This window comes from Saccopteryx leptura, chromosome 1 (assembly GCF_036850995.1).
Source record: "Saccopteryx leptura isolate mSacLep1 chromosome 1, mSacLep1_pri_phased_curated, whole genome shotgun sequence".
Taxonomy (NCBI): domain Eukaryota; kingdom Metazoa; phylum Chordata; class Mammalia; order Chiroptera; family Emballonuridae; genus Saccopteryx; species Saccopteryx leptura.
The window spans coordinates 71947029-72065236 of NC_089503.1; the positions used below are offsets into that span (position 1 = coordinate 71947029).

General features: G+C 40.6%; 2 protein-coding genes and 2 non-coding genes across 6 annotated transcripts; 3 read left to right on the top strand and 1 right to left on the bottom strand.

Annotated features, from left to right (window-relative positions):
- The first annotated feature begins 2154 nt into the window (after window positions 1-2154).
- On the top strand, window positions 2155-2257 carry LOC136390248 (U6 spliceosomal RNA). Its single transcript, XR_010748677.1, has one exon. It is a non-coding gene; the product is annotated as a U6 spliceosomal RNA (small nuclear RNA).
- A 9771-nt stretch (window positions 2258-12028) lies between these two features.
- On the top strand, window positions 12029-49161 carry EED (embryonic ectoderm development). 2 transcript variants are annotated; one of them, XM_066370319.1, is made up of 13 exons: window positions 12029-12603; window positions 22644-22796; window positions 24680-24772; window positions 27300-27365; window positions 28216-28341; window positions 29333-29414; window positions 32421-32512; window positions 35112-35245; window positions 37822-37927; window positions 39033-39107; window positions 47146-47304; window positions 48371-48444; window positions 48846-49161. In XM_066370319.1, the coding sequence occupies exons 1-13, from the start codon at window positions 12490-12492 to the stop codon at window positions 48970-48972; spliced, it is 1401 nt and encodes a 466-aa protein (XP_066226416.1). In that variant the 5' UTR covers window positions 12029-12489; the 3' UTR covers window positions 48973-49161. The 2 variants fall into 2 exon arrangements, with proteins under 2 accessions (XP_066226416.1, XP_066226425.1); XM_066370328.1 differs by lacking the exon at window positions 39033-39107 and having other exon boundaries at window positions 12030-12603.
- An 8961-nt stretch (window positions 49162-58122) lies between these two features.
- On the top strand, window positions 58123-92799 carry HIKESHI (heat shock protein nuclear import factor hikeshi). 2 transcript variants are annotated; one of them, XM_066360713.1, is made up of 6 exons: window positions 58123-58348; window positions 61964-62112; window positions 66673-66910; window positions 86207-86358; window positions 91078-91196; window positions 92720-92799. In XM_066360713.1, exons 3-6 carry the CDS (start codon window positions 66760-66762, stop codon window positions 92772-92774), a joined length of 477 nt encoding a protein of 158 aa, XP_066216810.1. In that variant the 5' UTR covers window positions 58123-58348; window positions 61964-62112; window positions 66673-66759; the 3' UTR covers window positions 92775-92799. The 2 variants fall into 2 exon arrangements, with proteins under 2 accessions (XP_066216810.1, XP_066216809.1); XM_066360712.1 differs by lacking the exon at window positions 61964-62112.
- A 10384-nt stretch (window positions 92800-103183) lies between these two features.
- Window positions 103184-103259, bottom strand: TRNAV-GAC (transfer RNA valine (anticodon GAC)). Its single transcript has one exon. It is a non-coding gene; the product is annotated as a tRNA-Val (tRNA).
- Window positions 103260-118208: the final 14949 nt, after the last annotated feature.

Consider the following 118208-nt stretch of genomic DNA (forward strand, 5'->3'; position numbering starts at 1 on the left):
GGCACACTAGTGTGTCGCGGCACACTGGTTGAAAAATACTGATCTAAAGATCAAACTCAGAGTAGAATTATAGAAATCTAGAGCTGACTGAATCCTTCATCTTGAGACAAACATACCCAGTCAGACTTAAATAACATCCCTAGCTCTGCCATTTTGAAAAGCTATGTGTCTTTGGGCTGTTTATTTACACTAATCCATACTTCTCACATTTGTAAAATGCAGGTGGTAAGACCTCTCCAACTGTGATAGTTTCTGAAATCCTTCACAGTAGAAGAAGTCAGTGTAAAAAACTTAAGATTTTCCCTGGCAGAATCTTTTCTGGTTTGCTAGAGTGTAGTCCCAATGCACAGGGGTGGCCTGTTTGATCCCCAGTCAGGGCACACAGAAGAACAGATCCATGTTTCTGTCTCTATCTCTGTCTCTCCCTACCTTTCTCTAAAATCAATAAATAAATTTTTTAAAAATTAAGATTTTTCCTCACCTGGTAGCTCTGTTGATTAGAGCATATGCCAAGTTTGTGGATTTGATCCCTGATCAGAGCACGTACAAGAATCAACCAATAAATGCATAAATAAGTGGAACAATATATTGATGTTTTTCTTTCTCCCCTACTCTCTAAATTCAATAAATTTAAATAAATAAGTAAACATACCATAAATTCAATTGATTTATATAAACCAATAGGTTAAAAAAAATTTAATTTATTTATTTTTTAAATAATATACATATAGTTTATTAATATTTATTTTTTATTTTTTTTCAGAGACAGAGTCAGAGAAAGGGATAGATAGGGACAGACAGGAACGGAGAGAGATGAGAAGCATCAACCATTAGTTTTATGTTGCGACACCTTAGTTGTTCATTGATTGCTCTCTCATATGTGCCTTGACCGTGGGCCTTCAGCAGACTGAGTAACCCCATGCTCAAGCCAGCAACCTTGGGTCTAAGCTGGTGAGCTTTGCTCAAACCAGATGAGCCCGTCCGTGCTCAAGCTGACAACCTCAGGGTCTTGAACCTGGGTCCTCCGCATCCCAGTAAGACACTCTATCCACTGCGCAACCACCTAGTCAGGCTTTTATTTTTTATTTTTAAATTCATTTTTAGAGGGGGGAGAGAGAGAGACCAAAAGAGAAAGAGAAGAGGGGGCAGGAAACAGACTCATAGTTGCTTCTCATATGTGCCTTGACTGGGAAAGCCCAGGGTTTTGCACCAGCAAAACCAGGTGGATGCGGCTGACCAGGTGGTGGCGCAGTGGATAGAGCATCGGACTGGGATGCGGAAGGACCTAGGTTTGAGACCCCGAGGTCGCCAGCTTGAGCGCGGGCTCATCTGGTGTGAGCAGGAGGCTCACCAGCTTGGATTCAAGGTCGCTGACTCCAGCAAGGGGTTACTCAGTCTGCTGAAGACCCACGGTCAAGGCACATATGAGAAGGCAGTCAATGAACAGCTAAGGTGTCTCAACGAGAGACTGAAGAGACTGATGATTGATGCTTCTCATCTCTCTCCGTTCCTGTCTGTCTGTCTCTATCTATTCCTCTCTCTGATTCTCGCGCTGTCTCTGAAATAAATAAATAAAACAAACAAACAAAAAAACCAGGTGGATGCTTTATTCACTGAGCCAACACAGGTCAATATTTTTGTTTTCAAAGATTTTATTTATTGATTTTAGAGAGAGAGAAAGAGGGAGGGAGTAGCGGGAAGCATCAAATCATGTGGTAGTTCCTTCTTGTATGTGCCTTGACCAGACAAGCCTAGGGTTTTTACTTGTTTATTTATTTATTTACTTTTGTACCCTTCCGAAACTAGAAGCCAGGAGGCAGTCAGATAGACTCCTGGAAGAACCCAACTGACCGGGATTCACCCAGCAAGCCCACCAGGAGGCGATGCTCCGTCCATCAGGGATGTCACACCTGTTACGGCTGGAGCCACTCTAACGCCTGAGGCGGAGGCCATGGAGTTGTCCTCAGCGCCCGTAGATCAGGGTTTTGAACTGATGACCTCAGCTTTCCAGGTTCATGCTTTATCCACGGCACCACACAGGTTAAGCAAAACTTAAGATTTTTAATAGGTAATTAGGCTTTTCTATTTATTAAATTAGTACCATAAAGATAACACTCTAAATAGAAAACCTGTGCTATTACATATGTTAAATTAGTGACAAAGTTGTACATATACTAAACTTGGAACAATACAGAGTAGATTAGCATGGCCCCTGCACAAGAATGACACAAAAATTCATGAAGCATTCTATAGTTTAAAGAAAACTAGGGCCTGACCAGGTGGTGGTTTGAAACTCTGAGGTCGCCTGCTTGAGTGCGGGCTCATCTGGTTTCAGCAAGGCTCACCAGCTTGAGCCCAAGGTCGCTGGCTTGATGAGCAAGGGGTCACTTGGTCTGCTGTAGCTCCCTGGTCAAGGCACATATAAGAAAGCAATCAATGAATAACTAAGGTGCCACAATGAAGAATTGATGCTTCTTATCTCTCTCCCTTCCTATCTTTTTGTCTCTATCTGTCCCTCTCTCTGTGTCTCTCTGTCTCTATCACACACAAAAAAATAGGGACAAAGATTTGCCGGGGTACCGCCCTGGGGTGGATCCAGGGGTCCCATAGGAATGGACGGTGTCAGCACGAAACGAGTTAGCCGAATTCTTTTTTTTTTTTTAATTTTTATTTATTTATTTATTTATTTATTTATTTATTTATTTTTTATAGAGACAGAGAGTGAGTCAGAGAGAGGGATAGACAGGGACAGACAGATAGGAACAGAGAGAGATGAGAAGCATCAATCATTATTTTTTCATTGCGTGTTGCAACACCTTAGTTGTTCATTGATTGCCTTCTCAAACCGTGCCTTGACTGCAGGCCTTCAGCAGACCGAGTAACCCCTTGCTGGAGCAAGCGATCTTGGGTTCAAGCTGGTGGGCTTTTGCTCAAACCAGATGAGCCCGTGCTCAAGCTGGCGACCTCGGGTTTCAAACCTGGGTCCTCTGCCTCCCAGTCTGATGCTCTATCCACTGTGCCACCACCTGGTCAGGCGAGAGCCAAATTTTTTTTAGCTCATCAACCAGGCATCTGTGCCAATGGCTAGTATAGCTTTATTTTTATACACTTAGTTATAATTACATGGTATGCAGAATACATTGAAATTATAATCATATGGTATGCGGAATATATTGATTAACACTTATTTTTGCTTTAATATGAGTAAATATTCCAGGAAAGGGTGAGTACATTTCTTTAAGCTATGAATCAGGTGGTAAGTCATTAAGTACAGTTATACAATAACTTGAACAGCAGCAAAAATATTGGCGCAAGCTTCTAAAAAGACCCTGTTGATTTTGTCTTACTTAGCAACCTATTGTCTAGTAAAAATTAAGTTTGTCTACTATTTTCATCTATTAGTAATCCCAACTATTATTCCCAGAACGTCCAACTACCTGAAGGCTAGGTATGTGAGAGGCATGGGAAGTTTTTCTATTCTTCTATAATGTGTAAAGGACTAGGGGGTAAAACAATAGAATAGGTAAAGGCTGAAAAGTGCTTTTGTGTTTAGTCTCTGTTTCCTATCTATTTATGAGTCACAAGCTATACTTCCCTAATATAATTTTTAGGAGGATATTTTCTACAATCTAGCCCCTTAAGGGGATATCATAGCCAGCCTCTTATGTCTACAGGCCCAGGTAAGTGGGTTTATAGGTTTTTCTGTGGAATTCACACCCTCTGTCTCATTTCCAGAGAAATTACTATGAATCTGCAGGGAAAGCACGATGCTATTATCCGTGTGCCATAAATGAAAGCACACACCCCCAGAAACAGGGAGGAAGAATAACCAATTGAATCCAAGAAGTTAAAAAGGGGGAAGTATCGCTGCACCTCTTCTTCTTTGCTATGACTGTGTCAATCAGCAGATGTTGATCTTCTTTGCTGTGACTGTGTCAATCAGCAGCTGTTGATCGGCTTTCAACAAAGATTCTTCTTGAACAAACTTTAGTCAGGCTCCCCTGAGCCCCCCTCTATATTAGGTCTTGTCCTTGAGTCTAGTTATAGCAAGAATTCTGCTAAGTCAGTTTAGAGAGAATCCTCCACCCTTGATAACTGATCACACTTGATATCTGATCAAATTCCTTATTCCCCACCCTTGATCTATATGATGACTCTGGCAAGTGTTGGGTTAGGAAGAATTCCTCCTATCCTGGATGTCTCCTTTGGTAAGTTTTCATCCAGCAACATAGGGGAGTAAAGACATCCCTCTATCCTCCTTATTTATGTATGTATTTTCTTTGTAATAGAGACACAGAGAGACAGACAGACAGGAAGGGAGAGAGATGAGAAGCATCAATTCTTCGTTGTGGCACCTTAATTGTTCATTAATTGCTTTCTCACGGGGGGGGGGGGAGGGCTACAGCAGACCGAGTGACCTCTTGCTCAAGCCAGCGACCTTGGGCTCAAGCTGGTGAGCCTTGCTCAAATCAGATGAATCTGCGCTCAAGCCGGCGATCTCAGGGTTTTGAATCTGGGTCCTACACATCCCAGTCTGATGCTCTATCCACTGTGTCATTGCCTAGTAAGGCTACCCTCCTAGTTTTAATAGCTGCATCTATGAAATAAACTGCAAACAGGCAGGTTAACAAGAGAAAAGGTATACAAATTTATTAAATTTTTATATTACATATACAGGGGCATCACATGGGGAAAAAGTGAATACCCAAAAGAAATAGTGAGATCTGAGACATCATACCATCTCAATAGGGGAAGAGAAGAACGAATGTATGCCACATAGAGGAGAGCAAATGATATTTTTGAAAACTAAATGGACCCTTAGAATAGATGAGAGACAAAACAAACAAAAAATAATAGGAGATAGATTGTGACAAATTTTGGGTGTGGAGTTCTCATCTCCCCTTGTTTTTAAAAAGTTTTTACAGATATTTATTTATTTATTTATTTATTTATTTATTTGAGAGGGTGAGAGAGAGAGAAACATTGATTTGTTATGTATTCATTGGTTGATTCTTGTATACACACTGACCGGGGATTGGATGTGCAACCTCAGTGTATTGCAGTGGTTCTCAAACTTTTTGAAGTTGAGGCGCACTTAAAATCCTACAAATAATTGTAGGTGAACTATATACAGATTTCTGAGAAATATGTTATAATAATTATGTCAAATATTAAAGGAAAAGAATATCAAGTCCAAGCGTGCTTTTATGGTAATTAAACAAAATAAATATGACAAAATTAAATTAATTCTGACATTAAAAAAGTTTTATGTTACATTTTTGAGTTATGCTTTTTAAAATTTGTACAAAAGAGGGGTTAAAAAAAAACAACAAAAAAGTTATCTTTATATATATATAGATACATTCTTAGTAAGATTTAGTAAATTTGGCAGGTCCCGGTGTGAATGTGTTAAGTTTTTTCATTCTTGCATTTATGAGAAACATGAGCCTGATGTGTCCTAGCCATTTCTTCAATGTTTGGGCATATATTTGAAAGGCAAACTCTCATTTCCTCGTCAATACATTAAAGAATTCCACTCTTTTTACTCTTAATTGTATTGAGTGCAGAAAACCCCCACCATACATATTATCTTAACTTTACACCAAACAAAGGATAGAAGAAACTTACCTCTAGTCTTTCTGGGGAACATGGGGATTAATGTAAACAATCCAGCACCACAGCTTTACAGCCTTTTGCAACCTAATCAGGCAAGTGAGGTGGGGGGGGGGGGTTGGGCAGACTCTCAGCTTATAGCCAATTCCCCACCCCTCTGTCCTGCAAAAATCTAAACTCCAAAAACCCTGTTGGGTTTTTTTTTAAATTTTATTTATTTATTTTTAGAGAGGAGAGAGAGACAGAGAGGGAGACAGAGGAGAGACAGAGAGAGAGAGAAGGGGGGAGGAGCAGGAAGCATCAACTCTCATATGTGCCTTGACCAGGCAAGCCCAGGGTTTCGAACTGGCGACCTCAGCATTTCCAGATTGAAGCTTTATCCACTGTGCCACCACAGGTCAGGCCTTGTTGGTTTTTTGGTCCCCAACAGGCACATATTTCTCTGGAATACTGTAGGGTGCACCTGGAAATCTAGGGTGCACCAGTGCACCCTGGCACACACTTTAAGAACCACTGGTGTATTGGGGCGATACTTGACCTATCTGAGGTACCTGGCCAGGAAATAATCTCCTTTTTTGTGATGAGAGTCAGTCTTTCCCTGGTGATGAAACTCCTAGAAAGAGGATTCATGACAGTTGAGTTCCTTTTGGAGGATCTGTCTTTAAGCAGATAAAGGGAAGCTCATAGAGAACTTCAGCTCAAAACAACTAATATACCCAAGCAGCATATTGTGGATGGCATGTCCTGAACACATTTGCTCCCACTCTGCTACTTGATTATAAATCACCTCCTGTCCTTGCTGTATTCAGAGCTGAGCCCTATTTCCTACTTTATCAATCTTTTTTTTTTTTTTGTATTTTTCCAAAGCTGGAAACGTGGAGGCAGTCCCACTCCTGCATGCGCCGACCGGGATCCACCCGGCATGCCCACCAGGGGGCGATGCTCTGCCCATCTGGGGCGTTGCTCTGTCACAACCAGAGCCATTCCAGCACCTGAGGCAGAGGCCATGGAACGATCCCCAGCGCCCGGGCCAACTCTGCTCCAATGGAGCCTTGGCTGTGGGAGGGGAAGAGAGAGACGGAGAGGAAAGAGAGGGGGAAGGGTGGAGAAGCAAATGGGTGCTTCTCCTGTGTGCCCTGGCCAGGAATCGATCCCGGGACTCCTGCACGCCAGGCCAACGCTCTACCACTGAGCCAACCGGCCAGGGCTTATCAATCCTCTTGACATGTATTACAATAGCCTTGAATAAAATTCCTACTGTTTCAATGGGTGTCAGAAATTTTTTTTTTTTTTTACAGAGAGAGGGATAGACAGGGACAGACATACAGAAACGGAGAGATGAGAAGCATCAATCATTAGTTTTTCATTGCACATTGCAACACCTTAGTTGTTCATTGATTGCTTTCTCATATGTGCCTTGACCGCGGGCCTTCAGCAGACCGAGTAACTCCTTGCTCGAGCCAGCGACCTTGGGTCCAAGTTGGTGAGCTTTTGCTCAAACCAGATGAATCCGCACTCAAGCTGGCGACCTCAGCATCCCAGTCCGATGCTCTATCCATTGCGCCGCCACCTGGTCAGGCAGAAAATTTTTTTATTGATTGGTTTTAGAGAGACAGAAAGAGAACAGAGGGAGGAAGAGAGAAAAACAGTCATTTTTTAAAAAAAATTAAGTTTTTATTCTTTTTATTTTTTTGCAAGAGAGACAGAGAGAGGGACAGAAAGAGAAACAGAATGGGATAGACAGATGGGAAGGAGAGAGGAGAAGCATCAATTCTTTTTTTTTTTTTTTTCTGTACCCTTGTAGAACTTATATTCTGGTGACTAGATGCTAAACCTTTTTCTGGGGAACTTATTTACACTCATTAAATTCTTGTGGCAAAAAACCATATGACATAGCTACTATGACAATCTCCATTACCGGTGAGGAATGCTAGGGCTCAGGGAGGCCTCATTATGTGCTGGAGCTCACAGAGCAAGGGAAGGGCCCCAGTTTGAACCCCAGCGACTGACTCTAGGGACCAAGCACTTAACAATAATGCTCATGGTTTCTAAACTGTGTGCCAAGGTACCCCAGAAGGCCACTGTGAACTAAAACCCACTGCAGGAGCTTTTAATTTTTGAGGGAAACACAGAGATACATATCAGATACCACATAAACTCCCACTAGTAAGTTGTTCAGAACTAAACTAATAAATCGAGCCTGTAGGTGTTTCTTTTCATGCAGCAGCACGGTGAAATAAGACTAATATTTCTAGCAAATATTGTGCTAAAGGCAGTGTGAACTGAGACAGTTTGGGAATTTCTGTACAATGCCTCTCTAGGCCATATGCTCTTATAGGCAGCATGGCACATAGTAGGCACACCAAAATGTTCGTGGAATGGATGAATGAAGAGTAAAACAGAAGTAAATGGGAGAGGTACATGTGGCTCAGAGCCAAGATATAGGTCAGTGGCAGGGACAACGGAGAGAGAAGACGGCAGAAGAGGGTATAACACTTGGGGGAGAGAAATGAGGGGGATATCACACGGAGGCAGTAGAGTGAAGTAGTAAAGCCTGTGTTCTCTGAAGCCAGACTACCTGGCTTTGAATCCCAGCTCTGCCACAGACTAACTGCAGTCCTGGACAAGTTACTTCACTTCCTCTGGGCCTCAGTTTTCTCATCCATGAAATGGAGTTAAAGTAAAATTGTTGGCACAGCTCAGATGAGTCTACATGAATAGACTCCTTAGAATAGTGTCTAAGCACATAGTATTTGTTATATATGGGCTGTCTGCTATTATTATTATTATTATTTGGGTTCTATTCAACCAGGTTTATTTTTTCTAAGAGGAGAGAAGATTAGTAGTCCAGTTGGTGGCAGCTAGGGTGACACATTGCCCTAACTTGCCTGAGATGGAAAGGTGTCCCTGGAGAAGAGTCTTGCAGTGCTAAAAGTGGGGGAAGTCCTGGGAAAACTGGGACAAGCTGGTCAGCCTGGTAGCAGCTCATCTCTTTATTCCCCCTGGAAGTTTGACTGTAGGCTTGTTCTTGGTGCAGGACGGGTCACTTCCTTGGCAAGTCTAGAGGAGGCAACAGTGAAGGAGTCAGGTTGGTTTGTTTTTTTTTTCTTTCTTTTTTTCAGGGACAGAGAGAGAGTCAGAGAGAGGGATAGATAGGGACAGACAGGAACGGAGAGAGATGAGAAGAATCAATCATTAGTTTTTTGTTGCGACACCTTAGTTGTTCATTGCTTACTTTCTCATATGTGCCTTGACCATGGGGCTACAGCCGACTGAGTAACCCCTTGCTCAAGCCAGTGACCCTTGGGTCCAAGCTTGTGAGCTTTGCTCAAACCAGATGAGCCCGCACTCAAGCTTGTGACCTCGGGGTCTCAAACCTGGGTCCTCCGTATCCTAGTCCTATGCTCTATCCACTGCGCCACTGCCTGGTTAGGCATCTCTCCAAGTTTTAATAAAAGTCTTTAACAATATTTTTGCTTTGTTACAGATAGCACGCATGCTGAAAAACATTATATTTCCTGTGTCTTTTATGTAAATGTTCAGCACTTTTCTAATGTTATGACTAGTAGTTGATGCCTTCACCCAGCTCCCACAGATCCCAGACATGTAGATTAATTTGGTTTGGAAATGCTTTAGTTGAATATCCTTTATTTGTAAGGTGATATATATATATATAGTTTGTTTGGTTTTTCTGAGAAGCAGGGAGGCAGAGAGACAGATTCCAGCATGCGCTGAACCAGGATTCACCTGACATGCCCACTAGAGGGTGATGCTCTGCCCATCGAGGGTGCTGCTTTGTTGCAACCAGAGCCATTCTAGCACCTGAGGCGGAGGCTATGGAGCCATCCTTAGCACCCAGCTAACTTTGCTCCAATGTAACCTTGGCTGTAGGAGAAGAGAAAGATGGAGAGAAAGGAGAGGGGGAAGGGTGGAGCGGCAGATGGGCGCCTCTCCTGTGTGCCCTGACTGGGGATCGAACCTGGGACTTCCACACGCCAGGCCAATGCTCTACCACTGAGCCAACTGGCCAGGGCTGTAAGGAGATATTTCACAAATATCTTCAACAGAAAAGGGAAGTATGTTTATCTCTGCCCGTGAAAATGTCATACAAAAGCATATCTTACTTTCTCAGTAGCTAATGCCATACTAGTCTCATATCTCTGTCACCAACTAAAGAGTACTTAGCATGCCTGGCACATTAGAAGAGTTCAACAAATAACTGCCAATTAATATTAAGACCTGAACTATAATTTTCCGGCTTCTTTTTTTTCTTTAATTTATTAATATTAGAGAGAAAAGAAGGGAGACACACACACACACAGAGAGAGAAAGAGAGAGAGAGAGAGAGAGAGAGAGATTTGTTTTTCCACTTGTTTATGCAGTCATTCATTGATTCTTGTATGTGTCCTAACCTTGGACTGAAACCTACAGCCTTCGCATACTGGGATGATGCTAACCAACGGGACTATCTGGCCAGGGCTTATTTTTCTTGAATCTTCATGGCAAAAACTAGTTATTTTGTCCTACCTTTGCTTTACCTTAATTTTCTTATTCTCTTTTTTTTTCTCATAGTTCAGTTAGAGCATCTTCTTGATAACCAATGAATGCACAAATAAATCGGTCAACAAATCAGTGTTTCTCTCTCTCTTTCCATTCCTCTAAAATCAATAAATAAAAATTAGAAAAAAGAGTGACTTGCAATCTGCAGATAATGAAAGAATAACATTCTCTTTTTTAAAAAGTTCTTTATTCATTTTGGAGAAAGAAAGAGGGAGGGAGAGAAACATTGATTTGTTGTTCCATTTATTTGTGCATTCTTTGGTTGATTCTTTTTTTTTTAAGTTAGGTATTTTTTAAATTTTTTATTTTTTACAGAGACTGAGAGTGAGTCAGAGAGAGGGATAGACAGGGACAGACAGACAGGAACGGAGAGAGATGAGAAGCATCAATCATTAGTTTTTCATTGCGCATTGCAACACCTTAGTTGTTCATTGATTGCTTTCTCATATGTGCCTTGACCGCGGGCCTTCAGCAAACCGAGTAACCCCTTGCTGGAACCAGCGACCTTGGGCTCAAGCTGGTGGAATTTTGCTCAAACCAGATGAGCCCGCGCTCAAGCTGGCGACCTGAGGGTCTTGTACCTGGGTCCTTGGCATCCGAGTCCGTCGCTCTACCCACTGTGCCACCGCCTGATCAAGCTTATTCTTGTATGTATCCTGATGGGGGATTGAACTTGGCAACCTTTGTGTGTTGGGACCACGCACTAACCAACTGAGTGAGCTGGCCAGGGCAATATTCTTCTTGTTAAGGCATCATGCAACAGTAATTCTGTATACAACTTTACGGAAGGGATACTGGTTATCCACTAGGTGATATATTTGGTTTAAAAGAGAAAAATTATGTATCTAATAGGACTTTAAGAAATTGTATGTGTTGACCAGGCAGTGGTGAGTGAATAGAGCACCACCTAGGATTCTGAGGACTCATGTTTGAAACCTCAAAGTTGTTGGCTTGAGCATGGGTTCACCAGCCTGACACAGGGTCATCTGCCTGAGCTTGGGATCACAGACAAGACCCAGGGGTCGCCGTCTTGAGCCCAAAGTTTGCTGGCTTGCTTGAGCAAGGAGTCACTGGCTCAGCTGCAGCCACAGGGTGAAGGTACATAGGAGAAACAATGAACTAAGGTGCCACAATGAAGAACTGATGCTTCTCATCTCTCTTCCAGTCTGTCTGTCTCTCTATATATACAGTGCTAAAAATAAAAAAAATTGTATGTCCTTTTCAAGCTCATTTTTACAGATGAGGACGAGACCTCAAAAAATAAGTACTCACCACCAAGCTCTAACAGTTAAAAAGAGCACTTTGGGCTGTAACTCCTTGGGAGTCTAAAATCATTATAATTTTAGTCTATTCCTACTTCATTCAACCTTACCCAATATTAGCACCAACTGGGGTGGGATAATCATTCATAACAATAAATATTCATCAAGAATTCACTATGATCGTCCACAACGGGACTTGGAAGCGCTTTTAACTACACCCGGAGGTAAGATACCCGAAGAAGTCTACCTGGTTCAACAAACAAGACTTCGAAGAGGAGGGGTTTGAAGGAGGCGGATCCAGAAAACCCAGCGCGAGAATAACCCCGGCGCATGCGTACTTCATAGCTGGTAACTTCCATTTGTTAAATGGGGGAGGCAAGTGAAAAGCAGTCTACAGTTTTTGAACTTCTGCTGTTAAGCAAAAATTAAATTGTGACCAGTTTCATACATAACTTGAGAGCCTTATTCCCCGAGTTCAAAATTAAGGACATTTGGCATACACCACTAGCGTAAGAGGTTACTTCTCGTATCTTCCCCGTCCCCTGGGACATTGGTGGTCTAGTCCATCCACAGACTTTCGAGTCCTTTCAGCGGGTCGGTGATCGAAGGATTCGGCCAATTGCGACTGAAACGTCTTTGGAAGGAGGAAGGGGGTGAGGGAGCATCCCTTTGCGTTCCGCCTCTCCTTTTTCGAGGCGGTAGTTGGGAAGGGACACCTACGAAATACTGCCGTCGAAAGCCAACGGTTCACATCTCGCCGTGGAAACTGCCCGGAGGGCGGCGGGAAAAGGGCAAGACGGGAGCAGGGGAGAGGGAAGGAGCCAGGAAGCCGCGCGGGAGGGTGCGCGCGCGCGCGCGCCCCTTTTTCAGCAGTGTGGCGGGGTCGCACGCACGCCCGCCACGGCGGCTGGGCGCGGTTTGCGACGGTGGGGGAAGCGGTGGAGGTGGCGGCGGCAGTGGCAACTTTGCGGCAAGCTCTGGCCGGGCTTGCTTGACGGCGGTGTGGCGGAGGCCCCGCCCTAGGCGGCAGGAACCTGGAGGGAGGCGGAGGAATATGTCCGAGAGGGAAGTGTCGACAGCCCCGGCGGGAACAGACATGCCTGCTGCCAAGAAGCAGAAGCTGAGCAGCGACGAGAACAGCAACCCGGACCTGTCTGGAGACGAGAATGTGAGTGGAACCCTGAGCAGTCCCCACGGGACTCTGGAGTGAAAGTTTTAAATTCTTTTTAAACTGTAGGGGCGGGGGCGGGCGGGCGGCTGTTGGGGGAGGGAGAGGTGTCACTCTCTGGTCGGGAAACGCGGGCGTGGAAGAGAAAATCTCTACGGGGATTTTGAGCTGGGGCGGTGAGCCAGCAGAAACTTGGCGGAGAGTGGTTTAAGGGAGCGCGGTGGGCGGAAGGTCTGCTCAGGATCCTTTTGCGTGGATGGAGCGTGTTTGGGCCTTTAGGAGATTTGAGGGTAGTGCGGAGCTGAGATTCCAGTAATTTAAAAGGCAAGTGAGAGGTTTTCCTGAGAAAGTCGGAAGGAGAGGCCAACGTGTGTTATGGACATTTACAGGAATTTAGGGACCGTGCCGCTCCTAGACCTTTCCAGGCAGCTGAATGGTAAGAGTAGATATTAACTTAAGGGGTTTCGGTGACTCTCTTCAAGGGGGTTTTGTGTCTGCCACTCGTCCTGTCCTTGGAGATGGGGTGCGCTGGACGGTCAGTCTTGTTTTTCTTGAGCCGAATTGAGAGGATCATCTTTTGACTTGGAGGGGAAAAACACCCTTGAGGAAGGAATGAGAGAATGAACGTTTACTTTTTTGAAAGTTTTTACTGAGATGAGGGGGACAACCGGGAAGATTTTAGGTAACTGTGGTAAAGATAGCTGTCTTTAGGTGTGGACTCATGACCTCGCAAGTGTTGGATGTTTTGAAATTAAATTAAAACAAAAAACAAACTGAAATGGGTCTTGCTAATCATCTATTCCCGACTATGTTTAGGTGAAATGCCAATAACCGAATTGACATTTTCTTTTTTTTTTTTAATTTAAACATTTGATTTTTTTTAATTAAACAACATCAGATAAGCAAACAAGTCAAAGAAAGTTCAATTTTTTTCTTTTTCTTTTTTTTTTTTAAGATTTTATTTATTCATTATAGAGAGGAGAGAGAGAGAGAGAGAGAGAAGGGGGGAGGAGCAGGAAGCATCAACTCCCATATGTGCCTTGACCAGGCAAGCCCCGGGTTTTGAACCGGCAACCTCAGTGTTCCAGGTTGACGTTTTATCCACTGCGCCACCACAGGTTAGGCACATTTTCAGTTTCGTGTTTTATTATATCCAATGAGGTCAGCAAAATGTTTGGACAGTTAAAGGTTATTACTTCAAAATGTGAACCCCTTTCATACTATATAGCAGTAATAGCTGAATATGTTTTTTTGTTTTTTTTTTTACAGAGAGAGGGATAGACAGGGACAGACAGGAACGGAGAGATGAGAAGCATCAATCATTAGTTTTTCGTTGCGGGTTGCAACACCTTAGTTGTTCATTGATTGCTTTCTCATGTGCCTTGACCGCGGGCCTTCAACAGATCGAGTAACCCCTTGCTCGAGCCAGCAACCTTGGGCTCAAGCTGGTGAGCTTTTGTTCAAACCAGATGAGCCTGTGCTCAAGCTGGCGACCTCGGGGTCTCGAACCTGAGTCTTCCGCATCCCAGTTGGACGCTCTATCCACTGCGCCACCGCCTGGTCAGGCCCGAGTATCTTTTTTAAATCTTTAAAATGTTATGGGAGGGTAGTGTAAGTTTTTCATTTTCTCATTTGCCTCGTTTTAGGAATAAATATAACATCTTACGCACCCAGTTCTTAAATTCTACATCTCACTGCATCATTGATTGAAGCATATATATGGCATGGTATCATGACCAAAATTTTCACCCAAGAGATGGGAAAATAACTCTTGGAGATAGAAGAAAGATTTAGGAGATTGTCAGTTTATGAGATTTGGACTTGAAATTTCTTGAAAGTTTAGGTGTTGAATGTTACTTTAAATTTTTTTTTCCTATTTGTTCATTCCAACCTTATTGCAAGTACACTGTGTAAATTAACATTTTTGACTTTCATTCCATTCCTTTTAGTCTATTTTATTTCTGCTTTTTCTAAAATTTTCTTTGGGCAGATTAAGTTACTAATAAGAGCACAAACTGGATCCGAATGTTAGGTTTAAGTCTTCACTCTACCTTACCGGTTCCTTGACCTTGAGCAAGGTTCTTGACCTAAATTGCCTCATCTTATCTTAGAAAGGGAGATATTAATGGTGTTTACCTGTCTTTGTAACATTCATAAGGATTAAGTGAAGTAGTTGTATAGGTAAAGTGCTTAAAAGAATGCCTGCCTCATAGTAGATGTAACTATTCAAATGTTAATTGTTGGAATCCATGGGAGTCCGAAAGACCAGAGTAACAGGCTTCATTGAAAGGAAGAGAGGAACCCTGCTGGGGGGCACTTCTCCTGGGGGAGAAGAGCACCGGTTACAGACTAGGGGCGAGTTATATAGTGTTTGGGAGAGCCTGAGGGGATACTGAGACAAAAGTCCTGGTCCGGAATGCTCCTCCTTGGGGGCTTGGAGCATGGAGGTGTTGAATCAAAAGTCCTGGTATGGCCGGAGCCCCTCCTTGGGGCGGCTTCTCAGCTTTTTGGAATTCCTCTGTCTCAGGGGCAATAGTCCTGTAAGGGTGAGGTCTGACAGATAAGCAGAACATCAAGAGGGCAGTTTGGAATTCACGTATCTATCATTTATAACAGGGGTCCCCAAACTACGGCCCCGTGGTCCACATGCGGCCCCCTGAGGCCATTTTATCCGGCCCCCGCCGCACTTCCAGAAGGGGCACCTCTTTCATTGGTGTTCAGTGAGAGGAGCATAGTTCCCATTGAAATACTGGTCAGTTTGTTGATTTAAATTTACTTGTTCTTTATTTTAAATATTGTATTTGTTACCGTTTTGGTTTTTTACTTTAAAATAAGATATGTGCAGTGTGCATAGGGATTTGTTGATGGGTTTTTTTTATAGTCCGGCCCTCCAATGGTCTGAGGGACAGTGAACTGGCCCCCTGTGTAAAAAGTTTGGGGACCCCTGATTTATAACTATTATATTTTGATCACGTAGCCTGTGTTTCTGACCTTTCCACATACTAAATAACCAGACAGAAATATAATGAGAAATATCAGTAATTTATTTAGAGTGAGATTTTCAGGGGACCAAATAAACAGAAAGCTTCTTTTTGCAGACTCTTAAAAGGGAATACATTTGATGCATGACAAAGCTATTCACAACCAGATGATTGGATTAAACCCTTTTGGTTCCTCCAACTTTTTGTTGTCTTGGATGCCTTAATGAATTGTGTGAAGTGTCTTCTCAGAATACATTTTTAAATGTATAAAGTATAGTGAAAAGGTTACAAGATTGATAAATTCTAAAACATTGTAAGATATTTTGAAGATTTGAGATTTGTTTTAATAAAGTACTTTTTAAAGTGTTTAAATAAGTGCTTCTTCATTAACACCTGAAGTGACTAGATCTAGCAGCAAGTCTGATGATAATAATGGGCATAGAGGATTTTTTGAGATCTACAATCGTAATGTGATATAACAATAAATACCTGATTTCCATTGGTGAGAGTTACAGCTACAGTAACACCAACATGTATATTACCTGTCTGTAGTAGAAGGAAGTATTAAATTTCAGATAAAGATGGTGAAAATTAAAATGCCTATTTTGGGGGGGAGGAGCATTTCAATCATAGGCCCCGTGAATTCATCCAAGGACTCTAGACAAGGTCATAGGTAGGAAAGCAGTAAGGGAAGGGAATAGAGAGAGCCTTGTTTAAAAATGAGTTTAGAAAAAGCGAAGGAGGGCAGCGGTTTTATGCTCAAGGGAATGACAAAAAGGCCAAAAGCAGGTGGGGAAAGAATGGTGTGTTTGAGTTCAGGTTAAGGAAACCTGATTTGTTACTGTTAAGTGAATCAAAAATTTGAACATATTTGCCTGACCGGGCGGTGGCACAGTGGATGGAGCGTCGGACTGGGATGCAGAAGACCCAGGTTCGAGACCCTGAGGTCGCCAGCTTGAGCGCGGACTCAACTGGTTTGAGCAAAAGCTCACCAGCTTGAGCCCAAGGTTGCTGGCTCAAGCAAGGGGTTACTTGGTCTGCTGAAGGCCCAGTCAAGTCACGTATGAGAAAGCAATCAATGAACAATTAAAGTGTTGCAATGCCCAACGAAAAACTAATGATTGATGCTTCTCATCTCTCCGTTCCTGTCTATCCCTCTCTCTGACTCTCTCTCTGTCTCTGAAAAAAAAAAAAAATTGAACATATTTACAGTTTTTAAATTTTATTTTTTGAGGAGTACTTGATAATATTAACTTCAGATATACAACATAATGATTTGATCCTTAATACATTGTGAAATAATCATCACAATAAGTCTAGTTAACATCCTACATTTTTAAAAAGGCTTTATTTATTGATTTTAGAAAGGAGAGACAGAAAGCAGGGTTGAGGTGAGGACCAGAAAGTGTTAACTGGTAGGTGCTGCTTCTTGTGTCTTGACCAGGCAAGCTTGGGGATTTGAACTCAGCATTCCAGGTCCATGCTTTACCACAGATCAGGCAACATTTAACATTTCATTTTACATGTATCTTGTTGAACGTTTTTTAAGAGAGACAGAGACAGGAAGAGAAAGAGTTCAGAAGCATCAACTTAGTTGCAGCACTCTTAGTTCATTGATTGCTTCCTTGAAGAGGGGGGCAGACCTCCAGCTGAGCCAGTGACCCCTGCTTAAGCTAGCGACCTTAGTTAGGCTTCAAGGCAGATCCCAAGCTCAAGCTGACAACCCTGCAACCCCGTACTCAAGCTGGTGGCCTTGGGGTTTCACACCTGGGACCTCAGTGCCCAGGTCAACATTCTATCCACTGTGCCACCACCTGATCAGGAGCTTTATTTTATTTATTTATTTATTTATTTATTTATTTATTTATTTATTTATTTATTTATTTTTTACAGAGGCAGAGACAGACAGGAACGGAGAGAGATGAGAAGCATCAATCATTAGTTTTTTGTTGCGCGTTGCTACTTCTTAGTTGTTCATTGATTGCTTTCTCATGTACCTTGACCGCGGGCCTTCAGCAGACCGAGTAACCCCTTGCCGGAGCCAGCGACCTTGGGTCCAAGCTGGTGAGCTTTTTGCTCAAACCAGATGAGCATTCGCTCAAGCTGGCGACCTCGGGGTCTCGAACCTGGGTCCTTCTGCATCCCAGTCCGATGCTCTATCCACTTCGCCACCACCTGGTCAGGCTGATCAGGAGCATTTTGTTGACCTTTTTAAGCTCTTATGACTATTTCCCAAAAAAGGTCATATGACTATAGAGTACTTAGCTTCTGGAAGAGAACTAATGGTTGCCTGATAAAATCCGAGGACTGAATCTGGAGACTTGTCTTTTGCTTAAGTAACCTGTGGCAAGATCAAAGGACAAATTATTTTCTTTCCTTGTTGGGCAAATGAAGATGGTAGTGCCATATCTGCTGCACAGTATTCATACTAGGAGGAAGGGCCTAGGTAGAAACCAGGCCTCTATACTTTAATTAGACACTCAGTAAAGGTTTGATTTTAGTACCTTGCCAGTGGCTCAGTATATAGAGTGTTGGTCTGGCATATGCATGTTCCCTGTTCGATTCCTGGTCAGGGCACACAGGAGAAGTGACCATCTGCTTCTCTTCCCCTCACTCTTCCCCTTCTCTCCTTTTCCCCCTCATAGAGCCAGTGGCTCAATTGGTTCAAGCCCCAGGTGTTGAGGATAGCTCAGTTGGTTTGAGCATGTCAGCCTCTGGCACTAAAGATAGCTCAATACTTGAGCACTGGACCTAGACCAGGTTGCCAGGTGGGTCCGGTCTAGGTGCATGCTCAAGTCTGTCTCACCATCTCCCTTCCTCACACCTAAGGGGGAGAAAAAAGTTTTGATTTTAACTTAAAGATAAAATGAGTCTGGCCTCTGGTGGCACAGTGGATAGAGTGTCGACTTGGAACACTGAGGTCACTGGTTCAAAACCTTGGGTTGCCCTGTCAAGGAACATATGACAACCAATGAACAGCTAGAGTGAAGCAGCTATTTCTTGTTCTCCCCACCCCCATAATGTTAATAAATAAAATTTAAAAAAAAAAGATAAAATCAAAAGGTTGCATTTCCATTTGATTCCATCTTGATTTGCCTGTGGGGCAGAAAGGTAAATTAAGTGGTCAAAAGTAAAGGAAGAGTAAATTGCTACAACCATTTTGAAAAACTATGTGTTTAAGATATTACTTTAAAAAATCAAGTACAAAAATATTTTTAGGTATGTCTTCAAGATGTTAGGGGAAGAAATATTACTGGTTTTGGTGTTCCATATAAAGCTAAATGTGAGAATCATTAATGCAAATTGTGTGATTACATTTTAATGATACAGTTGGTATATTAAGCTAAAAAACAGCGGAGGGGGGAGTAAAAAAAATGCAGTGTGTGCTGTTGACAGTGTTTTGTGATGCTTCTTTTTTTAAAATTTTATTTATTTATTATTCATTTTAGAGAGAAGAGAGAGTTAGAGTGTGTGTGTGTGTGAGAGAGAGAGAGAGAGAGAAAGAAAGAAAGGGGAGAGGAGCAGGAAGCATCAACTCCCATATGTGCCTTGACCAGGCAAGCCCAGGGTTTTGAACCGGTGACCTCAGCATTCCAGGTCAAAGCTTTATTCACTGCACCACCACAGGTCAGGCTGTGATGCTTCTTGATTAGCAGTTGAATGCGAGAATATAAAGAAGCTGGTGAATAAATGTGTACTAGTTTTCTTACTTCATTTCTCTAGTGTTAAAAGATAATCTTAAGAAAAAGGTAAGTTAAAAATTTTACTCATGTGAGGGAACCAGACAAGTGTAAGTCAAACAGTACAGATTTATGAGGATTAAAGGGATGTAGAGGTGAAATTGCAGATAGAAACAAAAACTTTTTTTTAGTGTGGAAAGGAAGACATTTTGAACCTCTACCTTTAGGGACAGAAATTGCACTGCTAAATTATCCACGACTTGAGAAAGAGATACAGGGGTTTTCAAAGGCAACTAAGAGGTCTGTAATCTGAGAACATGGAAGAATGTGCTGTAGATCAGTGGTTTTCTACCTTAAATTGTTTCTGGTCCACCAGAAATTTCGTGCTGGTCCATGAAGGAGTTAACCATCCTGATTTGTATGAAGATTATAGACTCTATATATAAATCTATAATCTACATAATCTATAATCTTTCACGGACTGCCAGTTGAAAACCTCTGCTATAGATAATGAATAGTTTTCCATTGAAACCCAAAATTGTTTTCTGTGCTAGATTTTAACTGTGTAAATACAACTGAAAGGTGGAGAAAAATTGGGAGAGCTAAAAACAGTGATTTCAGCTTTACAACTGAACTTAATATTTTACATTTTTATATCTATGAAGGCTGATTACATTTACATCAAATGACAATTCAGGGTTTTTTGTTTGTTTGCTTTAGTTTTTATTTATTGATTTTAGCAAGAAAGGAAGTGGGAGAGAGACAGAGACAGGAACGTTGATCTGTTCTTTTATGTTCCCTGATTGGGGGATTGAACCAGCAACCTTGGCACTTTGGGATGCTGCTCCAACAAACTGAGCACCTGCTGTGTGCCATCTTTCTATCTTTTTTTCTTACCCCCCAGATAATCAGAGTATTCCAGAATAATTGTGTATTTCTTTAAAAGGCATGCCATTTTGCTAAGTACTGCTTGCATTTTTGAAAACCATCCACTGTATTATGCCTTTTAAAAAAATTTTATTTATTGGTTTTAAAGAGGTAGGGAAACATGAATCTGTTTCTGTATATGCCCTGACCAGGGATTGAACGCACAACCTTTGTGTATTGGGGTGATGTTCTAACCAACCCGAGTATCTGGCCAGGGCCCATATAATGTTTTTTTTTTTTTTTTTCTGAAGTTGGAAACGGGGAGGCAGTCAGACAGATGCCCGCATGCGCCCAACCAGGATCCACCCAGCATGCACACCAGGGGGCAATGCTCTGCCCATCTGGGGTGTTGCTCTGTTGCGACCAGAGCCATTCTAGCACCTGAGGCAGAGGCCATGGAGCCAACCTCAGCACCCGGGCCAACTTTGCTCCAATGGAGCCTTGGCTGCAGGAGGGGAAGAGAGAGACAGAGAGGAAGGAGAGGAGGAGGGGTAGAGAAGCAAATGGGCGCTTCTCTTGTGTGCCCTGGACAGGAATCGAACCCGGGACTCCTGCATGCCAGGCCAATGCTCTACCACTGAGCCAACTGGCCAGGGCAGTTTTTAAAAATATATGTATTGATTGATTTTAGAGACAGGAAGGGGGAGAGAGAGACAGAAACATCGATCTGTTCCTGTATATGCCCTGACTAGGGATTGAACCCACAGCCTTTGCATATGGAGACAACACTAACCAACCAAACTCTCCAGTCAGGGCAGTGTGTGTTTGTGTGTATGTGTGTGTTAAAGACTTTATTGATTTGTTTGTGAGAGAGAGGTCAAGATCATAGTTGCTTCACTTGAATTATTCATTGATTGCTTCTCATGAGCCTTGACCAGGATTTCCAACCTGTGACTTCAGTATTCCAGGTCAATGCTTTATCCACTGTGCCACCACAGGTTGGATTTTGTTTTTAAGTAAAATTTTTTTAATATACTTTGTGCCACTCTAGTTCATTTTATTTATTATTTTGACAGAGAGAGAGAGAGAGAGAGAGAGAGAGTCGGAGAGGGACAGATAGGGACAGACAGGATGGGAGATGAGAAGCATCAATTCTTTGTTGTGGCACCTTAGTTGTTCACTGATTGATTTCTCCTATGTGCCTTGACCCGGGGCTACAGCAGAACAGGTGACCCCTTGCTCAAGCCAGTGTCCTTTGGGCTCAAGCTGGTGACACTGGGGTCATGTCTATGAGTTCACGCTTAAGCTGGCGACCTTAGGGTTTCAAACCTGGGTCCTCAGCATCACAGGTTGATGCTATATTCACTGTGCCACTGCCTGGTCTGGCTACTTAGGCTTTTAAAAAAATTTTATTTTATTTTTGTATTTTTCTTCTATTTTCTACTTAGGCTCTCTTATACTTCTTATCTAACAATACTTTCTGGAGAGAGCTATAAAGGACCAATGTGTTGCCTGACTAGGCGGTGGCGCAGTGGATAGTGCGTCGGACTGGGATGCAGAGGACCCAGGTTCGAGACCCCGAGGCTGTCAGCTTGAGCATGGGCTCATCTGGTTTGAGCAAAAGGCCCACCAGCTTGAACCCAAGGTCACTGGCTCCAGCAAGGGGTTGCTCGGTCTGCTGAAGGCCTGCGGTCAGGGCACATATGAGAAAGCAATCAATGAACAACTAAGGTGTTGCAATGCACAACGAAAAACTAATGATTGATGCTTCTCATCTCTCTTCGTTCCTGTCTGTCCCTATCTATCCTTCTCTCTGACTCACTGTCTCTGTAAAAAATAAATAAATATGTCTTTAAAAAAAAAAAAAAGGACCAATGTGTTGTTATTTAAAGGCTATGTTGTTATTACCATTTTACTGATTAGGTTTTTGTTATATTTTTGCTGCAATATCAGATTTCCACAAATCCTAATATGTAGATTTTGGTTTTCATCCTTTGGAGATAGGAATAAAATTTCCTGCCCTGACTGTGCTTGTTCAGTTGGTTAGAGTGTCATCTGCATACGCCAAGATTGCTGGTTTGAAACTAGTCAGGGCACATACAAGAATCAACTAATGGCCTTGCCTGTGGTGGTGCGGTGAATCAAGTGTTGACCTGGGACGCTGAGGTCGCAAGGTTGGTTCATAATCTGAGGTTGCTCCATCAAAGCACATATGAGAAGAAGGTATAAGTGGATGCTTCCTGCTTCCCCTCCTCACCTTTCTGTCCTCTCTAAAATGAATAAAATTTAAAAAAATTGAATCAGCCAATGAATACGTAATGAGTAGAACAACAGATTGATGCTTCTCTCTCTCAAATCAGCCAATAAATAGAATTAAAATTTTTCTCCCATTACTGCAGGATTTATTAGTTATTTCTTTAGGTCATTCAGTAACTGACCAGTAAAAAGTCATTTGCTACTTAAGTACAATATTGCTGTTTTATGTAATTTTTTTCTAACTTACTGCTTACAGGATGATGCTGTCAGCATAGAAAGTGGTACAAACACTGAACGCCCTGACACACCTACAAATACACCAAATGCACCTGGAAGGAAAAGTTGGGGAAAAGGAAAATGGAAGTCAAAGAAATGCAAATATTCTTTCAAATGTGTAAATAGTCTCAAGGTATGTGCAGAAAGACGAATCCTATTGGCTGATAGGCAGCAGAATTGTTTCTCATTTTATGCTGAAGATACTCTGTCAAGTTCTTTTCAAATGACAGTACTTGGAAATTTTGTTTTTGTAGTGAAGGCTGCATAATTATAATCCATTCCACATTTGTTTAGCTTTTTCTATTTTGTCTTAATGGGTAATTCCTAACACTGCAGGTTGTTTTTTATTTTTATATTCAAATGTAAGGTTTTGGAAAATGTTACTCTTCATATTTTGATAAAACTTAAAAATACAAGCCACTTCTGAGTACCTGTTACTAAAAAGAATTGAAGGTGACTCATTAACTTTGAGCCAGCATAAATTGAAACCGATGTCTTTCTTAGTTTCTGCCATTTTAAAAATATTGAACTCTTCAAAAAAAAAGAAAAGCCTAAGAAAAAAAATAAATAAAAAATTTCTCTTATATTTTGTTTTATTTGTAATTGTTTTCAAAGAAAATGTATAAATTACTATGGCTATGTGGAAATTATTTTTCTGTGTAACAAAATTCAGATTATACTCTTAAAGGAATATATATATATATATATATATATATATATATATATATATTTTGTTTCCAGTTTTTTAGAGAGACAGGGATAGATAGACTGAAGGGAGAGAGATGAGAAGCATCAACTCATACTTGTGGCACCTTAGTTGTACAGTGATTGCTTTCTCATATGTGCCTTGACTGGGGGGCTCCAGCCAAGCTAGTGACCCCTTGGTCAAGCCAGCGACCTTGGGCTCAAGCCAGAGACTTTGGGGTTTTGAACCTGGGTCCTTAGCATCCCAGACTGACACTCTATCCTCTGTGCTACCACCAGGTCAGGCCTCAGTATGTATTTTTTAAAAAGGTAGTGCCCATTGTAGTTTCATGTTAATGTATAGTTACATCAACCTATTTTTAGATAGTGTATTGGGAAGGTTGTTTTAATTGTCAGTTAAATATTTCGATTAGCCTGACCTGGCGGTGGTGCAGTGGATAGAGCGTCAGATTGGGACGTGGAAGACCCAGGTTTAAGACCCCGAGGTCACCAGCCTGAGCCCAAGGTCACTGGCTCAAGCAAGGGGTCACTTGGTCTGCTGTAGCCCCCTGGTCAAGGCACATAAGAGAAAACAATGAACAACTAAGGTGCTGCAATGAAGAATTGATACTTATCTCTCCCCCTTCCTGTCTGTGTGTCCCTCTGTGTGGGTGTGTGTGTGTGGGGGGGTAAATAAATAAATAAATAAATAAATATTTTGATGAAATATTTCAAAGCTTAAAGCTATGGCTTTTCAAAAGGTATGAATTGGAAGTTGTTAGACTTTACAAGTGAAAAACAGTGACTTAAAGTGAATATAAAAGTTATTCAATCCAAGAGATTGCCAGTAAAATCCTGAGACTGAAAAAATAACTTGGTTAACAAAAGTTAATATTTGTTATAATCAGTCTTCTAGTAAATGAGTTTAGTTTATGGCCTCTCCTGGTCCACCATTGTTAATTGCCCTTTTTTTTTTTTTAAAGGAGAGAGACACAGATAAGGACAGATAGGAAAGGAGAGAGGAGAAACGTCAATTCTTCTTTGTGGCACCTTAGTTTTTTTATTGATTGCTTTCTCATATGTTCCATGACTGCGTGGCTGCAGCTGAGCTAGTGACCCCTTGCTCAAGCCAGTGATTATGCGGTCATGTCTGTGATCCTATGCTCAAGCCAGATGAGCCTGTGCTCAAGCCAGTGACCGAGTGAGAAGTCAGTTTATGTGTGATAATTACAAAATAATGGCTTTCATTTTGGAAAAATGTTATTAGGGGGATGCTCAGTTTACTACCATTTTGGGTTTCTAAAATATATTTTTCTTATGATTATTTTATAGGAAGATCATAATCAACCATTGTTTGGAGTTCAGTTTAACTGGCACAGTAAAGAAGGGGATCCACTAGTGTTTGCAACTGTAGGAAGTAACAGAGTAAGTGTTAAGGGATCTGTTTGCTATTTTGGTTTGATTATTAGAGTCTGATTTTAAGATAATATGTGTAATGATTTTGATATAAATTTTGTATAGCCAATTTGACATAATTCCTTTATGTAAAAATGAAGCATTATAGATTTCACTTATTAACCTCCAATTGTTCATGAAACAGGTATCTGTTAATATTTTGTTTTAATTTGTTTTGAGTGGTTGAAAGAATTTATTTATATGTTGCTCCTTTGGAAGTGATTTTAGTTCATCATTCTAATTTGGACAAAAAGTTTGTGATTTCTTAAAAATAAATATAGTTCTGTGGACAAGGCCCGACTCCGGGGACCAGGTTCAGTGACGCAGATCCGATTTATTCAGGAAGTAAGCTAGCTTATATACATGGGTTCAGCCTATAGGGTGTTACAGCATGTTCCTCAAAGCCAGTGGCTGAAAGGTCAGGGAGCTGCCTGGTTGGCGCTGAGTTACTTCCTTACAGTGGGCGAGCTCCCTCCTGGGTGTGCCTAGGAGGGTTTCAGGTGCTGGAGTGTTCTCACAGCATTGCATCAGCCACAGCTGCTAGGAATGCGCTCTGCGCTCTACCTACATAGTTCCTCTCTACAAATGCAAAACATAAATCCAGTGGACATATATATAATTATTGATAGTATTTTAAAAGTCTTTTTTTATTTTTATTTTTTTTTTACAGAGACAGAAAGAGAGTCAGAGGGATAGACAGGGACAGACAGACAGGAATGGAGACAGATGAGAAGCATCAATCGTTAGTTTTTCGTTGCGTGTTGCGACTTCTTAGTTGTTCATTGATTGCTTTCTCATATGTGCCTTGACTGCGGGCCTTCAGCAGACTGAGTAACCCCTTGCTGGAGCCAGTGACACTGGGTCCAAGCTGGTGAGTTTTTGCTCAAGCCAGATGAGCCCATGCTTACGCTGGCGACCTTGGGGTCTTGAACCTGGGTCCTTCAACATCCCAGTCCAACGCTCTATCCACTGCGCCACCACCTGGTCAGGCTATTGATAGTATTTTAATTATTTGCAGTAAACATTTGTTTTTGTTTAAGGAAGTGAAGAGTATCTTGAATTGAGAAAGTGCATGGATAAAACCATGCTGGGCACATAAGTGGAAAACAGGAAAATTCCCTTGTGCTTCCTAGAAAATCTCAGGAGTTTGTTAAATTGAAATCACTTCAGGGAAAAAATGTTCCTCTGAGTCTTAATGGGTAACATTCTGGGTATTCATTAGTACTGTAGTAGGAGTTAGGAAGAATAATCCAGAAATAGATTGGTATGTTCAGAGTTTTTTTAAGCAAGAGGAGAGGAAATGGACAAGAGTTCCAAATGCGCCTATCCGGGGTCCATGTTCCCGTCTGGGGCCAGTGCTCAAATCAGCTGAGCTATCCTCAGAGCCTGAGGCTGATGCTGGGACCAGCTGAGCTATCCTCCGCAGCTGGGGCTGTCTCTTAAACCAGTGGAACCACTGGCTGCGAGAGGAGGAAAGGGAGGGGAAGAGAAGATGTTCGCTTCTCATGTGCTCTGACTGGGGATCTAACTCTGGACATCCCCATACAGGGCTGATGCTATATCCACTGAGCCTTCGGGCTAGGGTCTTTCTTTTTGGGGGGGCGCAAAAGGGAGAGACAGACACAGAGATAGGAAGGGAGAGAGATGAGAAGTATTAACACGTAATTGTTGCAATTTTGTTATTCATTGATTGCTTCTCAGACTGTGCCTTGATGGGGCAGCGGGCAGGGCACTCCAGCTGAGCCAGGGACCTTTGGCCTCAAGCCAGAGACCATGGGATCATATTGATGATCCCGTGCCCAACCTGGGACCTCAATGTCCCAGGTGAATGCTCTAACCACTGGACAACCACAGAATATAACAATTTATTATAGGGTAATTTACTTTGGAACGATTATGCCTAAGTAGATAGACTGCACAGTAGTTTTGTATAAATTCTCCACTAAAGACTCCTGATTCTATATTGTTTTTATAATATAACTCAGGTACTATTGATTGACAAGACAAAGGGACAAAGAATGTAGCAGTACCAGGGATCATACTTCCTGGTGGTCAGTGCTGTCATCAGTTTGATATTCATAGTGGACATTACTAACAAAAGTATTACGGTTACATTTTAGGGAACACAGATAATCATTAACTAAGGCTTTTATATGCTTACTATAAGAATGGTGAGGTTGGTCGAAGGTCATAGCATGAAAGGATGCAAAGATGAAGGTGGTTTTTGTTCACATCTATAACTATTCACTTATATTTGTTTTTTGTATCTTAGTGCTGGCATTCTGTTCTCTGTCAAAATTAACTTGAAAAGGGGGGTTAGTATTATAATATTTAATATATTCTGGAAATTATGTAATGCCTTAGACTTTATAATGGCTTCCTTAAAGGAGCTATTTTGAAACAATGGTTTTTATAGCTACAGTTCTCACAAAAATATGTTGAAAAGCAGAAGTATGCCTGTCTGTATTTGAGATAAAATGTATTTTGTTTTCATTAGGTTACTTTATATGAATGTCACTCACAAGGAGAAATCCGGCTATTGCAGTCCTATGTGGATGCTGATGTATCCTTTCCTGAGTTTTCACTATTTTGGGCTAAAGGAACGGACTTTCAATAAATACACTGGAAAACATTTCTAAATTAATTTGTTCCCTAAAGTTATATTGTTCTTATCTTAACCAGTGCTATTTCTTCACTACCACCCAAGAGATCTCTGGTATCTAATTGTCTAGTTTTTCTAGTCCCTAGAAATCAGTTGTAGGGTAGACATAAGAGAAGGTGATACAGTTGTCTGGAGATGAGTACTGGAAATCCAATAATAGAAGTGATGAATAGCTAAAACCTGCTGCTATATTACTGATGAACTTGAGTTGATCCGAAGCTAGGATTGGAAGTCATACTAAAAGTATTTCATCAACAAAGCCTATAGGGAAAAATACACATGTTCATTTAGCAAAGAAAATACTGCAAAACAGGGATTTATAAAGAAGATTTATTTAAAAAGCCAAAGAGTTAGATAGGAAAGCTTGGTACAGCCTCTGGGCCTGGCCTTCTCTGTTTGTTTTTGCCTTTCTTATTGAGGTAATGGGTCATTCAGCTGTTTTTGTAAATAAAGTTATTTGGACACAACCATGCCCATCATTTACATATTATCTGGCTGCTTTCAAAACAGTTAAGGTATGCAAACAGCTAAAGAGTAATCAAAGTTGAGTGGAAGGACTAGTTTTGTTTGATCCTTTGGTATAGATTTTAGACCTAAAAATCTTCATTATTTAAATTTGGTAAAGAAAAATAGGAACTTCTATGTCAAAAGCTTAAGCAGTCTTTTAGAGGTTTCTATGTAGTGTGTATTGTAATTGCTGACATGTTTACTTTTCAAAAAAACATTACTTTTCTTAACCACCATTTTGTAGGCTGATGAAAACTTTTACACTTGTGCATGGACGTATGATAGCAATACAAGCCATCCTCTGCTGGCTGTGGCTGGATCTAGAGGCATTATTAGGATAATTAATCCCATAACAATGCAGTGCATAAAGGTGGGTTTTCTGGTTATATTGTAGATCTGATTTCTTTTGAATTCACAGCTGTGAAAACTTGTCATGTTGAATTTAAAACTAAAGGAATCAGTGCCTACAATTTCCAATTTGATTTGTATTTTGCTTATTTCATCATTTAGACAAGTCTTTTGAGAACTTTGTTACATTTGGATAATGCAAATTAAGGAATAAATGGGATATTTTTATTATTTGCAATGTTATTTTTTCTTCTGTCTTGCCTTATTCCGAGAGGCTCTAAATGAACAGAAGATAAGTGTGTCCCTTTTTCAGCACACCCTAAGTAGCGGTATAGAGGCAAGGGCATTTTGTATAGGACTGAAACTTGAAGCCTTGGAAGTTGATGCTAAGTTTTATAAATCACGTTAGATAGAAGTTTTTAACGCTTTGGGCACAGTAGAATCACCCGAAAATCTTTCAAATCTCTTGCCCCTGCTAATCCAATCAAATCCAATTAACTGCAGGTGAGACTTCGGCATCTTTTTTTTTAATTTAGAAATTAAATTTAATGGGCAACATTCATCAATTAGAATGCATAAGTTTTAGATAAACATTCCTATAGCATTTGAACTATTGATTGCGTTGTGTGCCCATCACCCAAAGTCAAATCATTTTCCATCACCATATGTTTGTCCTTCTTTAGAGCATTTTTAAAATTTATTTACTTATTTATGTATTGATTTTAGCCAGAGAAGAAGGGAGGGAGAGAGACAGGCACACCGAGCTGTTCCTGTGTGTGCTCATTTAGCAATTGACCGGGAATCGAACCTGCAGCCTCCACTTTGGGCTGATGCTCTAACCAGTGGAGCTATCTGGCAGGGCTAGAGCATTTTTTTTTTTTAAGTGAAACTAGTTTTCCATTAAGAATATTGAAAAATAATTTGTTTTTTCTTAGTAAAATTTATTCTGATCAAATAGTTTACAATAGAATTTATTTTTATATGAAAGGTCATATGTTTTAAATTTATTGTAGCACTATGTTGGCCATGGAAATGCAATCAATGAGCTGAAATTTCACCCAAGAGATCCAAATCTTCTCCTGTCAGTGAGTAAAGGTAAGAAAGGGAAATGATTATATTTTAAGGGACAAACTGTTCTAAGGAAAAAAGCCAAATTTAAAAAAGAATTTATAATAGTAAGTTTTGTTAGGAAATTATCACAGGCTACATTAGCATCCCCAAATCAAGAATTGGGGAAAGGGAACATGAAATGTACTGTTACATCAAACAGAAGTAAAATAATTGGTACTATTAGTTATATTACTATTGTTTACCATATTGCATTATGATAGTTCTAGAACTTGATCCTCAGCTGAATTATATTTTAAGTTTTATTAATTTTAAGTGGCACACCATCAATTGTATCTTTAAGAGTTAAGATTTGCAACTATTACTCTGTTCAGTCATGTAATAAGAAATAATGCATCTGAAAGTCCATGTTGCCTTTTATATGAAAGCTTTTGTTTTATAATCATGCCCTATAGAATTCCTTAAAATGCAGTTTTCTTCTGCATAAGCTGTTTGGTTTATTTCCCATACCTCTTTTAGCATTGCCTTGCTCTGTATGCCTATATCAGCAGTATACTTTTATTCTGGTTCAGACAGGCCTCTGAATCATTTCTGACAGCTCTGAGATGATGAGTCGTTCTTAATTGCTACATTCTGTTCTTGATTGTCCTTACTTTTTTCACTTCTACATTATAATCAAATTTATTTTCTTGTCAAATATATACCCCCCCCCAATCTGCTCATATTAAACCTCTTATGGAAAACTATTTATTTATATATATATATATATATATATATATATATATATATATATATATATATATATTTTTTTTTTTTTTTTTTTGAAATTGACACCTAAGCACTGATAGCTTTTTCTTTATAACAGTAGTTGGGCTCAGGTATTCTTTTACAAGTAACAGAGGCCATAATGCCTCACTTGTTCTAAGTATTCATAACTTTTTAACTCTGCTCTTCCCCCATTTTGTCAGAAAGAGTTTTTTTTTCATTTGTTTGTTTTTTTTGGTGAGAGAGAGAGAGGGACAGATAGGAAGGGAGAGAGATGAGAAGCCTCAATTCTTTGTTGCAGTGGCGGGGTGCTGCAGCTGAGCCAGTGACCCTTTGCTCAAACCAGCAACCTTTTGGGCTTAAGACAGTGACCACTGGGTCATGTCTATGATTTCATGTTCAAGCCAGTGACCCCACGCTCAGGCTGGTGACCTCAGGGTTTTGAACCTGGGTCCTCTGCGTCATAGGCTGATGCTCTGTTCAATGCGCCACTTCCTGGTCAGGCTATTTATTTATTTAGGACAGAGACAGAGTCAGAGAGAGGGTCAGATAGGGATAGACAGACAGGAAGGGAGAGATGAGAAACATCAATTCTTTGTTTTGGCATCTTAGTTGTCCATTGATTGCTTTCTCAAATGTGCCTTGATGGGGGCCAGGGCAACAGCAGAGTGAGTGACCCCTAGCTGACGCTAGTGACCTTGGGCTCAAGGCAGCAACCATGGGGTCATGGCTATAATTCCACGCTCAAGACTGACCTCATGCTCAAGCTAGTGAGCCTGCACAGATGAGTCTACACTCAAGCTGGTGACCTCGGGGTTCCGAACCTGGGTCTTCTGCATCCCAGTACAATGCTCTATCCACTGCGTCACCTGGTCAGGCAAAATCAAGTCATTTTTATGACAATTAATAATCTACTATATACCAACATAATGTATTAGTGTAATATAGTATGTACATTGTAAACAATAATAAGTACATGTAATCAATGTAGTATGTTAATATTCATGTACAGTGTGAACATTGTTATAGTACATTTTACATGGCATTTATATTGTTGTACATTATTTTGTTGCTGATATTTAGTGGAAAAAGATTGCTTGAATTACAGTTATAATTTTTAAAAGGTCTGTAATACTGTAAAATTATGTCTTGAGATATGTAGGTTTATTATTGGTTTTACTGTAGAAATCTTCTAAATCTGCTCACTCCTCTTTCACATATAAATGGATACAGTGGAATTATGTCAAAGACCTGTGTTGTTTTTTTGTGACAGGGACAAACAGGAAGGGAGAGAGATAAGAAGCATCAGTTCTTTGTTGCGACTCCTTAGTTGTTCATTGATTGCTTTCTTATATGTGCTTTGACCAAGGGTGGGAGGGCTATAGCAGAGTGAGTGACTCCTTGCTCAAGTCAGTGACCTTGGTCTCAAGCCAGCTACCATAGGCTCAAACCAGCGACCATCGGGTCACGTCTATGATACCACGCTTAAGCCAGCGACCCCACACACTCAAGCCAGATGTGCCTGCGCTTGAGCCTGAGACCTCAGGGTTTTTAACCTGGGTCCTCTGCATCCCAGTCCAACACTCTATCCACTGCGCCATCTGGTCAGGCTGTATTTTCTTATCTCAAAACATATCTTTATCAAAAAGGATATTATTTAAAGGAAATTGGGTAAATAAGTTAAAAAAAATTTTAAGATCATAAATATTTTTATTTCCTAAAAGTTTGTGCTAGCCCTGGCTGGTTGGCTCAGTGGCATTGGCCTGTAGTGTGGAAGTCCCCAATTTGATTCCCAGCCAGGGCAGGCAGGAGAGGCGCCCATCTGTTTCTCTACCCTTTTCCCTCTCCTTTCTTTCTTTCTCTTCCCCTCCTGTAGCTAAGCCTCCATTAGAGCAAAGTTGGCCTGAGTGCTGAGGATGGCTCCATGGCTTCCACTTCAGGTGCTAGAATGGCTCCAGTTGCAATGGAGTAATGCCACAGATAGGCAAAGCATCACCTCCTGGTGGGCTGGCCGAGTGGATCCCGGTTCAGCGCAAGTGGAAGTCTGTCTCTCTGTGTCCCTGTTTCTCACTTCAGAAAAAATACAAAAAAAAAGTTTGTACTATACCTAGGCAAATCTGTTTGTGACGTAAATATAGGAAGTGATACGGATCTATTCTTTACTTTGAATAAGTCCAAACTTGTAATTTTTATTTCTTTAAAGAGGTTTTGAACATCCACAATAAATGAGTGATAAAAAATTCATCTTAGTTTTTTTGTCTGTACTAGATCATGCTTTACGACTATGGAATATCCAAACGGACACTCTGGTGGCAATATTTGGCGGTGTCGAAGGGCACAGAGATGAAGTTCTAAGCGCTGTAAGTTGAAAGCTGCAGGGCAGTGACTTCCAGGTGCACATAACTGTGAGCAATCTGCCTGGTACTCTTTCCTTACGAGAAAGCATGTGTTTTTTTCCCCATATAGCCTGACAGTCATTTCATTTACATGTGATATGCAGGGTTTTTATGTTACAGGTGAAGAAATAAAGCAAGTAGGGCTCTTTATGTTTTACTTGTTCACAAGCATTGGTTTGTACCAGTGCCTGGATCTCATGAAAGAATACTATGAACTTGTTTTTCCTTTTTCCTTTATTGATCTAAACTCACCAACTTAACATTTGTTTTGCCGTTTCTTGGTATTAAAGGGTAAACTAGTTAGCCGTGGCCTAGCCAGGTAGTTCAGTTGCTTAGAGTGTCATCCCGATACTCCAAAGTTACAGGTTCAATCCCTAGTCAGGGCACATACAAGAAGCAGCCAATGAATGCATAAATATACTGCTTACAAAAATTAGGGGGTATTTCAAAATGAATATGAAGCGATTAAATATCCCCTAATTTTTGTGAGCAGTAGAAATGGAACAACAAATTGATGTTTTTTTTTCTCTTTAAAATAAAGGGGAAAACCTAGTTAGCAATTAAGAAACTATCTTTTATTTGCATTTGAAATATAAGTTATTTTTAGAAAGTGTTTTATTGTACTTAAACTGAGTTTTAGATAACTTTTTAAGGGTATGTTGTTACATTTACAATTTTATTTTTTTATATTTACTCATTTCAGAGAGGAAAGGGGAGCAAGAGAAACAAACATCCATTTCTTCCACCATTGATTTATGCATTCATAGGTTGATTCTTTATATAACTATTGATTGATTGATTGATTGATTTGAGAGAGAGAGAGAGAGAGAGAGAAACATGGATTTGTTGTTCCACTTACTTATGCATTCATTGGCTGACTTGTATACGCCCTGACTGGGTTTCAGACAAGCAACCTTGGTGTATTGTGAGGATGCTCGAACCAACTGAGCTACTCAGCCAGGGCCATATGGTCTCTTATGATGATACGTGTTTTTACTTATTTACTTTTAAATTTTATTTATTGAGTCTAGAGAGAGAGAGAGAAACATTGATTTGTTTTTCTACCCATTCATGCATTCATTGGTTGATTCATGCATGTGCCCCAAAGGGGATCGAACCTGCAAACTTGATGTTGTTAAGGTGATGCTCTAGCCAACCAATCTGTCCACAGCGTGAAGATAATAAATGTTTTTAGTTTGGTTTCAGATTTTTACATTTTGTAGCTTTATTTTTGTTTTATTTGTAGGTTATCTAATTGTTTTACAGCTATTCAGTTCTTTTTCGTTAAGCTATGTAAAGGGGCACCATATTTTAAAGCATATAGCATTTTATTTATTTATTTATTTATTTATTTATTGTTTTGTATTTTTTTTTCTGAAGCTGGAAACGGGGAGAGACAGTCAGACAGACTCCTGCATGTGCCCGACCGGGATCCACCCGGCACGTGGGCGACGCTCTGCCCACCAGGGGGCGATGCTCTGCCCCTCTGGGGCGTCGCTCTGCTGCGACCTGAGCCACTCTAGGGCCTGGGGCAGAGGCCAAGGAGCCATCCCCAGCGCCCAGGCCATCTTTGCTCCAATGGAGCCTTGGCTGCGGGAGGGGAAGAGAGAGACAGAGAGGAAGGAGGGGGTGGGGGTGGAGAAGCAAATGGGCGCTTCTCCTATGTACCCTGGCCGGGAACCGAACCTGGGTCCCCTGCACGCCAGGCCGACGCTCTACCGCTGAGCCAACCGGCCAGGGCCGCATATAGCATTTTAATTGGAGTTACTAAATACTCCTATAGTTGCAGCTGGTATGATTTTGTGAAAACCTGAAGATACTCTGCCAACTTGGAGTTTCTAGGAGTTGCAGTAGCATTCTCCTTTTGGTTTTATGTGTGAAAAAGCCAAGATTCTTAAGTATTCTCTATTCTGGTTTCTTAAAATGAAAACAGATAACAGTCTGTATTTCTTCTCTATAATACGGTAGTTCACTATTAGAAGGATTGATGTGTGAGATTTTTATTAACTCATGAACCACGTGCTAAATTAAATAGCATCTTTGTGCTAGTGTCTCAATCATGAGGTAAGGTGGAATAAGGTTGTTACAATAGATCATTTGTTAGGTGCCAATTAACAATTAGTAAACAGTAAGTGATAAACTTTATAAACTTATTTTCTTTTTAAGACATTTAAAAAATGTATTTCAAAGGGAGCGCTAAGACCAATATGACTAAAGTTTTTGACTTAGGTTTACAGATAAAGTATCAGTTGTCTAAGGACTCATGATAGCTTCACATATATTTTCATTGCTTTATTAGGTCAGTTTCATTGCATTATTAGGGTTAGACAAAGAAAAGCAATACAACTATTCAGGTATTTGTCATACCCCAGCATTTAATTTACCTTCAAAATCAAGCAAAGGAAATATTTTAAAGGTTATTTTCAACATGGGTAAGTGAAACTCAAAATGTTAGTGTGGGTGGTTTGAAATATACAATTTTTACAATGCTGTGCATTAGGTGAAAACTGAATAGTATAATTTGGAAAAATATTTAATTTAAGCTTTTTTGTTTTACATACAGGATTATGATCTTTTGGGTGAAAAAATAATGTCCTGTGGTATGGATCACTCTCTTAAACTTTGGAGGATTAATTCAAAGAGAATGATTAATGCAATTAAGGAATCTTATGATTATAACCCAAATAAAACTAACAGGTAACGTTTGTGGCATATAAAACAAGTATATATATCATGCTGTTGAAAAGATGAGTTTTACTTTTTCAAAATTGTTGTATAAGTTCCTAACACTAAGTTTAGAAGCCCCTCTTTAAAAAACTTTATATACCATAAAAATTACTGACTTTCAGTGGAGGCTATTTATTTTCCTTTTTATTGAATTTCTGGGGGTGACACTGGTTAACAAAATTATACAGGTTTTGGGTGCACAATTCTACAGCACATCATCTGTAAAGTATTGTGTGTTCCCCACCCTAAGTTAATCTGCATCCATCAACAACCCCCACACCCTCCTCCACCTACCGGAAGTCATTTATTATATTTAATCCAGTGTATTTGTGGTTCATTTTTCAAAATTCCCTTTAATCGTGTTTTCACTAACTTAGTAGCACATTTCACTTATTTTTATTTAGGCATGCATATGGTGGGGCTTTTCATTTATAAAAATTTTAAGCCTCATAAACTTACTGTGGAATAGAGCAAAGGACCCTTCAGAAAAATGTTATTGGCATAATTAGTCAACAGTGCAAATTTTAATTCAAGATAGTAAATCTTGTCATTTAAATAGGGTTCTTAGCTTTAATTCATGTTAATAATATAATGCTTCCTCCTAATTGCTACTCATTTCATTAAATAGAGAAAATTACAAAGTGGAGCCTTGCTCCTTTGGGACTAAGAGGTGGGAACCCTGTAGTTTTCTCAGTATAATTGAAATGCCTCAGTTCTTTCTTTATGTCTGTGTATGTTAACTTTATTTGCACTTATTTTCAGCAAAGAGCTAGAATTTATTTTATGCTTATATAGCCAGACTAATAATAATAGATTGTTAGTTAAATTCGTACCTATTACTAAATGTTTCAACACACATTCTTCAAACCTCAGTGGCCTCTAAGGATTAGTAGAACTTTCAGATTTATATTTTAAAACACTAAGAGCTAGTACAGTACTAAATTTATGTTTTTATATTTTTAGTAGCTCTGGAATACATAGAAATTATATTTCATAGTTTATAGATAATAACAGTGAGTTATGCTGGTCACTCCTCTCTCCTTGAGAGGTTTATCCAAAGGATTAATAATGTATATTTGATTTAAAAGCAATTAACATAATTATAGCAGAGTTAAGAATTTATATCAGATCATTAATATTTTAATAGTGATTCCAGAATTTGTATTGGAAGGAATATTAGAAAAGATTCAGCCCAACACCCCCCCCCTTTTTTTTAATTAAATGAGAAGAGGGGAAGAGAGGAGATAGTCCCCTACATGTGGCCTGTCCAGGATCCACCACCCAGTAACCCCATCTGGGGCCATACTCAAGTACTGAGCCGAGCTATTTTTAGTGCCTGAGGCTGATAGGCTCAGACCCACCAAGCTATCTTCATATGCTTAGTGTATGGGGAAGAGAAGGGAGAGAGGTAGAGAAGCATATGGTTGCTTTCCTTATGTGCCAGGACCTTTTTAAGTGAGTGAGAGAGACACAGACAGGAAGGGAGATGAGAAGCACTGATTTGTAGTTGCATCATCAGTTGTTCACTGATTGCTTCTCATGCATGCCATCACAAGGTGGGGGAGGGGTGTCCAGCCACGCCAATGACCCCTTGCTCAAGCTAGTGATTTGGGGCTCAAGTCAGCAATTATGGGATCATTTTGATGATCTCACGCTCAAGCCGGCAACCTTAGGGGTTTCTCACCTGGAATTCAGCATCCCAAGTCAACACCAGTCAGGCCAACCGGACATCCTTTTTGCATATGTGAGAAAAGTAGAGAGTAGGTGTGATTTGCCCAAGACATAACTAATTCATGGCATATCAAACTTCTACACAGTTATTTTAGTACACAAAATGAATCATTCTAAATTAGAAATGTTAGGTATACTTTTAATTAACTGCAGAGTTGGTAGCAACTTCTAGTTTATGGTCTTCACAGAATCATTTTTAAGGGAAAAAATGGCACCGTATTTTACTCTCCTAAATGCAGGAAAACTAGCTAGTGTCAGATTCCTATCAGGTACCATTTTCAGAAATTTTTGCTCAAGGCAAACTCACATGTAATCTCTTTAGCAGCCTTTGGAATGATGTGTCATTGTTCCTAGAAAAATGACTATCTTTTGAAATAACCCTGATGTGTTGACTTTCATAGACTTAATATTTTAAAGGCTTGAAGACGTAGCTTTGTATTTTCTATGAAAAACTTTCAGCTCTGTAATCAGATGTCTTTGCTTATTATTGGTTAGGCTAGCCAGAATTAGTTAAATCTGGCCTATATATAGTATAGTAAGGTAGGAAACTGCAATTTTTATAAATGAAATTTCATAGGAGAAATACAAAATTGAATTGAGAGCCGATAATGAAAAAAAAATAATGAAACAAAAATGGCATAAGACTTTAGCTATTCATAGTTGGACAAGAAGGTATTCAGTTTTTCTAGGAACAAAAACCCCCCAAACAAACCAATAGTCATATTTTATTTTTCAAAGTTTTATAAATCCAAAAATAAAAATTAGTGTGAATCTACTATACTTTTTTCTCTTAACTTTTGACATTTCCATTTCAGGCCATTTATTTCTCAGAAAATTCACTTTCCTGACTTTTCTACCAGAGACATACATAGGAATTATGTTGATTGTGTGCGATGGTTAGGTGATTTGATACTTTCCAAGGTATGGTAACTGCTGTTAAGCTGTACTTCCATTGTTTGTGTGAGATGGATCTTTTTAGGGAGTACGGTTTTTTAATGCAGTTTGGTTAATTGGATGGCAGATGGGAAGTTTTTGGTTTTTTTTATTTTGTTTTTATTTTTAAGTCTTAAGATACTTTGATAGGTTTGCAAACTTGTTATAGGCATAAAACATCCCGATGAATTATCATTTGTGTTTCAATAAAAAAATGTTAATTTGTAAGATATGGTGATTTCCAGTGTTATTGTTAAATAACCAATATCTAAAGCCAGTAGTAGCTTTTTTTTGTTTGTGTCCATTTCAGTTAAACTTACATATAGAAACAGCTGGAGTTGGCTCATGGGCTGTAGTTTGCCAACCCCTCTTCTAGCATGTTGATGTATATATATTTATATATTTTTTTGCTGATAATTTAGAGAAGTTGTTGGTGATGTCATCTTGAACATTTAGGATTGTCAATTTTGGAGAAATTGCTATCCAGTTTCCTTTCTTGTGTGGATTTCAGGGCATTTCACGTTTTCTTGGGCAGAGCCTGATTTATTTTTTTGTTGACCTTGTAGATAGTTTTACCTTTTTAAAAAAACTTTTGATCTTGAAATTAGATTCACAAGAAGCTTAAATATAGTACAGAGAGGCCCCAAATTGCCCGTCACCCAGTTTCCCCCAATGGTTACATAACAATACAATATCAGATATAGGAAATTGATATTGTACAATGTGTGTGTGTCATTTTATCACGTGATTTTGTCATTTCAAGAATGTTATAGTATGGGGGCCTTTTACGATTGGCTTTTTTCACTCATAATGCCATCCACGTGTGTGTATCAGTACTTTCCCTTTTTATTGCTTAGTAGTATTCCATGGTATGGGATGCATCAGTTTATTTAGTCATCCATCTATTGTTGGATATTTTGGTCCTTTCCAGATTGGGGCTATTACAAATAAAGCTGCTAATAAACAATCGTGTACAGTTTTTGTGTGGACTTACTTAAGTTTCATTTCTCTGGGATAAATGCCTAGAAGGGCAATTGCTGGGTCATGGTTAAGTTTGTTTAGTTTTTTAAGAAACTGCCAAACTATTTTCCAGAGTGGCCGTGCCATTTTACATTCCCACCAGAAATGTAGGAGAGATCGAGTGTCTCGGAATCTTCGCCGGCATTTGGTATTGTCACTATTTTTTATTTTAGCTGTTCTGATAGGTGTGTAGTGATATCTCATCGTGGTCTTAATTTGCATTTCCCTGATGGCTAGTGATGTTGAACATCTTTCATGTGCTTATTTACCATCCATATATCCTTTCCTATGATGTCTCTTCATATCTTTTGCTCATTTTCTAATTGGATTGGTTTTTTTTATTTTTACTGTTGAGATTTGAGAATTCTTAATATATTCTAAATATGAATCCTGTGTCAGATATATAGTGTGCAAATATTTTCTTCCACTCTGTAGCTTGTTTTCATCTTCTTAACAAGGTCTTTTCAGAGCAAATGTTTCTAATTTTGCTTAAGTTCAATTTATTTTTTAAAAAGAAAATTGTTATGGATCATGCTTTTGATAATGTTTAAATGCGCTTTACCAAGCCCATAGATCCTAAAAATTATCTCCTGTGCTTTCTTCAAAAAGTCTTATACTGTGTTTTATATTAAATATATGATCCATTTAAAGTTAATTTTTGTATGAGGTTTTAGGTAGTTTATTTTTTGCATATAGATAGTCAATTGTTTTGGTACCATTTATGAAAGATTATTCTTTTTCCTTTGAATTGCTTTTGCACCGTTGTCAGAATTGTTTGGCCCTACTTGTGTGAGGCTGTTTCTCATTTTTCTTTTCCATTCTAGTACTCCACCACTGCTACATACAAACTTTTGGTTACTCTAGCTCTGTAGTAAGTCTTAGAATAGGTAGAATGATTTCTTCCATTTTATTATTCTTTTTCAAAATTATTTTAGTTATTCTAGTTACTTTGCCTTTTCATATAAACTTTAGAATAATCTTGTCTACATTTATAAAAAAGTCTTACAGGCATTATTTTGGGGGGAGGGAGGATTTTCCTCAGAATTGTGTTAAATTTATATGTCAACTTGGTGGCAAATTACTATCTTTACTCTGGTTAGTCTTCTAATCCATGAATATGGTATCTCCATTTATTTAGGTCTTTGATTTTTATGACTAGCATTTTGTGGTTTTTAGCATACAAGTTCTGTATCTGCTTTGTTAGATTTAGATCTTAATATTTCACTTTTTTTGAGTGAAAACAATTGGTATTTCTAATATCTGTGTCTGTGTTCATTGCTAGTATGTAGAAATAGTTGATTTTTGCATATTAATCTTGCTTGAATCCTGTAACCTATCAGATGTTACTCTAGGAGTGCTTTTTATTAATTACTTGGGATTTTCTACATAGACCATCTTGTCGACTGCAAATAAGGACAGTTTTATAGCTTTCTTTGTGATGTGGATGCTTTATATTTCCTTTTCTTGCCTATTACACTGGTAAACTTCCTATACTGTGTTGATTAGCAGTGTTCAGAGCATCCTTGACCTATTTCTGATATTAAGGGGGAAAATATTTTAGATTTTTACAAGTATGCATATTAGCTGTATGTATTTTGTAGATATTCTTATCAAGTTGAGAATTGCCCACTTTTCCTTTTTTTTTTTTGCATGAGAGAGGGACAGAATAGGGACAGACAGGAAGGGAGAGAGATGAGAAGCATCAATTCTTCATTGCAGCACCTTAGTTGTTCATTAATTGTTTTCTCATATGCGCCTTGACCCCTGGGGGCTCCAGCAGAGTGAGTGACTCCTTGCTCAAGCCAGAGACCTTTGGGCTCAAGCCAGTGACCATGGGGTCATATCTAGGATCCCACACTCAAGCCAGTGATCCCATGGCTTCACGCTGGTGAACCCACGTTCAAGCTGGCGACCTCAGGTTTTGAACCTGCGTCTTCTGCATCCCAGTCGGATGCTCTATCCGCTGCGCCACCTCCTGGTCAGGCTTCCTAATTTTTTTGATGTTTATTATGAATGGGTGTTAAATTTTGTTTAGTAGCCTATTAATATAGTAGGTTGCGTTGATTGGTCATTGATTATTGATATAGCCTTGTATTTCTAGAATACATTTATTTGGTCATGCTGTATAATTCTTAAGATTTTTGTGCCTGTATTCATGAGGTATGATGCTGATCTGAAGTTGGGAGTCTGCCCTCCTATTTTCTTGAAGAGATATATGGAATTGCTGTCAGTTCTTTGATTTAATTCTCCAGTTAAATCATCTAGGCCTAGAATATTTTGAGGGGGAATTGTTTTTCTTTTTCTTTTTTTTACAGAGACAGAGAGAGAGTCTATCTCAGAAAGAGGATAGATAGGAACAGACAGGAACGGAGAGAGATGAGAAGCATCAATCATTAGTTTTTCGTTGAGACACCTTAGTTGTTCATTGATTGCTTTCTCATATGTGCCTTGACCGTGGGGCTACAGCAGACCAAGTAACCCCTTGCTCGAGCCAGCGACCCTGGGTCTAAGCTGGTGAGCCTTGCTCAAACCAGATGAGCCCGCTCTCAAGCTGGTGACCTCCGGGGTCTCGAACCTGGGTCCTCCGCATCACAGTCCGACGCTCTAGCCACTGCGCCACTGCCTGGTCAGGCTTGAGGGGGAATTTTAAAATAAAAAATTTAATTTCTTTAATAGTTAAAGGTCTATTCAAATCAACTATTTCATATTGGTGAGTTGTGGTAGTCTTTGCTGTTTGAAGAATTGGTCCATCTCATTTAGTGTAAAATATGTGTATGGAGTTATTTGTAGTATTCCTTTATTGTACTTTTGTTATCCACGAGGTCTTTAGTGAATAGCCTGTGTTTCATTCCTGAAATTGGTAATGTATGTCTTCTTTTTGTCAGTCCTGCCAGCATTTTGCAGAAAGAAAGGTTCTTGTTTCTTTTCTTCTGTTTGCTGTGGGTATATTTTATTCTTTTACTAGTTTCTTTTTTCTTTTAAAGATTTTATTTATTTAGAAGAGAAGAGAGAGAAAGGGGGGAGTGGGAAGCATTAGCTTGTAGTAGTTGCTTTTTGTATGCACGTTCACCAGGTGAGCCTGGGGTTTCAAACTGGCAACCTGAGCATCCCAGGTCAACACTATATCCACTGTGCCACCACCAGTCAGGCTACTAGTTTCTTAAGGGATCTTAGATTGGTGACTTGAGGCTTTTCTTAGGTTATTCAGTTGAGACTTTTAAAAATTTTTACTTACTGATTGATTTCAGAGAGAGCAGTACATCAGTTCCACTTATTTATGCATTTACTTGTTGATTCTTATATGTGCCCCGACTGGGGATTGAAACCACACTCCCACACTTTGACCAACTGAGCTACCTGGCAAAGGCTTTGATTTCTACCTCGATTCTATTGTCAGAACATACTCTTTATGATTTTGATTTTTTATAATTTTTAAACAAGGTTTGATTTATTGATTTTACGAGTGAGGGCAGGGAGCAAGAAGTATCAACTTATAGTTGCTTCACTTTAGCTGTTCTTTGGTTGCTTCTCATATGTGCTTTGACTGATAAGCCCAGGGTTTCAAACAGGCGACCTCAGCATTTCAGGTTGATGCTTTATACACTGTGCCACCACAGTCTAGGTTTTTGGGTGGGTTTTTTTTGTTTTTGTTTTTAATGATGTATTGATTTTAGAGAGAGAGAGAGATGGGGGTGGAGGAGCAGGAAGCATCAATTTATAGTACGTAGTTGATTCTCATACGTGCCTTGACTGGGTGAGCCTGGGGTTTTGAACCGGCAACCTCAGCATTCCAGGTCAATGCTTTATCCACTGCGCCACCAGGTGAGGTGATTTTATTACAATTTTTTGAGATTTGTTTTATGATCCTGTTTTGGGTGTGTTTCATGGGAGCTTGAAAAGAATGTGTATTCTGTTGGGTGGAATGTTTTGTAAATATCACTTAGATCCTTTTGGCTGATGGTGTAGATGTATTTATTTATATCTTTGTTTATTTTTCTACTTGTTTTATTATTGAGAGATGGATATTGAAGTCTCCAGTTATAATTGTGGATTTTCCCCTTTCAGTTCTACGATTTCTTGCAGCTCTTTTGGTTGGTGCTACATACTTACCATTGCCTGCCATGTGTTGGTGGCTTGGCCCTTTATCCATCTCTGTCTCTAGTAATTTTTCTTTTGAATTTTCCTTTATCTGGTTGTAATTTAGTCATTTTTGCTTCTCTTTGATTGTTTGCATGGTATATCCTTTTCCAACTTTTACTTTTAATCTACATATTATATCTGAAGTGAGTTTTTTCTTGTAGGTGGCATATAATTGGGTCATTTTTTTAAACCCACGCTGTCAAACTTTTAGTTGGTATTTTTAGACCATTTATATTTGAGCCTTAACATATCAATTATTACAAAATGTCTGCCATTTAATTTATTTTCATGTTTTATTTTCTGGAATTTTTTCTGCTAACTTCCTATAGGTTATATGAACATAGTTTAGAAATTCATTTTGATTTGCTTATAGTATTTTTTTTTTTTTTTTTTTTTTTTTCTGAAGCTGGAAATGGGGAGAGACAGTCAGACTCCCGCATGTGCCCGACCGGGATCCACCCGGCACGCCCACCAGGGGGCGATACTCTGCCCATCCCGGGCTTCGCTCTGTCGCACCAGAGCCACTCCAGCACCTGAGGCAGAGGCCAAGGAGCCATCCCCAGTGCTGGGCCATCTTTGCTCCAATGAAGCCTCGGCTGCAGGAGGGGAAGAGAGAGACAGAGAGGAAGGAGAGGGGGAGGGGTGGAGAAGCAGATGGGCGCTTCTCCTGTGTGCCCTGGCCGGGAATCGAACCCGGGACTTCCGCACGCCAGGCCGACGCTCTACCACTGAGCCAACCAGCCAGGGCACTTATAGTATTTTTGAATATATTTCTTTGTATAGATTTTTTGGTGTATGGGCTAGATGTTACTCTATATATGATGTATAAGTTATACACATTGAACAATATGGTGGTAAAGGATTCTGGCCCCCCACACAGTCAGAACTCTGTGTAACTACAGTTGGGCTTCTGAATATGCGGATTCCCAACTGCAGATCCCTTCTTTTATCATTTCCTTTCTGTTCATAAAACTTCCTGTAGACATTCTTTTAGGGTAGGTCTGCTGGTGACAAATTATCTTAGTTTTTCATAGTCTGAGAACACCCTCATTTCCCTCTTCATTCCCTCTAGGTCAGCGGTTCTCAACCTGTGGGTGGCGACCCCGGCGGGGGTTGAACGACCAAAACACAGGGACCACCTAAAGCCACGACCCCTGTGTTTTGGTCGTTCGACCCCCACCGGGGTCGCGACCCACAGGTTGAGAACCTCTGCTCTAGGTATAGTCACTATATATAGGATTTTGTGTTGCATTTCTTAATTTATTTGTTTGTTTGTTTATTTATTATTAAGCCAGAGAGGGGGGTGAAACTGGAAGACAGGAAGGGCGAGAGATGAAAAGCATCAATTCTTGGTTGTAGCACCTTAGTAGTTGTTTTCCATTATGTGCCTTGACTGTGGGGGTGTGTGGGGGGGTGACTCGAGTGGATGACCTCTTGCACAAGCCAGCAACCATGGGGGTCATGTCCATGATCCCACGCTCCATCCAGCGATCCTGTGCTCAAGCCAGATCAGCCTGCTCTTGAGCCGGTGACCTTGGGGCCTGGAAGCTGGGTCCTCTGCTTCCTAGGCTGTCACTCCATCCACTGCACCACCAACTGGTCAGGCGAAGCATTTTTATGATGGCTGCTTTAAAATCTTTGATCTAACATTTATGCCATCTTTTGTTGGCATCTGTTTTCTCATTGAAGTTGAGATTATTATGTTTTTTGGTATGACATTCTGAACTCTGGATCTTATTTAGATCTCCTATAGCAGGCTTCCTCTGATAAATTTTCAGCTGGGGAAGGGGAGTGCTGCCTCATAACTGGCAAGTAGCGAGGGAAGTTCCTGTTCCCTGCTCTTGTTGACTTGGTGATGGTGTTTTATTACTGCTGGGAGGGAGTTCAGGCTTTCCACTGCACCTCAGGTGGCACTACCCTAGCTGAAGAGACTGACAGGAATCATTACTGCTGCTCAGGTCGGTTCCACCCGACACTGCAGGGGGTAGGTGTCTCTTCCTGGCTTCCTCTAATACCACTCCAGACAGAGAGAAGGGGAGGGGTCACCTTATTACCATAAAGGGCAGAGGGAATCAGGTTATTACATACTGAGATGCTTAGTTACCACCTGAGAAGCGTTTCCCCACAGGCCTTGGCTGGTTCATATGGGGGCAGGTCTATAGTTTTTTCTGTAGTATTTGGCTATAGTAGAGCATTTGTCTGAAAAATTTCTCTCTTGCTAGGTTGCCATTTCCTGGTCTCTTGTAGAGAGCAGAACTTTGGGGGTGAGAGGTTGGGTTTTTTTGTTGTTGTTGTTTCTGTGTTTGTCTTCGCCCATTAGAGTTGTTAAATTGCTGACTTTCCCAACACCTAGCCGGAGATACATAAATGAGGGAAAAGAAAACCAGGCAATTCAATTTCCTGCATGTCCCAGGATTCCTAATCAGTTTGCCTCCTCTCTTCCTTTCATACTTTCAAGTTGTACTTAGTGGGACAAATAGAAAAAAACGTATCTTCTGTTATTTTGCAAGTAAACTGTAAAGTTTTTGCTCTTAGAACTTAATCAAATATAGGAAAGGATTCCTGGGAAGCTGAACTGAATGAACTATTATATGGGTGGTCTCAAATCTGGCTCTGGATCATAATCATTGGGAGAACATTGTAAAAAATAGATTCCTAGACCTTACCCCACAGATTCTAAATCTGGTACAAGGACCTAGGAATGTAATTTTGAAAAGATCTTTTAAGTTATTTCGAGTGCAGCCATTAGTATGGATAAATTCTTTTTATTTCCCTTTGCTTTAATTCTCCATGATGGGATTGCTAGGATCCTTTACCACTAGTCAGTTAGAAGCACTTGAACACCTATTTTACACTTCTGCTTCTTCCTTTTATCGCAGAGAATCCAAATCTCAGAGATTCTGACTGAGTAGGGCTGGGGCCAAGATGAGTTGAGAAAACTGCAGGCTATCAGCTCAGTTGTACGCTTAGTTAAGAGTCATCAGACTAGGTGATATCTAAGATACTTCAAAGAACTTGTAGACATACAGCCCTAGGATTTTACATAAAATAAAAAAGGCAGAGAAAAAAAAGTTGTGTTGTTCCCTCCCTAATCTTCCCTTTGGCTCTGCTGTTAAGCTGTTTAAATGCCAGTTAACACCACAGGGTGGCTTGTGAAACATACCAGCCACTCTTCACAGACACCTGGAATTTTCAGCCCTGGCTGCTCTTGAGGTTCATTGTAAGGTGTTCAGCAGCATCTCTGGCCTGTATTCAGTAGAGACCAGAGACATTGCAAGATGTCCCTTAACTGGCAAACCATGGACCTACACAGTAATCTGAATAATGCCCACTATATTGCAAATTTTCTCCCATGTATTCTTTACCACTTGCTGCTTAAATAAAATGTGTGGAAAGATTCGAAGTTAGAAGATAAGGGAAGTTATAACTTGGCCTGTTTCAATCGCATCCCCGTATCAGTGTCTTAACACTAAACTACTGCTTTTATGCCTTCTATATAATCTGATCTCTAAGGCCCTTTCTATGAATTCATTAGCTTTCATATGACATCTGTTGAGTACCTACCATGTTGCACAAACACTGGGGATAAAGGATTCATAGTTAACCAGGTAAAGGGAACCACATGGGGTTAGCAGTGAAATCAGCAGTTGGGAATAAGCAGGAGCCTTATTGAAGAGCCATGCATTCTCATACAGTATTTGTAAATTTTACCTTAGCTATAAGGTAGACTTGAAGTCTCTGGATACTAAAGTATCTAGAGCTGAATTTAGTTTGGTAGGGAAGAGAAATTGTGACTTCCAAAATGAATTGTCTCCAGTGTGATACTTTTTTATTGTTAAAATCTGTTGATAGACTTCTTGTCCTCAAATGTGCACATATTTATATAAATATAAATATAAATGAATGTATGTCACTATACTTAATGGATAGATAACCAGATTCTATGAGCTGTTGATTCTAAAATTATTATATAGAGAAAAGGCTTTGTTTCAATACTTAAAATTCAGTTCTACAAGTAATATTTCTTTCATCTCTCTTTTTTAAAGTCTTGTGAAAACGCCATTGTGTGCTGGAAACCTGGCAAAATGGAAGATGATATAGATAAAATTAAGCCCAGTGAGTCTAATGTGACTATTCTTGGGCGATTTGATTACAGCCAGTGTGACATTTGGTACATGAGATTTTCTATGGATTTCTGGCAAAAGGTAGAAACATTTTTACATTTTGAAATTATTTGACTTAAACCTATGGTAATTTTAGTTTTCTCTGTTGTGCATCTGCACTGTTTCCTTTAAGAATCTATACCTTGATGTTCTGTATTATTGCTTTGGCCTTTGATATTTATTCTATCCTTGTGGCTCTGAACACCATCTGCATTGGTTTTTATAAATGAAATTGACAGGTGGCAGTGGTGGCAGTTAGGTGTTTTTCACATCTCTTTCAGGTTTTGGTGAAAAGTTATTTTTATGTGGCTTTTTCTCAGAAAAAGTTCAAAAAAAACCCAACATTGGAGATAGAGACAAAATACTAGTTATCTAAAATTTTAAAGAAATTTAGTGTTAGGATTTTGTGGTAATGAATAATCTGAGTAATTCACAAGAAAGCTTTTGAAAGAGCTTTCTATAGCTTTTGCTCCAGTTCTTTAAGGCAGAATAAAGAGTACGTGTGTATAGTGTAAACTGTAGAGCAGGGGTCCCCAAACTACGGCCCGCGGGGCCGCATGCGGCCCCCTGAGACCATTTATCCGGCCCCCGCCGCACTTCTGAAGGGGGCACCTCTTTCATTGGTGGTCAGTGAGAGGAGCACATTGACCATCATTAGCCAAAAGCAGGCCCATAGTTCCCATTGAAATACTGGTCAGTTAGTTGATTTAAATTTACTTGTTCTTTATTTTAAATATTGTATTTGTTCCCTTTTTTTTTTTTTTTTACTTTAAAATAAGATATGTGCAGTGTGCATAGGGATTTGTTCATAATTTTTGTTATAGTCCGGCCCTCCAACGGTCTGAGGAACAGTAAACTGGCCCCCTGTGTAAAAAGTTTGGGGACCCCTGCTGTAGAGCATGCCTTCTTATTTATTCAAGACACCTCTGTGAAGTGTTAGTTGCTCATATCCCCACTTTCAAATCAGAAATATAAGGTACAAAGAAGTAATCAAGAGCTTAACTAGAGGCTAGAGCTGAGGTTTTTCAAAAGAAAGATGTTTTAGCATTGCTTGAAATCTTTTAAAGTATTTTAATAATTTGGTGTTTTTAAAAATATATTTATACAGATGCTTGCATTGGGTAATCAAGTTGGCAAACTTTATGTTTGGGATTTAGAAGTAGAAGATCCTCATAAAGCAAAGTAAGTATTTGGAAGGTCCCATTTATCATTTCTGCCTTCATATTTATAATGTTATGCCAAAAATAGAGGAGGTAATTTATACTTGCAACGACATTTTCAAATCATTTGTGCCATTTACACGTCTCTGAGTATTTTAAAATATTTTTTAGTCTTAATGATTGTTTTTTTATAAGTACCTTGACAGCAAGTTATTACTTCTTTTTATATATTATTTGGTGCCTCTTTAATTGATACCCAAATTTTATGAAATTCAAGATTGAGGTCTTAGTGAAGTATATTTTGGTTTCAAATGCTTTCTGTATGATTTGGAACATCTATTCATTTTCTGATTCATTGCTTTAAGTTAGATACTGACAATATTATCTATGTATGATATTTAACTTGTCCTATTTTCTCTCTAGATGTACAACACTGACTCATCAGAAATGTAGTGCTGCTATTCGACAAACCAGTTTTAGCAGGGATAGCAGCATTCTTATAGCTGTTTGTGATGATGCTAGTATTTGGCGATGGGACCGACTTCGATAAAATACTTTTACTAATCGAATTAGAATGTGTTTTCCGTGTATAGTAGAATCAAATGTATCTTGCTAGTAAGGGCACAATAGTTAGAATTGTCTTTCAGCATACGATCAGGCTGGGCTGAATGTAGTGATGTTTACATTGTTTACACTCTTTGTACTGTCTCCTGCTCAGACTCTACTGCTTTTAATAAAAATTTATTTTTATAAAGCCACGTGTTATTTTAGTTTATTTTCATTGTGATGAATAGAAATATTGGAATAAAATGCCTTATCTTTTTGTAATGATAATTTGTTTACTTAACTGGAGGAAGCTATATAATGTAATAATAAGTAGTAGTTATGTTTAAAATTTTGTAGAGTTGTAATGGTACTGTTTTAATAACTTATCTTTATGGTTAAAAGCTATTATTGCCATTCAGCCCTGGCCAGATAGCTCAGGTGGTTGGAGTATCATCCTGAAGCACAGAGGCTGACAGTTTGATTCCTGGTCAGGGCACATACAGAAACAGATTGATGTTCCTGTCTCTCTTTCCCCCTTCCATGCTTGCTCACATAAATAAATAAATAAATTAAAAAAAACCCACAAAAGATAGTATTTATTGCCGTGCAGTTTACAACTTGGCCATTAGTAATCTTAGTGGACATATTACTAGAGCAAGGTAGGGCAGGACATAGAAGGTCAAACATAGTAGGTTGAAAATGAAAGAAATGGGGAGTATGTTTTTAAAGTGAGTTACTGTCCCCTCTTCTAGAAGGATATTTATTGGATAAGAGAAATAAATAGATTGACAAGGTCTTAGGGTTGAGGGTAGTTGGTTGTTTTGTTTATGTTTTGCTTATGTTTATGGACAAGAAATAGTAGGAAGAAACAGCCTAGTACACAAATCTGTAACTCTCTGATTATTTCCTTAGGCTTATTTATCAGAATTAGTTACTGAATGAAAGGGTATTTTTATTAAGGTTGTAACTATTCATTTGCTCCAGCATTATATGTTAGTGCCCATTGTAGTTTAGTTTTTAGTTCCTGTGTATATCTCCGTGTAGCTCAGAGGACAGCAAAGTTTTCTGTAAATAGCCAGATAGTGACTGTTTTAGGGTATGTGAGCCATACAGTCTGTCGTGTCAACTCTTGCTGCTGTAGTGGGAAAGCAGCCTCAATGTGGAAGGGAATGAGCCTGGCTGTGTTCCAATAAATTATAAAAACAAGAATATTAGTTATTAAAATGGAGAACCTTTAATGAGGTCCTAATGTTGAAAATTTAGGCCAACCAAATAGCTCACAAAGATAAACAAACAGCCTGCTGCTCTGTTAGTTGAAGCAATGCACAATATACAGAGACCACCAAAGACTTCGGATTTTGTAATTATCAGAGACTAAAGAGCCTCATTTTAAAATGTTCTCTGCTCATTCCTTGCAACCATTTCAGTTATCACCTAATATACTGTATAATTTACTTGTTTGTTGCATTTCTGTCCCACTTTGATGTAGGCTTTATGAGGGTATAGTTTTTTTCTTTTTTGAGAAAGAAACATCAACTCGTTGCTTCACTTTAGTTGTGCATTGATTGTTCTTGGATGTGCTTTGACTGGGGATCAGACCAGACCTTGAGCCCAAGTTGAGCCAGCGACTTCTTGCTCAAGCTGGTAACCTCAGCATTCCAGCTTGATGCTTTATCCGCTGCGCCACCACTGGTCAGGCAATGATGTAGTTTTGTTTCACATGTGTAACTCTAGCACCTAGAACATGGTCTTGTACATAGTAGGTGCTCAGTGAATATTTGTTGGATGAAACACTTAAAAAATAAAACATGGCAATCACAAAAATGAAGCAATAAGAGGCTCTCAAGACCAAAAGATTTGGAAAAGAGGCCCTGACCAGTTGGCTCAGTGGTTGAATATCAACCTGGCATGTGGAAGTCCTGGGTTCAATTCCCAGTCAGAGCACACGGGAGTAGTGACCATCTGCTTCTCCCCTGCTCCCCCTTCTCTCTCTCTCTCACCCCCACCCCACAGCCATGGCTTGATTGGTTTGAACTCATCAGCCCCGGACTGAGGGTGGCTCCCTACACCCTCCGTCTCAAGCTAAAAACCGCTGGGTTGTGAACATGGCCCCAGTTGGGGGTTGCCGGGTGGATCAGGTCAGGGTGCATGTGGAACTCTTACTTTCCTCCTCTCACTTAAATTTAAGAAAAAAAGATTTGGAAAACTTGTTTTTTAAATTAATTTTTAGAGAAAGGACGGTAAAAACATCAATTTGTTGTTCCACTTATTTATGCATTCTTTGATTCTTGTATGTGTCCTGACCAGGGATTGAACCTGCAACCTTGGTATACTGGGGCAGTGCTCTAACCAACTGAACTTATCCTCCTGTGCCTGGAAACAACTTTTGGAAATGAAAAAATAAATTGGTGAACTAAACTCAGTGGATGGGATAGTTGATTAGATACAGTGCATAGAGATAAGTGAACTGGAAGACCTACTAAGAAATTATTAAGAGTGTGGCAGAGAACCAAATGGAGAATAGGAGGAGTTAGAACTATAGAGGATAATATGAAAAGGTCTAATGATATATTTGGAGATTCAGAAAGAAAAAGGCAATATTGGAGAATTATTTTACTTTATGCCATAACTAAGAATGCCATGCGGGCATGTATGATAGAACCAGAAGGTAGTTGATGGTTTTAGCATCTTCCTTAACTAAAGTCATGTCAACTCCCACCTTCCATTGCAACCATAATCACTAATGTGCCAGTCGCTTAAGTCTCTACCAAGCCCAGACCTGCTCCCTGATATGTATTACATCCCGAGAAAAAGTCTCCACAGTTTATTTCAAGTTGGACTAAAGGCCAACTGATGCCATATCCCTATTGTACCTTTTGTGGTCATGTAAGGTGCTCACCAGGACAGCAGAATTTACCCAAGTTGCCTACAGCACAAATTGTAGGACAATCAAATGTGTAAATCTCTGGATGGTTTTGTTTCCTGAACAAGGGAAACCAAGGATTGGTATCCCTGTACTATGGGTCTCCCCAGGGGCTAATGATCTAAACTCCCTCTGCCAGTCATTTACTGTGACTGTTCCAGTGCTTTGATGAGCCATGAGTTCTCCCATTTAATTTACACGTGATGGAGTCCCCTTTTTTTCCTGGGATTGTAATTGCACTTTGGAGAGTGAAGACACTTGATTGTGCAGTTAGCTTGCCAGGACCTCCAGCCAAAGTGGACAAGAAACCCTGTTCAGCGGAAGTGTTAAAGCATTGTGACATTTGTTCTAGTGCTCAAGACGAGCTTTATTAATTTGCCAGGGCCCCAAGCCTCTTGTTTAAAAAGCAGGAAATGGGTGGCATCAAAAGTACTGAAAAAAAGCTTTTTCCTCTGTGATTTCTTTTGCAGAGTACAGGGGACCCTGTACTGGCCCTGCCTGAGGCTGACCTGAGGTCCTGTGCCTTTTTCCAGCTGCCCCATCTGACATGGGATCTTCGTTGACAGATTCTCAGTTCTAAATTATTTAGTCTTAATCAGTCTCTTTCTGGCTCTGTCTTGGTTTCTTTGGTCCATTTAAAATGAATAGAGCAATTTTGCATCTTCCACATTTTTCCCCCAAAGAAATATAATTTAGTGTTTGTTTCAACAACAGTTAATAAGGGAGATGCTGGGAGCCACGGTGCTCTATGGGGAGGGGACCTAAGTCTGAAGATTTTGAGGCAGAGAAAATAGATGATTGCTGTTGCAGAGCAAACAATGGGCTAAGAAAGGGCGGGGATGTGGCTTGGTTTTGGAAAAGGACTGGATAGAAATTAGATGATTTTGAAGTTGCTTTTTAAGCTAATGCCTGAGAAGGGCAGAAGTCTAAAAAATTAATGGTTACCTTGTCCAGAAATGCTTAAAGAATTAAAATGCTAATTGCAGCAAAGGGGGGAATCAGTTGGCTTAACTGCATCTTCAAGCTTGGATAAGGTATCTTCTAGGACAGTAATTAAAAAAAATTTTTTTTTGAGAGGGAAAAATCCTAACATTAATTTGTTGTTCCACCTATTCATGCATTCATTGGTTGTTTGTATGTACCCTGACTGGGTATTGAACCCTCTTTGGTGTATTGGGATGATGCTCTAGCTAACTGAGCTACTTGGCCAGGACCTAGGACAGTAATTTTTTCTCTTTCAAGATTTTATTTATTGATTTTAGAGAGAGAAAGAGGGTGGGGAGGATTGGGAAGCATCAACTTGTTGCTGCTTGTATGTGCCTTGACTGGGCAAGCTTGGGGTTTTGAACCAGTGACCTCAGCATTCCAGGTCTATGCTTCATCCACTGTGCCACCACAGGTCAGGATAAGACAGTAATTTTTAAACTTAAAAAAAAAAATGCAATCCAAAGTAGGAAATAGACTACATATATTATATGCCAGTCTCACACATAACAAAGTGTTCCATGAAACAAATTACTTATGTTAGATGTAATCTGAAATTTTCTTTTTTTGACAGAGACAGAGAGACAGGGACAGACAGGAAGGGAGAGAGATGAGAAGCATCAATTCTTCATTTTGGCATGTTAGTTGTTGATTGATTGCTTTCTCATATGTGCCTTGACCTGGGAGCTACAGCAGAGCGAATGACCCCTTGCTCAAGCCAGCAACCTTGGGTATCAAGCCAATGACCTTTGGGTTCAAGCCAGTGACCATAGGTCATGTCTATGATCCCTTGCTCAAGCTTGATGAGCCCATGCTCAAGCAGGCAACCTTGGGTTCAAACCTGGGTGCTCTGCGTCCTACTTCGATGCTCTATTCACTGTGCCACCTCCTGGTCAGGCTTCTTCCTTTTTCTCTTTGATTTTTTTTTAATGCAATGCAACTCACTAAATCGATTTCAGAACCCAATAATGAATCTCAACCGTTTGAAACACTGATCTAGGGAAAATGAGTCTAGATGGCTTTTACCAAGGACTCACACTGTCGGATATACAAGTATATGTAAAAAGTGCTACATGGGCCTGACCAGGCGGTGGCGCAGTGGATGGAGTGTGGGACTGGGATGTGGAGGACCCAGGTTCAAGACCCCGAGGTCACCAGCTTGAGCGCGGGCTCATCTGGTTTGAACAAGGCTCACCAGCTTGAGCCCAAAGTCCCTGGCTTCAGCAAGGGGTCACGTGGACTGCTGTAGGTTCCCCAGCCCCGCCCCGTCAAGGCACATATGAGAAAGCAATCAATGAACAACTAAGGAACAGCAAGGAAGAACTGTTGTGTCTCATCTCTCTCCCTTCCTGTCTGTCTGTCCCTATCTGTCTCTGTCTCTCTCTCTCTCTCTCCCACAAGAAAAAAAAATGCTACATGGTTTCTAACCACAGAACATAGCTCTAACACTATTACTTTGTTTACTTTCATTTATCACCTGTGGATTTCCCCTGCTGTGATTTGTAGAAAATTACTGTCATTTTGGAATTGAACTGGTAGATTTAAAAAAGATTCTTGGTATTTTGTGGTTATTTTCTGATGCAGAGCAGTGCTTCAGATGAATAAAAGCAGACTCATTTCACCTTTTGCTTCGTTTTATGCCAGGCTGACGTGAAGGGTAAAAAGTTGTGTGATTTGTCACATTTTGTGTAATGAGTGAGGGAGGGTGTATATATGTTTAATTCTAAAATTATTGAATTGAGTTTCAGAAAATCACTGGTTGTGAGAAATATATAGGACTGCACTAGCCATTATTTAATTTAAAAAAAATGTGATGCAAAATTGCTTTTGAAACTGCTAAAATTTTGTATTAAAAATGTTTTAGTGCTGTGGTCTAGTGGCTCAGTGGAAAAGCATTGTCCTGGCGCACAGAGGTTGCAGGTTTCCTGCCGGGGTCCAGCCCCGGGGGGGATCCAGGGGTCCCACAGGAGGAGACGGCGTCGGCGAAATCGAGTGAGAGAGCCGAATTCTTTTCTTTCTCTTTATTCTCTAGTTAGCATTTACTGCCAGGCATCTCTCCCAAATGCTGGTCTAGCTTTCTTTTTTATACACACACACCAAGTTACAATTACATGGTATTAATCATTGCTTCTGTTTCACTATGTTTACATGTTTCCAGATAACAGTTAATTTATATCTATAAACTACAAATCAGGTGGCAAATCATTCAAAGTACAATTAAAAAATAACTTGAATAGCGATAACATCAGTAAAAGCTTTTAAAGGATTAGTACTAACTAATAACTCAACTTTACTGTTGTTGTGAGTCAAGGGGCAGAGAGAGATTAACAGACAAAATCATTAAGGACTAGCAAAGGACCACCGCTTGCTCAGGCAAATGGCCTTGAGTTTATGCAGTGTCCTAACTTTTCTCACAAGACTTCAAAAGGCTTGCTTATTAAGAAATTATCATAACATCAAGAGTAACTTTTGCTTAAAGATATATAGAGTGCACCTGCAAGATAGCTAGTAGCAACATAATATCAGAAGGCATTAATTGCTATTGCTTCTATGGATTCTTCCATATTCCTCTTTATTATCTGAACGAAAAACCTTGGGAAAGTATATAAATCTCATGAGAATGTCTCACTGAGAAAGCCCAGCAACTGCCTTCAGTCATAAAACAATTCTCTTAGCAAAACATTCTTTTCTTGCTGACTGCATTCCCATCCCAGGCCACGCAACGGGCCATTCCATAACACCTTACCTAAGATTCTATTGTCTAGTCAAACTTTATTTATTTACTATATTCACACACTAGTTAAGTTCTAACTATATTCTTCTTAGAGTGTACCACTATTTGCAGATCAAATAAGCAAGAAGAAAGGAAAGTTTCTCTACTCTATCACCTGAAAAGGCTAGGGAGGAAAAATGATGAATTAAGTGAAGGCCGAAAGGTGCTCTGTGCACAGCCACTGCCTTCTATTCATACACAAGTCACAATCTATTCTTTCTAACATGATTAGTAAGAAGAAATTCTACAAACTTAACCCTTTACGAGGGATATCATAGCCAGCCTCTTATGTTTATGAGCCCAGTTCAAGGGGCTTACAGGCTTTTCTGTGGAACTTACACCTTCTGTCTCATTTCCAAAGAAATTACTACAAATCTACAGGGAAAGCACGGTACTATTATCCCTGTGCCACAAATAATAGCACACACCCAGAAAAAGGGGGGATATAAGGCCAGATTAATTCAAAAGATTAAAGGGGGAAGTATCGTGCCTTTCCTTGCGGTGACTTTGTCAACCCGCAGCTGTTGGTCTTACTGCGGTGACTCTATCTTCTTTTGCTGTGACTTTGTCAGCCAGCAGTTGTGGATCTTCTTCTGCTGTGACCTAGTTAGCCAGCATTAGTGGATCGGCTCCCGACAGTTTCCTTGTTTTGCTTTGTTTTTGAGAGAGACAGGAAGGGAGAGAGATGAGAAGCAGCAACTTGTAGTTGTGGCATTTTAGTTGTTCATTGATTGATTCTCATACATGCCTTGACCAGGGGGCTCTAGCCGAGCCACTGACCTCTTGCTCAAGCCAGCTACCTTGGGCTTCAAGTCAGTGACCTTTGGGCTTAAGCCGGCAACCATAGGAGCATTTCACTGATCCCACGCTGAAGCCAGAAACCCACTCAGGCTAGCAACTCCACACAGGCCAGAGGAGCCTGTGCTCAAGACAGCGACTTCAGCGTTTCATACCTGGGACCTCATTGTCCCAGGTAGATGTTACATCCTTTGTGCCACCACTGGTTAGGTTTCTTTTTATTTTTCTAAGAATTTATCTATTGATTTAAGAGAGGAGAGAGAGAGACAGATGAGTTGGGGGAGAGCAAAACACATCGACTCATAGTTGCTTTTCTTATGTGCCCCGGCAAGCCCAGGCTTTCAAACCAGCAACCTCAGCATTCCAGGTCGACCCTTTATGCACTGTGCCACCACAGGTCAGACAAGGCTGCAGATTTGATCCCCAATCAGGGCACATATGAGAAGCAGTCACTGAGTACACAACAAAGTGGACCAGTAAGTTGATGCTTCTCTCTCCCTTCTCTCTCTGAAATCAGTGGAGAAAAAAAGGTTTGGTTGGTTGTGCTGGCTTTTTTTCTCAGGCTGTTCTCTTTGAAGTCTCAAGATGGTTGCTACAACTCCAGGTGTCATTTTCAGGTATGTCAATGTACAAAGAGAGAAAGTGATCATCTCTTCATGTGACTTTCTTAAGACCAAGAAACCTTCCCCAGAAGTCCCCAGCAGACTTCCGCTCATTGACTAGAATTGGGTTATAAGGCTTATTCTAAACCAATCATTGCAAAGGAAATGAAAAGTTTTTAAAAATATACTTTTAAAGTTTATTGATTTTTAGAGAGGTAGAGGGAGAGACAGGCAGGCAGGCAGACATCGATTTTTTTCCATTTATTTATGCATTCATTAGTTGATTACTACATGTGCCCTGACTGGGCATCATGTAACCTAAAACCTTGGCTTATCAGGACAACTGCTCTAACCCACTGAGCTACTCGGCCAGGGCAATGCCAGTTGTTTTGGCTGTTTTTTATTTCCTATGAAAATTCACATAGAAAAAATATATTAGAATAAAACTCCCGTTAATTAAGCACTGCCAGGTTCTTAAGCGTTTTGTGTATATACTAATTCATTTAAGTCTCACATCAACCCTAGGAGAGAGGCACAAAAAGTTTTACTTTACAAATAGAGACAATAAAGCCCAAATATATATAACTTGGTCACACTTTTGCAGCAAGTAAGTGGGGGAGCTATATGAAGCTGGAAAAAACTACAAAAATGTTGATAGAAAGTTCAAAACAGTCGATTAAACATTAGTACTGAGCTACTGCGTAGCAGAAATAAACCAGATTTGGATTCGGGCTATAACTAATACTGCTGTGTAAAGATTTGGGGCTGGTCACTCTGGGTAGTTTCCTCGCCAAGAAAATGAAGACAACAATGCCTACCTTACTGGGTTTTTGTAAGGATCTAGTCAAGTGATGATTGCAAAAGCACACTGTGAGAAACATCCCTCAGCATTGGATTCGGAAACTTGGGGTCCTGACCATCAATCCAAACAGGTAAAAAAGGCTCCTGGCGCTTTTCCCGGAAACCCGCGCAGGGCCCTCTGGGACTCGTAGTCTTGTATTGGCTCTGGTCCACCTTTCTCTCTTATTGGGGCGGCCGGATGTAAGCCCCGGAAGTACTTGTGACCTAAGACAGTCCTGATTAGGAAGAAGAGGTCAGAGGTCACAGCGCGGAAGGTGTTCCCGCCGCTGGCGAAATCGCTATGTAGTGGCGGTACTGGAGCCCTCCTGTGTGTTCTGGAAGGTTCTTGGCCTCCACTTTTATAGCAGACCCTGGACTTGTAGTCGTGGCTTCGGGTCCCTGCCGGCTGAGTGGAGTCGCTGCTGCCGCCATGTTTGGCTGCTTGGTGGCGGGGAGGCTGGTGAGGATGGGGCCGGGACCCATCAGTCAGGGGGCTGGACACTGATGGCAAAGCTTTGGGAAAGGCTAGGCGTGCGGGTTGGAAGGGTGCGGGTGAAACCCCTCTTGTCTACTTTGCAGCGGAGCATGGGGAGTGGGACGCTGGGTGTTGGTTCTGTTCTGTCCGTAGTCATTTGAGTAGTCGCACATGAGCTGCCGTGTGTGGAGCCGGCATTACATACTGGGGAGTGCACGCCTTTTGTCCGTTTCTCGTCGTTTTAGCCTTTTGTCTAGCGCCTCTTGGCAACTCAGTCTTAACCCTCACAACTTGTGAGGTAGTTATTAACAGTTGACCCATTTTGCAGTCGAGGGAAGCTCAGGCGGCAGAGTAAGCACTCGCCTAACCTCGTAGAGTGAGTTCGACGTAAGTTCGGCATTTGAATCTAGGCTGTAGCGTCCTGTTTATCAAAGATTAAGGTGCTCGGGCAGTGTTTATGCGCTGGGACTTTTTGGAAGGGCTCTAGTAAAAATAGACTTAAAGTAATTGTAAGTTGGCTCTTAGACACTTAAGTGTGAGCCAGATCAGAGGTGACTCTGGGAAGATGTGAGCCGCTTGTGTCCTTATAAGGTCGGAAGCGATAATAACCTCACTTGCTGGAATATTAGAATTAAATGAGATCAGCACCTGGAATTGTTCAGGAATAACCTGGAAGGGGTATTTTGCTTGCCTCATCAAAAGCACATAGTCATTTCAGACTTGACTCCATTCACTCGGATTTCTTAACTTTTTTTTTTCCGCCCTGCTTTGTTAAATGTTGCAGCCCCTCTGTTGAATGTTAAGTTTTTCCTGAGTCTTTGATAATATATTGTATTTTGTACACAGTTCTAAGGAATCACAGAGATAAATTGGAGACGACTGGCCTCAGAAAATTTTTTGTTTGTGTTTGGATTGATTGGGAGGCCTATTTGGTGATGATGATAATTGGTAATACTGGTGAGATAACTTGATTCCCTGCTCATGATAGGAAAAACGGAAGGACCAGCCTGGGATGAGTGTGGGACACGGATGAATAAGTGTTTATTTATATTCTTCTTATGTTTCCTAATGTTGGTCAGATAAGTTTGTAAATATGATGTATATGTTTGCTGACTTATAGTTTTGCATTGAGGGCTGGTCAACACCAGATATAGTGGTCTGTGAGGTTGCAGTTGCCTTCCTGATTGGGAGGGGCCATTGTCTTGCTAATGTTTACTGGAAGAGAGATTCTGCCCCCCCACTGAGAAGTGCAGGAGGATTTTTTTTTTTTTTCTCCTCTCCCTGATCCCTTGCCCTCCGTGGGAAAAGCAAGTGTTTCTGCGTTTCCCTTGGCTTTTCTTGTGGCTTGCCTGTCTTGGTGAGACACCAGTAAACAGAATGGCCCACCATCCTCCGCCTCCGCCATTTCTTTACCATCTGCCCGAATCTCATGAGAACCTGCATGTGAATGGCCAAGAAAGAGGCACGGCCCCTGGCCATAACCTCTTTTTCCATTTTTTTAAGTGTTCGTTTTACTGATTTTAGAGAGAGACAGACAGGAACATCTACCTGTTCCTGTATGTGCCCTCTCTGGGAATGGAATCAGCAACCTCTGTGCTCTGCTTCAACCTATAGAGCTATCTGGTCAGGGCTGCTTCTCTATATTTAAACCAGAGGGTTTTTAATTGTTGGAAATCTTCAGCAGAGGGAATCAGAGCTTGACATTAAGAACACATCCCTGAGTAGGACACTTGAAAACCATGTCAACACAAATTAAAAATGAAAGTAATAATTAAAAAAGAACACTCATCCCTTGTATTGTAGAATTGTGAGCCTGAAACCTGTATAATTTTATTAACCAATGTCACCCCAATAAATTCAGTAAAATAAAGAAAAAAAAAGGGAATATACATATGCTTGGTCTCTTGGGAACAAATTTAGGGCAATTGATATTACTTTATCACTGACACATAGATGCAGTTACATAACAGCATATTTTTCTTAAGTGTCTTTGTAGTAGTACATAGAATATTACAGAGGAAAAAGGTGAGCATTTTAGTAATAACCAGCAAATATTAGGAAAACAAAAGGTGCATTCTAGGTAATGACAATTGACTAGAGTCTTTGGAACTACTGGTAATAATTCAGATTTGGTGGTTTGATGAATGGAAAGGTAATAGCAATTTGAAAAAACCATCCTGGCCTGTGGTGGTGCAGTGAGTAGTGTCAACCTGGAACACCGAGGTTGGTTCGAAATCTGGTCAAGGCACACACAACAAGCAACCAATGAACAGCTAAAGTGAAGCAACTCTGAGTAGATAACATTTGTTCCTTCTCATTCTCTCTCTCTCCTCTCTGTAAAGTCTTAAAATCTTAAAAAAAAACAACACAAAAACATATAAAAGGTAAATGTCAGCCTATTGACCAGAGTGACTCAAAATTTTGATACTTCTTTTTGCTAATGGATGTGGTATAGGAATTATCAATAATTTTATTAAAAATTGTGTATAAAATGAATTTTCTTTGTGAAAGATTTCTTAGACTTCAAAATAAGACCTTATTTTATATATATATACAGTGGTACCTTCAGATGCAAATAGACCAACATACAAATTTTTTAAGATGCAAGCTGCGACTCGGTCTGTATTTTTACTTGAGATCTGAGCGAAATTCCGAGATACGAGTCATGATTCTGGGAGCTGCCGCTAGTTGGCACGTTGGCTCATGGGTCCAGTATCGGCAGTTTGATTTACGAGTTGACTGACTTACGAGCTTGGTTACAGAACGAATTAAATTTGTTTCTCAAGGTACCACTGTATATATATATGTATACGCACACACACGCACACATATATACATACATATAATTAGCGAGAGAAAGAGACAGGAAGGGAGAGAGATGAGAAGCATCAATTCTTCATTGTGGCTACTTTGTTCACTGATTGTTTCTCATATGTGCCTTGATGGGTCAGTGGGAGGAGGGCTCCAGCCGAGCCAGTGATCCCATGCTCAGGCCAGTAACCCTGCACTCAATCTGGTGAGCCTACACTCAAGTTGGCAACCTTGTGGTTTCAAACCTGGGACCTCAGCATCCCAGGTTGACACTCTTATCTACTGCGCCACTACCAGTCTGGCTCTTATTCTATAAATTGATGTTCAATTCTAGAACAGAAAATTAGATTATGAAATGAGTTGAGGAAACTTAAAAGTTCCCACTTAGCACATTCAAGGTAGAACTTTTACATTTTTAAATTTTTTTTAGATTTTATTTATTGATTTTTGGAGGTGGAGAGAGATAGAAAGAGAGGGAGAGTGAGAAAGTGGGGAGAAGCAGAAAGGATCTGCTTGTACTAGTTTATGTGCCTTGACTGGGCAAGCCCAGGTATTTGAACTGGCAACCTCAGTGGTCCAGGTTGACACTTTATCCACTTCATCACCACAGGTCCGGTGGATTTTTACATTTTATATATACAGTCTCTTCTCATTAGTTGGAGTAGTTGTGTTCTATAAAGTCACTATAAACACTGAATTGGTAAATACTAAATCATCACCCCTAGGGGAATTTTAGGATCCTGCAAGCATGTGATCACAACTTTTTTTTATTTTTTTATTTTTATTAAGTGAGAGGAGGGAGGCAGAGAGACAGGTTCCTGCATGCGCCCAGACCAGGATCCACCCAGCAAACCCCTTACAACAGCGGTTCTCAACCTGTGGGTCGCGACCCCAGCGGGGTCGCCTAAAGCCATCGGAAAATACATAATGCATATCAGGTATTTACATTCCGAATCATAACTGTAGCAAAATTACAGTATGAAGTACACCAAAATTATTTTTTGGTTTGGGGTCACCGCAACATGAGGAACTGTATTGCGGGGTCACGGCATTAGAAAGGTTGAGAACCACTGCCTTACAAGGTGATGCTTTGCCCATCTGGGGCAGTTGCTCTGTTGCTCAGCAACTGGGCTATTTCAGTGCCTGAGGTGAGGCCATGGAGCCATTGCCTGGGACCAACTTGCTCGAACCAGTTCCAAAAGAATGGGTGTGGGAGAGGAAGGGAGAAGGGAGGGGGAGGGGTGGAGAAGCAGATGGTCATTTCTGTGTTCCCTGACTGGGAATCAAATTTGGGACTTCCACACGCCTGGCTGATGCTCAACTGCCGAGCCAGCTGGCCTGGGTGCAGCTGGTCACAATTTTATCGGTCTTGTTTTATGTGTATTTCTGTATAAAGACATTTAGTATGTAATGTTGATTTGGTAACATTGGACTTAACCAACAGCACTCTAACTCATGTCTGAATGAAAATTAGTTAACACCTATTTGCTCAGTAAGGCACCTAACAGCCTTCTTGGGCTTTAGGAATGCTATTTCAGGTGGGCCTTTTTAACTACATTTTTTTTTTTTTTTTGTATCTTTCTGATACAAAAAAAAGCCGGAAACGGGGAGAGACAGTCAGACAGACTCCCGTATGCGCCCGACCAGGATTCACCCGGCACGCCCACCAGGGGCGACACTCTGCCCCTCCGGGGCGCTGCCCTGCCCCGACCAGAGCCACTCCAGCGCCTGGGGCAGAGGCCAAGGAGCCATCCCCAGCGCCTGGGCCATCCCTGCTCCAATGGAGCCCCGGCTGCGGGAGGGGAAGAGAGAGACAGAGAGGAAGGAGTGGGGGTTGGAGAAGCAAATGGGCACCTCTCCTATGTGCCCTGGCCGGGAATCGAACCCGGGTCCCCCGCACGCCAGGCTGACGCTCCACTGCTGAGCCAACCGGCCAGGGCCTCTCAGGTGGGCCTTTTTAAACAGTCAAATCAGACCTGTGGTGGCCCAGTGGATAAAGCATCTACCTGGAATACTTGCCAAGCCTGGTTCAAGACCGCAGGCTTGCCCAATCAAGGCACATACAGGAAGCAACTATTACCAGTTGATGCTTCCCACTCCTTCCCCCTTCTCTCTCTAAACAGTCAAATCACCAACAAAAATACAAACAAACAGGGTACTAAATAGACTCTGAAAAGTACACTTGTTCCCAGTATGAGAGCTGAAACCAGAAAGCACAGTGTAGTTTTGTTCTGCAGCTGGGAACATGTGCATCAGGCAACTCAAATTTTTTGCTGCTTTGAAAGTGCAACGTGCTTGATCTGTGGTGGAGCAGTGGATAAAGCGTTGAGGTCGCCGTTTCAAATCCTTGGGCTTAGCCTATTCAAGGCAGGTCCAAGAAGGAACTACTACAAGTTGATACTCTGGCTCCTCCCCTACTTTCTTTCTCTCTCTCCTCTCTAAAAATAAGATAAAATCTTTTTTTTTTTAAGTGCAACAAAGAATGATTTGGGAGTTATAAATATATTTCAGTGAGGAGACAAATTAGCAAGTATGGAATCTGCAAATAATGATTCACTACTGGTTTGCTTACCATTTTATTTTATTTTTTAGAAGATTTTATTGATTTTTAAGAGAGGAAAGAGAGAGAGGCAGGAGGAGGAGCAGGCAGCATTCACTGGTGGTTGCTTTGTGTATGTGTCCTGAAGGGCAAGCCGGGGATTTCACACTGGTAACTTCAGCGTTCCAGGTTGATGCTTATACACTGCTCCACCACAGGTCAGGCTTGCAGAGGCTGTTTACATCTAAATGAGAAGATTGAAGTTTGGTGGTGTGTTTTGAACAATTTTTCATTTTTTAAATAACATTCTGAAGCTATTGTGACTTACTTTTGTAAGTAAAATACTCTCAGGGGACCTCTGAAATAATTATATTTTTAAAAGATTAATGAAATCATTTTAAGGCTTTAGTATTTAGGTTGCAGGTTTGATCCCCAGTCAGGGCACACCCAAGAATCAATCAATGAATGCATAAATAAGTGGGACACCAAATCAATATCTACCTCCCTTCCCTTTCTCTCTAAAACCAATTTATAAAAAAAAAAATTTCTTTTAAATAGCGAATCCTATCAAAAATAGGATGTAACACCTGACCAGGTGGTGGTGCACTGGACAGAGCGTTGGACTGGGATGCAGAGGACCCAGGTTCGAAACCCCGAGGTCGCCAGCTTGAGCACAGGCTCATCTGGTTTGATCAAGGCTCCCTGAGGTTGCTGGCTTGAGCAAGGGATCACTCGCTCTGCTGTAGGCCCCCCCCCCCACCGTCAAGGCACATGAGAAAGCAATCAATGAACAACTAAGGTGTCGCAACGAAAAACTGATGATTGATGCTTCTCATCTCTCTCCCTTCCTGTCTTTCTGACCCTATCTGTCCCCCCCCCCTTTTTTTTTTTAATTTTTTAAAAAAATTTTCTGAAGTGTGAAGCAGGGAGGCAGAGAGACAGACTCCCACATGTGCCTGATCGGGGATCCCGTAAGCCCACTAGGGGGCGATGCTCTGCCCATCTGGGGCGTTGTTCTGTTGTAACCAGAGTCATTCTAGCGCCTGAGGTGGAGGCCACAGAGCCATCCTCAGCGCCCAGGCCAACTTTGTTCCAATGAAGTGTTGGCTGTGGGAGGGGAAGAGAGAGATAGAGAGAAAAGAGGGGGGGAAGGGTGGAGAAGCAGATGGGTGCTTCTCCTGTGTGCCCTGGCCAGGAATCGAACCTGGGACTTCATACACCAGGCCTACGCTCTACCTCTGAGCTAACCTGCCAGAGCCAAGGCTAAGTATTTTTTGATTCCCTATTTTTAATATTTTTAAGTTTTTAATTACAGTTGACCTACAACATAGTGAAATCATATATAGCTATTACAGTATTATTGACTGTATTTCCTTTGTTGTGCTTTATGAAAGGCAGAAAATGCTGGATGAACCAAAAATACGAGGCTAGTGTGTTCCAAAAGAAAAGTTTATTTTAAAAGTGCCTGGATCCTAGATACAAGTGAGCTGAGACCAGCAAAAGAGTGTCAGACTAGCTGTAGGAGAGAGCATTAGATATAGTGGTTACTGCAGGCACTTGGACATTCTTAGATTAGCATATCCAGGTTGGTTACCTTGGTTATAGACTGTCTCCTTTTCCTAACCCTCAGGCCCCTCATGATGGTCTTGTCTCAAGGATATTTTTCAGAACCTCCCCAGGGTGGAGTGAGTTGCTTAAGGAGAGGGGGAGGTTGGGTGAAGGAAGTGTTAACTGAAAAAAGTTGCCTTAGTGGAAGTTAGGTGAGGGAAATTTGAGTTTTAAAGGAGCCAATTTAACGCTAACACTTTACATCCCTTTTTTTTCCTTTTTTTGGTGATGGAGACAGAAGGTGGGGAGGGACAGATAGGGTAAGAAAGACATGAAGGAATAGAGATGAGAAGCATCAACTCTTCACTGAGGCACCCTAGTTGTTCATTGATTGCTTTCTCATATGTGCCTTGATGGGGGAGGGGGGCGCTACAGCAGAGCGAGTGATCCCTTGCTCAAGCCAGCAACCTCAGGGAGCCTTGATCAAACCAGATGAGCCTGTGCTGGCGACCTTGGGGTTTCGAACCTGGGTCCTGCATCCCAGTCCGACGCTCTGTCCAGTGCACCACCACCTGGTCAGGTGTTACATCCTTTTTTTTTTTTTAGTCTTTTTTTTTTTTTTTTTGTATTTTTCTGAAGCTGGAAACGGGGAGAGACAGTCAGACAGACTCCCGCATGCGCCCGACCGGGATCCACCCGGCACGCCCACCAGGGGCGATGCTCTGCCCACCAGGGGGTGATGCTCTGCCCCTCCGGGGCGTCGCTCTGCCGAGACCAGAACCACTCTAGCACTTGGGGCAGAGGCCAAGGAGCCATCCCCAGCGCCCGGGCCATCCTCGCTCCAATGGAGCCCTGGCTGCGGGAGGGGAAGAGAGAGACAGAGAGGAAGGAGGGGGGGGGTGGAGAAACAAATGGGCGCCTCTCCTGTGTGCCCTGGCCGGGAATCGAACCCCGGTCCCCCACACGCCAGGCCGACGCTCTACCGCTGAGCCAACCGGCCAGGGCCTACATCCTATTTTTGATAGGATTCGCTATTTAAAAGAAATTTTTTTTTTATAAATTGGTTTTAGAAAGGGAAGGGAGGTAGATATTGATTTGGTGTCCCACTTATTTATGCATTCATTGATTGATTCTTGGGTGTGCCCTGACTGTGGATCAAACCAGCAACCTTGGCATATTGGGATGATGCTCTGACCAGCTAAGCTACTCAACCAGGGTGGGATTTACTATTAATATTAGCATTCTATCTGATATATTTGGTAATTCTATAATTAGAATCTCAGATTAATTCAACATTATACTTGGTATAATGACTATAGTTGACTATACTTGGTAACAGCTTATAGCCATACTATAAGGGCTATAAAAACTCATCAAACTATTGAACTAAGACGAGTTTCTTATTTTTTAGGTGCAAACAGCTGCACAACAAGTGGCAGAAGATAAATTTGTTTTTGACTTGCCTGATTATGAAAATATCAACCATGTTGTGGTTTTTATGCTGGGGACAGTCCCATTTCCTGAGGGAATGGGAGGATCTGTCTACTTTTCCTATCCTGATTCAAATGGAATGCCGGTATGGCAACTCCTAGGATTTGTTACCAATGGGAAACCAAGTGCCATCTTCAAAATTTCAGGTCTTAAATCTGGTAAGAATAATATACTGCAATAGTTTCATAATTAAATTGTTTTCTTTATTGGAATAACATAGAATATGGCTTTTTAAAATTTTTATTATACCTTTTCTGGTTGCTAAGGTAATATATAATACATATATTTTTAATTAGGAGACTATGAAACATTTGAAAAATAGTAAGCAGAAGACCTTAGCTTGTCACTCTCCTATATTCTCCTGGAGAGAACCACACACTGTTCTCTTTGTAGGGTATATACCATTGTAAAGGGATTTCTCTGAATTAGTGGGTATTTCGTAAATACTAGGAGGAATCTTGTCATAATTTGTAATATGCACATCTGTGTTTTAAATAAACAGGTACTGTGTAGACTCATAAAGGAAATGAAATGGGAGTCATTTTTTTCTGTGAAGACATTTGAATGCTTAGATTTGATTACTCCTTCAGTGTTCTTCTCTTGGTTGTATTGGCGTTGCAGATTTTAGACCTTACTGGGACAGAGTCCTTGCTTGGATGCTTTTGAGTTATTTTGTGAAGAAATGTGAGAATAAAACTAGATACCATTTACTCCTGTTGAATCTCTGGTTCCCTTGAAAATCTAGAGAAAATAGACATGGAAATTCTTAGAATATAAATATACATTCTAGAGATTGTCTGTAGAGTCCAAGGAAAAAAGTGTATTTAGGAAACATTTATGTATTTAATAAACATTTGGGTGTCTGCTGTGTGGATTTAAAGATAATTTAAATTCTTGCCTGATATAGCTCACATTCTTATAAAGGAAGATAGTTCTGTATACCAGTAATTAGTAGGGTGTAAAGTTGTAGTGGATGTTTGTACACAGTGCTGAGAGAGAATAGGGAAAAGAGCAATTAACTCTTAAATAGATTAGGAAAGGCTTCCTAGAGGAGGTGATATTGGATCTCTTGGGAACATAAGTAGAAGTTGATCAAGCTGACAAGAGGCCTATTGAGCGTTGTTTTCTAGATGGAGGAAATATGGGCATAATGATGAAAGCTTGTGGTGTACTCAGAATGGCACAGGCAGGATGTATAAAGATAGGAATAGGCAGGCACAGATCATGAGAAGCTTTAAGTATCAACTGACTCATTTGAATTTAATAGGTCAGCAGTTTTAAACATGCTTATATTACAAACTTATTTGATAGTATTATAAAAAGTGTGTGTAATATAATAGAAACATTAAAATTTTTTATGATTGATTTTAGAAAGGAAGGGAGAGAGAGAGAAACAGACAGAAGCATTGTTCTGTACCTGTATGTGCCTGACCAGGGATTGAACCCGCAACCTGTTTTTCGGGAAGATGTTCTAACCAATTGAGCTATCCTGCCAGGGTGAAACAGTAAAGTTTTTGCAAGTACTCTGAGCCCATTCATGTATCTCTCTCCTTTAGTATAGAAGAGCCAGTGAACAGCTTTAGGCAGGGGAATGATATGATCAGATTTAGATTTAATCTGAGGATTGTGTGAATTACTGTTAGCTGGAGCTGTTCTGTTAAGATGATGGACTGTTAGCTGCTATTATTTTATGTAGTTGAAATTGTACAGGAAGAAACTGGAGAGAGTAATAATATATGAAGCTAAAAACTGTTTAGAACTGATGACAGATACTAATCTCTAGATTTCAGATACAGGACAAATCCCTAGAGTCCTTCTCAGTGAGTGTTCTGTGAGATAATTATCCTTAATCTCTAAGGCAGTTGTTCTTAAAGCCTGACTCTAATCAACAGCATCAGCATTAGCAGTGCCTGGGAACTTATTGAAAATGTACATTTTTGGTCAAACTCCAGATATACTGAATCAGAAACTATTGATAGATGGAATCTAGTTGTCCGTATTTTAAGAAGTTCCCTAGGTGTTTGTGGTGCATGCTCAAGTTTGAGAACGACTGTTAGGGCATCCACTGCATGTATGGCTAGTGCTCGACTTAAGACCACAATTGGTTCTGACAGACTGGTCGTAACACAATTTGGTTGTAACTTGAGTAGGCTATATTACAGTACTGTGAAGTGATGTTATAAAAATCTTTGTCATATTTTATCATAATTTTCTTTCATTATTGTTATATATCATAATTTTCTTTGTTCATTTTATGCCATTTGTATCATCTCTACACCATTTTGTTTCTTATTTTTACATTCGTCAGGTTTAAGTAAAACACTACACTACCAGTACAACTGGCTTAATATTTGCAAAGACAGTTTCCTCTTGGTAGACATCTTGGGAGGGGTTTGATGAAAAATATCCAAGACACAAAACAAAATTTGCTGTACTGAGTCTGGGATAACAGTTGAAACGGTGCACGCGAAGATGGTAGTGCTGCGGGAAGCTGGTCCACACTGTCATATGCCCAGCTGGGCAACGCTTGCACTGCCAGACACAGAGCAGTCATGGCTAGCAATTGTGGTCTTAAAGTCAAATGGTTGTAAGTTGCATAGGTCGTAAGTCGATCAATATTTGTATTAAATTACTGCCTCTTTTATATATTGCATGGTATTAGTTCTAAACAATCTGTGGAAGAGTTAAGAAAATAGTCTTGCCTTGGCCTGATAGCTTAGTTGGTAGGAGTGTCATCTGTAAAGCCAGTGGCCATGGCCATTATTATAGTCACCTGGCCCATGCAGGTTTGCATTAGATTCAGACAGATGGTAATGAAACAATGGAGCCAAGAACTGGTGGGCCATTAGCTTTAATCCTAGTTTGCACCCGGCAGGTGAGAAATACACACAGTGAGAAAACACTTCCCTTTCCATTCAGGGCACCCAAAGCCACTGACTTATCCGAGTTTCCTAGAATCAAAGGTTCCTGCCTCACCAGCCTTCTTCACCCCTGCTCCCCATCTCCTTCTCTCTGCACAAACTCTGCACAAACTGGCTTCTCCTTCAGCACTCTGCCATTTTGGCTGCTTCTCCTCTCCTCCACGTGGCCTTTCTCTGCTTTCTTCCTGCATGGGCTCCTCTGCCCCATTTTATAGTGTAGAAATCAAAACCTTTAATCCAGTATACAGACAAGAAAGTCTCTGATACAAAGTCACTTATCTGAGGCATAATGGGATTCCTCATGAGACTGCACCACCCCCTATCATGCAACAGTCAAGGGCGTGGGGAAAAGCTTAGTCTTAAAACTAAGCCTTAGACTATAATGACTCTGAATGCTTATAGCCTGTCCCCCACACCCAATGCAAACTATAAGCAAACAAACATATATATATTTATAAACTCATTTGACCAACAGTCATCCCAATACGCAAAGGTTATGGGTTCGATCCCTGGTCAGGGCACATGTAGGAACAAATGGATGTTTCTGGCTTGTCTGTCTCCCCCGACCTCTAAAAAAATTAATAAGTAAATTAAAAAAAATAAAAAATATTCAATCACAAATCACTTTTTTCTTCTGTGGCTGTACCTAAAAATACTAGACAGTCTATAAATAGAAAATATATAGACAATTGTAAAACCAGTAGCCACGGCCACCAACACAGCCGGTGCAGGTTTGCATTTGATTTGAACAGACGGTAATTAAACAACGGAGTCCAGAACTGGTGGGCCATTAGCTTTAATCCTAGCTTGCACCCAGCGGGCAAGAAATACACACAGTGGGAAAGTACTTCCCTTTCCATTCAGGGCTCCCAAGGCCACTGACTTATCCGAGTTTCCTAGAATCAAAGGTTTCTAGCTCACCAGCCCCATTCACCTCTGTTCCCCATCTCCTCTCTGCACAAACTGGCTTCAATTTCAGCACTTCGCCATCTTGGCTGCTTTTTCTCTCCCCCATGTGGCTTATCCTCTGACATCATGTAAGCCCCCTACTTGTTCCCCCAACCTGTATGTGATCCAAGTGTATATAACTAGCCTCAGAGCTATATTCGAGGCTACACGATTTGGGTTAGCTATACCCCGTGTAAGTCATATGCAGCCGGCTTATTAATAAATCTTCTCTTAAAAATTTTTCTTATCCTGCCTTGGTATTTCTACATAACCCGTGGAATTAAGGTGTGCTACTTTACAATAAAATTACAGAAGAAAAAAATACCTGCTTGTGTTGTTAAAACTTTGTTGTAGATCTCATTCCTCAAGTAAATATTGAGCATCTATTTCAATCAGTATATAATTTTCAGATTGACGACTTTTCTCAGTGGGATCTTATATGTGTGTGTGAATGTTAAAATCACTTCAAGACAGTGTTAAAAGGAAACATTAGCCTGACCTGTCTTGGCGCAGTGGGTAAAAGCATCGACCTGGAACACTGAGGTTGCCAGTTCAAAACCCCAGGCTTGCCTGGTGAAGGCACATGTGGGAGTTGATGCTTCCTGCTCCTCCTTCTGTTCTTTCTATCTCTTTCCTTTCTCTGTGTCTCCTCTCTCTAAAAAAATGAATAAATAAAATGTAAAAAATAAATAAATTGTAAAAGGAAACATTACAGCTGAGATAACTGAAAATGGCTCTGTGAAATATTAGACTGGAACATGAATTTGAAGTGTGAATATTCATACTTCATTGGGTGGGATGAAAGTGGGAGGATGGAAATTGCATTTGCAGATGATTAAAATCATAAAAATATGCATTGCATCTTCAAGGGACAGTGAGGAGGAGACTTAAAGGTGGCATGTTAGTCTCTCATTTGGGAGATAAGGGGATGGGGAAAGGTTTTAAGGCCTAAAAGGAAAAGTAGAGCTGTTGGTCATGCTGTGTGGGGTTTAATTCTTTTTTCTTCTGGTAGGCAAGTGTTTGAGCAAGAGAATAATATTAAAAATGTTGTTTTAGGAAAATCATTTCTGGAATGGCTTGGAGAGTCTTGTGGAGATTAGAGCCAGAGAAGTCAGTTAGGAAGATTTTATAATGATTAAAGAATATTCAATGCACTGTGCTAGGCTTTCACTTGTATTTTTAATCTTTTGTTTTGTTTTTGTTTTTGTATTTTTCCAAAGTTGGAAACAGGGAGGCAGTCAGACAGATTCCCGCATGCGCCTGACCTGGATCCACCCGGCATGCCCACTAGGGGCGATGCTCTGCCCATCTGGGCGTTGCTCTGTCCCCCCTTCCCCCCCCACATGCCCACCAGGGGGCAATGCTCTGCCCATCTGGGGCTTTGCTCTGTCACAACCAGAGCCATTCTAGCGCCTGAGGCAGAGGCCATGGAGCCATCCTCAGGGCCCGGGCCAACTTTGCTCCAATGGAGCCTTGGCTGCAGGAGGGGAAGAGAGAGACAGAGAGGAAGGAGAGGGGGAGGGGTGGAGAAGCAGATGGGCACCTCTCCTGTGTGCCCTGGCTGGGAATCAAACCCGGAACTCCTGCATGCCAGGCTGATGTTCTACCACTGAGCCAACCAGCCGGGGCCTGTATTTTTAATCTTTAACAATAACATTTCGAAGTGGGTATTATCAGCCTGTGGTTTTCAAAAGGTTAGATTTCAGAGAAATTTAATATTTTGTTCAGAGAAGAACGTTTGTTAACTTTTAGGCAGTATGTGTATCTACCTCTTTCAATTGTTTGGTAATATCATAATTTATTTATTGTTTGATAATACCATAATTTATTTAACAAATATCTCTTAATGGAAATTTGGGTTGTTTGTATATTTTTTATCGTTTTATTAGAAATGCTACAATAAATATTCTTACACATATCTTTGTACATATTTTCTAGCACTGTATTTCTGTAGAAGAAACTCCTAGAAGTGGAACTGAATTCCCGGAGTAATATGGCCTTTAAAACAAATGGTATAGGAGGCCTGGAGTTTAAAGGGTACTGAATGTGGATAGGTTGATTGTCGTGGCAGTTTTTAGGAAGTTATAATAAAGGTACAGTGTTCTTGGTACTACATACATAAAAAACTAATAGACTATGTTCTTGCCAAGTAGGTATATACAGAGTAAGCCATGAAATATTAGAATGGAAGGCCCTAAAAATCATTTAGTCTAATCCTTATTTTACTGTTGAGACTCATAAGATCTGGAAAGGTTTGAGTATTCCTAAATTAGAGCAGAAATTAAGCCTAGAGTCTAGATACTCATTTTTAGTTTAGTATTGTAAGTTCTTAGGTGTTTTCCTTTCTCAAAGTAAGTATAAGGAGAAAACTACAATCAAATTCCTTTCCAAAGCCCTGGCCAGTTGGCTCAGTGGTAGAGTGTCAGCCTGGCGTGCAGGAGTCCCAGGTTCGATTCCCGGCTAGGGCACACAGGAGAAGCGCCCATCTGCTTCTCCACCCCTCCCCCTCTCCTTCCCCTCTGTCTCTCTCTTCCTCTCTCGCAGCCAAGGCTCCATTAGAGCAAAGTTGACCTGGGAGCTGTAGAATGGCTCTGGTTGAGACAGAGCAATGCCCCAGATGGGCAGAGCATCGCCCCCCGGTAGGCATGTCGGGTGGATCCTGGTCGGGCACATGTGGGAGTCTGACTGCTCCTCGTTTCCAACTTCAGAAAAATAAAAAAAATAAAAAAATTCCTTTCTACCTGACCAGGTAATGGTGGTATAGTGCAGGGGTCCCCAAACTTTTTATACAGGGGGCCAGTATACTGTCCCTCAGACCGCTGGAGAGCCGGACTATAAAAAAAACTATGAACAAATCCCTATGCACACTGCACATATTTTAAAGTAAAAAAACCGGGAACAAATACAATATTTAAAATAAAGAACAAGTAAATTTAAATCAACAAACTGACCAGTATGTCAATGGGAATTATGGGCTTGCTTTTGGCTAATGAGATGGTCAATGTCTGGTTCCATATTTGTCACTGCTAGCCATAACAACTGATACTACGGGCTTCCGGAGCCGTGACACGTGCGTCCCGTGTCACCGGAAGTAGTACTGTACGTGAGTGGTGAGTGACGCAGCGCTTTGCGGCACCACCACATACAGTACTCTCACTGACCACCAATGAAAGAGGTGCCCCTTCCGGAAGTGCGGTGGGGGCCAGATAAATGGCCTCAGGGGGCCGCAGTTTGGGGACCCCTGGTGTAGTGGATAGAGCATTGGACTAGGATGTGGAAGAAGACCCAGGTTTGACACCCTGAGTCGGTGGCTTGAGCATGGGGTTGCTGGCTTAAGTCCAAAGGTCGCTGGCTTGAGCAAGGGGTCACTCGCTCTGCTGTCGTGTCCCGTCACACCACCTCCACCACCCCGTTCAAGGCACATATGAGAAAGCAATCAGTGAATAACTAAAGTACCACATAAAGAATTGATGCTTCTCATCTCTCTCCCTTCCTGTCTCTCAGTCTCAGAAACAAAATTTCTTTCCATTGTTTAAGGGATATATATGGTTCATATGTAACGGCTGTTTTCTGCCATTTTTATTTGATATTATTTCATAATGGGTTATGAAATTTTAATGTATTCAAAAAGTATTAAATGTTTTCCCTGCTTTTTTTTTACCCCTCTCCTTTACTATTAACTAAGTAAAGTGAGAAACAGACATTTTCATCTTCAGATGGGCTGGAGTGGGAACAGAATATGAGCTATTTATTTATTTTAGATTTTATATATTGATTTTACAGAGAGGGGATCAGGGAGGTCACGAGAAGTATCAACTCACAGCTGCTTCACTTTAGTTGTTCATTGACTGTTTGTCATATGTGCCTTGACCTGGCAAGCCCAGGGTTTAGAACTGGCGACCTCAGCATTCCAGGACGGCGCTTTATCCACCGCACCACCACAGGTCAGGAAAGATTTTTATTTAAAAGGAAAATGTGACATGAGTTTCAGAAACCCTGATATAGAGATACTGTCCTTCTTTCTACTAGTACTGTATAGTATTTTGTTGGTAAACTACAGCTTGATTACCTATTCCTTGTCAGGCCTTTTGGCCCCCCCACCCAAATCTCTGAAGATACTTTATATTTGCAGTTGTTTGTTGCTAATACGTAGATGTACAATTGATTTAAGAATTTTTTTTTATTATTTAAGATTTTATTTATATTGCCTGACCAGGTAATGGTGCAGTGGATAGAGCGTCAGATTGGGATGCAGAGGACCAAGATTTGAAACTCTGAGGTTGCTAGCTTAAGCACGGGTAGCCAGCTTGAGTGTGGGATCATAGACATGACCCCCTGGTTGCTTGCTTGAGCCCAAAAGTCGCTGACTTGAACCCAAGGTCGCTAGTTTGAGCAAGGGGTCACTCGGTCTGCTGTAGCCCCGTGGTCAAGGCACATAGGAGAAAGCAATCCGTGAACAACTAAGGTGCCGCAATGAAGAATTGATGTTTCTCATCTCTCTCTCTGTCCTTCTCTCTGATTCTCTCTCTGTCACTGTCATACACACACACACACACACACACACACACACACACACACAAAAAGGATTTTTATGTATTGATTTTACAAAGATAGGAGAGAGGGGCGGGGAGCGAGAAGTATGGTTACTTCACTTTATTTGTTCATTGCTTGCTTGTTGCTTCTCATATGTGTCTTGACTGGGCAAGCCCTGGGTTTTGAAATGGCAACCTTAACAGTTCAGGTCTGCACTCTTATCTACTGCGCCACCACAGGCCAAGCAATAATTTAATTTTTGTTAGGGCAGTTTTAAGTTTACAACAAAATTGAGAGGAGGGTACATAGGTTTCCTGTATACCCCTGCCCCCACACATGCATCGCCTTTCTCATTATCAGCATCATTTACCACAGTGGTACATTTTTTTTTTTTTTACAAAGGATGAACCTACATTGATACATAATTACCCAAAGTCCACAGTTGTACATTCTGTGAGTTTAACAAATGTATAATGACATAAATATAATATCTAAGAATATTTTCACTGCCTTCAAAGCCCTCTGTGCTCTGCCTGTTCACTTTCCCACCCTGTCCTTACTCCCAGCAACCACTAATTTTTTTTTCCTTTGATGTCATAGTTTTGCCTTTTCCAGAATGTCAGATACAGAAAGATTGGTTTCTTTCAGTTAGTCATATGCATTTAAGGTTCTTTCATGTCTTTTCATGGCTTGATAACTCATTTCCTTTTAGTGCTGAATAATATTCCCTGTCTGAATGTACCACAGTTTATCCACTCACCTACTGAAGGAGGTCTGGGTTGCTTTTAAGTTTTGTCAATTATGAATAAAGCTGCTATAAAAATCCATATGTAGGTTTTTGTGTGCGCAGAAGTTTTTTAGCTTCTTAGGCTAAAAACCAAGGAATAAAATTGCCAGTTTTTGGTGTTGTCAAATAATTGATTTTTATATACTGACTGTATCCTGAAGGATGAAGGAAATGTAACACATGAGTGGGCAAAACTGTTTATTGTGAGTGTGTGAAACTGTTTATTTTTGTATTATTATTTATTAATTACATATTCTTTCATATGAACAGCTGTAAGTCTACTTTTGCCCACCCCTGTATATAAACTATCTTGCTAACAGCTTCCTAGGGTTGTTTATATAGATGATAATATCTGTGGAAAATACATTTTACTTCTTTCTGTCCAATTTTTATGCCTTTTATTTTTTTTTACTGTTTTATTATATTACCTCAATCTTCTTTGAGCATCATGTTGAATACAGTGGTACCTTGAAATACAAATTTAATTCGTTCTGTAACCAAGCTCGTATGTCAGTCAATCCATATATCAGACTGCCGATACTGGACCCTTGTGCCAATGTGCCAACTAGCAGCAGCTTCCCGAATCAGGACTCATATCTCAGAATTTCGCTCGAATTTCGAACAAAAATATGGACCGAGTCGCAGCTCACATCTTAAAAAATTTGTATGTTGGTCTGTTCGTATCTTAAGGTACTACTGTACAAGTAATATAAGGCATAGGAATTATTCTCTCTTCCTCTATTTTATAAGTTGGTAAAATTGATGAATTGGCCTTCTCATCAATATGAAATGCTCTTTATCTCTGGTAATGTTCCTGACTTGAAGTCTACTTTGTCTAAAATGTATATAGTTCTTCCAGCTTTCTTATGATTAGTGTTCATGTGCTATATTTTTTCTATATTTTTACTTTTGACATAAATCTATGTGTCTCTCACTCTCTTTTTTTTTTTTTTTTTTTTTTTTTTTGTGACAGAGACAGGGAGAGAGGCAGAGGGATAAACAGACAGGAAGGGAGAGAAATGAGAAGCATCAACTGTTCATTGTGGCTCCTTATCTCCTTAGTTGTTCATTGATTGCTATCTCATATGTGCCTTGACCAGGGGGCTACAGCAGAGCAAGTGACCCCTTGCTCAAGCCAGCGACCTTGGGCTTCAAGTCAGTGACCCCACACTTAAGCCAGTGATCCTGCACTCAATCGGAATGAGCCTGCGCTCAAGCCAGTGACCTCGGGGCTTTGAACCTGGGTCCCTGGGTCCCATTTTGATGCTCTACCTACTGCACCACCATCTGGTCAGGTTATGTGTCTCTTGTAAACAATAAATAGGTGCTGCCCTGGTCGGTTGGCTCAGTGGTAGAGCGTCGGCCTGGTGTGCGGAAGTCCCGGGTTTGATTCCCGGCCAGGCACACAGGAGAGGCGCCCATCTGCTTCTCCACCCCTCCTCCTCTCCTTCCTCTCTGTCTCTCTCTTCCCCTCCTGCAGCCAAGGCTCCATTGGAGCAAAAGATGGCCTGGGCGCTGGGGATGGCTCCTTGGCCTCTGCCCCAGGCGCTAGAGTGGGTCTGGTCGAGACAGAGCGACGCCCCAGATGGGCAGAGCATCGCCCCCTGGTGGGCGTGCCGGGTGGATCCTGGTCGGGCGCATGCGGGAGTCTGTCTGACTGCCTCCCCGTTTCCAGCTTCAGAAAAATACAAAAAAAAAAAAAATAATAATAATAAATAAATAAATAGGTGCTGCCTCCTTTTTTTTAATCCCTTCTTATAGTTTGCCTTTTAGATGAAGTGTTTAGCACATAAATATTTAATGTTATTGATATGGTTATTTTAAAATTTTTCTTAAAAATTTTTTTTAATTAAATATTTTTAATTTTTTTTTTCCTTTTGAGGGGGTCCTTCATTTGGATTGAGTATTTTTTTAATTCTTATTTCTTCTGTTGGTTTTAGTTACTTATATTTATATTTATATTAGTTTTTAGTGGTCCCACTGGGTATTATAGATTATAATACATAGTTCACTTTTCACAATGTTCTATGATTAGTATTTGCCGCAGACCAGCGTGGCTCATAATTCCAGGTCTTGAGGGAGAACGGTACGGAATTAAGAAAACAGACTCATTAAGAAAAAAGGATGGGATCGGGAGGCCTCTTCAATGCTGATGGCAATATCCGAGTGCTCCATAACTCCAGTTTGCTTTATTATATAGCCATATTCAAAACAAGGAAGTCCTTGTTACAAAGTTACACATCTGAGGCAAAAACAAGAACTCTCCCAAGGCATAAACAGAAGTCCCCCCATCATGCATAAGTGAAATCAACCAACATCTGAACAAAGAGTGAGAGGAAGGGCATGTAAATTGCTTCCAGCAACTTAAGGAAGCAAGTGAAGTGGGTGCAAATACTCAGCATCATAGCCAGTATGGAGGTGGAGGGGAGAGAACTTAGCCTTTTGCTAAGCCTCGGATTTACAAGGCTTTTTGCCACTTGCAGTCTACAACAAATATTAACAAATATTTATGTTTGACAATTATGACCCCGGATTTGGTCATTTTTATAGGACTGCATCTTCACTTTTCTTTGCTATGTCAATCTACTCCTCAGTGAAATTCTGAATATAATGATAAAAACCTTAGGGCAAAAATCACATCTTAGTGATTTATTTTAGGTTAAAGATACTCATCTCCATTCTCATCATCTTTGTACGAAAGTTCAGCATTAGTAACTCTTAATAGAATGTGAGAGAGTTAGAGATGTATAATAGGAAGCCAAACGGACTATTATAAAAACTTAGCATATATTCCTCAAAGTTAAGAATTTTACTCTCTTCAAGAGCAGAGGCAAGAATTATTTACTCACCTTTGTTTTGACTTTATCTGGTCTAAAGACGTATTTCATGATCAGATTCAGGTTGTACTGGGAATTTTCTCAACGGATTTGATCTTTAACTTTCTCAGTGAAGTCTTCTGAGTGATAGGTTGCTTTTTTTTTTTTTTAACTTTATTATTTATATTTTACAGAGACAGAGAGTCAGAGAGAGGGATAGACAGGGACAGACAGGAACGGAGAGAGATGAGAAGCATCAATCATTCGTTTTTTGTTGCGTGTTGCAACATCTTAGTTGTTCATTGATTGCTTTCTCATATGTGCCTTAACCACGGGCCTTCAGCAGACCGAGTAACCCCTTGCTGAAGCCAGCGACCTTGGGTTCAAGCTGGTGGGCTTTTGTTCAAACCAGATGAGCCCGCGCTCAAGCTGGCGACCTCGGGGTCTCGAACCTGGGTCCTCTGCATCCTAGTCCAGTGCTCTATCCACTGCGCCACCGCCTGGTCAGGCGATAGGTTGCTTTTTTATTTTTGTCCATCTCATTAACACAGAAGGTACCTGTAGTTAGAATTAGATATCAATTTTCCACCTACATTTAAATAGTCCTAGTTCTATGATATTAGTATTGTTAGATATTACAGTACTTTTCATATTTTTATCTTCAGATATCTTACCTGACTTCTGAAAGTGGTATCTATTTTTAATAGTATCATTAAACTGTCTGTAAGATATAGTAGGTCAACTGAGTTCTGGTGTCTACTTATAATCACTTAAATATGTATATGTAATAAAACCTATAATAACCATGAATTATGATATGTTAAATAATATTACCTTTAAGAAGTTTTGGTTCATGATATACAAGGAACATAAGTACAACATATTTTGAATTACATTTAAATTTTTGGTTCTGAAATGGAGAGGTAGAAGCAGCTACTTACCAAAAATATGTAACTGAAAGAATTTAAATTATACATATTTATGCGTGTTTGTATGCAAAGTTAAATATTTGTAGAGTTCATATACAATTTGAAGAGCTTGTTAAAGCCTCATCTACTTATTTTTTATATACACAGAGTTCAACTTAAAACCTTCCTTTTCTCTGTAGGTTAACTAATTGTAAAGTGTTTCGAGAGGCAATGAGACAAAGAATGGCACAATGTCAGTCAGGGAGAATTCCAGTGACATCTGCAGTAGAGAATTATGTGGAGATGGGAGACAGAAGAGGCCAAGATTGGAAGAGCAGGTGGGGGAGTAGGACATTAGGTCAGATATAATAAAAACATTTATGTGGAATTTAACAAATATTCTTACTGTGTTTATAGTACTTTAATATGTGGTTGTATTTAATAGAAGGAAAAGAGATAGTTGATTAAATTGCCTATGATCTAAAGAAGAGGATTATATACTAGATATTCATGTGAACAATGTAGAATGATGAATGTGGTAGAGCTTTGTAGAATATTCTTTTTTTTTTAAGTGAGTGGCAGGGAGGCAGAGACAAACTCCCGCATGAGCCCCGACTGGGATCCACCCAGCAAGCCCCCTACCAGGCGATGCTCTGCCTGGCTGGTCTACTGCTCCATTGCTCAGCAACCAAGCTATTTAAGCACATGAAGCAGGCCATGTAGACATCCTCAGCGCCAACGAGGCTCAAACCATTCAAGCCATGGCTGCAGGAGGGAAAGAGAGAGAGAGAGAGAGAGAGAGAGAGAGACAGATATGGGTGGTGGGGGTGGAGAAGCAGACGATCACTACTCTTGTCTGCCCCGCCCAGGAATTAAACCCTGGACTTCCACACACCAGGCCAGCGCTCTACCACTGAGGCAACCAGCTAGGGCCTAGAATATTGTTATGAGAAAAGACTAGTTAGTATTTTATGTTTCAGGCCTTCAGAGTAAATGAAGCATTTTTTGTGGTAGGGTTTTACCTTATATTTTTGGCCAAGTCCCTACTGTAAGGTTGTGTTAGTTTGAAATGAAATTCTAAAATTTTTTTGCATTAGGGATTTAAAACATTATTTTGAAATAATTTTATAATTAGAAAAACTTATATGAATAGTATAAAGAATTTCTTACATTTTTCTCCCATATTCATCAGTTTTGCTACGTTATTTATCATTATTTGGAGATTTATATATGTATGTATGTATGCATATAAATTTTTTCCCCTAAAACTTTTGAGAATAACTTGTAGATATCGTGCCCCTTTACTCTTTTTTTTAATTATTTTTTGTATTTTTCTGAAGTTGGAAATGGGGACACAGTCAGACTGACTCCCACATGCGCCTGACCGGGATCCACCCAGCACGCCCACCAGGGGGCGATGCTCTGCCCATCTGGGGCGTTGCTCTGCCGCAACCAGAGCCATTCTAGCGCCTGAGGCAGAGGCCAAGGAGCCATCCTCAGTGCTCGCGCCAACTTTGCTCCAATAGAGCCTTGGCTGTGGGAGGGGAAGAGAGAGACAAAGAGGAAGGAGAGGGGGAGGGGTGGAGAAGCAGATGGGCGCTTCTCCTGTGTGCCCTGGCCGGGAATCGAACCCGGGACTCCTACACGCCAGGCCGACGCTCTACCACCGAGCCAACCGGCCAGGGCCCCATGCCCCTTTACTCTTAAATACATCAGCATATATTTTCTAGAACAAAGATATTTTCTTTTATAATAGTCTAATTTTCATATTCAGCAAATTTAATACAATATTCTTGTCTAATAATATACAATCTGCATTAAAGTATTGCCAGTTTTTCCAGTAATGGCTTTTATAACAATTCCCCCTCTCCCTTCATCTAGAATCCAGTCAGGATTGTGGATTGCATTTGTCATTTTATTTTAGTCTTCACTTTGCCACAGTTGCTCAGCCTTTCTTTGTCTTTCATGATATTGATAGTAAAAATACTCATGGAAAAACACATAGCACCAAATAGGTATTTCTAAGAAATGTTAAAATTATAGTTTTTCATAAATCATCGTATGAATTTCTTTTTTATAATTCTGCTCTTTTCATTTTGGGCATGGTGCCATGTTTTAATGCCATTGCTTTGGCTTTCTCTACATATGAATATTGTGGTCTCCTTTCATTTCATTGAGCTTTAGTTGCCAGGAAGATCCTTTTAAACTTACTCGAGTTTTCATTCTAAATATGGGTTGAGCTTGTCAAGAGGATTAGAAAGGACAAAAAATGCTCAAGATGTTACTATTATTCTATTGACGTGAAGTGCAGCTAGTGAGCCAAATGGGAACCTTTTACTTCCTGACATTTCTTGACTTGCTTTCTTGAAAGATGTATTTTGAAGTAAGTAGTGGATTAAACTCAGTTAAGAGTTCTTTCATACTATAGAATTTGTTATAAACAAGTAGGATAATTAACTGTAATGAGCATCAGCTTTGGGGCTTGATAGACCTGTTTTGAATCCTGGTGATACTTGTTACTAGCTCGGTAGTTTTGTGTTTTTGTGGGGTTTTTTGTTTCTTTTTTTTTGTGACAGAGACAGAGAGAGGGACAGATAGGGACAGACAGACAGGAAGGGAGAGAGATGAGAAGCATCAATTCTTTGTTGTGGCACCTTAGTTCAGTGATTCCTTTCTCATATGTGCCTTGACCAGGGGGCTACAGCAGAGCCTGTTGTTACCCCTTGCTGAAGCCAGCGACTATGGGCTCAAGTTGTTGAGCTGTACTCAAACCAGATGACCCCGTGCTCAAGCTGGCGACCTCAGGGTTTTGAGCCTGGGTCCTTTGTAACCCAGTCTGACACTATCCACTGCGCCACCACCTGGTCAAGTTGGCTGAGTAGTCTTGACTCAGTTATTTTTACCTTAGAGGAGAATTCAGGTAAAATGTACTTACAGTGCAGGTGTTTCTTTGAGCATTAGATAATGAATGCAAAATGCAGAACGGTACCTGGTGCATAGTTGATGCTCAAGAAAAGGTTACGTCTGACAAGGCAGTTGCCCAGTGCATAGAGCATTGACCTGGGACACTGAGGATCCAGGTTTGAAACCCCAAGGTCGCCAGCTTGAGCACTGGCCTATTCATCTTGTGCACAGTCTCACCAGCCTGAGTGCAGGGTCACCACCTAGAGCATGAGATCATAGACATGAGCCCAAGGTCGCTGGTTTGAGCAGGATGTCACTGGCTTAGCTGGAGCCCCCTGGTCAAGGTACAGTATGAGAAAGCAATCAATGAACAACTAAAGTGCCATAACAAGCTGATGCTTCTCATCTTCCTTCCAAAAAGGAGAAAAAGAAATCAATTATTATGTTTTTATAAAATTATAGAAAGACAGCTTTAGGAAGGGATCTTAAAAATCACCCAGATAATGAAAATTGCAGGAAAGCTAAGAGACTGTTACTGCCCCATTTAGGGTATAAGTTCCTTGAGAGTAGGGACTATTTGTATCTTTTATATTCTGAGTGTATGGAACACAGTGATGGACTTTAGATGCTTTCCAAAGTATGGCTTGTTTAAATACATTTCAGATATCCAAATTCTAGACATGCTACAATGTCAAGTTCATCATTTTATGTGGTTTAAAATATTATTGATAAACTTTGAGAGTTACATAGCTCTTATATAAAAAATATAATTTTACACTTATCAGGCTTTTAGTAGAAATAAGCAAAGAGGTTTTAGAAAAGGTGAGGGAAAAGTAGGTTTACAGTTGTGAGTATGTGAAAGTTTATTCTTGTATTATTTATTTATTTATTTACTTTTATTTTAGAGAGGAGAGGGAGAGAGAGAGAGAAAGAAAGACAGAGAGAGAAAGAAAAGTGGTGGGGGAGGAGGAGCAGGTATATGCTTGACCCGGCAAGCCCAGGGATTTGAACAGATGATCTCAGCGTTCCAGGTCAGTGCTTTCTCCACTGCGCCACCACAGGTCAGACATAATATTATTTATTAACTATTGTGTTTTCTTTTTCTTCCCTCCCTCCCTTCCTTCCTCCCTCCTTTTCTTCCTTTTAAGCGAGAGAGATAGAGAAACAAGGACAAACAGACAGGAAGGGAGAGAGATGAGAAGCATCAACTCATAGTCAACGGCACCTTAGTTGTTCATTGATTGATTGCTTTTTTATATGTGCCTTGATCTGGGGGGGGCTCCAGCTGAGCCAGTGACCCCTTGCTCAAGCCAACCACCGTGGGCTCAAGCCAGTGACCATGGGGTTATGTCTATGATCCCATGCTCAAGCTGGTGACCCTGCACTCAAGCTGATAAGCCCACACTCAAGCCAGGTGACCTTGGGGTTTTGATCCTGGGTCATCAGTGTCCCAGGCCAATGCTCTATCTGATGCTCTATCTACTACACCACTGCCTGGTCAGGTTAATCATTGTGTTTTTCATATGAACAACTGTAAACCTAATTTTGCCCCACCCCATATATATAATTTCTAAATATTTATATTCAATACTAAGAATGTTTTCTTTTTTATTTTTTTTAAGTGAGAGAGGAGGGGAGGTTATGAAACAGACTCCCGCATGTGCCCTATCCTGGGGCCACCTGCCAACCCCTATCTAGGGCTGATATTGGAAACAACCAAGCTATTTTTAGTACCCGAGGTTGACATGCTGGTATCAACCGAGCCATCCTCAGCGCCCAGGACAGATGCTCGAACCAGTTGAGCCACTGGCTGTGAGAGGGGAAGGGAAAGAGAAGGAGAAAAGGGAGGGGAAGAGAAGCAGATGGTCGTTTCTCATGTGTGCCCTGTCTGGGGATTGAACCCAGGACGTCTGCACTCTGGGCCAACACTCTATCCACTGAGCCAATTGGCCAAGGCCTAAACAGTCATGTTTAGTGAGGTGTGTGTGTAGTGAAGCACAGTAAATAAGTTTTTATTGATATGCTTGGAAATTTAAGAAGAGTTTTGGTACTTGCATTGAGTATTTTATTTATTAGGAATTGTATTGTTACAGAATTTTATTCTTTATTATTTGTTTAAATATTTCATAGTCATAAAGACAGCAGGTAATTTCCAAATCTGTGTATTGAATGATTTTCCCCCTCTTATCAGACTAACTTTTCTGGTTATATCTTATGTAGATTAATAAAATTGGTCTATACTTTCTATGTGTAAGTAAGCTGGCACTTATAGGAACAGATTTATACTTGTTATATTTTAAAGGGTAAAATGTAAAATATATTATAAAATATAAAGGGGTAAGTTTAATATTAAATATCTTTCATGAATAAATGGCAAATTTCTTTTTCTTCTTTAAAATTTTCCATTGAATTGAGAGACAAAGGGAGAGGGAGAGAGAAACAGAGAGAGCACACGAGAGAGAAGTATCAACTCGTTCCACTTAGTTGTTCAATTTTTAGTTGTGCACTAATTGATTGCTTCTCTTAGGTGCCCTGACCAGGGATCGAACCCGCGACCTCGGGGCACCTGGGTGATGCTTAATCCACTGAGCCACCCAGCCAGGGCAGTGGCAGATTTCTGTATTGCCTATTTGATAATAGATCATCAGGTGTTGAGTAGGGTGATCCATGACATTCAGTAAAATATGCCATGCTGTTTATTAGTAATAATGGCAATTTAAAAATCTTTAGCAGAATAATCAGAAAATGATAAAAGTAATTATAAAACTTTAAAAATAGTCTTTCCTCAAAGTTAGCATTAAGAATCTTTTATCTAATTAATGCTCATTAATTTATTTCTCTCTCATTCTGTTTATTTCAAATGGAAATTTAATCTCAATATTTTATTTTAATAAAATACTTTCAATATGTTTGAATGGGCTGCATTTTAATGAGTTTTAGAAGGTAACTTTCTGGTAGGAAAAATTTTAGTTTTTACATTTTTAAAATTGATTTTTAGAGAGAGAAAAGGAAAGAGAAACATTAATATGTTCCACTTATTTATGCATTCATTGGTTGATTTCTTTTTTTTTTTTTTGACGGAGACTCAGAGAGAGGGATAAATAGAGACAGACAGAAAGGGAGAGAGATGAGAAGCATCCATTTTTCATTGTGACACTTTAGTTCACTGATTGCTTTCTTATATGTGCCTCGACCATGAGGACCCCTTGCTCAAGCCAGCGACCTTACGATCAAGCTGGTGAGCTTTGCTCAAACCAGATGAACCTGCACTCAAACTGGTTACCTCAGGGTCTCGAATCTGGGTCCTTTGCGCCCCAGTCTGATGCTGAATCCACTGCGCCACCGCCTGGTCAGGCCTTTGGTTGATTCTTGTATGTGCCCTGACTGGGAATCAAACCCACAACCTTGGAGTATCAGGATGACACCAACCAACTGAGCAACCCAGCCAGGGCTTATTCTTTGTTAATATGGTAAAAACTAGGTAGCTTTTTACATTTATTTGAAAAGAGGCAAACTTGCATATACCAGAACTTTTTTGAGCATGTAGATCAGAGGTTCTTTACGTATCTACAAGGAATTTGTGTGGGATGCAAGTTCAACTTAAAATATATATGTGGCGTATGTTACTCTCTTTTAGGAGAAGGAAGCCAACACCCCTTTGGAGCCATGAATATCGTCCGAACTCCTTCTGTTGCTCAGATTGGAATTTCAGTGGAATTATTGGACAGCATTGCTCAGCAGACTCCTGTAGGCAATGCTGCTGTATCCTCAGTTGACTCATTCACTCAGGTAATGCAATGCACATTTTATTGTTTTCTAAAATAATTTTTTAAATTATATTTTATACTTCAAAAATTTGGCTGCTGGTAGAGAACATGTAAAAATGAAGGTAAACATACCATATGATATAAGTTATTGTCTTCTATGGATACTTTCAGTTTTCTGCTATCAATATTTAAAAAATTTGTCAATGCCTTTATGAGACTTACATTTTTATAGTGGTAAAAATGGGTTTATTTATAAATTTTTCTCCTTTCCTCCCATTACTGTGCTAGACTGTGGCTATAGAGTTGTGAACCTGATGAGCAGGATTCTTGTCTTCCTGGAGCTCAAAGGGATATAATTATCCTCTGTATGGCAGTGGCCTGAAGGGGAGGAGGAGCTAGGCAGAGGTAAAACTAGTACAAAGGTTCGAGGTAGAAATCTGTTATGTTTAAGGAGTGATAGGAAGGTCTTTGTGGCTGGAGTAATATGAGCAAAGGTGAGACATGGGAGATGAGGTTGGAAATTATGGGGTCATGGCTGCAGGATAAATCAATGGGACCTCATTGCCTTTTGTAAGTAGGCTTATATTGTCTTTGGAGGAGAAAACATAAGGAAGAGTTTTGAGCCTGGCTGGAGCCAGGCTTGAAACCCCGAGGTTGCCAGCTTGAGTGCAGGTTTGCTGGCTTGAGTGTGGGATCATCAACACGGTCACTGGCTTGAGCCCAGAGGTCGCTGGTTTGAACCCAAGGTCGTTGGCTTGAGAAAGGGGTCACTGGCTTGGCTTGAGCCCCCAGGTCAAAGCACCTATAAGAAGCAGTCAGTGGCCTGGCCTGTGGTGGCACAGTAGATAGATTGTCAACCTGGAATGCCGAGGTTGCCAGTTTGAAATTCTAGGCTGGCCGGGTCAGGGCACTTATGACAAGCAACCAATAAACAACTAAAGTGAAGCAACTATAGGTATGAGTTGTTACTTCTCTCTCCCCCTCCTCCTGTCTCTGTAAAATCAATAAATAAAATCTTTAAAAAAAAAGAAGCAACAACTAAAGTGACACAACTATGAGTTGATACTTTTCATATCTCTCCTGTCTGACTCTCTCTCAAGAAACATAAAAAAAAATTAAAAAATGAGTTATGAGCAGAATAATAATATGATCAAACTTACATTTTAAAAGGCTCACTTTTTAATCTTTGGAAACTAGTGAGGCAAAGGTGCAAGGAGGAAGATCAGTTAGGATGCTCTTGTGAAAAATCTATATGAGAGATGATGATGACTTGAACCAGGGGGTGTGGGAGCTAGAAGTGGAGGTGATGAAATGTAGTTGATTTCTAGAGACAATTAGAAGATGGAACAAGTAGTGTTTCTTGGTATGGATCACATGTGAGGTCTGAGATGAAGAGAGACATTAAACTATTGATCCAAAGATGTTGGCTGAAAGCCTGACCTATGGTGGTTCAGTGGATAAAGCACCAACCTGAAATGCTGAGGTTGCCAGTTTGAAACCCTGGGCTTGCTTGGACAAGCAAGGCACATACAAGAATTGCAACTACTACAAGTTGGCATTCTTGCTCCTCCCTTCTTTTCTCTCTCCTCTTTCTAAAATTAATAAATGAAATTTTTTTTTTTTGAAGTTGGAAACGGGAGGCAGTCAGACTCCCGCATGCGCCCTACCAGGATCCACCCTGCACACCCACCAGGGGGCGATGCTCTTGCCCATCTAGGGCATCGCTCTGTTGCAACCAGAGCCATTCTAGCGCCTGAGGCAGAGACCACAGAGCCATCCTCAGTGCCCGGGCCAACTTTGCTCCAATGGAGCCTTGGCTGCGGGAGGGGAAGAGAGAGACAGAGAGGGAGGAGAGGGGGAGGGGTGGAGAAGCAGATGGGAACTTCTGTGTGCCCTGGGCGGGAATCGAACCCGGGACTCCTGCACGCCAGGCTGACGCTCTACCACTGAGCAAACCGGCCAGGGCCTAAATGAAATCTTTTTTAATTTATATTTTAGGTGAGAGGAGGGGAGATAGTGAGGCAGAGACTCCCACATGTGCCCCAGCTGGGATCCACCCAGCAACCCTATCCAGGGCTGATACTCAAGTACTGAGCTATTTTTAGTACCTGAAGCTGATAAGCTCCAAGGAAGCTCCTCGGCACCCAGGGCCACGCTCAAACCAATTGAGCCACTGGCCATGGGAGGGGAGGAGAGACTGAAGGGGAATGGAGTGGAGAAGCAGATGGTTGTTTCTCCTGAATGCTCTGACCAGGAATTAAACCCGGGATGTCCATACACTGGGCCGACCGTCTATCCACTGAGCTACTGACCAGGGCCCAATTTTTTTTTCTTTTTTTTTTAAACTCTAATAGTATGTTGTTATATATCACATCATGTATACTTAGGTTTCTTTTCGGGTTCTCCTATTCCTATGTAATAGTTTACTTGCCTGTCCCTTTGTCAGTAAAAGTTTTAATGTTTGGTAGTCCAAGTTCCGTCTACTAGTCATCAAAATAGGCTTACATATTCTTCATAATAATTTTAATATTATCTTGTTGAGTTCCATGAAAAACCTTGTTGGAATTTAGTTGGAAATAACATTGGATTTACAGGTTTAATTTTGGAAGAATTGCTGCCATTTTCACGTTGAGTCTTCCTATCTGTTAACATGTTTTATCTTTCCAGTGAACATGGTACATAGGTGCATAGGTCCTTTCATTGTTTTTTTTTGTTTTTTCTTTCAAGAGATTCTTAGAATTACTTTCCACAAGTTTTATTATCAGCTTGTTTAGCCTTTTTTTTTTTTTTTTTTTTTTTTACAGAGACAGAGAGAGAGTCAGAGAGAGGGATAGATAGGGACAGACAGACAGGAACTGAGAGAGATGAGAAGCATCAATCATTAGTTTTTCGTTGTGACACCTTAGTTGTTCATTGATTGCTTTCTCATATGTGCCTTGACTGTGGGCCTTCAGCAGACCGAGTAACCCCTTGCTCAAGCCAGCGACCTTGGGTCCAAGCTGGTGAGCTTTGCTCAAACCTGATGAGCCTGCGCTCAAGCTGTCGACCTCGAGGTCTCGAACCTGGGACCTCCGCATCCCAGTCTGATGCTCTATCCACTGCGCCACCGCCTGATCAGGCTGTTTTAGCCTTTTTTAAAAAATATTTTAAAGTCAGTCTTTCTTTCTTTCTTTCTTTCTTTCTTTCTTTCTTTCTTTCTTTCTTTCTTTCTTTCTTTCTTTCTTTCTTTCTTTCTTTCTTTCTCTCTTTCTCTCTCTCTCTCTCTCTCTCTCTTTCCCTCTTTCCCTCTTTCCCTCTTTCCCTCCCTCCCTCCCTCCCTCCCTCCCTTCCTTCCTTCCAATGGATGACAAGTAACCAGTTGTTCCTTTATTAAATTTTATCTTTTCAGCAAGGAAAAAGACTTCTTCGAGAAAATAGGTTTATTTGAGGAGATGAGCATAATCGATATAGAAGTGGAGATAAATAAAGATATTTTGAAGGAAAAACATCTTTTTCGCCCGGCCAGTTGGCTCAGCGGTAGAGTGTTGGCCTGGCCTGCGGGGGACCCGGGTTCGATTCCCGGCCAGGGCACATAGGAGAAGCGCCCATTTGCTTCTCCACCCCCCCCCCCCCTTCCTCTCTGTCTCTCTCTTCCCCTCCCGCAGCCAAGGCTCCATTGGAGCAAAGATGGCCCGGGAGCTGGGGATGGCTCCTTGGCCTCTGCCCCAGGCGCTAGAATGGCTCTGGTTGTGGCAGAGCGACGCCCCGGAGGGGCAGAGCATCGCCTCCTGGTGGGCAGAGCATCGCCTCCTGGTGGGCAGAGCGTAGCCCCTGGTGGGCATGCCGAGTGGATCCCGGTTGGGCGCATGCGGGAGTCTGTCTGACTGTCTCTCCACATTTCCAGCTTCAGAAAAATACAAAAAAAAAACAAAAAAGAAAAAACAAAACAAAACATCTTTTTCCCCAAAAGGAATGTTAGGAACAAAATTTTTGGTAACAGAAATTCTTCAAGTCATAAAGAAGGTACTAAAGGCAGTTCTTATGATTTTGTGCCATAATGTCATTTTATGACCTCCCTTAACTTTTAGTATTTGACTGTCTTAGAACTTAGTCTTTAAAACCAAGGTAATGCAGGAAATTTATTTATTTATTTATTTATTTGCTAGAGAGAGACAGAGACAGACAGGAAGGGACAGATTTGAGAAGCATCAACTTGTAGTTGCAGCTCCTTAGTTGATTGCTTCTCACATGTGCCTTGACTGGGGTCTCCAGCTGAACCAGTGACCCCTTGCTCAAGCCAATGACCTTGTTCATCTAGCCAGAGACCTTTGGGCTCAAGCCAGTGACCATGGGGTCATGTCTGTGATCCCATATCGTGCTAAACTGGAGAGCCCCCGCTTAAGCTGGAGGAACCCATGCTCGAGCTGGCAACCTTGGGGTTTTGAAGCTGGGTCCTCAGTGTCTCAAGCCAATGCTTTGTCCACAGCACTACTGCCTAGTCACGCAGGAACTTTTTTTTTTAAAATGTTTACTTTATTGATTTTAGAGAGAGGAAGCGAGAGGGTGAGAGAGATAGGAACATCTGCTCCTGTCTGTGCCCTGACTAGGGATTGAACTGGGAACCTCCACACTTCAGGATGACGCTCTAACTAACCAAACTATCTGGCCAGGGCATGAGAACATTTTAAAGTTAAACTATTAAGGTCTAAGTGGAGTAATTAGTATAATACACTAATGAATCTATTCATTATTACTTTTTCAGTTCACACAAAAGATGTTGGATAACTTCTACAATTTTGCTTCATCATTTGCTGTTTCTCAGGCCCAGATGACACCAAGTCCATCTGAAGTGTTCATTCCAGCAAGTGTGGTTCTGAAATGGTATGGAGCATTTTCTTCCTCTAATATTTTGGATTTTTTGTTACTATATATCTGTATTTTTGCCTGTGAATGTATTTCTTCTTTGACATTTAAACATTCTTTTATTGTGAACATCAGACATTAACATTTGCATGCTGTTATAAAATATGTATGATAGGATTCAGATTAGGAATGGTTCTTTCCTTACATATTCTTATACAGTAGTCATTTTGAATATATAAAGACACGAAAATAAAATTGCCTGTGTATAATAGACCACAGTTAAGGAGTGTAAATTTTTTTCTATTTTGAATTATAACTGCCATATATAAGGCTTGAAATAGCAATAAAAACTAATTTATTTTTTATATAAGTTTAGAAAGTCTTGATCTAAAGTAAATGTGTATTATGTATAAGGCATCACGGTGGTATGGACTGCACCCTGTACATGAATGACTGATAAATATATTACTTTAAAAAAAATTATAGATTTTTTTTTTTTTTCATTTTTCCAAAGCTGGAAACAGGAAGGCAGTCAGACAGACTCCTGCATGCGCCTGACCGGGATCCACCCGGCATGCCCACCAGGGGGTGCTGCTCTGCCCCTCTGGGGCGTCTCTCTATTGTATCCAGAGCCATTCTAGCGCCTGAGGCAGAGGCCACAGAGATATCCCCAGCGCCCGGGCCATCTTTGCTCCAATGGAGCCTCGGCTGCGGGAGGGGAAGAGAGAGACAGAGAGGAAGGAGAGGGGGAGGGGGGTGGAGAAGCAGATGGGCGCTTCTCCTGTGTGCCCTGGCTGGGAATCGAACCCGGGCCTCCCGCACGCCAGGCTGATGCTCTACCGCTGAGCCAACCGGCCAGGGCTTTTTTTTTTTTTTTTTTTTTTAGGAGAGCAGAAGATTGGGGGGTGGGGAGAGATCTGTTGTTTCACTTAATCATGCATTCATTGGCTAATTCTTGCATGTGCCCTGACTGGGAATTGAACCTGCAACCTTGGTGCATTGGGGTGACACTAATCAACTGAGCTAACCAGCCAGGACAATTGATAAATATATTTCCCCAACTTTCCTCTGTTTCTACGTATTTTCTAGGATTTGTTTTCCACTTTGACTATCACAGTGATGGAGGAATGCACAGGGAGTTTGTTGAGGGTTGGTGGCATGGTGTGCGTGGATAGCGCTGAAATGTTAGATTTGAGTTTTGTTATAATGTAGCTATAAGTTCTTGAACAAATTACTCTCATCTGTTTATCTGTGAAATGAGGAAAGAGGAGTTAGATTTGATTTTTTTTTCTTAGGTCTCTTCTAGCTCTCAGATTTGCAGAAGAAAAAATTTATTATCATTTGTGCTGTTTGTTGCAAACCAGTTATACTTAAATCACTATGATTGCTATCTTTTTATAAACTAATAGCTAAACTTTTTAGTGTTTTACCTTAGTTTTTTAGAACTGACATGTATAATTGTTTGCTTTTTGGTAAGTCATTTGGCAAATTATGAAAGATTCTATTTTAATTTTCTTATAAATATCTTTTTTGTTTTGTAGGTATGAAAACTTTCAAAGACGACTAGCACAGAACCCTCTCTTTTGGAAAACATAATTTGAATAAAATAATTTTTAATGGATTCAGGAATTTGTCATGTTTTGCAGATAAATGACTATTTAAAAGCATGAAGTCAAAAGGATCATGACACCTAAGTTTAAATACTGCTTAGTGACTGTGAAGCTTGGTTAAAATCTTTATAAAAAATTAAAAACATTGAAAAATGAAAATATGTTCCTCATTAATGACTTTTCCCTTTTAAGCCTAAAATAGTATTCAGAGGCAAAACATTTTGTTTTGGCTATGATTTATTTTTACTTAAAAATAAAACAGATTCACAACCATAGTATGCCAAATGCCATTGCATTTATAATTTTTATTTAGTTTTATACTAGTTGGTTAGAATAGTTAACTTAAAATCAACTACATCAAAACGGGGTAATTTTTGAAAACATCAAATATACACAAATATGGAGAACTGTGTTCAATTAGTATTGGATAAGATTACAGGTTTTTTCAGTTAATATAGTTGTTGGCTGTCAGTTTTTACATCTGCAAATTCATACATTTGTATTTCTTTAATGCTAATAACGATTGATCATTGATGAATCATGTGACTACGTGGCTTGCTACACAGCAGTATTTAAGACTATGCACAGAATGCATCAGCCAACGGTAATAAAATTAGTAGAAGCAGAATGATCATTCTTTTTACTAGAATGCAAAGCCGGGAACTTAGCCACAGAAAACATGTCCCTGAGTCCAGCTGGGTCTAGTCTAATTTTCCTTTAGCTTACTCAAAGACTGCTCCATATGTCCAGCTGTCTTCATATAGCTACAACAGGAAGTGTTCACTAAATACACACTGGCCCTTGGTTCACTGAGAGGAAATAAAAGACTATGTGATTGTCTATGACAGTTGTGGGTAGTAAATGTAAACTGGTTTGTTGGGTTTCCACAGAGAGTAAGTCAAAATTTGAATCACCTTTCATATCAGTGGATGAGTCAAAATGTAGACCACCTTTTCTGTTGAAGTAGGCAGTCTTGCACAGTTTGCATAAAGAGAGTCAGTTATTTCTTCTGAGAGTCCTCTTGATTAGCTAATAACTAGTTCATTTTGGAAGTCTCTGAAATCACTACTATGGAGAGAAAAGGGCCTCTTCAATATTTCATGCACATAAGACATGTTTGGGTTTAGGAAGTGGATGAGGATTTATACAATCTGAAGAGAAACCAGAGTATTAGGTGGATGAAAGCCTGGTGTTGACAAAACTAATCCCTGATGAGTTACATATAATATTGGGAATAGAGATATATTTTATCATAAACAGGAACGAATCAGTAATTGTTTCTTTGAGGTGGGCACATTCTCGGGAGTTTAATTCCTGCATAGAAGTCTGGAAGATTTTTGGAGAAAATGCATAGTGCAGGGAGAGTACCTTCAGCATTTGTTCCCTCCCCTGGTGAGCTTGGTTCTGCTATAATGATAATAGCAGAAGCATTTTGCTGATTTAAAGTCCCAGTTTTTACAAGAATAAACATTAGAGCCTAACCAGGCGGTTGTGCTGTGGATAGAGTATCAGACTGGGACGAGGAGGACCCAGGATCAAAACTTGGAGGTTGCTGGCTTAAGTGCAGTGTTATCTGGCTTGAGCACAGGCTCACCAGGGGTCGCTGGTTTGAGCATAGGATCATAAACATGACCCCATGGTCTCTGGCTTGAGCCCAAAGGTCGCTGGCTTGAAGCCCAAGGTTGTTGGCTTGAGAAGGGGTTACTCACTCTGCTGTAGCCCCCTGGTCAAGGATAATGAGAAAGCAATCAATGAACAACTAAGGAGCCATGATGAAGAATTGATGCTTCTCACCTCTCTCCCTTCCTGTCTGTCTGTCCCTATCTATCCCTTTGACTGTCTCATCAGAAAAAGAAGAAAAAGAATGAATATTAGGAAAGGGAGAATGAAGAATGGGGCAAATTATGAGGAAAATTCAAATAATCAGAAGGGATGGCTTGGAGGATATTGATCTCAAGAATTTTAAGAACAATTATTCAACCTATTACAGTGGAATTTGACAGATTCAGAGAGTAGTTATGGTCTGAGAAAACTCATAAAAAGTTTTGCATTTCTTTTTTTATTTTTATTTTTCTTTTCTCTTTCTCAGCAGGGGAGGAGAAAGAGAGATAGATGGTAGTGGTGAATAAGAAACAGGATTTTGCGAAGGGAGGGGAGGGGGCTCTCAGAAGAGACCCGAGCACAAAAGAGGTCTGCAGAGGGACCAGAGAAAAGTCCCGAGAGAGGGGCGCCCCCGGGGGTCAGGCAGGAGGGAAAGAGAGTTGGGAGTCCGTGGAGAAGGAAAGATTAGGAGTGGAGGTTTTAGGTGAGGTTTCTCTGGCCAGAAAAAGGCCTGTGTGGTGGAACAGGCGGCACAGAGATTAAGGATGGGTGCGTGAATAATTAGAAGCCGTGTATGTAAGAGATCTCCAATCAGTTCCGAGCTTTATTGGCGATAGTTAAATTGGTGAGGGTATAACACCGAAAGTCCCTTCAGGAGGCTAATTCAGTGGGTTCTGTGGCCTGGCTACAGTGGAGAAGAACAGTTTTTCCTTCATTAGGGAGGGAGATTCCTGTGCCCCCACAGCCGCCCTCAGTCCTCGGAGTGGTCATATTTGAGTATCAGCGTCCCAAAACTCAAGCTCTGGCCACGGAAGAATAAAGTAAAGTGGATGTGCTCGAGATGTCTCCACAAGCACATGCACTCCGAATGGAAAGACTTCCCTGATGTAACTACGGTTTCGGACAGGGAGTCTCGGTGGAAAGAACTGAGGGGAGGCTGGAGGTAGGGGACTTACCGCACCGTGCACCAAAGTGGGTGGAAGGTCAGAGGTCCTTGTTCTTTCTCGGAGGGGAAGGGGAAGAGGAGCGGTCCTTGCGGACTTCAAACTCCTCCTGGGTTTTCGGCACCAAAATGTAAGGTATTTTTCCCGCAGAGAAGGAAGGAATGGGGTCAGAGCCACAAAGTGTGGAATAACAAAAGGCTTTATTTAGTACAGAGCACATTCTGCCCGGTGAGGTTCCCTGGCCCCAAGGAAAGATGGAGGCCAGGGAAGTCGCCAGTTTTGCATTTCTTAAAGTTACCAAAAAAGACCATAGAGGATTAAGAAGAAAATGAAAAAGATATGAGTATACTATATTAAGAAACCTGTGGGGCCCTGGCCAGTTGGCTCAGTGGTAGATTGTCAGCCTGGCGTGTGGATGTCCCAGGTTCAATTACAGTCAGGGCACACAGGAGAAGCAACCATCTGCTTCTCCACCCCTCCCTCTTTCTTTTTTTTTAAAGACATTTATTTATTTATTTATTTATTTACAGAGACAGAGAGAGAGTCAGAGAGAGGGATATATAGGGACAGACAGGAACAAAAAGAGATGAGAAGCATCAATCATCAGTTTTTCCTTGCGACACCTTAGTTGTCCATTGATTGCTTTCTCATAGGTGCCTTGACCGCAGGCCTTCAGCAGACCGAGTAACCCCTTGCTTGAGCCAGTGACCTTGGATCTAAGCTGGTGAGCTTTGCTCAAACCAGATGAGCCCGCGCTCAAGCAGGCAACCTCAGGGTCTCGAACCTGGGTCCTCTGCATCCCAGTTCGACGTCTATCCACTGCGCCACCACCTGGTCAGGCCACCCCTCCCTCCTTCACTTTTCTTCCTTTCCTGTAGTCATTACTCAATTGGAGTGATTGGAGTAAGTTGGCCCCAGGTGCTAAGGATGGCTCCATGGCCTCTGCCTCAGGCACTAAGAATAGCTCGGTTGCTGAGCCACAGAGCAACACTCCAAATTGGCAGAGCATCCCCCTGTAGGGGGCTTGCCAGGTGGATTCTGGTCAGGGCACATGTGGGAGTCTGTCTGTCTCCCCTCCTCTCAATAAAAAACAACCAAAAAACCTGTTGGATGATTTTCAGGAAATGTCAAACCATAATAAGCAAAAGAAGGAAAAGGAGCAAAGGTATCAGAAAATCAGCCTTTTTTGTTTTTTTTTTTTACTTTTTGCTTTGGACGGGAGCTGTTCACTTTTTCACTTTTTCTCACCTATTTGTCTTTAGGGTCTTTCTCCAAAGATGTTGGCTTCTGAAGGATTCCTGAGAATCACTGGTTTCAAGGTCCTGATGGAGTGGTTGTCTAGCAGTCTGGAGAAGATACTTGTGGTTTAGCTGGGAAAAGGAATCCAGGAATCAACATCTTGGGAGTTTTACTGCCAGGCTAGTTGTTACAGTATCTGATAAGCTGATTTTCATTGAGGGCAGTTTTTCTCTGATGTCTCTTCAAGAAGACTAAATTTGCTACAGATTGAGGATGTTAAAGACATTAATGTTTTTGTAGAATGGGTGAGCTTGGAATCCTCTATTGAGGTATAGCGCAATTTATAAGATTATTATAAATTATAATTATTATGAGACTACAAACATTATGGGCAATGATTGTGCCTTAGAAGGCCTGTAATAAGTATATCTTTTTGTAGACATTTAATGTATCAGTCTTGACATGAACATGAATGTGTTTCTTTTTACTTGAAAAGTAGTTACTTGCTAAGGTCTGAATGTGTATGTTCCCACAAAATTCTTACATTGAAATTCTAATGCTCAGTGTGATGGTAGTAGGAGGTGGGGCCTTTCGGATGTGATTAGGTCAGGAGGGCAGAGCCCTCATAAATGAGATGCAAGTCCTTGGGAGAGCCGGGAGAGTTCCCTTGCCTCTTAAAAACTGTGAGGGTACATCTTTTAAGTCTGTAATACACGGAAGAGGGCCCTCCCCTGACCACGCTGGCATCTTGATCTTAGACTTCAGCCTCCACAACTGAAAAATTTCTGTTGATAATAAGCTTTCTGTGGTATTTTGTTATAGCAGCTTGAATGGATTAAGATACATCGAAACATTTTTTATTAACAGATTTTACTCATGCATAGTTTAAAGAAGGTTGAATCTTGATTTGTCAAGATTTATTTTTAAGTTCAGTCTTTTGAAGGACTTTTAAAATAGTTTTGATTTTTTAAATTTTTATTTATTTTTAGTGAGAGAGGAAGGGAGAGCGAGAGAGAGACGGGAACATCAGTCTGTTTCTGTATGTGCCCTGACCAGCAGCCTCTGTGCTTCAGGACAATGCTCTAACCCAGTGGTCCCCAACCTTTTTTGGACCACGGACTGGTTTAATGTCAGAATATATTTTCACGGACCGACCTTTAGGGTGGATCAGATAAATGTATCACGTGACCGAGACAAGTGTCAAGAGTGAGTCTTAGATGGATGTAACAGAGGGAACCTGGTCATTTTTTAAAAATAAAACATCATTCAGACTTAAATATAAATAAAACGGAAATAATGTAAGTTATTTATTCTATCTCTGCGGACCGGTACCGGTCCACAGCCTGGGGGTTGGGGACCACTGCTCTAACCAACTGAACTATCTGGCCAAGTCCTTAAAATAGTTTTTTTTTCTTTCTTTCTTTCTTTTTTTTTTTTTGTATTTTTCTGAAGCTAGAAACGGGGAGAGACAGTCAGACAGACTCCGCATGCGCCCGACCGGGATCCACCCGGCATGCCCACCAGGGGGCGACGCTCTGCCCACCAGGGGGCGATGCTCTGCCCTTCCGGGGCGTCGCTCTGCTGCGACCAGAGCCACTTTAGCGCCTGGGGCAGAGGCCAAGGAGCCATCCCCAGCGCCCGGGCCATCTTTGCTCCAATGGAGCCTCGGCTGCGGGAGGGGAAGAGAGAGACACAGAGGAAGGAGAGGGGGAGGGGTGGAGAAGCAGATGGGTGCTTCTCCTGTATGCCCTGGCCGGGAATCGAACCCGGGACTTCTGCACACCAGGCCGACACTCTACCACTGAGCCAACCGGCCAGGGCCAAAATAGTTTTGAATCAATTAAAATTTGCAAAATTCCAAACAAACTTAATTTCTTCTATTCTTTCATAAGATGAGGGAAACCCAAAGAATTTAGACAAAAAAAGACATCTTAACCATTTTGTATGCCTGGATTGGGGAAATACAAAATTTAGGAGTTGTCAAAGGAGATAAGACCATAAGTTAAGAATATCTAAAGGCAAGAAATGGACTCAGCCAATATCTACATTCAATATACTAGGAAAAAAATAACCATTTATCATCTGTGCCCAGTGGATCCATTTAAAAAATATTTCTAAGTTATTTTTTGAATAACTTACAGAAAAAAAGAAATAATAAGGAACTTTTTAATAATTTAAAATAATGAGAAAACAGGAAACTGAAATATGTGTTTTATATTTCCATAGTTTTTGTTTTTTTTTTTTTTTTTTTTTTTTTACAGAGACAGAGAGTGAGTCAGAGAGAGGGATAGACAGGGACAGACAGAAAGGAACAGAGAGAGATGAGAAACATCAATCATTAGTTTTTCATTGCACATTGCAACACCTTAGTTCATTGATTGCTTTCTCATATGTGCCTTGACCGCGGGCCTTCATCAGACCGAGTAACCCCTTGCTGGAGCCAGAGACCTTGGGTTCAAGCTGGTGGGCTTTTGCTCAAACCAGATGAGCCTGCGCTCAAGCTGGTGAGCTCCAGGTCTTGAACCCGGATCCTCTGCATCCCAGTCCGACGCTCTATCCACTGAGCCACCGCCTGGTTAGGCTATTTCCATAGCTTTGATTATATATGTACCTGATAAGGGCATTGTTTTCTGAATGTCACCATGCATCAGTTGTTGTATATGAACTTGGGACATAACAATCTTGTAAATGTCTCTAGATTTCAAATACATTGCTAATAGGCTCTACCTTATTTCTGGTTCTTTTTATTGCATTGTCAGAATGCAATACATAAATAATTGAAAACTGACAGCAAATATTGAAGAAATGACTGTCTTGGCTCCATATTTGTAAGACATTTTCTTTTTTTTTTTATTAAGTGAGTGGCTGGGAGGCAGGGAGGCAGAGAGATAGACTCCCACATGCGCCCCAACTGGGATCCACCAGCAAGCCCCTTACATGCCTATGTTCTGCTCATCAGGGGCTGCTACTCTGTTGCTCAGCAACTAAGCTATTTCAGCACCTGAGAGGAGTCCATGGAACCATCCTCAGTGCCCAGGGCCAAATAGCTCGAACCATTTGAGCCTTGGCTGTGGGAAGGGAAGAGAGAGAGAGAGGAGGGGGAAGGATGGAGAAGCAGATGGTCATTTCTCCTGTGTTCCCTGACTGGGAATTGAGCCTGGGACTTCCACACGCTGGTCTGACACTCTGCTGCTGAGCCAACCAGCCAGGGCCAGACATTTTTCTTTTTAGAGTTATAACTGCCAATTAAAGTGATCAAATAATTTTTTTTATTTCTACATCTTCTATTTCCATAACTTTTGCATATATACCTGTTTTAAGCATTTGCCTCTTAAAAACAAACAAACCAAGAACATTATTGAGATGTAATTCATATGCCATCAGATTCACTCAGTGCTGAGACCAGCTCGGCAATGGGTGTGCACGAAAGGAAGGCACTACAGGACTTAAGAGAAAACACACAAGACACAACATAGAGAAAAGATGGGTACAGTCTCTAGGGACGCCCAGTCTCTAGGACTGAGAGCCCAGATCTCTGCAGCCTCATTGTATTTATTTGTTTCTTAATCATGAAGCAAATTAGCAGAGCCTGGGTTAAATTAGCAGAGCATGGGTTCAGGTGCAGAAAAGGATGATTAACTAACACTTTTCAGGTATGCAGGAAATGGCTCTAGGGATCAGCTACTTCCTTAAACAATCTCATCAGTGCTTGCTTGGACAGCGTTCTGACCCCAGAGGACTTGGTGTTCCAAAGTCCATAACAAAGACTTGTTTCAGGGCAGCATCTAATCTCTGGCCATTTTCCTTCAACTCAGTGTACAATTATTGTTTTTAGTATTTTTACAGGTTTGTGTAGCCATCATTACAGTCTAATTTTAGAACATTTTCATCCTGCCTAAAAGAAATCCTGTACCCATTAGTAGTTAATCCCTAGCCCTCAGCAACCCCCCACCCCACCCCAGCCCTAAGCATACTAATTTGCTGTCTATAGATTTGCATTTTGGGGATATTTTATATACATGGAATACAGTATTCCATATGACTGGCTTTTTTCACTTAGCATAACCCTTTCAAGATTCATTCATGTCACAGCATGTATCAGTACCCACTCTTTTTATTGTTATGATATTCCATGTCTGAATATATCACATTTTATCCATACATCAGTTGATGGACATTGGGTTATTTTCACTTTTTAGCTATTATAAATTAATGTTACAAACATTCATGTACAAGTTTTTGTGTGGGTATATGCTTCATTTCTCTTGAATATATACTGAAGAGTGGAGTTAATTGGGTATATGGTTACTCTGTTTAACTTTTTGAAGAACTGTTAAACTTTTCCAAAGCCATTGTACTGTTTTACATTTCCATCAGCAGTGTATGAGGGTTTCAGTATCCCCATATACATATACTTGCCATCATTAGTTATTGTCTCTTGATTATAGCCATTCCAGTAGATATAAAGTGGTTATCTCAATTCTTATTTGCAGGGTTTTTTGTTTTGTTTCATTTTTAGTGAGAGAGACAGACAGACAGACAGGAAGGGAGCGAGGTAAGAAGCATCAACTTGTAGTTGTAGCACTTTAGTTATTCATTGATTGCTTTCTCGTATTTGCCTTGACCGCAGATCTCCAGCCAAGCAGTGACCACTTTCTCAAGCCAGTGACATTGTGCTTCAAGCCAGTGACCTTTGGGCTCAAGCCAGTGACCATTGGGTCATATCTATGATCCCATGCCCAGACTGGTAACCTCATTCACACTCAAGCTGAATGAGCCCGTGCTCAAGCCAGTGACCTTGGGGTTTTGACCTGGGTCCTCAGCATCCCAGGCTGACACTCTATCCAGGGGTTGGGAACCTATGGCTTGCAAGCCAGATGTGGCTCTTTTGATGGCTGCATCTGGCTCACAGACAAATCTTTAATAAAAAAATACTAACGTTAAAAATATAAAACATTCTCATGTATTACAATCCATTCATTTCCTACTGCTCATGTTCATGGTTGTGGGTGGCTGGAGCCAATCACAGATGTCCTCTGGGACAACACCAAATTTTTATTGGATAATGCGTAATGTACACGGGTCATTGTATGGCTCTCACAGAATTACATTTTAAAATATGTGGCGTTCATGGCTCTCTCAGCCAAAAAGCTTCCCAACCCCTGCTCTATCCATTGTGCTATCAGATGGTCAACCTGATTTGCAACATTAGAAAATTTTTTTTTAATGTTTATTGATTTTAGAGAGAAGGACGTAGAGAGAAAGACAGGAACATCAATCTGTTCCTGTATGTTCCCTGACTGGATCGAACCGGCAACTTCTATGGTTCGGAATGATGTTCTAAGCAACTGAGCTATCCAGCTAGGGCTGATTTGCAACTCTTTAATGACTAAATGATGTTGAGTATCTTTTCATGTGCTTATTGGCCATTTCTTTATGTTCTTTGGAAAAATGTCTATTCAAATCCTTTGCCCATTTTTCAGTTGGTTTATTTGTCTTTTTAATGTTGTATTGTAAGAGTTCCTTATGTATTTGGGATACAAGTTCCTTCAATAGATGTATGATTTGCAAATATTTTCTATCATTTTTATGTTGTCTTCATTTTCTTGAGGACAATATTAGTTGTAACATAAAAGTTTTTAATTTTGATGTGTTCCAGTTTATCTTTTTTTTTTGTCATTTATATGTTTGGTGTCGTATCTAAGATGTGTTCACTGGTGAAGTCTACCAAACATAAGGAAGAAATATATGATTATCTACAATCTCTACCAGGAGACAGAAGCAGTGGGAGTACTTCCTAACTAATTCTGAGCCTAGCATCATCCAAACACCAAAACCAGACAAAAGGATTACAAGAAAAGAAAGTACAGACCAATATTTCTCATGAATACACATGCAGAAATTCTCATATTAGCAAATTGAATTGAACAATGCATAAAAAAAATTACACACTTTGGCCAGATAACTTCATTGGTTAGAGCGTCATCCCAAAACTCGAAGATTGTGGGTTCGATCCCTGGTCAGGGCACACATCAATGTTTCTATCTGTTTCTGTCTCTCTCTCCCCCTTCCTCTGTTTGAAATCCATAAATTAAAATTTATTTATTTTTTGCATTTTTCTGAAGCTAGAAACGGGGAGGCAGTCAGACTCCCACATGCGCCCGACCAGGATCCACCCGGCATGCCCACCAGGGGGCGATGCTCTGCCCCTCTGGGGCATCGCTCTGTTGCATCCAGAGCCATTCTAGCGCCTGAGGCAGAGGCCACAGAGCCATCCTTAGCGCCCAGGCCATCTTTGCTCCAATGGAGCCTCGGCTGCGGGAGGGGAAGAGAAAGACAGAGAGGAAGGAGAGGGGGAGGGGTGGAGAAGCAGATGGGCGCTTCTCCTGTGTGCCCTGGCCAGGAATCGAACCTGGGACTCCTGCACGTCAGGCTGACGCTCTACCACTGAGCCAACCGGCCAGGGCTAAATTAAAAAAATTTTTTAAAAAGAATTATACACCACCATAACACAGTCAGATTTATCACAGGTATGCAAGTCTCATTTAAATTTGAAAATCAGCTAATGTAATTCATCACATCAATAAACTGAAGAAGAAAAACCACATTACAGTAATATACAGAAAAAGCATTTAACAAAATTCAACACTTGTTCATGGTAAAAACTCTCATCAAACTAGGAATAGAGGGAAACATCCTCAACCTGATAAAGAACATCTACAAAAATTCTATATAACTAACATCATATGTAATTTTAAGGAACTAGAAGCTTTCCTGCTAAGATCAGGAACAAGACAAGGATGTCCTTGCTTACCACTCTTTTTTTTTTTTTCTTTTTTTTTTAGCAAGAAAGAGAGAGACAGACAGGACAGACAGGAAGGGAGAGAGACAAGAAGCATTAAATCATAGTGTGGCCCTTAGTTGTTTGTTGATTGTTTTTGCATATGTGCCTTGACCAGGGTGCTGTAGCTGAGCCAGCGACCCCTTGCTCAAGCCAGTGACCTTGGGCTTCAAGCCAGCGACCTTTAGGCTTAAGCCAGTGACCATACGGTCATGTCCATGATCCCAAGCTCAAGCCATTGACCCTGCGCTCAAGCTGGCGAACCTGCGTTCAAGCTGGTGACCTCGGGGTTTCAGACCTGGGTCCTCAGCGTCCCAGGCTGATGCTCTATTCAGTGTGCCACTGCCTGGTCAGGTTCTCACCACTCCTTTTCAGTATCATACTGGAAGTCTTAGTTAATGCAACAAGAAAAGGAAATAAAAGGCATACTGATTGGGAAGGAATAAATAAAACTCCTTGCAGATGATATGGTCATCCATGTAGAAAATCTGAAAGAATTGACAAATTCACTGGAACTACTATGTGATCATAACAAGATTGCACGATACAAGGTTAATACACAAAAGTCAATTGCTTTCCTATATATTAGCAATGAGCAAGTGGAATTTGAAATGAAATACAATACTGTTTACATTAGCACCCCAAATTGAAATACTTAGGAAGAAATCTAACTAAACGTGTACAACATCTATATGAAGAAAACTACAAAACTAAGGAAAGAAGTCTAAGAACTAGATAAATGAAGAGATATTTCATGTTCATGGATAGGAAGATGAAATTTTGTCAAGATTCAATGAAATCCCATTAAGATCTCAGCAAGTTAGTTTATGGATATCAACAAACTGATTCTAAATTCATATGGAGAGGCAAAAGACCCAGAAGAGCCCATTTAATATTGAAGTAGAAGAACAAAGTTGGAGGACTGGTCGTACCCAATTCCAAGACTGACTTACTCTAAAACTACAATGATCAAGACTGTGGTATTGGCAAAAGAATAGACAAATAGATCATTGAAACAGACTAGAGAGCCCAGATATTGACTCTTAAATACAGTCAATTGTTAAAGGAGCAAAGGCAATATCATAGAGCAAAGATAGTCTCTTCAACAAGTTGTGCTGGAACAGCTGAATATCTACATGCCAAAAAACGAAATTACAGCCTGAATAGTGGTGGTGCAGTGAACAGAGAGTGGACCTGGAATGCTGATGCCATCGGTTTGAAACCCCGAGGTCGCTGGCTTGAGAATGGGCTCACTAGCTTGGAACAGGGGCTCACTGGCTTTAGCATGGTTTTGTTGGCTTGAGCATGATGAGATCATCTACATGATTCCAAGATCGCTGATTTGAGCCCACTGGTCACTGGGTTGAAGCTCAAGGTCTCTGGCTTGAGGAAGGGGTCGCTGGCTCGCCTTGAGCCTGAGGTCCCATCCCCAGTCAAGGCACATATGAAAAGCAATCAATGCACAACTAAAGTGAAGCAACTACAAGTTAACGCTTCTCATTCTCCCTCCCTTCCTCTCTTTCTCGAAGTTCTATAAAGGTCTAGTCTTTCTCTCTCTCGCAAAGAAAAAAAAAAAAAAGAATCTACACAGATCTTACATGCTACACAAAAATCAATCTAAAATAGGTTATAGACCTAAATATAAAATGCAAAACTATAAACTGCTAGAAGATAACATAGGAATAAAATTTAACCTTGAATTTGGCAGTGGCTTTTTAGATATACCAAAATTATGATCCATGAAGGCAGTGGTAGTCAACCTGGTCCCTACCGCCCACTAGTGGGTGTTCCAGCTTTCATGGTGGGCGGTAGTAGAGCAACCAAAGTATAAATAAAAAGATAGATTTAACTATAGTAAGTTGTTTTATAAAGATTTATTCTGCCAAACTTAGTGAAAATCCGACATAAAGTACTTGGTAAGTAATTATTATATGCTTTAACTTGCTGTAACTCTGCTTTATAAATTTTAAAAAGTAAAGTTACTTCCCTACTTTATAAATCACCATTACTGTGGAACCGGTGGGCGGTTAGAAAATTTTACTACTAACAGAGATACAAAAGTGGGCAGTAGGTATAAAAAGGTTGACTACCCCTGCCTGAAGGTAATACTTGATAAGCTGTTAGCAGCCATTAAGTAGGTTTTTGTTTTCCTGTTCCATATAGGTTCTTTGTGTATACACTAGACCTTTACAGAATTTCTAGGTGTTTTTACTAACAGGTTAAATGAGTGTTCCAAAGTTAGGCAGGGAGCAGGCATTGGTCTAGTGAACTCTCTACTCTGTCTTGTTCAAGAGCAGAGGAGAACCTCATTGCATAAGCCATCAGATAACAGAGTATCTCAGTAGAAAATTTCCATGCTTGTCTTCAGCCCACAGAACAAAGAAGTTCTAGCCTCTAGTTTCTTTTGGGTCCCATAAATGCTCTTGTAGGAAATACTCATTGAATGTGTGCATATATGTGTTCTTTCCGCTTCCCCTTCCGTTTGAAGGGGATAGGTTTTGTCACGTGGGGGAGAGCAGCGCGAGTCCACTGAATGCTTCCCAGCTGCAGCTCCTTTTCTCCCCAAATGCCTCCCATTAGTGTACTGTTGTGAAGATAAATTTCCAGCCCAGGACTACGCAACCTTTATTAGAAATGTCTAATCTTCCTGTTGATATTTGCCCTTTTCTTTTTCTCATTTTCATTTCAGAGGACCTTCCTATTAAGTGCACATGGCTCTGCTTAATCTACCTGACTAACTAAAGCTAGGATTTAAGTGTTTCTCTGTAATCCTTAAATTTGTTCCCTGATAATAAGGTGGGAGGTTGGGTAGCCTTATTTTATGCCACCACTCTAGTCTGACATTTAGTTGTTTTACAAATTGTAAGCAGACCAGACTACAGATACTGACTTGGGCTAACTTAAGGAAGGGGGAGTCATTGAAGAGTAATAGGAAGCTCACAGAATAGTGGGAACTGGGAGAATCAGACTTGGAAATGGGCAGGAATCAAGGGGGCTGTGAAGGGCTGGGCATTAGAAAGCCTGGCAGGCCTGGTAAAGCAGGCTAGTGAGGAGAACACACCAACCTTGCAATGCATCTATTCCAGGCTTTCCTGTTTTCTCTGTGTCACTGGTTCAACAGGCTGGGCCCAAGAAAGCATCTGAGAACTGAGCTTGGGTTGCGTGTCCTGCTGAGTCAGGGAGGGTAAGGATCTGTTTTCTTCAGCTTTGGTAATGGAATGTGGTCACCAGGAATTACTGCACCAGAGATGACACACACAGCTGGTGTGCAACTTCCAAAAGGAAATCTGGATGCTCTTAGGGTAGCCGAAACAGAGCAAATGCCCACCAGAACTGTGTTTTCAATGGACCAGTTGAAATGCAGGAGAAAGGGATTTAGAAGAATGGAAGGAAACAGAGAGGAAGGTTAAAAAAAATAGGAGTAGGTAAAAGAGTAGTAAACATTTCCTCAAGAAAAAATTGTTGGCAATAGATACATTTACACATAAATCATGGATTTTTTTTTTTTTTTCCCCTCACATGATCTTTACAGCTCTGGGAACGCTCATCTTGGTGACTTACACTTATAGTCACCCTCTTTCACCACTAGGTGGTGCTTTAATGTATGTATAGTGTGACATGTATCCTGGGGAAGTTCCCAAACACCTGTTGGTTACAAAGTGCTTTTGCGTAATAATCATTTAAAAAATATTGAGCTTCTATTGGCGATGAGAAGTCTACGCCCAGAAGAGAGACACCTAGCCTCTTTCTACAGATAGGGAGAGCAAGGATTCCTAATAACTGCTGAGGCTTGGGCACAAGGACAAGATAATAAACAGGAGTGGAATTTCAACTTAACCATTAAAGAGGTACAGGCTTGAGAAAAAGCACAGTACCTTTTAGGAATTGCAGGTGGTAAATTGGGGATGGAGACATGGAGAGTATTCTAGGTGGAGGAAATAGGATGAACAAAGGTGAGAAATATGTATGCATAAGTTTAGATTCAACTATGGCTATTTAATTGTTTAGCTTATTATTTGGTTCATATGACTTTTGTAACCTATAACCTGAACTTGGAAAAGTGAGCTGTCTGTTTAAAATAACCTTGGGATCTTGAACCTGGGTCCTCGGCATCCCAGTCCGATGCTCTATCCACTGCGCCACTGCCTGATCAGGCACTAGATAACCTTTTTAAGATCAAGGAACTTTTCTTCCATTTATACTTTGTTGAGAATTTTTTTTCTTAAATCAAGAATGCATATTTTAGCCTGATGGGGCAGTGGTGCAGTGGATAGAGCATCCGACTGGGATGCCGAAGGACCCAGGTTTGAGACCTCATGGTCGCCAGATTGAGCGCAGGCTCATCTGGTTTGAGCAAAAGCTCACCAGCGTGGACCCAAGGTCTCTGGCTCAAGTAAGGGGTTACTCGGTCTGCTGAAGGCCCATGGTCAAGGCACATATGAGAAAGCAATCAATGAACAACTAAGGTGTCGCAATGCGCAACGAAAAACTAATGATTGATGCTTCTCATCTCTTCATTCCTGTCTGTCTGTCCCTGTCTATCCCTCTCTCTGACTCTCTGTCTCTGAAAAAAAAAAAGAATGCATATTTTATTAAGTATGCATTCTTTATCTACTGAGATTATTAAGCTTGCCCCCATTTTTTATTCTGGTAATGTGAATTATACTGATGGAACTTTTAAAATTTAAACTATTCTTTTAGTCCTGGAATAAACCCCTCTCAGTTATGATGTATTATGTATCTTTAGAATTATGTATTGTTTTATCTTAAGTAATAAATTAAAAGTTTACATGAAAATAAAAAGCCATAGATATGTCTTTACAGTAAAAAGATTGATAGAGAGGGACAAATATATGATGATGAAAAGTGATTTGACTTTGGGTGGTAGGCACACAATGCAATCAACATTTCAAATGCTATAGAAATATTTACCTGAAATCTATGTACTCTTATTGATCAATGTCACCCATTAAATTTTCTAAATAAATTTTTTAAAAAGGATTGAAAACTGGTGATGCACAATTTGCCAGTTATTGCTTCATGTATTTTGAAGCTCTGTTATTAAGAGCATAAATGTGCTAGTAGAATAATTAGGATTTTCATGTCTTCTTCATGAGCTGAACCTTTATCATGATGAAATGACACTATCTTGGTAACATTCTTTTTCCTGAAATCCAGTGTGTCTGATATTACTGTAACCACTCCAGTTTTCTCTTGATTGATGTTAGCCCGGTATACTTTTTGCCATGCCTTTAGTTTTAGTCTATTTGTTTATATTCAGAATATGTGACTGTGGTTAATGTTTTCTATCAGTTTCGAACTCTTCAACCGTTGTTTCTCAAATGACTGCACTTATTCTCTCTTCTCTCTGTTCCTAGAACTTCATTTGTCTCCATTTCTCTTGCTATGTTAGGTTCTTTTTACCCATTTTCCCCTTTGAGGTTCAATCTGGATTATTCAAGTTTATTAATCTTGACATAGGCTGTTTTCAGTCTTCCATTAAAATCCTGCAATGAGTTATTTTTTTTAGGTTACTTATGAATTATTTAGTTAAGCTTATTTCCCCCAGAACTCTGGGTTACTTCTTTAAAAAAAATTCATACTGAGATAGATTTTATGTAGAATAAACTGAACCCATTTAAAGAGTATACTTTAAAGTATTGTGATGGTCATATACTCTGTGAAATTACCACCAACTCAAGATACAGAATATTTCCCTCACCCCCCAAAATTTCTCATTCTCCTTTGCAATTTATCTTTCCTTTTGATCCTGAGCTCAGCCAATCACTGATTTGCTGGAGTCACTCTAAATTGGTTTGTATTTTCTAAAATTTTATACAAATTGAATCACATAGTATTCATTCTTTGTGTCTGGATTCTATCAGTTAATGTAATGATTTTGAGGTACATCCATGTTGTTGCCGGTTTCAGTAAGTTCATTCCTTTCCATTACTGACCAGTTACATTGCATGGCTATATACATGTGTCATTGCACATTTTTGGCTCTTGTGAATAAAGCTGCTATGAATATTTGTATGTAACACTTTGTATTCATATACATACAAATCGTGTTGCATATATATATATATATCTTTCAGGTATATATATTTTTCTCTGTTGAATACTTAGAACTGTAACAGGTGTATATTTAGTTTTGTTAGAAACTGCCAGTTTTTCAAAGTATATCACCACTTTAAAGTCTCACCTGCAGAATATATTATATGTTCCAGTTGCTTCACATTTTCAGCAACACTTGGTAGATGAGTCTTTTTTAACTGTAGCTATTCTAATGTTGTAGTGGTGTTTCTTGTGGTTTTAATAGGTGTTTCCTTGTGCTTTTACCTGCTTATCTGAAATTTGTGTATCTGCCTTTGTAAAATGTATATTCAAATATTTTGCCCATTAAAAAAATTGAGCCAGCCCTGGCCGGTTGGCTCAGTGGTAGAACGTCGGCCTGGCGTGCGGAAGTCCTGGGTTCGATTCCTGGCCAGGGCACAGAGGAGAGGCGCCCATCTGCTTCTCCACCCCTCCCCCTCTCCTTCCTCTCTGTCTCTCTCTTCCCCTCCCGAAGCCGAGGCTCCATTGGAGCAAAAGATGGCCCGGGCTCTGGGGATGGCTCCTTGGCCTCTGCCCCAGGCGCTAGAGTGGCTCTGGTCACGACAGAGCGAAGCCCCAGATGGGCAGAGCATCGCCCCCTGGTGGGCATGCTGGGTGGATCCCGGTTGGGCGCATGCGGGAGTCTGTCTGACTGCCTCCCCGTTTCCAGCTTCAGAAAAATACAAAAAAAAAAAAATAAAAAAAATAAAAAAAATTGAACCATCTTTGTTATTATTGAGTTTTAAGAAATTTTCAAAATATATATTTGTATGCCAGTTGTCAGAGAATTGTATGGTTCCATGTCTTTCCTTTTCATTTCTTTGTGTGTGTGTGTGTGTGACAGAGGCAGAGAGAGTCAGAGAGAGGGACAGATAGGGACAGACAGACAGGAAAGGAGAGAGATGAGAAACATCAATTCTTTGTTGTGGTTCCTTAGTTGTTCATTGATTGCTTTCTCATATGTGCCTTGACCAGGGGGCTACAGCAGACAGAGTGACCCCTTGCTTGAGCCAGTGACCTTGGGCTCAAGCTGATGAGCTTTGCTCAAACCAGATGAGCCCGCACTCAAGCTGGCAACCTCGGGGTCTCGAACCTAGGTCCTCCACATCCCAGTCCGACGCTCTATCCACTTGCACCACCGCCTTGTCAGGCCTTTTCATTTCTTAATGGTGTTGTTTTAAGAGTAAAAGTTTTTAATTTTGATAAAGTCTCATTTGTCAAATTTGTAGCTTTTATGATTTGTGATTTTTTGTATACTAAGAAATATTTGCTTAACCCCAAATCACAAGATTTTTCTCTTATGTTTTATTGTAAAGTTTTATAAATTTTACTTTTAGATTTAGATCTATGATTCATTTTAAGTTCATCTTTGTGTATTGTGTGAGATGAGTTGGCTGACCAATTTATTGCTTATTGCCTAAAGTAATTTACATTTCAGGTTTGTTTGTTTTGAGTATGCTTATCATTTGTAAATAGTCAAGAGATATTCCTTGGTCTGTAGAATATACAATACATTTTGTAGCCCCCCAGTCAAGGCACATATGAGAAGCAATCAGTGAACAACTATAGTGCCTCAAGGAAGAATTGATGCTTCTCATCTCTCTCCCTTCCTGTCTATCTGTCCCTGTCCATCCCTCTCTCTCTCACTAAAAAAAGAAAACAAAAAAAAAAGGGGGGGGGAGATTAAGGAATGACAAACTAGTGAGGAAAAGCTGGAATCCACAAGGACAAACAAACCTGTAAGGACAAATTAGAACCTATTTCTGTCTCTCATTGCAGCCACCTGTAGTGATGTGAGTGGCCTGCAGGATAAGATGGTACCTGGGGTCACTGTGTGGAACATGCATCTCGTGGGGGAGCGATAGGAGCCGAAGGAGATTTGGTGGGAGCCGGAGAGCTGCAGGACAGGCTGCTGGCTGCTCTGACCCCACAGTGATCTTCAGAGCATAAAAATGTCCTCTGCTGAGTCTGTCTTTCAAATCTCACACAGATTTCTCCTTTCACGAACCCTATCCTAGAATCATACAGAAAGGGAAATTCTGGGAAATGCAGTTCTATCTTAGACTAGTTGAGGTGAAACAAAACCATAAATCCATTTCTGAATAAGCCCTGGAGTAAGGAAGGGGTTGAAAGGAAGCATCTAGTATATTTCCAGTCTGTCTCAGTTCCCAAGTATCTCTCATAGTGTAAGCATCTCACAGTGCTCAGTGAAATTCTACTATTTGGTTGAATTTTCAAACAAGAATGGTTTCCTATTCACAAGCCATTGCTTCATTACACGCTTACCTAAAGAAGATGGCTGCTCCGATGCTGGAGGGAAAGACTGGTTGCTTTGAGTTCATGAACCAAGAGTTAGTATGTGGGTCTCCAACATGGTGCCTTCCTTAGGGATATTTCTGCAATAATTTTGCCCATATTCAGTTTCTAATTTAAGCTTTGACTTTGGAACCCAATCCTGGTTTTACAACCTTCTTCAATAAATATTTGCTAAATGGTGAATGAATTATGTACTTCTCATGTGCAGAAATTTTCTCTTAGCAAATAGCAAACTGCTTGACATAAATGAGCTCCTCAACAGATGTGGGTTAAGTTATGTATTGCAAATATTTATTCTGGTGTTGTATATTATTGAAACAAGAGTATTGTAAATATTTTTTTTTCAATAGGTTTGTAAGTGTTCTTAATGTGAGCCACTGAGTATTGTGTATGCTTTGGGGCCTGGGTAAAAGTGACCACTCATTCAATGTGGGTTTTGCAAAGCAAGTTAGAGCTTGTAGAAAAGTATACGTACACTAAAATGTTTAGGAAAACTTTGGCCCAATTAGTTTCTTTCAGTACTTACACAGCACTCTGCCTGTACCTCTTTCTCTGTCTCTCTGTTTTGAATAAATTATCATTAAAATATTATTAAAGTAGTACATGCTCTTGGTAAACAGTAAATTAAGGACAAAAGTAAACCTAAAAGTTCTCTGAACTCCTCCACCTCCACACGTAATTTCACACTATCCAAAAATAACCACTGAAGCAGTTTTTGTCTTTCCTCAAATATTCTGTGTATTTGTAAACATATATGAATGTATATGTATATTTACATATATATAGTATATGTTTAAAACACATAAGATCATATCAATTCTATTTTGCAACAGACTTTCACTTAAGAATCTTGAAAGTTTAAAAAATAGCAGCATATAAATTTACAGCTTTCTTTTTTTTTTTTGTATTTTTCTGAAGTTGGAAACAGGGAGGCAGTCAGACAGACTCCCGCATGCGCCCGACCAGGATCCATCCGGCATGCTCACCAGGGGGCGATGCTCTGCCCATCTGGGGCGTTGCTCTGTTGCAACCAGAGCCATTCTAGCACCTGAGGCAGAGGCCATGGAGCCATCCTCATCGCCCGGGCCAACTTTGCTCCAATGGAGCCTTGGCTGTGGAAGAGGAAGAGAGAGACAGAGAGTAAGGAGAGAGGGAGGGATGGAGAAGCAGATGGGCGCTTCTCCTGTGTGCCCTGGACAGGAATCGAACCCGGGACTCCTGCATGCCAGGCCGACGCTCTACCGCTGAGCTAACCGGCCAGGGCCTGTGCCTCTCTATTTTTATCACTTAATGTATACATACTGACGTAGCAAATGAACTAAAACAAAGTTGATTCACATTAGTCTTATGTGTGAAGCGATAGTGTACCCATGGCTACTGATAAAGTTCATTTACACCACTGTAATTTTTACGAATTTCAACAAGGAAGAAATGCTACAGAAGCATGTCTGTCGCATCCACCACATTCCCTGGACTTAGCACCCTCCGAATATCACTTGTTTTTGTCCTTACAAAAATTTTTGAAGGGCAAAAAATTCAAAAATGAAGAAGATATCAAACAAGCACTGGTTCAATTTTTCTCATCAAAAGATAAAACATTTTTCAAAAATGGAATATACAAATTGCTCTCACACTGGCAAGAAATCATTAATAATAATGGCAATTATATTATTTAATAAAGTTATTGACGGTAAGAAAAATTTGTATTTTGTTTTATTCCAAAAATGGACAGAACTTTCCGGTAGACCTTATATATATATTTTTTAATTCAGTGAGAGGATGGGGAGCAGAGACAGACTCCTGCATGTTCCTCAACCAGGATCTACCTGGAAAGCCCACTAGGGAGCGATGCTCTGCTCATCTGGGGCCCTTGCTCTGTTGCAACTGGAGCTATTTTTAAGCACCTGAGGCAGAGGCCATGGAGCTATCTTCAATAGAATTTGGCTAGGGCCAACTCGCTCCAGTCGAGCCATGGCTGCAGGATGGGAGGAGAAGAAAGAGAGAGAGAGAGAGAGAAAGAAACGAGAGGGGTAGGGGTGGAGAAGCAGATGAAAACAGATGGGCACTTCTGTGTGCCCTGACTATGAATCAAACCAGGATATCCACATACTGGGCTGACTCTACCACTGAGCCAACTGGCCAGGGCCTGATTTATTTTTATAATAAATTTTTTGTAATGTCTGTTACTATCTGAAATGAGGTTTATGGATAATATAATATCTACCTATACTATTTAAAAATGAATATATAACCTGACCAGGCGGTGGTGTAGTGGATAGAGTGTCGGACTGGGATGCTGAAGGAACTAGGTTCGAGACTCTGAGGTCGCCAGCTTGAGTGCGGGCTCATCTGGCTTGAGCAAAAAAACCCCCAAAACTCACCAGCTTGGGCCCAAAGTCGCTGGCTCGAGCAAGGGGTTACTCGGTCTGCTGAAGGCCTGTGGTCAAGACACATATGAGAAAGCAATCAATGAACAACTAAGGTGTCGCAACAAAAAACTGATGATTGATGCTTCTCATTTCTCTGCGTTCCTGTCTGTCCCTATCTATCCCTCTCTCTGACGCCCTCTCTGTCTCTGTAAAAAAAAAAAAGAATATATAGTCATAAGTCTAGTATAATAGAAAAATTAAAGATAAGTAAAATAATACATGTGTTAATATGTACATGTGCAGGCATGCTAGAAAGCAAATGAAGTCACCACATGCTTATAGGAAGAATCACAATGAATGTAACAGCTATAAATGCAGCCTGGTTCAGGTGTGTTGGCTACTCAACTGCTACCAGATTCATTGATTGTGATGATAAAATTTTCCTAAATTCTTAATAAAACCCCACATAATCTTGACCCTGGCCAGTTGGCTCAGTCAGTTAAGCAGGGGTCCCCAAACTTTTTACACAGGGGGCCAGTTCACTGTCCCTCAGACCGTTGGAGGGCCAGACTATAAAAAAACTATGAACAAATCCCTATGCACACTGCACATATCTTATTTTAAAGTAAAAAAAAAAAAAAAAAAATGGGAACAAATACAATATTTAAAATAAAGAACAAGTAAATTTAAATCAACAAACTGACCAGTATTTCAATGGGAACTATGCTCCTCTCACTGACCACCAATGAAAGAGGTGCCCCTTCTGGAAGTGCGGCGGGGGCCGGATAAATGGCCTCGGGGGGCCGCATGTGGCCCGCGGGCCATAGTTTGGGGACCCCTGAGTTAAGAGTGTCCTGCGAAAACACCAGGATTGAGGGTTTGATCCCCAGTCAGGGCACATCTGGGAAGTGGCCAGAGAATGCACAACTGAGTGGAACAACAAATGAGCACTTCTCTCTCTCTCTCTCCCTTCTTCTGTCTTTCTAAAATCAATCAATCAATCAATCAATCAACCAACCAACCAAAAAACCTCAGTAAATTAGTCTTGCCCTAATTTATTTGGAATTGAATTCTTAGGAAATTAAATGATACTGAAATTGAGCAAAAAGTTCTTTGTATTTATATATAAAGTGGATTTATTTTATAGGCTCATAAGCAGCTTTTTTTTTCTTATGTGGAAGTCGGATAAAATGTTAAAAATAGTACAGAATATGGAACAGTCTCTGCCATGCAGAACTGTCCTGTAAATTGCAGGCTGTGAGCATCCCTAGGTTTTGTTCACACTAAGTGCCAGAAGTTTGTCCCTCTCGCCAGCATTGTGACAACCAAGCACTTTTGAAATCTGCTTGCCATTATCTGTTAAAGTCAGCATTTTCTATGACCCAGTAATCTACTTCTAGTTATATACACATCAGAAATGAGGACATATGTGCATCAAAAGTTTTGTTCAAGAATGTTTTCAGAAAAATGCAAATGAAAACAATAGTGAGATATAATCTTTCACCTGTCAGAATGTCTATCATCAGTAAATTCACAAATGACAAGTGTTGGCAAGGATGTACAGGAAAAAGAGCCCTAATGAACTGTTGGTGGGAATGCAGACTGGTGTAGCCACTGTGGGAAACAGTCTGGTGTTCTATCAGAAAATTAAAAATGGAGCTGTCTTATGACCCAGCAATTCCACATCTGGAAATATATCCGAAGAAACCCAAGACACTAATTCGAAAGAATATATGCATCCCTATGTTCTTTGCAGCATTATTTACAATAGCCATGATCTGGAAATAGCTGAAATGCTCATCAGTAGATAAGTGGGTAAAAACGCTGTGGTACATTTACAGAATGGACTACTACCTAGCCATAAAGAAAGAATAAAATTGTACCTTTTGTGACAGCATGGATGGACCTAGAGAGTATTAAGCTAAGTGAAATAAGCCAGTCAGAAGGACAAATACCATATGATTTCACTGTTATGTGGAATCTAATGAACAAAATAAACTAACAAACAAAATAGAAACAGATTCATAGAAACAGAGAACAGGCTGACAGCTGTCAGAGGAGAGGGGGTTGGGGGATTGGGTAAATAGGTGAGGGGATTAAGCAAAAAAAAAAAAAATCCAGTTCACAGACACAGACAACAGTATGGTCTGTGGGCAGGTAGAAAAGGGTGAACAAGATAAATGGTGATGGAGAGAGACTAGACTCAGTCTGGTGAACACACAATACATTAGACTAGTGGTAGTCAACCTGGTCCCTACAGCCCACTAGTGGGTGTTCCAGCTTTCATGGTGGGCGGTAGCAGAGCAACTAAAGTATAAATAAAAAGATAGATTTAACTATAGGAAGTTGTTTATAAAGATTTGTTCTGCCAAACAGCGAAAATCTGACATAAAGTACTTGGTAATTATTATTATATGCTTTAACTTGCTGTAACTCTGCTTTATAAATTTTAAAAAGTAAAGTTACTTCCCTACTTTATAAATCACCATTACTGTGGAACTGGTGGGCAGTTAGAAAATTTTACTACTAACAGAGATACAAAAGTGGGTGTTAGGTAAAAAAGGTTGACTAACCCCTGCATTAGACAGATGATGTATTATAGAATTGTATGCTTGAAAATTATATAATTTTATTAACCTATGTCATCCCAATAAATTCAATAAAAAGGAATGTTTGCAGCAACATTATTCTTTAAATTTTTTTTTTCTTGAGAGAGAGAGAGACAGGAAGGGAGAGAGAGGAGAAGCATCAACCCATAGTTGTATCACTTCAGTCGTTCATTGATTACTTCTCATATGTGCCTTGACCTGGGGCAGGGGGCCTCCAGCCAAGCGAGTGACCTTGGGCTTCAAGCCAGCAGACTTTGGGCTCAAGCCTGTGACCTCAGGGTTTCAAACCTGGGTCCTCAGCATCCAGGTTGACACTGTATCAACTGTGCCACGACAAGCCAGGCAGTGACATTATTCTTAATAACCCCAAGTGGAAACAACTCAAATGTCCCCTCAACAACAAAATGGATTAAAGAAATTGTGTCATAGTCATACAGAGGAAGAGTATGCCACAGTGAAAGTAAACAAATTGTTACCACAGAAAACATGGAGGAATTGTAAGGACCAAGAGAAGATCAGAAAATAAGCAAGGCACTAATGGAACAGGGAACTTAAGGGTTACAGGCAGGTCCTGCTCCTGTTCTGTTAGGAGTAACATGCCCAAGGTCGTTCAAGAAGCAGAGACAGATAGGGACTCTGGGAAGCTGAGAAAGAAGAAAAAAAAAGGAAAAAGAGACAAACGTTTGCATTCTATTGGTTAAAAGACCCTTATCAGAAGTTTAGGTTTGGAATTCACCAATGAGCTAGACCCCAGCCCCTGTTGCTATGCTATGTGCAGCCCACTTAGCAAATAGGTTACCGCCACATCTGCTTCTGTATGAGGCTTGCTTGCTTAGCTTATAAAAAGCTTTAGCTGTGAGCGCTAGGTGCGATTCCCATCTGTAGCTCCTTGTGAGCACGGTGTCTCTGGACACCTCGGGAATTTGCCCCTGCGCAGGTAAAACTGGCCAATAAAGTTACATCTATACTCCTGAAAGTCTCCGACGTTTGTTCTTGACCCGGTGGATGCTACAGAATCTCACAAACAATGTTGAATGACAGAGCCACGCTCAAAAGAATATATAGTATGTGATTTCAAAAGTTCAAACAGGCAAAACAGATTTATTATATTATTTGGCATAATGCCTGGAGAGGGAGTGCAGTGTCTTTCTGTGGTACTGAGAGAACACTAGTGCTTGGCCTGGG

What these genes read in the sequence shown, in the direction of transcription:
- EED (XM_066370319.1), top strand. Translation starts at nt 12,490, where the DNA reads ATGTCCGAGAGGGAAGTGTCGACAGCCCCGGCGGGAACAGACATGCCT. An exon ending in TAACAATGCAGTGCATAAAG is followed by an intron (nt 28,342 to 29,332) that starts GTGGGTTTTCTG and finishes AATTTATTGTAG; the next exon opens with CACTATGTTGGCCATGGAAA. An exon ending in GTGATTTGATACTTTCCAAG is followed by an intron (nt 37,928 to 39,032) that starts GTATGGTAACTG and finishes ACTATTTTCCAG; the next exon opens with AGTGGCCGTGCCATTTTACA.
- HIKESHI (XM_066360712.1), top strand. Translation starts at nt 58,319, where the DNA reads ATGTTTGGCTGCTTGGTGGCGGGGAGGCTG. An exon ending in GCTTGGTGGCGGGGAGGCTG is followed by an intron (nt 58,349 to 66,672) that starts GTGAGGATGGGG and finishes CTTATTTTTTAG; the next exon opens with GTGCAAACAGCTGCACAACA. An exon ending in GCAAGTGTGGTTCTGAAATG is followed by an intron (nt 91,197 to 92,719) that starts GTATGGAGCATT and finishes TTTGTTTTGTAG; the next exon opens with GTATGAAAACTTTCAAAGAC.